General features: G+C 43.3%; 2 protein-coding genes across 10 annotated transcripts; both read right to left on the bottom strand.

Annotated features, from left to right (window-relative positions):
- Positions 1 to 2,037: 2,037 nt before the first annotated feature.
- LOC102456603 (required for drug-induced death protein 1) lies at positions 2,038 to 9,049 on the bottom strand. The gene is made up of 2 exons (XM_075925229.1): positions 8,688 to 9,049; positions 2,038 to 3,446 (listed from the first exon to the last, which is right to left on the bottom strand). Exons 1-2 carry the CDS (start codon positions 8,946 to 8,948, stop codon positions 3,327 to 3,329), a joined length of 381 nt encoding a protein of 126 aa, XP_075781344.1. The 5' UTR covers positions 8,949 to 9,049; the 3' UTR covers positions 2,038 to 3,326.
- Positions 9,050 to 27,866: 18,817 nt separating this feature from the next.
- MARK1 (microtubule affinity regulating kinase 1) lies at positions 27,867 to 140,570 on the bottom strand. Of its 9 annotated transcripts, none has more exons than XM_075925221.1 (18): positions 140,165 to 140,569; positions 86,564 to 86,767; positions 85,840 to 85,893; positions 71,903 to 71,951; positions 70,279 to 70,344; positions 69,002 to 69,072; positions 66,835 to 66,891; positions 55,907 to 56,143; positions 55,703 to 55,822; positions 51,404 to 51,503; positions 50,871 to 50,983; positions 48,409 to 48,583; positions 46,699 to 46,892; positions 43,404 to 43,504; positions 41,896 to 42,057; positions 38,967 to 39,218; positions 32,803 to 32,847; positions 27,867 to 29,902 (listed from the first exon to the last, which is right to left on the bottom strand). In XM_075925221.1, the coding sequence occupies exons 1-18, from the start codon at positions 140,213 to 140,215 to the stop codon at positions 29,548 to 29,550; spliced, it is 2,406 nt and encodes an 801-aa protein (XP_075781336.1). In that variant the 5' UTR covers positions 140,216 to 140,569; the 3' UTR covers positions 27,867 to 29,547. The 9 variants fall into 9 exon arrangements, with proteins under 9 accessions (XP_075781336.1, XP_075781335.1, XP_075781337.1 ...); XM_075925220.1 differs by having other exon boundaries at positions 38,967 to 39,221; positions 140,165 to 140,568; XM_075925222.1 differs by having other exon boundaries at positions 38,967 to 39,221; positions 48,430 to 48,583; positions 140,165 to 140,567.
- Between the last annotated feature and the right edge of the window lie 3,609 nt (positions 140,571 to 144,179).

The following is a 144,179-nucleotide window of genomic DNA, read 5'->3' as shown; positions in this document are numbered from 1 at the left end:
CAGGCTTCGGCCTCCTTCCTGGGATCACATGGTAATTTTTGTCACCCAAAGGAGGACCGAGTGCAATGCAGTTGGAGAACTGCTGAAAGGATTCTGTGGTGACTCTAAAACTAGTGGGATGATGATATCGCAAGAAATCAAACCCCAAGCAATTGAGAGGGGAAGGAATTTAAATCACGGTTTAAAACTTAATCCTCTTTCACCTAGTTGCCCATGCTGCACCGCTGCTGACTCTTGCATTTTTTTGCAAGTCTTGCAGTATTTTAAATATCAAATAATATGCCCCTGATGCCAGGAGATTTTGTGACCCAAAAACTTCAGCTTTCATTTGGGGCTGGGAAAAGTTCCTAGTCCTCATGGCTGTAGAGAAAAACTTGAAATTGTGACCTGAGTGCACCATAAATGCTCAGATATCAGAAGGCATAGAACTTAGTGCCAAGTTTATTACATCTCATTACTTTTAAGCCAACCGTATGATTTTGGGGGCCTCCCTTATTATTTGTAAAGGCTGGCCATGCAGCCACAGCATTTCCTCTGGTTAAATGCTTAAACAGAAACTCAAACTCCTGACAAACACTTGGAAGATGAGATCTCACTGTGAAAGTTTCATTACTGTTACCCCTTCAACTGGAGACACAGGCAATTCCCATTCTAGGGAATTCCCTAGGTTCACTGTATTTAGGTAACAGCAGAGAAAGGCCTAAACCCACATCTAGGTATAATCCACACACTGCTCTGGCGATCCCGCCTGGAGGCTGGGGTGTAACTTCAGAGCTCCTTCAACCTCCCCACCGGATGACTGGCACTGTTTTGTTCATGAGCACGCTGCAGCTCATTCAAATCCCTGCTGCGCCAAGGCCAGAAGCAATACAGCACTGCCTTTTCAGACTGCAAACTGATCAGGTCCTGAATCACAGAGGTACTAGGCAGGCAGACTACAGCTGGACCCGTGTGCCCCTTTGCACCCCAGAAAATTAGATCCTATGCCACTGAACTGGTTTTTCTGTTCTGGGCTTTTGCTGACTTGGTGTTTTGTATCCATTCCTGCCTTTTCACTCTGTGCTATGCTAGCAACTGGCACACCAAGCCCTTAGCCTGACTTTATGTTGAAAGGAGGAAGGACAGGAGAGCGTTGGTCCAGAAAAACAGATAAAGGACAACAATTGGCAGCCTCAGCAAGAAATGAACCGGTTTATTTCAAGGAGGGAAATCTGCTTTGACATGAATCACTGACAGTTTCATTTTTGACAGTAGTTGTTTATCTTCTCTCTCCCTCCTTTGATTGTTATGTTTTGGTCTCTTTTAGAAGCACCATTTACCATGAGTTTCTCTTGCCAATAAGCCTCAATCTTTTTTTTTTTTCAGGCTCACTACTGAAGACTCTGTCTCTCACTCCAATTTGAAAATGCATTGATAGCAGCAAGCCTATTCCATAGAAGCTGTCTGAGCCAAAGGGAGGCCATAGTTCAGTAGACAAGAGCACACACCCCCTCAGGCTAGGCCATTTACAAATTAAAGTTCATATTTACCTTTGTGGAAAGTCCCTGGTGATAACACAGGCTAGAGTCTGTGAGTTACCCATTAGCTATTACATTATGATGCTGTAACTGCTGGCGGGGTGTGTAACATACATACGGAATCAACAACTGAGCCCTGGATCCTTCTCACTATTCCCTTCCCCCACCCAAAGAATCACAAGTCTCAAGAGGAAGCAAAAACAGAGCTATATATATAAAAAAGTGAGATTAATCCAGATATAGGGGGTGACTTGTGTGAAGTGAGGATTGTGGGTCTCAGTGCAGGTCCGAGTGAACAAGAGTTCACACTGCAAAAAACACTATCACAACTGGCTGCCTTGTGACGTTTGAGCTGACATATGGGTCCCTTGACACTAACCTATCTCTCATCTGTAGAGACGGTGTCCCCAGGGGAGGGTGGAGGCCTGTTGACTAAGCAATGTGGCTGCCTATGCTGTACTTGTTCTGGGAATAAAAAACTTTCCTTCATTTGTGCATGTAAAAATAACCTTCACAGAAGCACAAGAAACATTTTACTTTTATTTACAGTTCCACTAGAAAAGACTATAGATGTGTGTTCATTTTTCTGATCACTGTTCAAAGAAACACAATCGGGCTTGATAAAGAAGCAATTCCAGTTCATTCATAATAAGGCAAAGAGAACAAGCCAACAAAATTTAGTTGCAAAATTAGCAGAAAAGTATAACTTAGGACTCTGAATATTAGTAAGAAAAATGCTTCTTCACAGTGTGATATTAGGAGATCTCCATCCAGATTTCATAGCCCAGCCATCTGAAAGTTTCATTTTGATACACCATCACTGCCACTTTCATTACATGAAATGAATACAGAATTAGTAGAATTCTATTGGCCTCAGATGTGACTACAGAGAGTCTTGCAATATTTGGTACTTTCCATAAAGCCACAACTCCCAGAGTCAAGTAATTACACAAGATTCTCTGCTTTCATTTTTAAAGTTATTTTCTAGCCCTCACAATTGCAGAGAGAAGCTCAGAAGTATGACTAGAGGAAACCCTAAAGGCTCAACACCCAGAAAGCAAACAAAATATATATCTTTTTAAAAATCTGGTGATTGTTCCCGAATCTCATGATTTTGCAGGGCCCAAGGCATGATTTCTCAACATCTGTAATTAACAAGACTGAAGTAGGACTACTTTGTCTCTGCCCTGAGTTAAGCTCTGCATACAATATCTAAACATATTGATTGTAGCTGTCACTGATGGAGCATTAAAATACACAAGCAAATAAATCAAAGGCTACTTTTAAGTCTATTTTTCCTGCTACCTTTACTATCTCCATTTCCTTCCATTATTTTGACTCCTCCTCCTTCTTGTAGCCCGCATCAAATCACTGCTTCTCCCGCCTCATCCCCCCTTTCAGTTCACTCATACCTCTCTCCCTCGTCTACTTGCTTTCCCTTCCCCTTTGCTCCTTTTCACAAATAGCCTCAGTAATTTGAGTAAATTAATTAATTTATAACTACAAATTTTATAGTTATATAGTTATGTTGGCTCAGTTCATCAACAAGTTTTTCCCTGGGTTTGCACATTCTTTCACTCAATCTGATTTTAAGAGCCAAAAAGCACTTGTGATGGTTGCATGAAAGGTACTGGAGAAACACACTTGGTCCATTAAAATATGTCACGTCAGCATCTTCATATACTGCTGTTGTTGAAAAGAGTTTTCAGACACAGGTCCCAGCAGCGGCTCTAATGCTAGGGAAGTACAAATCACTGCACTCCTCTGTGAAAGCTCATTTCTTCTTCCCTTATGACAGGTAAAGCCACTCTAGCGGACCAAAGAGGCTACTGAGGCTGCCACTCCAAAGGGTGCTGCATAGGCTGTTGCTAATCCCTGCAGGCCAATCACCAAGTAGCGACATCCTTTCTGGAGAGCTTTGCCCACATTCTACATTCATGGAATGGGGGTGGTGGGAGAGACAACAAAAAGATAACATCAGGTTAAACAGTTTGGAGGGACTCAAACAAAGGGCAGCAATTTTATATGCCCTTCAACAACCTCAGAGTATGAACAGACCCACCATCTTAGTAGAACTTGTCCACAGGGGAACATTTACCAGTTAGACTAGCATAATTCAACAGATACAGTTATACCAGCATCAACTGCCACATGAGCACTCTTTTGTCTAGACTACCTAGTTTTGTCAACAAAAGTGGACTTTTGTCGACAAAACAATACCAGCGTCTACACTACCGCGGAGTTCTGTCGACATAACGTCGACAGAACTCCACGGTTTTGTCGACGCTGGTATACCTCATTTTACGAGGCATAACACCTTCTGTCGACAGAACTCTGTCGACAGAAGGTGTTATTGCCTGTAACACTGCGTCCAGACTACGGAGTTCTGTCGACAAAGCGGCTTGCTTTGTCGACAGAACTCCATGTGTCTGGACACAAATTGTCGACGGAAGTTTTGTCGACAGTATCTGTCGACAAAACTTCCGTCGACAAAACGCGGTAGTCTAGACGTACCCTTATTCTGTATCAAGGGGTAGCTGTTTTCATCTGTATCTTCAAAAATAGGCCTGTGGCACCTTATAGACTAACAGATAAGCTTTTGTGGGTAAAAACCATTTTGTCAGATGCATCTTATGCCCAAATCAATCTGTTAGCCCATAAGGTGCCACAGGACTCTTTGTTTTGCTGTTGTTGTTGTTGTTTGTTGAATAATAAGAAAGTTAGTTATCCAGTGTACAAACACCAGAGTTCTGAACTGACCAATCAATCACACACCTTATTTGGAAATGGAAGTATGCAATCAGGAAGCAGTATAGACCCACAAAAAAGCAAATACAGTACTGTATACTAATAAAAAACAAACATAAAGCAATACTTTTCTTCTGTATAATACAGTTTTAAAGCTGCATTAAATCAATATTCAGTTGTAAACTTTTGACAAATTAACTAACATTTTATTTAGAGTTACAACCAACCTCCATTCCTCAGAGTTTTTGACTCTGAGATTGAACTCTGGATTTAATCTTGCACCTTAATTTATACCAATTGAATTTTCCCAGGCAGACAATCTGTATGATAAGGATTATTAAATTGCTTGCATTCAAAAGGACACCAACTGGTTAAAATTGTGTTAAAAATGAGATCAATGTTTAATGGAAAAGTACACAAACGTTGCATCTTTTTGTCAGCATTTCCAGTTTTGACAATCTCTCTTTAAATATTTATTAAAAACCTCACACATTTGTTTACAGCATTGCAGAAAACACACAGTAGATTATTCAGGCTGAAAAATATTGTCTATTTTCATTTCAATCTTGATGCCGTGTGCTGATATTTGGTTTCTCATGGCTGGGCCAGTGCTTTTCTGTTTATAATTGACTTCTAGTCAATTTTACTTTCAGGCCCTCAGGGACCAGCACAAGATTTCAATGTTTACATTGCACATACTGCAGTAGGTGTTTACCTGTTTAAAACAAAACTAGCGGAATACAATTTGTTTCTTTTATAGTCATAACTTTCTCTAAAATTGGATTACAGCACCTGAAAGACCAGATGAGACCAAACAACGTCCCTTCATAGACCAAACTCTGCAGTCTTCAGTCCCATGGCCGGATTGAGACGTAGCACAGACCAGTGGGTAGGGCAGCAGATTGGGACTCAGGACAGCCAGATTCTTTTCCCAGCTCAGACATGGATCTGCTGTAGGACTCTATGCAAGTTGCTGTTCCTCTCTGACTGTATCTCTATTTTCTGCCTCCCTTTTGTGTGCCAGTTTAACTATATGGGTATCATTAAACAAGCCAAACCTTCCCCACTGTAGATGCAGTTACATTGGCATTTAAGTGCTTCTGCCCTTTCCCACAACCCCTATTAAGATAAACCGGGATAAAAACTTGTATGCTGCTATTCTGTACTATTATTGTGTCTACACTGGGTTGCTTACTGACATAGCTATGTTTGCACAAAGAAAAAACCTACCCCCTAACCGACATAATTTTGCGGGTAAATCTTTGTGCGTAGACTAAGGCTTGGTCTACTCTAGCACATTAGGTTGGTGTAACTACATCACTCAGGAGTATGAAAAATCAACACAAGTAAACCAAATTTGTCTCCAAGAGAGACAGCGCTTGATCAGTCCATCAACCTAGCTACAATGGGAGAACTCCTTCCATCAGCATAGAAGAACTACAGTGGTACAGCCACTCCACTGTAGTTTAGACAGGCCCTAAGACTTACACCAGGAATGGGCAACTGGCAGCCGTCTCCACGTCAATTATTTGGCTTGTTCATAGGTGGTTGGTGAAAACAGTTTTGTATGGGAAATATGGGGGACATGACAAGAGCTGACCCAGTTAACACCCCAACCCACCCACATCTGAGCACCCAGATGCAAATTAATGGGTAACATTGAGTTACTAAAATGATTCAAGAGGAATGTTACTTTCAGAATAGGAATTTTTTTAAATCTAAATGATAATAGTTACCAAAGTAAAAAATGGTGACTTTTCCCCCTTAAAATCTGTGTATGATTCTCAGGGACTTCTTGACTCTAAATAAACTGATCATTTTCTAGATATATGGCATTGTCTTATGACTTCTTTGTGTCGGTGCAGGAAAAGAAAAAAAACCACCCACTAGTCGTGGTAGTTAATTGGAATGATGTCAAAATAATCATGCTTGAGAACTGCAGCACAAAGAAATGTAAAGTATCCGTCACATGGATTAGCTTGGTGCCATTTCCAGACGGCAATGACAGATTTCCTATCCTTTGATCTAAGTGAGAGTAAGTTCCATTCCTTCTTTAACGGAACTGGTTTCTCCTGAACAAAAAAGAGTCAGCAGGATGCTTCCTCGGCTTTAACTAATTAATTGTCTTTCAAGCAGACATTTCCCTTTCCTACTGAATATGGCAGTTGGGTACTTCTAGAAATCCTCAAAATATCTGAAAGCAATATTTTGGGATTTTTTAGGTTAATTTTAAGTGTGATTTTACAGACTTAGAACATTTGTTGGAGTTGGACAAGTAATATTAGTTATTACACTGATCACCACTTTAGTGCATATGTACTTTTCAATGCAAAGGCAGGGTTGCAGCCATCAGATATTAAATGTATCCTTTTAACAGTTGGTGATTCACCTAAAGACAACGGAGGTTGGTGCCCTACTTATTACTTATGATGTTACAATGGGGAAGTATGAGAATTAATTATCCGCTACTCCCTGACCCTCTTCTTGAGACCAGTGCAAGATTATTCATTACAAGGTTATGTGGTCAAGGGACAGGACCAAGTGTCAGGGCATCAGGAGTCTATTCCCAGCTCTGTCACTTATTTGTGCTGTAACTTTGGCCATGTTGCTTCATTTCTCTAGCTGTAAAATGGGGCAACTCATAGGAGTTCAGTGAGGTGAAATGTTCCAGAAATTCATGGCGCCCCTCTAAAAAAGGGTCTCTTACTGCTTTGCTTCTAAGACTTCTGGTGCTTTCTTGTAGTCCATTTTCTCCTCTTGTTCATCTATATACTGCAAGGCTCCCATCAGCACAATGTCTGAACCCTTTTACCTACAATGAATCAATCCTTATATCACCTTTGCACGGTAGGGAACTCTTGCCCTATTTCACAGATGAGGAAACAAGGCAGAAAGAGACAATGCAACTTTCCCAAGGCCTTATAGTAAGTCTGCAGTACAGCCAGGAAGCGAAGGCAAAAAATCCACATCTTCCTTCCCCACAAAGTCATTCCTCCTTTAGTTTTAGTTCCTAAAACCAGCATTGACCTCTCTGGCAGGGCAGCTGTTGCTTATGCTTACATTTAAGAGTTGTCTGGCCTTCATTCTTGTTATGTATTTATTTAATGCACTCTCTCTTTTTGCATTCCCTTTTCCTTTTAGTTTTGAATATGATGTTTGTGATATTTGAGTTTGCTGGCACATAGTCAATTATTTAAAAATACCTTAAAAGTTAAATTTCCTTTGTCCATCCGATCAACGGGGGAGCCCAGCTCTTCCCCATCAAAGGAGGGGGCAGGAGGGGAAAATTGTGACTTTTAAAGTCTACATTTCTACTAGCAGGCTACAAACTGGGAGTAGCTGTCACAGTCAGCCACACTGGAGCATGACAGCTCCTGCAGTAGATTCATTCTTTGAAGCCGTATTGCACAGTGGGGAAGGTGAAGGAAGAAAATTGAAGGAACATCTCTAACACATAGAAAAGGAGAAGGCCTCCCCCACTAAGAGGTGTCAACTTAAGCACCACTGACAGAAAAAAAATCAGTGCCACATATTACTGCACACATTAAAAATGGGACCCACAAGGGAGGAAAGTGAGGAGGCAGCATTTTTAGATTCTTGCCCACGCTCTGTTATGATGTGACCTCGTGTGCGTGACTACCTGCCCATGCCTCAGTTTACCTATCAGAATGCCGGGAGGTTGGATTCATAACTATTTGCAGGACCGCACAGGAAAAGGAGCTAGAGACGCTCAGAGCATTCATACTGCTTAGGATTTCAAGCGCAGCTTCTGCGGCATCCAAGAAAGCCAAGTCCTGAAACATACATTAGGCGGGGAAGTACCCCCGTTAACACAGGACTTCAGGGACCTTTGGTGAGAGAAGGGAAGGCAAACGCTTCCTCTGCCATAGATGATAGAGAGCTAAATCCGCGGAGAGTCTGACCCTCCGGCGACAAACACAGCGACCCCGCCTTGCTGAACACAGCAGGCTCTGGTCAGTTTCAGGCGCGGGGCTCACAGCAGGGTCTGGTCAGTTTCAGGCGCGGGGCTCACTGCAGGGTCTGGTCAGTTTCAGGCGCGGGGCTCACAGCAGGGTCTGGTCAGTTTCAGGCGCGGGGCTCGCTGCAGGGTCTGGTCAGTTTCAGGCGCTTCCTAGCTTGCCCTCCGCCCAGGGGCTGCAACTCCGCTTGCCCAGGAGCGCGCGCCCCGCCCAGGCAGCCTAGCTCTCTGCCCTGCAAGCACCGGAACTCCCTGCCGCGGTGCTGGGGGCAGCAGCTTTGATCTGGGCGCTTGGCTGGCTGCGTTGCCCGGCCGGTCTGCCCCAGATGCCCACAAAGGAGCGGGGGCGGTTTCCTCGGCGGGCCGGCAGGGACAGGGCCGGGACTCCCCAGCGAACCCGGGCAGGGCCGTGCTTGAAGGGGACGGGGCAGGCGGCTCCTTACCTTGCTGTACTTTCTCAGCTTCCTCTTGCACTTGCTCCTGCTTCCCGAGCCCTCCTGCCGCAGGGGCTCGTAGCTGTCCGGGAGGAAGGCGAAGCGTACTTTCTTGGAGCGGCAGGTCCCCTCCTCTGCCTGGCTGCCCGGGGCTCCCACGCCGTCCTCCTCCTCCTGCTGCCGCTTCAGGATAGAGACCTTGTCCTCGCCAGGCCCCAAGTGGGAGAACTTGGCTTTCACCTTCCCCCCCAGCCTGGCCCCCACGGTCATGGTGCCCAAACCCGCTCCCGACGACGGGCTTAGGAGTCCGGCCGCACCTCTGATCCCTTCCTGCTTCCCAGTCAGGCACAGGATGGGACTCTCGGTGGCCTGGCAAGGGAGAGCAACAGGTGGAGCTAAAGCGATAAACATTTACAGCCCATGCTCGGTGAGAACCTCCCCTGCCCAGCCCTGAGTCCTGCAGAGACACAGGCGAGTCACAGCAGCCTAAGCTCCATCGTCCGCGGGGCCTGGGCTTTGATCCCTGCCCCTCTTGGCCCACTACAAATTAGATCCAAGGGGAGTTCTAGTGAATGCTTGAGATAATCAGAACCCTGCAGGGATATAGATATGGACACAACATTTCCTATCGGCAAAAATGAGCTGGTTACTCCCAGCTTTCTAAACTTCTCAGAAATGCCAGAGCAGGGCGAAACCTCTGGGCAGGGGTGTGCTCCAGCACCTTGGAACTGAAGGGGACATTAGCATCCATGCTTACAGCTGAGTTTTCTAAAACGATCTTCAGCCTCTGCCCTTCCATCCCTGGTAAAGGCTGGGCTAAAGTTTCCCCCTAAGTTTCCACAGGCCACCCCACTCACCTGGGCTTTGCTTCCAGCCCTGCGCAGAACACACACCCAGTACACACACCCAACACATAGCAGCTGGGACAGACGAGGTGGCCTGCCGTTATTAGGAACCTCTGCGATCTGAAGCACTGCAGAAGCCTGAAGGCCTCTGCTTTTTCCCCAGAGTACTGACACCCAAATCAAAGCTCCTAGCATTTCCCCAGAGTACTAGCCTGCCAGCTGATGCTGCAATTGCCAATGTATGGGCTCTTGCAAAGACTTTGCTGTAATTCCGCAAAGCGACCTTCCTAAAAGTATCCATTAGAACATCAGTCAACAGATTGACATTCTAACCCCTCATTTGTTAGAAAAACCTGGGGGTCACAGCCCTCTCTGCTAAGGCGGGGAGACCACCACCAAAACAGCTCCCTGCAGTTTTTAAAGAGGATTGTAAACCTTTAACTCCATACCCTAGAGCAGGGGTCAGCAACATCTGCCTCACATACCAGAAGTGGCACACAAGATAATTTTCAGTTGCACATGCAATGAACGGGCTCCCCCTCGCTTCCCCCCCCCCCCCCACAATGATCCATCTGTGTTGGTGATCCAACATTGTGCCCCTGGAAGATTGGAGCCAGTGTCGGCTTTCTGCAGGGGATGGGGGAAGTGAGGGGGAGCCTGTTCATTGCGTGTGCCCCGCAGACGTGAGCCTGAGCTTGGAGGGGCGGGGGGAAGAGTTTAGGCATGTTTGTGCTTAGCCACCCCTTGTGGCAGTTTGGCCCCTTTTATTTCTCCACCTAGGGCGGGGAATTCAAAGCGCATTCCTGGCTCCATCACAGCCCCCAGGACAGGAGCCAATTGCAAGAGGGTGGAAGAGGTGGCATGCACATGCACTGAAGACAAAGTCTGGCAGCTCAGGCTGGCGTGGGAAGTCCCGAGGCACCACTCCAGATCCGGCTTGAGGGGAAGCGGGCACATGTGCTGCTCCTCCCCTCCCCACAGAAGAACGGGAGCAGAGCCCAGGGCAGGAGCCCAAGCGGGGCGAACAGTGGAGAGAGCCCATCCCAGGAGAGCGGCGCGGCCCAGGGCAGGAGGGTTAAATCTTGGCATGCCCCTTGGGAAAGGTTGCTGACCCCCGCCCTCGAGGCAGGGCCCAGACACTTAACAGCAGAACTGCAGCTCTTCCACTGGAGATCTCATTCATTGTGACTGGGGCTACTATGAATGAACTACTAGAGAAATGTGGCTGTCAGCTTTGTTGCATACAGCACTGTCCACTTATGGTTTCTGAGCTGGGCTTCCACTAGCTGAGACATTCAAAATGACACACGCTGCCGAGCAATGACTGTCAGAAGAATCTCATCCTACTGTGTGCCTGCCCGTCTGCCCCCCTCGCAGGAATCTAGGCCTCCGCTTCCTTGTATGTGAGGAAAGCGGCAGCCAGGCCCCAGAGCTTCCCAGTAAAACATTTCCAGTATAAAGGCAAAATATAGGGCCCCAGGGCAATGGGCCTATTCAGAAGATGAGCATACTTGACACTGGCCCGTTAGAGCAGACAACTAGGCGTGTAGAGACCAGTGTGCTCTTCCCAGCGGGGTAAGAGGAGAACTGACTCACATTCACGTCTCTCTGCCTCATTTTCTCCAATCACATAGGGGGTGAGAGAGAGATCCGGGGCTAGATAAAAGCAGAGACCTGATTTCCTTTCCCCGCCCCCCCCCCACAGTGTGAGGGGACATACACCTACTGTCAGTGGCAGTCCACAAAGATTAATCTACTTTTCTGCACTGATTTATAAACTGGCTCACTAGAATCTTTAAAGACTAACAAGTCTTTAAAGTGCTACATTGTCCTGCATTTTGCTTCAGCTACCCCAGACTAACACGGCTACATCTCTACCGCTCATTAGAATCACACTGTAAAGCCAGTCGATGATCAAGATGCAAACCCACCTGCCATTGTTCTTCAAACTACCGTAAAATCGTGAGTATAATGCGCACTCCCCCCCTCCCAGTTTTTTAGGCTCAAAATCAGGGTGTGCATTATACATAGGAGCATTTCTTTAAAAAGTTTTAAACTCCCCCCTCTCCTCTGCACAGAGGAGCGCAGGGCCTTCCGCCCCACCAGGCTCCTGGACAAGGCGAGGAGCCGGTGGCGCCACTGGCGCCACCAGGGTGCAGTGCCCTGGCTTGCTGCCTGCCTGGTGCTCCTTCAGGCTGTGCCTGGGAGTCCCTGGGGTTCCCCACGGCAGGTGCGAGCTCGGCGCGGCTCGCGGGCAACTGTCCACTGCACGCGCATTTCCCAGGCAAGCCTGCAGGTAGAAGCAGCACGTCCCCCCCTCCTGCTCTCCTGCAGCCTGGAGCCACCTTCGGGAAGCGAGCGAGCCTGGGCTTGGTGCTGGTGGGTTGGCTCCTGGCGCAGCAGGGCAGGCCATGTTGCCACCCACAGCACCCGCCGGCTCCCTGGTGCATGTGTTTCCCTGTAGCTTCAGATCTGGTTTAAGGATAATCAAATGTTGTGTTCCAGTTTAGTAGAAACCAAGAAATTCTGGACTTCAGAAACAGGTTACCTCCCATTTTCCTGTACAATGGGGTGCACATTGTACATAGGAGTTCAGTTTTTTTCATTATGCTAAGATTCTAAAGTCAGGGTGCACATTATACATAGGTGCGCATTATACTCGTGATTTTACGGTAACCATCTGAAGGAGATGTGGGTCAGTGTATGATGTGAAGGTGTGAGGCAATGTCATGCATTGATACTCTAAGTGGCTTAGGCTCTTAAACATCTTCCATTCTAATGAGTGGCTGATGTGTCTAAATCCTGAGGGAAAAGTCTCGGTCATCGCCTCTAATCTTACAATTGTCTAATGCCACTGAAAATAAATGATTGTTTCCTACTCTCCCTGATCGACTCTGGGGAATTATTTTGACATAACTGGCCTTATTTTGAAATAATAAGTGGAGCTTCCACACTATCAAGCCTGTTATTTCAAAATAACAGTCTGGTTATTTTGAAGCCTGGACTCCTGCTTCCCTTGGGCAATAAGCTTATTTAGAAATAGTTATTTCAGGCGTTATTTTGAATTAATTTCCTAGTGTACATGTGCCCTGAGGGTCCCATTGCCTCAGAGTCAAAGGAACTGAGCCAATGTTGGGAGGAATCTCCTGCCAAATTCATGCTGGTGCCTCCCTTGCTGAAAGAAGCACTGTCCCACTCAAGGAAACAACAAAAATTGCTACCAAGCCCCATTTAAAAGTAATTTTCCCATATTCATCATTTTTGCTGGCTACCAAGATAGAAATGAGGAAAAGAAGGAGGGTAATGAGCCACCACCACCACTTCCTCTCAGCAACAACTCAGCATTTTGGAAACTCCACATCACTCTTGAGAATTATTTGACTGTAAAGTGACCTGCGGTGGCTCATGGAGTCTGTTTCCCCCAGTGTGACAGTATCAATGTCATTAAATCATTAGCACCAACACACCTCTGCGAGGAAGGATTTAAATCCAGCTTCAAATATCTGAGAACATAGGGCCCTTGTTCCACTGCCAGCTCTTTTTCTCTCTCATTTTGGCCAATATTGGAGTAAAAATGGTCTCTGCATCTGCTTGCTCTGACTTTAGAGCAATCGTAATGGGCATGGGAAGCTTCATTTTGGCAAAGCACTTACTAGGTGAAGCACATTCTTAAGCAATTTGCTGAATCATGGCTCTATAGATAGCACCTTCCCTGTAAACCACAAGGCACTTTATGCACAAAAGATAAATTAAGGCCCAGTCTACACGCTGAAAAGTTCTTTTGGGCATTGCTACATTGGCCTGGGATGTGAAACACACACACTTCCCTGGCCACGTAGCTGTGTTGATCTAACATTCCCCCCTCCTCTGCCTCCCTCCCCCAGCACAGACAGAGCTGTGTCAACAGACAAGGGCTTCCCTCAACATAGCTAACTTTGTTTGGCGAGATGACATTCCTGATACTGGCAGAAAACCCCCTTCTGTTAGTACAACCTTCATCTCTGCCTCAGGGTTATGCCAACATAGTATCCACAGCAGTGCTGACGTTTTGCAGCAGCTGTGTGAGGAGTGAATTAGGCCCGTCCTCCGTGCAGCATTCTCTCTGGGCATTTGTACATACAAAATTTCTCTCAGTTGTCCTCCTTTAGAAAACCAGGGGGCAGCCAGCATGAACATACACAAGCAAGTGTGACCTGCTTTGTACAGATATCCCACCAACATGTCAGATTGGCAAGAAATGATGTCTTCTCTCACCCCCCTTCAGTGGTCTCAGTCTTTCCTTCCCAAGAAGTATTTTGGGGTACTAATGACCTGATCCAAAGCCTATTCCAGTCTGTGGAAAGACTGATGTTCAAATGGGTTGTGGATCAGTTAGGGTGAGTCTACACAACAAGGCTTAACTTGAAATAAGCTATGCAAATTGAGCTACTCAACTGCGTAGCTTATTTCAAAATCAGGAGCGTCTACACAGCACTTATTTCAAAATAGAGCAGTCTTCCTCCCACTTCCCTTACTCCTCGTACAATGAGAGTTACAGGAGTCAGAGTAAGAAGTTCTCCAGCTTGACAGTATTTTGACACTATCTCAAAATAACTTCCTGCTGTGTAGATGTGGACTATGTTATTTCGGAATAGTGTTGCAGTGTAGACGTACCCTTATTGACAACTGAACCGAGCCTTCCATCCTCTCAGTGCCTTCCACTGCTAAGTTACTTCTTGGGCTCTGAGAACGAAGGGAAGGTAGGGGGGACATGAAGGGAAGTGCAAATGTGCCGAGTCATAGTGAACTTGTAAGTAACAAACCTTAGTTTCTTCTTTGAGAGTCTCTGCCTATTCCCATTTATGGGTAGTTTGACAAGCAGCACTGAAAAAAAAACTGAGGTGGGAAGAGACCTGATAAAAGAACTTATGAAGCACTGGTCTGCCACTTTTGGCATCTACTCAAGCAGCTAGATCTGAAGCACAACATTTAGTGATGTACGCACAGGCTTCCAGGGAACACACTTGCAAATTTCCCTACGAGGAACGTGAATAGGACAAGCAAAATGATGTTTCTACAGTGCTAGCAGAACGAGACTGTTTGGCAGCCGGGGTGGGGAGAAGGGAGTTGTGCAGAAAGCCTCTTTCACAGCGTAGAAGGCATCTGAAATGGACTGATTGTTTCTCTTTCTACTTGAACAGAAGAGAGGAAATTCTACATCAGGCTGACCCTAATGTCAGGAGGGGGTTAGGGAGGAAGCATCTTGTGATACTTGATCTTTCAGAGACCAAACATGAATCTGACAGCTGTCCCTGCTGAGACCACCTGCTAGCACACCGCTCTCCCATTAGCTGAAGTGCCACCAGATAGATTTTGGGAAGAATGCACCAGTCCCGTAATCTGATCACTTTGGCACCTAACTGGAAAGAATGAAAACCCCCTTGTTTGTTCATTGTCACAGAGCTGGCTCTTTTAAGGTGTCAGCACCCCCAACCTGGGTGTGACAGGCTCCACAGAAGGTCAACCTGGGGATAGTTCATTGCCTGAGTAAGGGGGCAGGCAGTCAAGCAAGGTGCACCCAGGCCTAATAAAAGGCACTAGAGAGCTCAGTCGGAAAAAACTCCTAAGAAATTAAGCTCCAGAAGATGGGAGCCAGAATGTAGCAAAAGTTTTCCAGGCAGCTGCCAGGGGGAAATTCTGGTGTTTAATAACAGGGATATGCCATCTTGGAATGTCCAAACAACAACTTGGACTCCATCTTAGCTGCCCTTCTCCTGCCTCCCCTGAGGGCACTTCCCGCTCTTTTGATCTTTTGGCAGGAAGTTAGACATGTGGCCTGAGTTTTGCATGGCAACAACTGGCTATTTAAGGGCTGCTTACCAGTTCTAACAGGCTGCCCTTCCGAGTGGCAAAGTTTGGAGCTGCAAAAAGGTGTACACGAACACCAGGCATGTAGGTCTGGTTGCAGGAAAGTGAGCTTCCTGCACACAAGGGGCATGTTACCCGCTGCTACCCCTCCTAACTGAGGGTACATCCACGCCATTTCAGGGAAAGTCGAGTCTTTTAGGCTTCAGGTCCAATGACTCTTCAGAACCAGACAGTTTAGCAACAAGCAAGTCTATAAACAGAAGCACCTGTACTCTCTGCTGCCTGTCCTTGCACACTCGCTTTTTTAGACTATCACTTCTAGAAGAGAGTGGCACTTCAAAGCACCTAACATGTCTGTCCGACACTAAGACAGCCGGGCATGGACCACAGCTCAAAGCTGTTTCTTCTTTTGTGGCTTCTCCACCACTCATGGATATTAAACTATCTGTACTGCACTAGCCAAACTGCCCAAGTGTATGAAGGACAACAACTAGACAAGTAAAAAGGCACGACAGCTTGAAAAATCCCCGGGGCCGGAGCTGTTCATATAGATTGGTGCAGCAGTTGGAAGGAAATGAAGCGATAGAGGGCACGGCGCTCTCGTATGTAGCCTCACCCTTGGAATCGTTGGAAACACTGAGGAAAAGGGGAGGGGTTCCTTATGTGGTCCAAGGGACATTGCTTAGAGAAAATTACATCAGTAAGCACCAGACAACACAACCCGTAGGTGGGGACATGCAGAGCTACTTAAAGAAATAGAGTAAGTTGACATCAATGCAAAAGTTACTTTCCAAGACCTAAGACAATAGTGACAAGACCACAGATCAGAAGCAGAGAAAAGCACTAACACAGTCAGTATATAAAAAAACAACAACAAAAGGTCTGGTAGCACTTTATAGACTAAGAAAAGATGTTCGTGGGCACAGCCCACCTTCTTCAGATGACCGGAGTTCTGAGTAGGGGAAATGAAAACTCAAAATAAATAGGAGAAAGGGGTGGGGAAGAGAAAGATGCTCTGTCTCCCACCCTTCTTCCCCCCTCCTTTTTTCTTAAAGTATCTGGAGAAAAGATGCTAAAGCTGAGCAGATAAAAATCAAAGTCAGTAGATAGATTGCTACGGTAGGAGGGATACCATTCAGAAAGCTGTTAGCACCTGGTTATGGTTGTACCTACAGTGCAACTTGACCATCCAGAGTTATAAAGTTACACTGAAGCTAATCGCCAAATGCAGCCAGGACCGTACTTTGAAGTCAGAGTCAAACAATAAACACCAACTGAAACAGTCTCCTTCCTGAGCAGAGTGAGTCATCAGAAGAAGTTCAAAGCACATTGTGCTGTGTCTGCATGATTACTGAGTAGAGCTGCTGTAAAAGTCAGTCTAGTTGAAAAGGTAACAGAAGCTCAGTAATTTAAAAAGAAGGGAGCGGGGGAGGAGGGAATTTCTCCCCTGAAAGTTGACAACTGTACACAGCCGTTTACAAACCCCATGCACTTTAAAACTTAAGACTGTATAAAGATAGTCAACTTACAATGCAGCCAGATCTGGGCTGGGAAGCTGCAGCCAATTACACCTATGCTACACCATGGAATTTAGTCAGAATATCACATTCAGCAAACTCTGCACCTGAATTCAGCTGATGGATTGTTTACTAAAGCTGCAATTTTGTCTAGAATGAAATTTAACATCCCAACCCATCTGAACAGTGTCCTGGGATCTTTATCGACCATAAGCAATTAGGATATCAGCCTGAGTGTCTGGCCTCCAGAAATAGCAGTGCCAGCAGACAGTGCAGCATCTATCAGGCTCACTCTGGGGCATTAGCTCAATATAGAGTTGGAACATCAAGTGCCACTTAATGTGCTGCCCACACCACTTCCTGTAGCACATGTACGACCTGGTGCACAATAGATTTTTTTTTTTTGCCAGTATTGCTGGTGGGGGCCCATCTTTGCAACCGTAAATGTTCTTTTAACAGTTGTGTGCGTGTCATAGCCATACCATACCCCTTAGGGAGTGATCACTTTTACCACATTTTTATACTGGCCAAACCCCAAGTACAGACGCAGTTATACTGGTATTGAGTTCACAGAACTGGTATAAGTCTGTGGCGGAGGGGGGAACAGACCCAGGTCTTCCCATTTCCATTCCACTGGCTTAAGCATGGAAGCACCTTGCCTGACTCATCTTGCTCCATCCTTGCTAAGCTAGGACCTGATGGAGAACAGAAGGTGATAATCTGAGTGAGTGCCAACAGCCCTAACAAAGGAAATGGCATTAATGTTGGTCTGACCAAGAGCTTGTCTATTCACAGCAACTCAGCTCTGATTTGATTTGTACCATACTCTTTGCTTTCATCCTTGCTCCCCCTTCAGTTCCCTAATGATTCACCACACGTCAGAGCTGGATTGTTTCTCTAGGTGTCTTGACCTTTTATCAGGTGAAACACGGCAATTAAAAGAAGTTACTTCTCTGAATCAGTTGTAACATGGTACAATGGGATTAAGTCTTTTGTAAAGTATAGGAAGATCAAGAAAATAATGTGAGTACTTGACTAAAATGACTTAACCGGTGTCACTTCAGTGCCCGGCATGAAGCATGAAATCATACTGTCAAGCAAATTATGTCATGCATTCAGAAAAGCCCATGAAAGCTTTACATGAAGAAACCCTAGCCTACTGTAATCTGCAGCAACCCCAAATGGTCATATTGCAGCTACTAGAAAACAGGGCACAGAACTACAGATGGTCCTTTCCCCAAGTCTACCCCCACTCCCAATGCCAGCTGGGTGGAGTGAGGAGAAGCTGGTTGAGCAGGATCCACACAGATGCTGAATGCCTGAAGTGGAGACCGATGAGTAGGGGACTGAGTGAACGTATATAATCAAGGTAGTCAGACTTTATAATCAGAATGGCCCCTTCTTGGCAGGAAAAAAAAAGTCTGAAGAGGATTTGGATTTTATTGCCAACTGTGCCAGCTTATTCTCCTAGTCTCCAGCAACTCACTTATCTTCGCTGTACTCGCATTTTTCCATCTATCAAATGGAGAGAGTGATTTTTACTCCCTATTGTAAAGAGCTTTGAGATGCATCAGTAAAATGCACTATGTAGTATTTATTATTCTTTGCTACTTATCCAACTTACACAATACATATACACTTTGGGAGCTAATATTGTACTAGGAAAATCCTGCTTGTTCCCAATGCTTGTAATCCAGTGTCAATACCCAGACAGCTCCTAGGGTACTAGTCAACTATTGCAAATGCAATATAAAGTAACTTTCTATTAAAAACCCACACTTTCTCTTTTGATAAAGCAATGAACTGAACTATTTTAAAATCTATTGATAAATTTCTCTTCTGCTCTGGAAGCCATGGAAAAAAAGTCAAACAAACTATCAGTCTATTTCTAACTTCTGAAATGAGTGAAACAATTGTAAGTGAATTTCACATTCACTGAACCACACGCACACTGGAACTTACTCCAGGCATGGCCATTTACTAGCTGGTTGACTTAATTATGTTTTACTTCTAAGCTAGTGTTTCCCAAAGCATGGGACTCTCAAGAGTAGGTGGGAGAGGGACGTGGACACACCCCCAGTGCTTCAGAGTCTCAGTGTTCATTGAACACAAGAAAAGGCCACATTACAAAGACCACACATCAGAGTGGCAGCTTGCAGCAGTGTAGCCATTTATTAAAAAACAACAAATGGTCTGGTAGCACTTTATAGACTAACAACATATAGATCATAAAATACTAGGACTGGAAGGGACCTCAAGAGGTCATTGAGTCCAGTCCCCTGCCCTCATGGCAGGACCAAATACTGTTCCATCCCTGATAGACATTTATCTAACCTACTCTTAAATATCTCCAGAGATGGAGATTCCACAACCTCCCTGGGCAATTTATTCCAGTGTTTGACTACCCTGACAGTTAGGAAGTTTTTCCTAATGTCCAACCTAAACCTCCCTTGCTGCAGTTTAAGCCCATTGAGTGGTATCATGAGAGTTCGTGGGCATAGCCCACTTCTTTGGATGACCGGAGTTATGAGTTTGGGATATGAAAACTCGAAATAAATAGGAGAGGGGAAGGAGAGGAGGGAGAAAAAGGAAAAAGGATGATGTGTGTATGTGTGAGACAGAGCATCATTAAGTATCTGGAGAATGGGTACCTAAACCTAAGCAGATAAAAATCAAAGTCAATAGATAGATTGCTAAGACAGGAAGGGTACCATTAATTGCCTCTCCAATGCCCTCTGGTGGACAGAGGTTGCTCTACAGCAGGGCTACTCAACTTTGGAAGCCCCAGGGCCACAATGATACTCACAGCACATGCAGAAGGCCACAACTGAAGTGTAGTTGCATATACATGCAGATAGCTTCTTTCACACTGATGGGCACAAACACTTGATTAAGCCTTAAACTGCGGCGCCGGACCCAAACGTGGCCAGTGTGAGCCAGTCTGCACCTCTCAGGCTCTGCCCACAAACTAAGCAGCCAGCACTTCCCACAATGCCCCAGTGCTCCCTGTACCTCCTCCTTGGGGGCTAGAAATGCCAACACCCTGTACCTGTCTGTTCCAGCCAGCCCGTCTGCTTGTGTCTTTCAATGCTCACCCCACGTGGGAGACGCCTCGCTATTGTGGAGCATGTTCCCAGTGGAGGCCATGTTCAAAGGATCCCACCCATGGGCTGCGAGTTGAGTGTAAACCCAAACCCCACTGTGGGCTGCAAACAAACAGGCCGCATATTGAGTAGCCCTGCTCTACAGCAACCTGCCTCTGGTTATCCAGCCTCTTCAAGGGCCCTGTAAGATGTCTCAGCTCAGATTACTTCAAATAACGCCCTGAAAGGATTCCATTTATTGAGCCCTGTGGTGCATGCTGTCCTCCAGGCCCCAAACCCAGGTCAGTGGCCCTCTCCTAGTAGCCACACTGGAAGTTTTTCAAAACAAAACAGAGTCTTCTTCCGAGTTTCAGGTGGGCACAACCCCCTCTTCCCTGCAGGTCTCCCCAGCTCCCTGGGCAGGGTAGCTCAAGGCCTCAGTGCCTAGAGAGCGGTCTCTTGTTTGCAATTCCTGTTACTTTCTCTCAACCCCCATCTCCTGCAGCTTCCTGCTGCCTGTAAGCCTGAGATCAATCTCTTCCCCTCAGGTGTGGCTTATGTAATCAGGTCCATCTTTGCTCCAGGCACTCCAGCCCAAAGGCAAACAATTCTTGTTAAGATCATCCACCCCACTAACTACCCTCAGCGCTTCCTTTGAGATGCTCCCCTAGAGGGAAAAGGTAGAGCGCCACTTCACAGTAATGATTACACAGTTAGGTAACACAGTTATGAAACTTGGAAATTCATGTTTTATTTGTTTTAAATAACACAACTTGTGCGCAACATTTCCCAACCCCTACTGCCGAATAGACCCCGTTCCTTAAAATAAAGATGTTGTAGGTAGGGGGCCAATTGTCTAATTGTGCAAGCCCAAAGACCTTGGTCATGCCCCCTTCTCCCACTCCTTGTCCAAGACCCTGCCTCCCACTCAACTCCATCCGCCCTGCCTCAATCACTTGCTCTTCCCCACCCTCACTTGTTTTCACCAGGTTGGGGTAGGGAGTTGGGGTGCAGGAGGAAGTGTGGGTTCTGGAAGGGAATCTGAGTAGGGGAGAGGGTATGGAGTGCAGCCTATAAATCCCACACCCATACTTCCTCCCAGGCTGGGGCTGGGTGCAGGCTCTGGGAAGGAATGGGGATTGGGGTGTGGAAAGGAGGCAAGGGGTCAGCACTTACTCTAGGCAGTGTCTCTTCTGAAGGTACAGCCCTCTGGCAGCGGCTTCTCCTAGGCAGGCAGGCCAGGGGGTCTCCCCGTGCTCTCAATGCAGGCACTACTCCTGCAGCTTCCATTGGCTGCAGTTTTTGGCCAATTGGAGCTGCAAAATCAGCAGTTCAAGGCAGAGGCAGTACACAGAGAAACCCCTTGCCCACGAGAAAGGCACTGGCCACTTCCAGGAGCAGTGCAGAGTGAAAGCAGGTAATGGAGCCTGCTTTTGTTGCACAACTGTGTCAGACAGCACCCAAAATCTCCTAGTTTGGCTGAGGTAGGGTCCAGGAGATAGGGTGCGATTCCAGGAAGCTCCTGGCAAAAGCTGTAAAATAGAATTTAAATGCCAAAATATGGGTAGACTCCTAACAAACAATGGAACTACAGGGGCACCATTGATTTTATTTTCTCTAATGGGGGAAGTTACTGTTTCTCCATTGGTTGGACAATGAGGGAACACAAAGGTAAGTGGCTCACCATATTTGTGATGACCAATGGTTTTTCCTCAAGCCCAGGCTGTGTGGGTCTAAAGCTCCTTTTAAGAGAAGATAGCCTATGGGAACCCACTAAGTGAAACTTTACATGTTGCTGTAACAACGCTGTAAGTGATGTCAATCAAAACCAAGACAATCTTTCATTGTCCTGAATGCTTTTAGTCAGTCTCTACAAAGAAGGGTTAACAGGGTGTGGAAATGGCTGTCTATGTTCTGATAGTGGAGGTATGCTGATTCTGATTTTGGCTTTGTGCATCTAAAAATGCAGCCATTGGAATCACCATCAAGAATATAAAGCCATCTGAAGACTGAGACATCTTTGTCACTTCTTAGAGTTGCAGAACTTGACAGAGCCTTTACCCCACGTCAGATTTTCTCCTAGTTTAAGAAAACCGGGCACAAATCAACTCTCTGATATTATGGGGTACGGATACCTTCCCATGTAAGTCATAGATCAGAATGTTCTTATTCTGGTCCGCAAAAATTGTAATTTACAGACCTATAACAGGGCCCCTTTCAAGTGACTATTTAATAGGGATTGAGGGTTCAATACCCTGTCCTATTCATTTCCATGATGTTTGGTCAGTTTGCAAATACCAATCAGTTTTTAAATAACCAGTCCCGCAAGTTTGCACTGGGATTCCTCTCATGCATCCCTTCCAATAACAGAGGTTCTGGAAGTTAAATTAGGTCCTCAGGTACACCTGTGCTTCCCTGCCATCTCCAGATTATTTCCTTAGCAAGTCCTGATGAAAGTGGGTGTTCTAGTTGCTGCTTAGGGCAGAATGGTCCACATGACAACTTTTAACAGTGGCGATGCACAAGACGAACACAGCTTGACTTGAAAACCAGGCTAAGTTAGCTATGCTGGAAAATTAGAGGAAGCAGTGGAGCCTGGTGAAACAACAAGGAGTGCTGTGGTACCAGAAGGACTAGTGTTTATCTGGGCCTAAGCTTGGTGAGTAAAACCCACTTTGTCAGATCTGAGTTTTGGAGGTGTTGAGAGGGAGGGCTCCAAGGGAGGCACAGCTATATGGCCCTTGGGATGAGTTTGCCATCTGTTTGTGATGGTGTGCCTGCTTGCAATGTGTCTGGTTGACATTTATAGTGTTTTTTTTTGAGGGGGGAGGAGGGTCTGTGTGCTAAGCCTAGAGGCCCATTAGGCAAGGCTAAGTGCTTCCTAGCAATGATCTAGCCTGCCACTCCCCTTGACAGGGATCAGGGCTAACCCAGGAAGAATCTGATTTAAAAAGCCAGCTTGTAAGTGACCCGAGGAGCAGCAAGCAGGAGCTTTGCAAGAAAGTGTGAGCAAGACGCCTAACAAACATTCTCTAACCTTAGGCCAATAAATTGCTGAAGTAAAATGACCCCCCCAACACACACAAAACCAAGCCCCATGGGAGTAAAAAGAATGCTGGCAGCAGTCCAGCAGCAATGTGGGGAGTTTATTACACTGAACACAAAACACATACCATTCCCTTGTGGGCAAGGGGTATCTAGGCTCATTCACTGCAAGCAGCAGATGGTGCTCAGAGTACGGGCTCCTGAGATGAGAAAGGAGGAGCTGAGAGCGCCAGGGCAATACACAGATGAGACGCTCAGGAACCCTGTTGAACAGTCCCATCCCCAGCTGGACAGCTTCTTTGCACCTGAGAAGGATGCAAGTCTCCACAAGGGAGATCATCAAGCAGAGGGAAATGATCCCATAGTTGGGACCCTCCCCTCCCAGCTGATGCCATGGTGTCCTCTCGCACTCAGGATACCTCCCTGGGAAGAAGGGATCCCTGCTATGAGACAGACAAGTAATAGTCCGGGGGGATTCATTAGTAGAGATATAGCTGGTTGAGGGTGATGAGAGGGAGAACTGCATGATGAATTATCTGCTGGCTGGAAAGACTGCACACCTGCCAAGACATCTAATCAGACTTGCATGCAGTTCGGGGAAGGAGCTGGTGGTCATGGTACACGTAGGTACCAATGACAAAGGGCAAGTGGGAGAGGTCCTGGGAGGTGAAATTGAAGCTGCTAGGAAAGAGATTGAAATCCAGGACCTCCATGGTAGCATGGTCTGAGTGCTCCCAAGCTGCAAGGTAGGTCCAGCTAGACAGGCAGGACTGCAGGCTCTTAAGACCTGGCTGAGACGATGGTGTTCAGAGGAGGGATTTAGATTTATGGAAAACTGGGGACCTTTGGGAAGGGAGTTGACTATATATATATATATATATATATATTTGGTTTGTCCCACCTAAACTCAAGCAAATCCAGACTGCTGGCCCGTAAAATTAAAAAAGTTTGCAGAGGATAAAAGCCAGTCAAGGAAAGCTGAGAGGTGGGGAGGAGGGCATGGTTCAGATAGATCCATTCCCTAGGGGAGTATTATTAAAGAGGACATTCTCTATGTCCTGGTAAAGAGGAGAAGACAGATGCTGATAAAGTACAGGGAAGAATTGAAGAGAGAGTCAAACAAAGAAGAGCCCCATTCAATTATATCACATGAAGGCAGAATATACAGATGCAAATTTTATAAATGCTTGTAAGCAAACCCTAGAGGTCTAAATACTAAGATTAGTGAACTTGACTGCTTGGTATTGCATGAGGATATTGAAAGAACAGGAATCACAGAAACTTGGTGAAACAGTGATAGTCAATGGACAGGGTAATATTAGGGACCAAAATATACTGGAATGACAAAGTAGATGGCATTGATGGGGAAGTGGTACTATTGTGAAAGAAAGCATAGAGTCAAATCTAGTAAAAGTCTTAAAGGAATCGAGTTGTGTCAGTTTTTGTGGACAGAAATTCCATGCTTGAAACATAAAGAGTGTGGCATTAGGAATGGAGTACTGACCACCTGACCTGGTAATTGTGAAATATTCAGGGAGTTCAGAGAGGCCACAAAAAACAAAAAAACAATAAAAATGAGGGGCTCCAACTCTCCCCACATTGACAGGGAACATGTCACACTCAGGATGACACGCAGAGATAAAGTTTCTAGGCACCACTGCTGACAGCTTTTTGGAGCCGGTATTCCTGGAATCCACAAATGGACAACCGACAAGTTTTCAGTGGCATACAGGATCTGGTCCAAGAGGTGACTATAGCAAAAACACTCAGTACATTTAATACCATGATGGTCACTATTAACATCCGGGGGGAATGGGGGGATACGAAGGAACCCCCGGCCTCCCCAGCACCATGTCACTTAAGAAGGGGAACTACACATAAATGAGGAAGCTAGTTAAATGGAAATTAAAAAGAACAGTCACAAGAATGAAATGCCTGTGAGCTGCATGGAAACTATTTAAAAATATCATAACAGAAGTTCCAACTACATGTTTTACCCCACCACAACAGCTAAGCAGAATAAAAGAGGTGGTTAAAGATATCCTTAAAAAAATGAATGTCAAACACTACTGAGGAAAATAGAAAGGAACAAACTTGGGCAAATCAAATGTGAAATTATGGCCCAAAAGGAATTTGAAGAGCAACAGGAATGAGAGAAAAAAAACTAACAAATATGTTTAAGTACTTCAGAAACAGGAAGCCTGCCAGAAGCTAAATGAATTATGTGATTCAATCTTTACTTCAGAAAATGTAGGGAGATTCCCACACCTGAGCCATTCTTTTTAAGTGACAGATCTGAGGAACTTTTCCCAGACTGAGGTGTCATCAATAGAGGAAGTTTGATACATTTAACAGTAGTTAAGTCACCAGGGTCAGATGATATTCATTCAGTTCTGAAGAAATTCAAATATGAAACTACAGTCCTACTAACCCTGGCATGAAACCTAGTGCTTAAATCAGCCTCTGTACCAGCTGTCTGAGTGAATACTTAATGTGACTGTTGAGAAAGGCTCTTGAAGTGATCTTAGCAATTACAGGCCTGTAATCCTAACTTCAATGCCAGGCAAATTGGTTGAAAGTATATACAAAACCAAAATGATCAGACATATACATGAGCACAATATATATTGCAGGTAGTCAACATAGGTTTTGAGAAGCATGATTTCCCTTTACAAATCTACTAGACACACAAGGAGAGTCAGACAATATTTTTTATTGGACCTTACGGAGCTTATGGAGTTCCCAGACTTGAAGAAGAGCTGGGTGTAAGCTTGAAAGCTGGTTGTCCTCACTAATAGAAATTGATCCAATACACCCACCTTGTCTCTCTGATACTCTGGTACCAATGTGGCTACAACGACACCGTACTCACCAGTGTATTAGAATTCTTTGATGGCACAACAAATATGAGGACAAAGGTCATCCAGTGGATATCGTGTACCTGGGTTTTTGGAAACTTTTTGACAAGGTGCTCACCAAAGGTTCCTAAGCAAAGTATGGTCTCACAGGATAAGACGGAAGGTCATTTCATGGATCAGTAACTGGTTAAATAATAGGAAACAAATGGTAGGAATAAATGGTCAGTTTTCACAATAGAGAGAGGTAAATAGCTTACTCCCACAAGAATCTGTACTGAGACCAGGACTATTCAACATATCCATAAAAGTGATCTTGGAAAAAAAAAAGAGGGGGGGGGGCGAGTCAGGTGGCAAAGTTTGCAGATGATATAAAATTTCTCAAGAGAGTTAAGTCCAAAACACACCGCAAAGAGATTTTACAGAACTGGGTGACTTGGCAAGAAAATGGCAGACAAAATTCAATGCTGGTAAGTGCAAAGTAATGCACAAATTACAAATGTAATGAATCTAGATTAGATGTTACCACTCAAGAAAGATCTTGGAGTCATCGAAGAACGTTTTCTAAAAATATCTGCTCAACATGCAGCAACTGTCATGAAAGTTCATCGTGTTCGAAACCATTAGTGAAGGATAGGTAAGGCAGAAAACATGCTACTATGCAACTCTATGGTGCCTTGAATACTGTGTGCAGTTCTAATTGCCCCATCTTAAAAAAAATCATATTAGAATAAAAAAATATTGAGAGAACAACAAAAAATGATTGGGGTATGAGAATGGTTTCCATATAAGATGAGATTAAAAAGACTCTTCAGCTTGAAAAAAAGAGACAATTCATCAGGGATATGAATGATGTGGAGAAAGTGAATAAGGAAGTATAATTTACCCCTTCCCATATCATATGAACCCAGGATCACCCAATGAAATTAGTGAATTACAGGTTTCACACTAACAAAAGGAAATAATTTCTTCACACAACACACAGTCAACCTATGGAACTCACTGCCAGAAGATGTTGAGAGGAACAAAATTATAACTGGGTTAAAAAAAAAAATTAGGTAAGTTCTTGGAGGATAGGTCCATCAATGACTATTAGCCAAGATGGTCAGGGATGAAACCTAGTGCTCTGGTTGTCCCTAAGCCTCTGACTGCTAGAAGCTGGGATTGGATGCCAGGGAACATCACTCAATATATTGTCCTGTTATGTTCACTCTAAAGCATCTGGCATCAGCCAGTCAGAAGACATGATACTGGACTAGACAGACCATGAATCATGACTGTTCTTATGATTAATGGATATACTTCAGAGATCCAAATCATTCCTGAAGCAGGACCTCCTTGGCAAATTAAGAGACCACTTCCAAAAATTTGGATATAGATCTAAATATGTACCAGTGACCCCTAATTCTAAGAGATGCAAATACTCCGAACCTAGGCTAGTGAGTGGGGCCACAAGACTGTTGTAACCAAGATGGTCTCCTGGCATAGGGCAGTTCTGCTATCTGCACTGGCGTACCTAGAATTTGTGGGACATGCTGATGGAACTGTAACATTGCTTTAATTGGATGCAGAGGGAGTGCACAGATTTTACAATCAATGTTGGGTGCAATCAGCATTCCCTTCACTTCACGTGCCCTTAGTTTGTGTATGTGTCACTTTAGTAATACAGTATGAAAAAACCTGTGCCAATGGAAACCAGCGGAAGCCGGCAACCGTGCGTGTGGGCCACGGTAAACAAAATGTCTTGCAGGCCACACGCAGTCCATGGACCACAGGTTGCCCACCACTGTCTTAGAAGAAGCTCAGCACTTTGCTGAGTGGGATGACAGAAATTATGCAGGGACTGATTTTGCACAGCACAGAAATCTCTTTGTAAATCAAACAAACCAATAAAATACATAACTGAAAGATGAGACCGCTATGACTGCTGCATAATAAAAATCTCTCTGTGGACTAGATTTTCATTTTGATAAAGGGCAAACAACAAGCGCATTAGTATGAGAACTGTTCAAGTAAGTTTTAATAGAGTGCACCAGTGAAAGTGAATCTAGATGACTTGCATCAAAATCTGTTTGAATGAATACCAGGTAAAAAGGGGCTACAGTTGTTTCTTTCCAAACACCACCCTTTTTTCTAAGGCAACAATACACATCCATTTCAGAATATAACTGTTACAGAAAGCTTACATCACAGTATAGTACAGCATGTAAAACCACCTCTGTCAAGAAGCCATTATTGAATGGCACATTAGCTACACTTACAGCCTTCTAAATTAGAGTTACAGAGTTTACCACAGCTTTTAATTTTTTTTAAAGTGACAGATTTTGAATGAACTTTCTATTCTCCACAAGAGTGTGCATATGGGGCCCATATGTTGATATTACAGTAATTACGACATTAAATAACATTGCACAACCAACCTCTATGGTTAATTCAGTACAAAATAACAAGTATTAAAAGGTACCATTGCTAGTGATTTTACATAGTTTATATCACTAATTATGGAAGGAAATCTTTTCCATAGGCAAATGCCTAATTACAAAGCTGCACATTACAGGCATAATGATGTGGTATAAATACAAGAAATCTGGTAAAATATTAAGCACAAACAAGTTACATGGGAACAAATTGTACAACCACATACGATAAATCAACCATTATTGTTTAGCAGTAAAGTATCATAAGGAATTGCATGTTGTCTTTGGGGGCAAATACTCCAAAAGCCAGTAAATTCCTGAGGTGGTATTATTAACTCATACAATTGGTCAACACTTCCAATTATCTTGTGCTATGAAACAGTCCCAACATTAATATAGTTCCACAACTAGAATTTGCAATATATTGAAGGCAGCGAACAAGTGATATTTTACATCATGTTATTTAAATGAAATAATTTACTCGTCTCCATTTTGATGCTACATTTTCAATAGGCCATGAGTGTAAGCATTATAATTTGCACACAAAACATTACTTGGATGTGATTTCTGTTCCCCAGCAGCTCTCGGCTGGCCCAGCGCAAAATAATCTTTTAAAATCCGTTAAGTGCCAACACTGTAAACATGTTTGTATTTTTCAGCTAAACACTGTCCAATACCAAGGATAAGAGCAAAACGTAAGTAGGAACAGTCTTGTGTATAACAAAAGCCAATTTATCGACTTCTGGTTCAAATTCACATATGACTTTTAAATAACTAAAAATGGTCATGCTACAGTTGTGAAAACTATTTTTGTGCATTTTGATTCTTGAGAGTTTAAAAAAATGCATGATAGGAGAATTATTAAAACCACCAAAAATGTAAACCGTGATAGGGAAGAACTTTTTCAACTCAAAGCATCAAACATACACTTTTGTGCAGAAATCTAGACAACTATACAAGATCTGTATTTAAGCAATCATCTTCTTTTATTATACAACTCTATGAACATAAAATGAACAGAATGCTCTATATACTTACCTGTACATGTGAACATATCTTCTTTAGCTACAGTTATTTAGTATAGGTCATACTGAATTTAATTTTACAATTCAGAATAACTATGTATAACCTTATTGCAATAGGGACAATTTCTACATGGGGAGTTTCACAGGCCAATCACACTAGGCGTAACCAGTACATTCAAAACGTAAGTGTAGATCACGTATGAATTTTCCCTGATCCCTTAAATTTAGTTTCTCTTTACAGTTTAAGCTCATTTGCAATTTTGGATGCAATGTTCTTAAATGCAATAGAAGTCCCAGATATTCTCTTGAAGCGGACCCCATTGAGTGACAACCGTGGCAATTTGCAGACTTCCATCTCCCATTGAACAAGACTATCCTGTCGTGCGTCACCATGAACACAGAAGAGCAAAAACCTCTCTTTTTGTTCATAGTCACAGTTATTAGCATCTAACACTTTTCGAATCTCTCTCATCATATCATTCGGGTCCATGGAACTAGTGGTCTTCATACTCCACGTGAATCGCAAAGAACGTGGTTTGGAATCTTTGCTATCCTCTTTTTCTCTGTCTTTTGGTTCCCCAGAAGCACTCCTGAAGAGAGAAACATGTTGCACACTCAAAAACAAAATCACTACAATAGATTTAAGTGCTAGAAAGAAAACTCCTCACTGTAATATATGCAGTATTAACTACAGCTACGCATCCCATTGCACTGCTGCAGCAGGAGTCAGTGGAATCTACATTGTTTTAAAAGTATCTTTTGATTTCTATCGAGGTCACTATTTGGAGCACACCATACGTCAACAAGAAGTATCAATTTGTGGGACACGTGACCTGGAAGTGTAAACATGCTGTAAAAGCAGCAAAGGAAGGAAACCCACCCTGCATTCCACACACAAGTTTTCACTTTCATGCTTGTGCACGAAAAGAATCTCATTTCCTTGATTTTCAAACTGGGGATCATTATGCTCACAATTCATTCCATTTATTTTTATAGAGTCTTTAGGGACTTTGACCTCTCTCTCTTCTCTTTTTAAAAGTGACCTTATATTTTGGCAACATCCTATTTTAACAGATACAATAGCATTTTATATTACAATTACTCAACTGGGTGGCAAACAGCGTCTGTGTCTCATAACACAAAAGCCAGAAGATGCGTAACAGAATAGTGAAGGAGAGAGACAAAAATGTCATTTTAGCTGATAAAACAACTTAGATAAAATCCCAAGTAATTATCTTCTAATGAATACAAATAGTGGAACTATAAAGCTTCTTTACCCATCAAATCACGCAACACAGGCAATTTTGGAAGGCAGGTTGGTAAAACAGTACTCATTTTAAATTTTAAGAGTTCCAAGATTCTGTGGTTTCTTTTCCCAGAGGCCCAAGAGCTGCTGATGTTACCACCTATTATTAAGAAGGGGGTGTTTCCTTGGCAGGATCTGTTTAATGAAGAGTGGAGGTCAATTTCAGACCAGACTTTCCTCACCCTCCTTTTCTAGCTGTTTTCCCTTCATTTCCCACCTCCTGCCCACTTTTACTTCTCGGGAAAATACCAAGGCTAACCCTGCTGGCCAAAGTCCTCAACAACAGCCGTAACTAATATTATTTTTACTTCAAAAAGTGATTGTAGTTATCCAAGCACAGAAGAACAGTCCCCTCACCTAAATTTACAATATTGTATTCAACAATGAGGTTCCCCCCAAAAAACAAAGGTAACCTGCCCAGGGGGGCTGACAGACTTGATGGGCAAGGTGAGGGGAGTTGGTCTCTGTGCTTCCGGAAAGGGCAGGATTGGGGCAGCCAGCTCTCAGTGCCACCTGGAGCGTGCCGTGCTGAGCGCCCTTCCTTCCCTGAGTGTGCCACATGGCACTTCCTGTCCTGAGCATGCCTCATGGCTGCTGCGTTTACAATAGCAGTGGTGGCTGGGAACCCTGGGCTCTTTTGAATCGCTGGGCCCCAGGGCAACTGCCTCCTTTGCCGCTTCCCTCCCCCCACATAGGCAGGCCTGAATCTACCACTTCATTTAAGAAACTTTTCACTCTGCAGAGAGAAGCATAACTGGAAATAGCTGTTAAAAGCATGCTTTTCGGACGTTTCGTTGCTGCCGCCAGAGACCCACATCAGCATTAGAGGAGTTGGCACAGCAGCATAGTCAAGGCTTGGACTCATATAGCACTTCAGGAAGTGGCCTGATGCCCAAAACATACCAGGGCTGGGGGACAACAAGGAGGCAGCAGAGAAAGGTAGAGAACAGGAATGAGCTAGTGATATCAGAGCTGAAAGCCACTGCCATGCTTAATTAAATTAACAGGCTTGACTAGAGATTCAGTAATACAGCAGCTTACGGATATAGGAGAAAAAAAATGCTGAAACGGGTAATTCAAAAACATACCCAATATATCAGTTATACGAAGCAATATACACTGTTTAAAGAGCTGCTGTTCTTTTAAATACACATGCGTATTAAATATTTTCTCTTAGAAAGAAGTCTATTTTGTAATTAACTATTTTAGAATATAACAATAACGGCAGTGTTCATTGTTTATTCATGAATTGCTTCAAAAATGTACACTTGCTTTACCAAACACATTAAAAAGGCAAAATCAACATCTACTGAAAGGTGAACACACTGTAGAGTATCAAGATGGTAGCCAGAGGTGTTCCCTCTAAGCTGCGCGGCAACACAGGTTTACATGGAGCTGATTGGGTGTCGCTGATTAATCACCTGTGAAGCTGTGCTGCCATGCAGCTTAGAGGGAACACTGGTAGCCATGTTTGTTTTTGCTGAAACATACTATGAGGAGTTCTGTGACACCTAAAAGACCAACATATTTATTAAAGGTGCCACAGGATTTCACGTTGTTTTTATTGTAGTGTATGTTATCGCTACAATTTTGTTTGTGTACCCAGTGGTATCCATACAAAGTCAATATTTTCAGCTACCACTCAACAATATCTGAATATCACTGTTATTTTTAAGCATAAAGAAACACTGATACTTCAGACAATGCAGGATGTTCACTGCTGGTGAACAGAGACTTTTAAATGATGAATATAATATGCAAATATATTGAATATTTTACTCTACATATACACATATATTAACCTATATATTAATTACTTAAACCTATATTATTTTAAATAATATTAAACAGAAGGTGGGTTTAAAGAAGAATCTTATGATTTGGTTTAATATTGAGGCTGGGACTGCTTTCATAGGAATATTAACTTATAAAGTTTGCTTCTTTACAAAATGTACAATACAAAACACAGTTTTGAACATATATCTACATGTATTTAAAAAAATCAAAAAAGTGAATTTCCAGGGAGATAGGAGGGATGGGCGGGACCCACACAAAACAACATTTTTTAAATACAAATTATTGAGGCACTATTCTATTTTAAAGCTTGAATGAAAATCATTTAGAAATCACTTAAACTTTTAACACAAAGGACCTAGCAGCGAAGTATTAATTGTGGCTCCTCACCTTGAGGTGTCAGTTCTGCCACTGGCTTCGCCTTCACTTGGATCCCTCAAAACAAAGTTAAGGTTGAGATTCAATGATAAAGATGAAAAATAAGTCAAGAGAACCCATATCTTATAACAGAATTAAAGTAACTACCGAGCAAAGATTCAGCATAAAAATGTCATATGTACTAATTTTTGTTAAGTACTATTTTTCACAGCTGCAAGTTTGATTTCCCTTTATGATACCTCAATTTATTACAACCCTGGTATTTTTTTTTTTTTAAACTCTTGGTTAACATAAGCTACTGTGTTCGGGCCTAATACAGACTAAAAATGGCCATGTACAATTCCAAGAAGTATAATTATAGTATTTTCGTCAACAACGACCTGACTCAGAGAGGTGCTATGTGCCCTCAACTAGCCAACTGCAAGTGTTCAACACCGCTCTGGGTCAGGCCCTCAGCCACCAATCCTTAAAACATTAGGCACCTGCTTAGCTTCAAGTATGGTCTCATATTTGGAGTTAAGGGTGTGCCTATGAGTTGATAGGATCAGCTCCTGAGACCGTAATTCAAAAGGTTACACATGCATCTGCTTAACTTTACACAAGCAAATTATCCTATTGAATTCAACAACATTATTGATATGGGCTTTCAATTAGGCTGGTGCCTGGGTTCCTTGCTGAATGGGGGGTCATGATTTGTAAAATAATCACTTAACGGCTTTAGTAGCCTTTGGTTGTTTGAAAAATAAATAGATGTACAATGCATATCACGAAAGCCAAGATATCAAAATCTGATAAGTGGGTACATTCCTAATGCTGCAGTACAAACATTTTAGTATTTTAAAGGATTTATTTAATCCAGCACTTAACACCTTTCAACATTATTCTATATAAACACCTACTTAACTTACAATCTATAAAATATCATTTGGCACAACATTAATACACATTTCAACAAAATGCCTCAATACTAAACAAGATACATTTTAACTAATGTATAAAAAGCATTTACTGCATATAAATACCCTACATACTTACTGGAAAACACATGCACAATTGTCAGAAAAAAAATAAAAAAAGACTCCTTCTAGACAACCTTCTGATCAATATATGTATAAATATTACTCAGCAGAGTAAGGTTTTATATTATTCAAAGGCATTAAGAAATAAATGATCAACAGCAAGATTGTGAGGCAGTCCAAACACACTCAAAAGAGTTAATCTAAGACAGGTAGAATGTAACATTATCTTTGAGGCAATCACCCCATCTTTATAAATCATCTGAGTGGCAGGGAATGTTATGCTTTTGGTTTGGTGAAATGATTACACTACTAAAATAATTCTAAACATATGCTTTTGGGGCTTTTTAAAAAAGGGTTAAGAGCAAAAGTGTCTGAGGCTTCAAATTTAGGATTTTTAATCACTGACACCAAGAAACCGCCAGAAGTCTACTTTTTCTTAGAATTTTAGCACTGTACTTAATAATCAGAGCTAGAACAAAAGCAATCCTCCATCATACATAGAAGTAATTTTGGTTAAATTTTAATTTAACAAGGATATATCCCTGTCTCTCTCGTGTGTGTGTGTGTGTGTGTGTGTGTGTGTGTGTATATATATATATATATATATATATACATACAACACAAAATCTATGAAGTGTACATTCTGAAGTGTACACGAGCAGAATGAAACTGGCTATAGAAAATAATTTCTTCCAACATTATATGCATGCCATTTTATTTAATACAGTGTCAGAATGACATTTAAGGACAAACAATGTATCCCCCTGAAATGATTGATTACTTAATGGAAAATGTACTTCATGCCATTTTGGAATTTTGTTGCACAACTGGAATGACAGAGTACTTAGTACTGGGTTATAATGTTCAGAAAGGGAACAGAAAATCAAAACTCTACATATATGATGCTAATACCAGTAATGTAGGTTCAAGAAACTACTTGTCATCTTGTAACTATTCTTATATTAAAACAGCAAGTTTCACTTGTGACTAGATTTAAGACTAGCAAGCTTATCTGTGAATTTAACATAGGATATTATGATTCTTCGAAGATAATATAGGACTTAATTCTGTTGTGAAATTGACAGTTTTATTGCACTTTGTAGCTATTTGTAGCGCCTCACCAAATTCATAGACTATTTTGGTCAATGTTACAGTCATAGGATTTAATAAACCATACATTTCATTATTTTAGCTATTTTAACCTGAAATCTCATAATGATTTAACTGAGGGAGGCCACAAGGTTATTGTAGGGCAGAAGTGGGCAATACTTTCTGAAGGGGAGCCACTTCACAAATTTCTGAAGTGGTCACAAGCCACCCAGGAAGAGGCGGGGCCAGGAGGCTTTCTGTGCTCTCCCATCCACAAACCTGTGAAGCAATTGTCCCCCCCAACTCCAAGCACCTAGAAAGAACCACCAGCTGTTTTGAACAGCTGGCAGTTCCCTCTAAGTGCCTGTGCTCCTGGTGGGGGGAGGAGACTTCACATGCTTGCCCTGCCTACAGGCCAATCAGGACGTGGGGGTGGGAGAGTACATGAAGTCTTTCACTCTCTGCTCCTGCCCTGCCAGGGGTGTGCAGTGTCTAGAGGGAACCACCAGCTGTTTTGAACAGCTGGAGGTTTCCTCTGGTGCTGCCCACCCCTGGCAGGGGGAGGAGACTTTGCATGCTCCCCTATTCCCAAGTCTCGATTGGCCTGGGGGCAGGGAATTGACAGGGTGGCCGTGGAGGGTATCTTGCCCACCCCTAGGGCAAGGGATTGGGGTACAGGACAGCCTGTGAGGTCTGGGAGGAAGTCTGGGTGAAGGAGGCAGTTATGACCTGGGGCATGAGATTGGGGTTGTGACTTAGGGCAGGACGGGGTTGTGGCCTAGGGCAGGGGTGCACTGTTTTGGGGTTGTGGCCTAGGGCACAGGATTGGGGTGCAGGAATTTGGGTTGTGACCTAGGGCAGGAGGGGATTGTGATCTGGGCAGAGGATTAGGGTGATGGATCTGGGAGGGGGTATGTGCTCAGAAGGGAGGCAGAGGGTTTGGATTAAGTGGGGGGAAGGAGGGAAATGGGGAAGAGGGCTGGCTGTGTGGGAGGAAGGGGCTGGGGTGCCTGGCCTGGAGACTTTGAGAGAGACTCCCAGCCAGCAGCCAACATGTTTCTCAGGCAGAAGTCTGCCCTGTCCCCGCACAGACTGCATGACCATGTATTCTGTGAATATGAGCCTGAGGGGAGGGGAGATTGGTGCTTCACGCACTGCCTGTTTCAAGAACAGCTAGCATTGGCCAGAACTAGCCAATGGGATTGTGCTGGGGGTGGGAGCAGTTCATGAAGCACCACCTCCTCCTCCCCTCGCTCACAGTTTGGGAAACACAAACAGCCCAGCAGTCACTTTTCTGAGCAGCGTGCGGAGGTGGGGCAAGCAGGGGAGTCTGCCTGAGGCACCCAGCTGCATCCATGGGCCGGATTCAGTGGCTTAGCGGGCTGGATCCAGCCCGTGAAGGGTGTTTTGCCCAGGCCTGTTGTAGAGGGTTTGTGGTACTGCAGGCAGCACAGGAGTAAGGATGGCACTACAACAACAGTCCTAAAATAACCTTGTGATGTCTCTGCAACTCCCTTTTGGGTCAGGACCTCCGATTTGAGACATGTTGGTCTTCCCTGTGAAATCTGTCTAGTATAGCGTAAAAGCACAAAACACATCTGATTTCGAGGGAGAGACAGACCAGATTTCACAGTCTGCAACATGTTTCTGATGACTGAATTTGGTAAGGCCCTAGCCATTGGTTTCCTCTGTAACTTGCCTACTACTTCCTGAAAACTGTAGGTAAATCCTTGCAAAGATTTCAAACAAAAGTTGATTAGCTACTGCCTAAACAAGTAAAATGTGAAAATCAATTGTTCTTGTAAGAAAGCTTTTAAGGTAGTCACATAAACAATCACTTTAAGATCAAATACAGTAACTCCTGACTTAACATTGTCCTGGTTAACCTTGTTTCATTGTTACACTGCTTGTTTACAGTTGTGCAATTCTCACTTATATCATTTGGCTGCCTGCTTTGTCCATTGCTTGCTGGATTTTCTGGAAAAACAGCCCGTTCTTTTAGGGGTTTAGCACCAGAATGGGCTGGCAGTCTCGCACTAGCTCCTCTAAGTTCCCAATAAGCTACACAGCTGGGGCTGCCTCTCCCCCAACCCTGCTGCCCCCCTCCACCCTGCCTTATTACTCCTGCTCTCTGCCTGGGAGCTGCTCTGGAGAGCCTCCTGATTGCTATGCTGTGTGTGGGGGGCAGGAGGAGAAGAGGGGGAGAGAAGTGCTGATGTCAGGATTTCCCCTCTCCTCCCCTCTCAATCAAGCCTCCCCACGCTGTACCCTATCTCCAGAAAGCAGGATATCACAGCTACAGTCTTGTATCTGCACTTCCTGGTAAACTTACAAGGGCAGTGTACTTGAAGTGCGGCCACCATACTTAAAGGGGCAACGAACCTCTCTCTCAAACAGTGTGTGTCTCTTTCTCTCATATATACGACCCCGTTAGCAGTGTGCAGCCATTTCTGTGCCATCTGGAGAGAGTGGTGTGGATTCAGTACCATGTTCAGTTTCCGCAGGGAAGTGTTTGCAGCCACTGCCATAAGTCTGTTGTGTTTCCTCCCTCTTGCCTTGTAGAGTGTGAGGCCGCATTAACAACGTGTTAACTCCTAAGGGATCAGCTGAGTGCTAGTTCATCATTTAGTAGTGAGACTTTCCATAGGAAATATTCTACCCTCTGACTCCACCACCTCAACTATGCTTCACAATCATTATTGTTGCGTACAGGGAGGTGAACAACTAGTCGACTATCTGAAAAGCAAATGCTTCCCCTCCCCCTTTGCTACCTCTGTCAGAAAGAGGCAGCGGAGGGGGTGCTTCAAAGCAGCAGCGCTGCATGGAGCCCGGGGTCAACTAGGGACTCTGAGTCCCCAGCTGACCACGGGCTCCATGTGGCACTGCTGCTTTGAAATGCCGCAGGGAGCATGGGGCCAGCTGGAGACTCAGAGTTAAGTCCTCCGCTCAACCCGTGCTCCCCGCAGTACTTTTGCCTTTGAAGTGTAGCAACAAACCTGGGGCTGTTGCTATACTTCAGAGGTGGAGGCGCCTTATTGATTAATCGAATAGTTGATGCAAATTGCATCGACTTTTCGATTAGCTGATTAATCTAAATTTAACATCCCTAATTGTGTACAGTATTGTTTAAAACTGTTTAAAACATATACTGTATATACATATAATGCTTTTTACCTGCAGCAATTCTTATGAGGAAATTGGATTCACTTAACAGAATTTTGCTTAAAGTAACATTTTTCAGGAACATAACTACAACAGTAAGCAAGGAATTACTGTAATTTTATCTATATATCATATGTTTTTTTCACAGCCTCAATCATGATTACATGTAAAAATGTGTGCGCTTCATTGACTTTCAGATTGTTGATTAACTTCTTCAAAAATAAGTTTAACTGAAAGATTGATGTTCATACAAATGAGAATTTCCAGATGCTAACTTTTATATTTCATTTTCACTGTCCTCAGTAAGAAACCAAAATTCTCTACAATAGCTTGTCAATAGGGAAAACACTGATTTTGTTTGAACACAGCAAGTTATCCAGCAATGAATAATCTTGCTATTGGTAGTAATGATCTCTGTAATTAATTACATCTATATCATAAAATATAAATGTTCCCTTTAATGTTACATGATAATTTGTTTAATGACAGAATATCAATTTTGCAGATGGAGATATTTCATTTTTTCCTCTATAGGTCAAACTATCCTTTCAATTGTTCAAACCAAACCTAATTTTCATTTTTTTCTTCTATTGATGTAACAAGAAATCATTGTAGTTACTTCATGAAGTGTGTGACTATTTCATTCTTTTAAGATAAAGAAACAAGAGAATGGCTGGCCAGATCTGGATGGAAATAACACAGAGAACAGCAAAGCAGATTCTGAAAGAGTAAGACAAAGCAAAGATAATCCTACTCTAATTAAATGTATACTTATGCTAGATTGTCATGCTGGAAATCCCCTAAAATAATTTTTTTTTTAATAAATCTCATTTATTATTTTAGAAGAAGTAAAACTATCTGGGAAATTAAACAAACAAAAAAAATTCACAGAAGTCTGGTACTAACCTTCGAACAAACTTGGAAGTTATCTTGCTTATAATACCAGTTGAAGTGCCCCTTCTAGCATGTGAAAATGCACCAGTTTCATGTGAAGGTGAGGCAGGTGGTCCATTGTAAGTGGCATTACGCCGCTCCCGTAGCTGCTCACCATGGAAAGTGCTTCGACTTGAACTCCCCCGAGGAAAGCGGGTTCGGTCTGGAGTAGTAGTACTAATACTATGAGCTGATGGGGAAGCAGCAGGCACCCTCTGAGGTGCACTGCTGAGGAAACAGAAGAATGCTTAAGAGAAAGACAACACAAAAGTCATCTTCCCAAATATAAAAATAAACTAGGAGGCCATGCCCCCTGCTCGCTGCATTCGCCAAACCCCCACTCACGGGAGGGTAGGCAACCCCGGCTTTCCCCACTAGCCGGGGGGAGGACTGGGCTGCGGCTGTACCAGCACTGATTCCCTTCTTCCTCCCGACACCCCGTGCCAGCCCAGGTCCCTTCTCTCTCTCTTCCCCACCCCCAGCAAGCCCAGGGCCCCTTCTCCCTCCCCCACCGCACCAACCCAGGCCCTTTCTCCCTTCCCTGCCACCGCAGCCCAGGCTCCCCTTCTCCCTCCTCTCCATTCTGTGCCAGCCCAGGCCCCTTCCTCTCTCCTCCCTCCCCCTGCCACGCCAGCCCGGGCCCCTTCCTCTCTCTCCTTTCCCCCTGCCACGCCAGCCAGGGCCCCTTCCTCTCTCTCCCCTCCCCCTGCTGTGTCAGCCCAGGCTCCTTCCCCCCTTCCCCTGCCATGCCAACCCGGGCCCCTTCCTCTCTCTCCCCTCCCCCTGCCATGCCAGCCCGGGCCCCTTCCTCTCTCTCCCCTCCCCCTGCCGTGCCAGCCCGGGCCCCTTCCTCTCTCCCCCCTCCCCCTGCCGTGCCAGCCCGGGCCCCTTCCTCTCTCCCCCCTCCCCCTGCCGTGCCAGCCCGGGCCCCTTCCTCTCTCCCCCCTCCCCCTGCCGTGCCAGCCCGGGCCCCTTCCTCTCTCCCCCTTCCTCTGCCATGCCAACCCGGGCCCCTTCTCCCTCCTCACCTTCCCTGTGAGCCAGGTTCCTGTCTCCCTCCCACCCACCCCCACCAGCCTTTCTCCCACTCCCCAATCTTAACCCTCCCCTCCCAGCTGTGGCATGCGCCATGCCTGGCTCTAACCCCAGTGGGGGGTGGTGGTGCAGGGGTGCCTGCCCACCCCATGTGGGGCACACCGAGGCGCAGGTAGTGCTGTGTGCACATGGCACTCTGGGGCACTGCAGGCTGCTGAGGTTGGGAAACCAGCAGCGCAGGAGGCGCTGTCCCAACCTCTCCCCCATCTTGGTCCCGCCTGCACTGCACCACACCAGCCCTGTCTGAAGGGCTCAGGGCCACCTGTCTGCCCGCTGGGAGCGAAAGGGAAGGGGCAGACGAGTTGGGGGGCGGCTCCCCAGGGTTGCTCAGGGGTGCTCTGGCAGCCGCGGTAAGTGTAGCCGCTGTGGAGGAGGTGAGTCTCCAAGGGGCTGCTGGATTCAGGGTGGTCGGGCACCATGCTCTGTCTTCTCCAGAGCCTGGCAGCAGGGGCGCCCTCAAGAGCCTGGCAAAAGCCCAGCTGGGAGCCCCACTCTTAGCACCTGTCCGCAGACTGTTGTCCCAAGCACTGTAGCCCCCCTCCCCCCCCGGAGGGTACATTACATGGCTGCAATGTAGGGTCTGCCAGCTACCATGCCATGTTTCTTGGTGTTGAAAGCCCTCTAGTGTGGGGGTGGGGGGAAAGGGAGTAGAGGCTTGGTTTAAAATAGCAATTCCAAGTGGCAAGGGGAAGCAGCGAGGTTGGGCTTGAGCTAGTAGAGGGAGTGGGGGGGAAGAGAGGGAGGAGGCAGGTGGGATGCAAAGTGACATGATGACGTCATTCAGTCATCCCGCAGGAAATTTTTTTTTTTTTTAATATAGAGAGAGATAAATACCCTTAACATTTGTAAGCCTGTTCAACTCCTCCTATGTTAGTATATATTCTCTTATGGACTACGTTTGCATCAGATAAATCATTTTCCAGGAATTATCTGATGCCTGAGTTCTAGCCCAGAGACATAATTTACTGTGTAATATGAGCAAAATATGATCTGTCATGAAAAAAAACCCAAACCCCTAAACCATATGTAGAATTGTCACACAAATGAATATACAGTAGACTTCCGATAATCCGGCACTCTTGTGTCCCAGGGGGTGCTGGATTATCGGATATGCTGGAGTATCGGGAGGTACTCCAGCAGGTGCTGTGACAGATCTGCTGGGACCCGCACTGCGTGGGGGGGAGGGGTCGACAGGGAACGATGTGGCAAGAGGCAAATCCTTTGCCATGTTGAGGGGAGGCGGTGGAAGCCCCGTGCAGCCAGCTTGCAAACGGGGAAACTTGTAAGCAGCAGCAGTGGAGAAGGGGCGAGAGGTAGGCAGAGGTTTAAGGCAGGCAGGAGGGTGGGGGTGAGGTCGGTGGGGAACGCTGCCTGTCTCTTGCCCCCTCTCCGCCGTCGCCACTTACAAATTTCCCTGCTTGCAAGCCGGCTGCGCGGGGCTTCCACCGCCTCCCCGCAATATGGCGGAGGGTTCGCCCCTCGCTGTGCCGTTCCCGGTCGACACCGCCCCCCCCCTCCGCCTGCGTACCTGCCTGCCTTCTTTAAACACCTGCCTGCCTCTCGCCCTCTCTCCGCCGCTCCAACTGTCCAACTATCAGGAGTGCCGGACCACTGGCTGCCGGACAATTGGAGTTTTACTGTAATTTTAGAACTATACTGGACTACTGTATGATATAATAAATTAAGAGTGTATACACACACACACACACACACACACACACACGCTATATATTAATATATTTATTTTAACATTTGTACTAGATTCTGAAGATGTAAAAGACTAGGCAAATTCTAAGTATTATATTACCTTGGCCGATAAGCTTCAGTACCATCTTTGATGGTTGGTAGCGTAACTTTTATAGGATGACCAGAGGCAGACATAGATTTCTGATGTCTAGGTCGTGTTGATACAGCAGAAGCAACAGCTGAGCCTGCAGATGATGTGCTACTTGCAGACATTTCTGTTAGGCTTTTATCACAAGAAAGGGAGGAAAGCCATAACAATAAGAAAACACACATTAGCTGTGTTTAAAAGTAATTTCCAACAACAGAACATGTCAAACCCCGAAACCAGATAAAAACTCTTAAAATAAAGATTTTATTGCAAGCAGAGTTATAATGGTCAGACACAAAAACAATGTTATTCTTGGGAAAAATGAATGTTTTTATCATCAGTTTCCATGGAAAAGATCCATTCAAGTATGTTGAAGAACGGCTTTTTATTGCTTCCATTCATACACAAGATTATTTTCTTTGAAGTATATAAGAAACTAAACAGTAATTGCGCCCCGCATATTTTCCCATTATAAAACCGCTGTTTTCAGTTGCTTATGCCTAACTACAGTAAACTTCCGATAATCCAGCACCTTTAGGACCCAGCGGGTGCCGGATTGTCAGATATGCTGGACTATTGGAAGGGGGAGTTATAAGGGGTCTGGGGTGGAGTGGGGGGGAGCGCCTCTCCGCGCTGCGAGACCAACCCGGCAGCACCCCAACTGCTCTGCCCCTGGCTTCCCCAAGTCAGCCGCTGGTCAGTTTCAGCAGCAGCTGAATCGAGGAAGCCGGGGGCAGAGCAGCTGCAATTGTTTGGTTGCCTGGAGCACTTCCGGGTTCCAGATGGTGCCGGACCATCAGGAGTGCCAGACCACTGGATGCCGGACCAGTGGAGTTTTACTGTAACTGTTTAGGCTTAAATACTATGTTTTAAGTGTCTGTCTCAGCCTAGTTATTTGTGGGGAAAACTTCACCCAGAACAGTTTCGCTGTTTCTCAGAACAAGACCAGGGCAAAATCTTTCCCCATTTAGAATAGACTAAAAATTTGGCAGAGACTTAATATTTGTCAGAGAATGTTTTTTCTACTGTTCTTGTGAAAATCCATTCTTTTATGTCTATTAAATAGTTACATCTTTTACGCAGTTATTAGGGACTTTAAAAAAAAACAACCAAGCTATATGGCATGTCCTCTGGCTCATCCGGGATAGTTCATATCTGAATTTTTCTATTTAAGATTGTAAACTCTTCCATTTGTACTCTTCACTTGGATTCTTTGCACAGTGATGGTGACAACTCCTGACAATATTATTGCATGGGAATGGTTAAAGGCAGAATCACAATATTTGTCTGTTATTATTTGTCTAATTATGACTAATATTCTGGTACAAACTTTTCTGCAAGATAAAACACAAGTGTGCATGTAAAGTTTAGTTCACTCCACAAACAGCATCTTTCATGAGCATATTGGCTAAATGTTTGTGTTACCTCCTGTGCATACTTCAACACATATTCTTAGATTTTTGGAGAAGTTAACTGAGTACCTGTTATCTTTCCCATTCTGTACTGCAGAATAGCGATCTGTAGACCGCTCACAAACGTATGTGTTCCTTCTGGTCATTCCACCAACAGGAAATACATTATTCTAGAGGGAGAATAAAAATGAGTGAAGACAGATACAGTTAATTAATATATAGACAAGTTAAATAAAGTTATCCTGAAAAATGCAAATCAGCATATCCAAATATATTTGATCTTAAAATGTGGCATCTAAATTCCAGATCAGTGGTTTTCAATCTTTTTTTTCCATTCGTATGCTCAAGATTTCAAATGGAGATGTGGTCCCCTTTGGAAACCTCAGGAATAGTCTGTGGATCCCCAGAGGTCCACGGATCACAGATTGAGAACCACTGTTCTAGACTGCGTGATAGAAGACATTAAAATATACAGAAACACTTAATTAAATCTGTCGACACAAAGTACTTATTCAATCACCTATTCTCTTCTAATGCTCTCATCACTATGTAGGCTCCACAGGAATTCACTGAATTAAAGCAAGGAAAAGTGCAGTTAAAGGAGGAAATTTGCTTTAGTAACATCCAGTTCCTGCACGCAGTGAAGAAGTCCTATAGGCCTAGATCATCCATTGCAACTGGGACATCCACACAGAAGTCATACTGAAATCAGCCAGACTCCATGAAAGTTTAAGGGCTTTCCTATGTAGATTTAGTTGCCATTCAGAGCTTCAGTTCTACTACTTGTTGCCCGTCTGGTGATTGTAACAAAAAACTTTTAATTTGTACTGCAGAGGGCAACCGTCGTCAGGAATTAATACAAACTGAGAAGGATTTTGATCTTTGTCACCATAATGATGGGTGCCAAATAAGTGTGTGTACTATTAATACTAAGAAAAAAATTCTCATTTTTTGTTAAATGTGCTCCCTACCTTAAATCTACTCACTCTTAAAATGTTTCTGATAACCGATTAACTCTTAAAGAGCTAATTTTAATATAAAAGTTTACTGTAACATTTTCAACTTTTAGATAGGATTGGTTTAAATTTCTCAAAACTTCAGTGTAATGAGACATGTTGACATTAATTCATAATTACATGTTAATGAAATAATTTTTGTACTTGTAAGACAGAATTACTCCATGTTTAAAAGTCTTGTAAAATATTTTGCAAAATACACTGCAGTAATCCAGGACACTGCAAGAAAGCATTTGGACTAGATAGTGGTCATACAACAGTTGCTTCAGCAAGAACAAGGCACATGAACACTTGGATCCATACCTTCCATCCATCCTAAAATTATAAAAAAAAAAAATTACAAAAATTTCTCATACACAATGAGAAATTTGGGATAGCTGCTATGAAGTTTAAATATTGTCTGTAGTAGAATTGCAGGACTGGAAGGGACGTCAAGAGGTCTTTTTGTCCTGTCCCCTGTACTCAATGTGGGCCTAAGTATTACCTTGATTGTCAAACCTGCTCTTAAAAATCTCTATGTACTACTGTATAATTTTATATGTCCATCAGTTGAAGGTATAAACAGGCTTATTTATTTGTACAGTGCCATGACATGCATAGCTCTTTACAGCTAAGAAGAGGGCATGTTCTTCTCTCTGAAGTTTTACAGGTTTTGTTTATTCTTTTAAAAATAGTTTCAGGCATAGACTATGTCCTTTATGCTTCCTCCCACCACAGAACAAAGGCAGCAGAGAACTACTGAATAATCTTTATGGTTTCCTGATCTAATGCTATTTTATAATATAGATTAACCAACTGCAAGCCTTAGTTTAACTAAACTATTACATAATAGGAATCGATGTATGCTAGAGAAAGTAAACATTTTCTAACAAATCTAGTCTTTTCCTACTACCAGGTTAGCCTTAAAATGATCAGAAACCCAACCTTCTCTGGGTTACAGTTAAAATAATTTTTTAAAAAGAAGTTATATAGAATGAAGGACTTGATAAAGGAAATGTTTGTTCAACCTTAACTAACTACATATGCAATATCAGATATCACTGTATCTTAATCTTACTTATGAAACCTCTTTCACAAGTACTCTAAAATAGTAATAGATCTACAATGAACAATCACAGCAGGGCTTATTAGCAAGTAAATAAACTTCTCACTCTATGATTAAGATACATCATTTAATTAGTTCACTGTAAGCAAAAAAATGTTTTTGACATATCAGCTTGGAACACACATCAGAATAATCAGCTTTTGGGAGATACAGTTTTGGGAAATCATGGCAGATTTAAAATCCAATAAAATCTAATCTCACAGAACAAAAAGTTCTAGTACATGTTTCACACAGCCACCACTTCGAGTCCCCCAGGGAGAGATTTTAAAACAGAACCAAGGTTTAAAAGCAGCTGTATGACGTACTGCAGGCATTTTCTGTAAGACACAGAAATCCTTATAATTTAGTAGATTTAAAGTTGATTTTGTCTGAAGAAAGAACAAAGAATTTCTTTATCAGCAACATATGAAACCCAATGGAAAATGCAAAATCCTACAGTCTATCATATGGAAACTTTTTGCCAGGCTGCACTGTACAAGCGCTACTATAATTTATTATACAACTACTTAACCCAGTTTGTCTTCTCTTAATAGCATAGGTTTGATTCACATTTCAAAATGTGAGCCTTTCATACAAGTAATTTTTGGTATTATGAGCTCATGCTTTTAAATCAAGTATCAAACATTCCTGTAAAGGTAGCAAGCAAAATTTGATTGCATGCCCTAGCGACCCATGATATTACAAAAGCCTGACTTTTTTAGGTTAGAATATTCCAGTAGTATAAGAAAAAATGCTTCCAATAACCAGTCCAAGAGCTGTCTGGAATAGGGATGTTAGTGTCTAGTCGAACAGTCAACTAATCGATAAAGAGAAGCTTCTCTGGGCTTCACAATGCAGAGCTGCAGCTGCGAGTGTGAGGTGTGATGAATGAAAACACCCATGGAGCAGGGGCCGAGCTAGTGACTTCGTGTGCCAGCTTCCCTAGGCTTTACAATTCAGAGCCGCAGCTGGGGAGGTTTTGCAGTGAATCGGCATGAGCCAAACTGAGCTCCACAACTGCTTACCACTGTCGACTAATCAAATAGTTGACCAAAAATCTATTGACTATTCGATTAGGGAAGCAATCACATTTTAACATCCCTAGTCTGGAAGCTTTTATTTTATTTTTAAAAAGCACATACAGTATAGCTTATTTCTGTGTACCAATAAGAAGCTATCAGAATACACAGTTTATGGAATATTCATTAACCAGTATATGCCAAGTATACAGATAGTGCCCCAAATGATTAAAAAAACAACTCACACTTGGAATTGCAGGCGCTTTCTTTCTTTCTGGACCTACAAGTGGACTTGCTGCCATCTCTCCTTTGGATCCAACTGTAGTGCTGCTGAGCTTACGTGACACATCTTTGTCCCATTCCTCTTTCTGTTCACTTTCTACACTATTTGCCTGAACCCTTTTTGTGTATGATACAGCCGGAGGGATTGATGGACCAACTGTCAAATAAAAATAAAATTATACTAAAACAATCATTCTTTCTATCAGTCAATATACTCTGAAGGATGATTCTCTACACATGAAAATAATCCTTTGGAATGTAAGGTTGATGTTCATGCTACATGTACATCAACCTTAAAATGTGTAAAATGTGATAGCTATGTACACTGAATTATCATTAAATAAATCTGAAGCTCCTGTCTAATTCATTACAAGTCTGAAGTTAGGTAGTATACATTTAGTACTTCGCTGTTTCATATTAGTATTGATTTATAAGTTTCAACTTACCTTCCCCTATTTTAGCACGATCACTAACACATTCCCAGAACACCTGGCATTTCAATACTTTTGGGAATGACGTGGGACCCATCCCTGCCTGTGTGACGCCCGCTCTATCAGTGTAACCTTGCAATAAAATCTGTGCAAGGTCATGCCACTTGTAGGATCCCATTTTGAAGAGTGTGCCACCCCTGGTGCCATGACTCTGCACACAAAAGGGGCAGAGAGGGTGGGGTGTCACAGACAAGATCAGAGCAGTAACATTCTTCAAAAGAGTGTCCATCCATACATGATACCAGACAACACTACATCTGGTTAGCGTCCAACAGGGAACAAACTGGGTGAAAGAAGGACTACCTAGCTTAAAACAGGACAAATGACCTGTCTGCCCTTTCCATACTCTCCTCAACCCACAAGCCAAAGTTTTGGCCACAAAATAATTAAAACTATTTTATTTACTTTATGCTTCTGTGGGGAGAAACACAGCTTCCCTCCTCTTTTGGGGCAGATCCTCAGGTAGTGTGAAATATACAACTCCCATTTACTTCACTAGAGTTCGACAGTTGGTACTAGCTGAGGATCTACCCTATGTATTATTCACTTCTGTGGGAAAATCCACACTACTGACTTGTACAGAACTGGCGAGATGTGGAAGTCATGAAGTAATAGGGGAAGAAAAGGGTCAAGAGTTTCTGAATAAAAATGTTTTAGCATTTGAAAGAATGTTAAAAACCTCTCATATTTAAAATGTGAATATTTTCTCCATTTTATACACCTACATATAAGCCTTAAGATGCTTCCCAATAACTTTGTAAATCATCTTCCTTGACTACCCCAACCATGTGGTCTTCTCTCTCAGAATGTATTTACCATTTACTTAGCCTGCAGTTTTCCACAAACTCACAAACCATGAATTTGCAATATGGCATCTGATACTCAAGACTAAGAATTTATATTTAAATTCCAGTGTAATTTTAGCATGACGTCAGAACTGGTATTGAATTCCATACAGAATTTAAAAGGTGGTAACTACACTGAACTATCAAATCCAAAAAAAAAAAAAAAAAAAAGAGTCAGGTCTATTAAGTTGGCCCACATTTGCCACAGAAACACTTGTACGGATAAGCAGCATCATGGTGTGGCGTGATGAAGCACGCACGAAATGCACATAGAGGTGGAGCTGCCAAGCTCACAAAACACTGCACACTCAGATTTAAATTGTGTATGTTACTTTACTTGTTTGAACGTCATCCCCACCATGATCACTGAACCGTCGTTGTTTCTGGTTGGTCGATATACTCCGCTGGACTTTCAGATGCGCAGGAGACTGCATCGAGCTGTTATTGAGGTCACTGCTGGGTCGAGACCTTTGACTCAGGTTACCACTGGACAGGGATTCACTTCCTTCAAACTACAAGGGTAAGAAAGCATTTACAATATTTTTGAAATGCAGACAAATTAACATTATCAGCACTACCATGTAATTATGTAGTGAAGGATTCCTATACAAAGCACTTAATTTGGTCATTCAGACTTTTGAATTAAATAGGCTAAATTTTTTAAAAAATTGTCTATTTTAAAGAAGTTCAATTTTTTTCAAGACTGTAAACTGATAACTTCAGCTATCATGATTTAAGCTAATCCTGCTCATACTGAATTATGAAAATCAGTAGCCCACTACATACAAACTTACATTACAGCTGCTTAAATATGAACAAACACATATTACAACATACAGTTAAAACTCAGAATGAGGAGTGTTATTTAAAAGAAGAAAACTTAGGAGAATCTCAATATTAAGTTTAAAAAACACCTTAAAACTAGATCATAAATTGCTTTGATAAGATTTTTTGTCAGAACAATTTGAAACATTTCATACAAACTTGGAATAACAATTTAAGTCCAGAAATAAAGTTAGCAAAGCAAGGAGTAATGACTCAAGGATGTTTCAGTATCATTAACCCAATCCTGGGTTTAAGTAATCCAGCCTTTGGCCTCATAGACTGTAACAAGCATTATAAAGAAAACTGTTACTAATGGCAGTGTGATTGACAAATCTTTCCATCAAAGCAAACTCTGTCTAAATTTAAGTTTAGACAGATTCTTCCTCTGTCAAAGTACAAGAGTTCTGGGGTGGACAGCGGCTAGTGAGGGAATGCCTTGGAGGATAGATGTATCAGACATGTCCTCACAGAGGTGAAGAAGTGCTAGGAGCCAATGTGAAACAAAGTTCTTCCATGAGCAATGTTCAGCTTGTGGCTGGATCTATTGAGATCCATGAAAATCTCAAGTTATTTCCAAATTTTTGCTAATTCTACAAGAGTTGGGGAGAGTTTACCTACCCCAGTACAGGATTAACTCATAAAAGGAAGAAATGGCTCAGAATTCTTTAAAATTAATACACTACGATACATAATTAAGTTAAAATATTGTATCCAAACATAGTATTTTGGAAGAACTACTATTATAATGAAATACTATATTTTCTGTTTTTCTAGCTGTATTTCACAATTGATATATACTGCACTTGAGTGACAGGAGAAAAAGTAACATTTAAACCTCACACCATTTCTGCATAATAAAAGCAAGTAGTTGATAAACAATATATTTACAGAGACAAATTCAAACCTCGGACCATCTAGCCTTGCATGTGTCAATGAATGAGATAACCATAATAATTTAACTCTTAGAACAGAGTACACATCTCAATGTACTTGTCATTTAGCACTCTACACTGAGGGAAAATAGCAGACTGAGTGGAAAGACTAATTGTGGCTAGGTCCTTCCAAAAACTTTCAAGTCACATCACAAACCCCATAATTAGAAACTCCCCCTGCTCCCTGGCTTGGCACTTCTCAGTGGCATCACAAACTGTTAAGGAGCTGGCCAGGACTCAATGTGTCTCTCACACAGAAGTAGCCAATCTCTTGAGGTATGAACGCTGATCTATGTCCATTAATTCTTGGCATGGCTGAGGCAGTACTGCAGGAGAGTGTTATTCAGCCTCTTTCATCTTACATTGCTCTAAAGCAGCCAAGGGTAGATTATGTTGATTTACAATTAGGCAGCACAGGATTCATCACTGTGCCCAGTGAATATTTCAAAAACAATTTTATTTGTAATGATCTTTTTAAACTAATGCCTATTCTTTCCAAAAGATTCTGAGGATCAGATCCAAAACCCACTGAAGTCTATAGAAAGACTCTTGGGAATGTAACAGGTTTTGGATCAGGACCTCAATGAGTCCCGTCACTTTGAATAGTGGATTTCTCAGCTCTCTCTCCAATTCCTTAATTTTAATAGATACAATAGAAAACAGTGAATAGAGATACATTTCCAAATACAGTACTTTGCTATTTTCCATATACACCACCAGTGCTAATGGAACTCAGTCCCAATCATTAGTGCCACCGCCGTTACGGTCTCGGACCTCTCTTGAATATCATTAAATCATGCACAATGACTTGTAATGTGGAAAAATGGGGACAACAACATTTTATTTATTAGTTAAAGCTCACTTAATCCAGGTCTGCAAAGCAAGGTTGGAACATAAACGAACTGTCATTCAACTCAAGTTAATGAATTTCAGACAGTCTTATGTAAGGTGATTATAAAATAAAGCACCATACAAATATAGCATGTTCAGTACAACTAGATTTAAAACTCAAATCGACAGATATAAGTTTGATAAAACTTACTTCAGGTGGTTTTCTGCCTAGAAGCAGGTACGTAGCCATGACTTCGTCATACTTTTGCTTTACTAAAGATTCATGGATCTCCTCTCTTGAAAAACCCATAGTGACCATTATGTCTATAAACAAACAAACCAAACAAGATGTATTCTTAGCAGGACAAGAGTTCTAGAGATTCTTAACAATTTAAACACGCTGAAAATGGAAAACAAAGTTGGTAGATAACTGCTGATTCTACAGTTGAAATGAAGCTATATAACATTATTGCTCAGTAATGAAAAGACTAGAGCGCCACTGTTTTCAGTGTGATTACTTTCTTGAAAACATTAAATTTAATAAGCTAAACTATACTTAACCTGGAAATGCACAAAGTAACTCTAGAAAAAACACTACAACTAAGTTAAAGTTTCTTTAAATAAATAGCAAATACATTTTATTTTTTGCAATAAACTAATTCTCTTTATGGCACTTCCTATCAAATCATTTTATTTGTAATACAACATTTATCATCTATTTCCATACAATATGAAAAACCTTACCTATTCTTTTGGTGTCATTAAAATCTGGTTCTGGCTCAGTATATGGCTTTAATTCTTCCTCTTCATGGCCAACATTCATCCACCGATCCTTCATAATTTGCTAGGAAATTAAACAAATCTCCATGGCCCCAGGCTCCATGTCAGGCATCTGCGTTGAAATGTACAAGAGTCCCGGCAGGGACTCTTGTACGTTTCAAAGGTGGAACTCTGCCGCTGCGCCCCTGTCCCCTTCCACAGAGCTGGAGGAAACCTGTTTTTAAGCCAGCTCCCCCCGCCCCCCTGTGCCCCTTGCTGCCTCTTTCTGATAGAGGCGGGGTTGGGGGGGAGAGAGCTATTAGCCGACTAGTGTGTCGACTATCCAATAAGTTTTTGCTTATCGGATAGTTGACTAGTTGATTAGTCACTTACAACCCTACGTGACTGACAGACCACAATATTGCTTGACCAACTAAACAACCAGGAACAGGACCTATATAAAAGTTATTTTTGTATCACAATAGTACTCAAAAGCTACCACTATCTGGAAGTTGAAAAGACAGACACAAGTTGTTCTTTGTATGTAGTTACCATAATAAACCACGGTGACTTTTTAGGGAAAAATCTGCAATTTATAACTTGAGATAGAGCTCAGCTAGCTAAATAGGCTATTTCTATCTGTATACTTTTATACAAAGCTTTTCAAAGAAAAATGAAACCACTATGATCTGTCATCTCACAAGAATATTCTATTACTGTACATCTGTCCACACAGCTTACACAGTTTGACATGAACACATCTGAACAAGGCTCAAAGGCTGCAATACTCTGGTCAAAAGCAAAGATAGACCCTTAAGTGTGTGCAGCTGAAGCTGCATTAGTTTATCTCTGGAGATGTTGGACTGATGTTTCCAGTTTAGACTGAGCATCATGTTTTCTGATGAGCTGTTTATTCTGATCTCCCCTCACTCTCTTCTTAACTGTCTCCGCTCCTTGTACCCTGACTACTCTTCTGTACTGTATTCTTCATTCTGCTATCTTTTCTCCGATGTCCTGACTTTCTGCACTCCCTTGTTCCAATTAATTCATCCTCTTTACTTTCTCCCTCGCCCCTTAAAATATTTAACAGGCATAAAAACCAAAAAAATACACCACCACCCTAAAACCATGGTTAGATTGTAACCCTGTCTCTGCCTCCCCTATCTGTCTGTGTCTCTCTCACTCTCTCTGCTTGGAAATTCCTAACATAACAATGGTTCCCTGAGTTTAGTTGAGACTTCTATTTGTTACTTCAGCACAAATAAAAACTTCTGGAATAAATTAGAACAACAATTTCCATGTATAATTTAAAAGTCTGTGTATAAATCCCACTATTTTCCTCAGTGACAATTGTCCTTTGCCAGACAGGGCAAGAAACATTAGCTCTGACCATTCATCTTTTCCTGGATTGACTCTCTTCAAAATATATTCCAACTTTTGACTGAAGAAAGACCTTTACATTTAAGTATTTTCATGCCATGTAACCATCTTTATTATTACAGAGTCCCATCTATGCATTTCAGGAGATTTTTCCCTCCTGAACCTTGAACAATTATTTACAGGGAATCCCAAAGCTTCCCTAAATTTTCTCCTTAAAATACATACTCCTACTAAACAGCTAGAAACAATGCTTATCCTACAGCCACAACAGGTAGCAAAGCCTCTTTGGAGATTGACACAAATGCCAGACTGGCAAAAGAGAGACATGACAATTAAGCTACCCTCCCTCCACAGACTCCAAAAACACGATCTCCACATAACACTTTAGTTGAATCCCACTAAGAGAAAAGGGATCAATTTTCCTAGGATGTAACCCAGCATCTTGCTGTACAACATGGCTGTCAAATTAAAGAATCATATAGCAATTGTTCTACTGCTACTAGTACAAAGAACAAAATGTTAAAAATAGGTATTCAAAGATACGTCATTTCACTTATAAGCCAATTCACATTTTGCTGACAGTAAGATCATCAGCTGACTAGATGCTATGCAATGCAATTTTGCCTGAAGTCACAAGGAAGACTATCCAGCAACGTTCTGGTTTGGTTTGAGACTTTATTAATTTCAAAAAGATTAATTTTGTTATTCTTTATAACTGTAAATCTGCCCTGCAACAATTTTTCTACCTCTTTTAGAGAACTTGAAATTCTGACAATTTTAAAAAGTTTCCTAGTCATTTCTGGGACTGTCCATGCCCCTAAATATCCCTGTCAAAATATCTATAATTGTTAAACATTCACCTATTTTTAAAATACGTGTCTCTGTTAGTATGGGAAAGGCCTACCCAACCAAGGTTTATAAAATATACATGACACCAGCACAAGGACTCAGCCTGTTACTTAAGGTGCTTTTTCTTCAATTCCAAATTTGCTGCTGCTGTTAATAGTAAACAACTTCATGGATAGTTTGGAAAAAGAGCACACACTGGAGCTCTTACTACAACAGTGTGAAAGCGGTATGCTAGTGCATGGCTCAGAAACAGACTAAGCAAACACACACACACACACACACACACACACACACACACGAAAAATAATCAGATCTTTTTCCGTTTCAGTAACCAAATGCATTAATTGTAAAAGTAAGTGGTGCAACATTTTCTGATAGAAATGTGAATTTAAGACTGATTTTGTGCCTTTAGCAACAACACTGAAGAGGCACTCAGGCAGATACACAGACAACTTCTTTCTAAGTCATGTTCCCTAAACTTTTCACCTCAAAAACTACTCTGTATCTCATTTATAAAATATATTTTTGTGATGGCTCTCGTCTTCAAATTAGAGGATGGACTCTTGCCCAATGTTTCATTTCAAGAGTGCCTCAGACTGTTTATTCACTCCCTTTTTGCAGATAATTGGCACTAACCCATTTTCTACCCTAGAAAAGCAGGCTCCTGCATGGCTGCCATCAACACCACTTTACAAGGGAAAAGGATGGGGTTCAAAGAACAGGAATAGATAGATGACTGTCACACTCATAAATACTGAGGAGCCAAGTTATGTCTCCAGGTTTCCAAGAATCATTATTCTTAAGAACAGGACCTGAATCCTCTTCACCAGCTTAACCTTTTAAATTGAAAGCTGGATGAAGCCAATCAAACTGAAGTCAGTCTCATGGCTTCATACAGTGACTAAGCTCTTATCCGTGTATTCTCTAGGCAGGAATATAATGTAATTTATTGTGCTCAACTAAGCAGAATACACCATTAGCCCTCTTCCATCTAACTTTTGAACACAGCCATTAATTCTGAAGTGAAAAATACTTTGGGACAAATCACAAAGTAAGCCCAACTTGACAGAAAAAACTGCATACAAGTACTGCTTGCTATGAGTACCCTTCCTAATCATATGTGCCAGAAACTCAAATCACTACACTAGAAAAAAAACCCTGCTTAAATGGGATTAATTCTCTGGATCATCATCCTCTGCAATGAAAGCAAACACATGAAAATGAAATAAAGGTCACTGGTGACTAATTGTACTGCAAACATTTGATCATCTGTTGTACTTTTTAATTTGAATACTGACAAGCACTATCTAATAATAAAGCTTTATTTGCCACAGACCTCCAAAAGCAATACAAAAGGGCATTTAGATCTGTGGTCTGAATCTATACACAAATAAAATATTTGATGTAATATACATCATCTCTGGAGCCAATCAGTAAATATATGCTGCCATAGGAAACAGAATTTGAAATTATATTACTTGAATAAATTGTACATTTGAAGCACCTTCCAAAACTGTTAAGTAACTGTCTCCACCTTCCAGGCAGTAGGCTGGCTATTTAAAGTCATGGCAAGAACTCTCAGACATGGCTTCACACAGCTTTTTGTTTTTCCTCAAACAAAAAATGTTCCTCCAAACAGACATCTACAAACCCATTCTGCTTTCCACATTTTTTGAAACTAGCTGCATGTGTGATCATTTGCAACAATTCAAAAGGAAGCAGTTTGCACTTTGTAATCTTAAAGTGACAGTGTTTTGATCAGACAAAAGTTAATAAAGGAAAAAGACTCCATCGCCTACCCTCATATTCAAATTGCAATGCTTAATAACAATACTAAGATAAACCTAAAACAACAACAAATGGTCTGGTAGCACTTTATAGACTAACAAAACATGTTTTGTTAGTCTATAAAGTGCTACCAGACCATTTGTTGTTTTTAAGTTTATCCTGTACAGACTAACTTAGCTACCCCCTGAAGCTTCCTAACAATACTAGGAACTGCAGGCCCCACAGAAATTCTTGCTCTGAAGATAATTTCAGAAAGAAATTACTTACTTCCAAGCTCCCTCTTTTTACTGGATTCAGTACCAATAGTTTTTTCAGTAGATTTTCACAGTCTGTAGACATATAAAATGGAATACGGTACTTTCCCCGTAATACTCGCTCCCTCAGTTCCTAGGAAGAAAATGGAAAGAAAAACACACTCTTGATACTGAAAAGTTGGCAAATTCAAATTGAGATTTCAAATTTCAACTGTACCTTTAAATTCTGACCATCAAATGGTAACGAACCACTGACTAGTGTGTAAAGAATAACTCCAAGACTCCATACATCCACCTCTGGGCCATCATATTTCTTTCCTTGAAAAAGTTCAGGAGCAGCATAGGGTGGGCTTCCACAAAAAGTGTCTAGTTTGTTACCAATTGTAAATTCATTACTAAAACCAAAATCTGCAATTTTAATGTTCATGTCTGCATCAAGTAGAAGGTTTTCTGCCTAAGAGAAAAACATTGAAAGAAAAATGAACAATTTATACAACCAGAATAAAGATCAGCATATAAATGTTCATCACTTGTTGATAAGAAAAGCTACAGGTTCCAAAATATACAGTTTGATTGTTTGAATTTAGAGAAAAAAGGAAGCAAACCCGGTAAATGCACTACTGAGAATACTGCTCTTTAAAATATTTGGAGTCCAATTCTGAGGTGCAAATACAGGCAGTCCCCGAGTTACGTGGATCCGACTTATGTCGGATCCGTACTTACAAACGGGGCTTTTCTCGCCCCGGAGGACGCGGGCGGCGGGACCACCCAGACGTGCCGCGGTCCCGCCGCCCGCGTCCTCCGGGGCGAGAAAAGCTGCTCTGCATCTCGCTGGTCTGCTGGGGAGGGCCCAGCAGACCAGGGAGACGCTGAGCAAAGCCGCAGAGGACGTGGGCGGCGGGACCGCCCAGACGCGCGTGGTCCCGCCGCCCGGGTCCTCCACAGCTTTGCTCCGCATCTCCCTGGTCTGCTGCCCCCTCCCCCCCCCCAGCAGACCAGGGAGACGCGGACCGCCCAGACGCGCCACGGTCCCGCCGCCCGGGTCCTCCGCATCTCCCTGGTCTGCAGACCAGGGAGACACGGAGCAAAGCTGCAGAGGACCCGGGCGGGACCATGGCACGTCTGGGCGGTCCCGCCGCCCGGGTCCTCCGCAGCTTTGCTCCACGTCTCCCTGGTCTGCTGGGGTCCCCCCCCCAGCAGACAATGGAGACGCGGAGCAAAGCCGCGGAGGACCCGGGCGACGGTGGCACCGCGGCGCGTCTCAGTCCCGCCGCCTGCGTCTCCATGGTCTGCTGGGGGGGGGGGGGGGGGGGGGGGGAGGGGCGCAGCTAGTGCCAGGCTTTTCTCGCAGATGCCTGTGGTAGAGCAGCTGGGGCGCTGCCGGTTGGTCCCGCAGCGCCACTCCTCAGCGCTACTGGACCAACCCGGCAGCACCCCAGCTGCTCTGCCCCAGGCGTCCTGATTCAGCCGCAGCTGGTCAGTTTCAGCAGCGGCTGCATCAGGACACCTGGGGCAGAGCAGCTGGGGTGCTGCTGGGTTGGTCCAGTAGTGCCTAGGAGCAGCGCTACTGGACCAACCCAGCAGCACCCCAGCTGCTCTGCCCCAGGCGTCCCTGAGTCAGCCGCTGCTGAAACTGACCAGCGGCTGACTACAGGAAGCCCGAGGCAGAGTTGCTCTGCCCCGGGCTTCCTACAATCAGCCGCTGATCACTTTCAGCAGCAGCTGACTTGGGGACACCTAGGGTAGAGCTGCTGGGGTGCTGCCGGGTTGGTCCCTGCAGCGCCGAGGTGCGGCTCTGCGGGGACTTACCCGGCAGCGCCCCAGCTGCTCTGCCCCAGGCATCCAGATTCAGCTGCTGTTGAAACTGATCAGCGGCTGATTCCAGGAAGCCCAGGGCAGAGAAACTCTGCCTCGGGCTTCCTGTAGTCAGCCGCTGGTCAGTTTCAGCAGCGGCTGAATCTGGACGCCAGTTCCGACTTAAGTACAAATTCAACTTAAGTACAAACCTACAGTCCCTATCTTGTACGTATCCCGGGGACTGCCTGTAAAGTTAAATTCAAAGGATTCATTGTTCTGACAATAATTGACAGCTTATAAAGCTGGACAGCAGTTTAAATTAGTTGATTGTGGATTCAAAAACAATCTAGGGCTTCTAATTTGGACGCTTTGGCCTAAAAGACTTAACTGGTTTAGGGATGTTAAATATCAGTTAATTGAATAGTCAGGAGCTGGACTGCAAGGGAAGCCAGTTTAAAAACCCAGCTCTCCTTGCAGACTGGCTGCCTGTCACCCTGCGCTGCTGACTCTGATACAGAGGCAGCAGCGAGGGAGAGCAGTAACCCCTGTCCAAGGGGAAGGGGACCTGAGCTCCAAGACTTGGCACTAGCCACAACCAAGCTGGGCTGCCTGCCCGCCTGGTTCCTAATACACTTTAGATGCAGAGCCGCAGCAGGGGTAGGTCCCAGACCCAGTGCAAGCCAGAACGGAGCTGGGCTGCTGGCCAGCCTGCTAAAAAATGTACTGACTGGGGAGAGGGTGTGAATGCATGTAATCTATAGCATTAACCTATAAGCTTTTGCTTATCAGTTAATTGGTTAATTGACTACACTATTACATCCCTAAATTAGTTTGTTTCCAAAGGAAATAAATTGAGTCCTATGAATGTTGCTATGTGTATAGGTAGCTGTGCGAAGAAAAGGGGTTTATTCTAACTGGTTACAAAAGCATGTTCATGTGCAATTATATAGATTTTACACTAAATCTGGTACATTTTGCTAACTAGGATGATACACTACAGCTATATGCATTTATTTAAGCAGTTATGTAGTTTAACATATTTATTCTTAATTCTTTACATATTTTTGTTAGAAAACAGTGAATTTATACACCGGAAAGAAGATCAACATATAAGTTTGCATCACTTGTTATTAATTACTAGATGATTCATTTTTGTTAGTGATTTATGTCAAGATGCATTTGAATGCAAACTGGAATTTATTTAACTGCATGAAAACACTAAAAAAAGGTATCAGTTAAACAGAACTACCTTCAATGTTCCATATACTTACGAAAAATTGGTACTCTAAACAAGTTTTGTATGCAAAATTAACTGGTTAATTAGACAAAGGAAGTATCTTTAGTTAGTACATGGAGCGGACTGTTTCTGGTCACTGTGTCTTGAAAGATTTTGTTTTCCCCAAGATCTCATCCTCACACCTCATTTTTATTTAGAAACTGGAAGGAAAAAACCCCCAAGTGCTCCTTGTTTTTCCAACTCTCAGTCAGGCTATTCTTTAAATTATATTAGTTGAAAAAACGAAATAAAGAAAACATTCTTTGCACCTGAAAAAAAGGTTACTGCTGTCAAAAGTTGATTAGGCATTCCAACAAATTGTTGCGGGAGCCTAAATAGTGACTTCCACCAGTTCAGTGTTTTGACTTTCTTTTAAAACTTCAGCAACATATATGAAGTGCTTAATTATTTAAATTTAGTTAAAGTAAGTTTAGGCCTTAATAAAGATTCCCATTTTAATTTTTAAAACAGATAATTTAAATTAAATTTATTTTAAATAAAAATATCCATGTGAAATTTTAAAAACTTGGTTTTTTCTGTCCCTTATTTAGGATTTTAAAACACAACTGTCTGCTTGGACAATAAATACTTCATGGACAATAGATACTCTACTTTATTTCACTATGTTTTCCCTAAGCTTCCCCTCCTCCATTATTACTCAGCATGCTTTAATTTAATAGCAGCAGCCAGGAAAATCGCAGAAACACTTACAATTTCATTATTCAGGAGCAGTGAACTCACAAGTGATATACACAAGTCAATTCAACCAAGTGTTATAGAAAATCTTTATAACACAGCACTCCTTCATCTTTTGGATATGCCATGTGTTAAGGAGAAAACTTTTAAACACCTGTAAAAGGTTCCTAAGCAGTTTTATTTTGACTTTCACTCATAACCCTTTCACTGGAAAACCAGGAGCCACAGTTACAATGAGTACAACTGGGTAAGTCTCAGAGGCAGAGAAATTCAAAATTGATACCAAGACACCTCTACAAATAACCCAAAGCAGAATAGTGATAGAAATGTAGCCGTGTTAGTCTGGCGTAGCTGAAACAAAATACAGGACTATGTAGCACTTTAAAGACTAACAAGATGGTTTATTAGGTGATGAGCTTTCATGGGTCAGACCCACTTGCTCAGATTTGAGGAAGTGGGTCTGGCCCACAAAAGCTCATCATCTAATAAATCATCTTGTTAGTCTTTAAAATGCTACATAGTCCTGTATTTTGTTCCAAAGCAGAAAACCTCCAATATCTCGTGACTTTATGGAACCTGAAGTAAGTGCTATGTCCCACAGGAAAGCCAAGAATCTCCCATTTCCAAAGGGTATAAGATTCTCAAGTCTAGCCCTGGAGCAGCTCAAGAACTTTAAGGGGATCACATTTTAACGTCTACAGCAGTTGTTCCTATCCCAGATCTGAATCCTACCAGATCAGGTCACATACAGGTGCAATTCTGAAAGAAGCATCACAGTTGAGTGGAGGAAGAAATACTTCTCTGGAAGGCTGAATAAAAACCTGGCAATTTAAATCAACTCAGGGATTTGGAAGGTTAGAATAAGGCCTGGGCTCATTAGAGCACATAGGTTAGGCACATTCATGATATGTCTGATAAATATATTTAGCACATCTCTAGTTTCTCACAAAGCAATCCTACATGCATGTTTATGGAATATACGTATAGTAGATGCAGATAAACTATTTTGTAACAGTTCAAGTCTATGGTGCAGTGAGCTGCAAAAATGCTAACAAATTTTTAGTGAAATGCAATGTCTTAGGCACAATGCAGGGTCACTCTTCAGTTAACGGAAACAGCACTAATTTCTGACAGTTGTATAGTTCCCAGTAATCTAATCCATTCTGGAAATGTGATTTGCGTAATTACTGTATAATTATTTCTTAATATCTGCACAATGTGAAAATTCCTCCAATAGCCATAAGCAGACAGGAAAACTTGCATAATTGCTGAATAGTACATCTTCAATAATTGTACTGTGATTATGCAAGATGCTCTGATTGGATAGAATCCTTTTACTAGCTGTACTCCCAATTGAGTTTGTATGTCAACAATAACACAATAAGCTTTTCTCCCGTTCCAGATGAAAAAAAAAAAGACATATAAAACAAGAAAATATGGCTAAAATACTGCTAAAAGGTAAACCGATTATTGTTTTGTCATCATGTTAATCCCATCCCTTTGACTCTGTTCTCAATTACCTCATTATCACTTGCATTGAAACCCATGCATTTTTTTTAAAGTCAAAATGAAACTAGATTTGGCTTCTTCATTATCCTTCCAATTAGAGCCCAGCAAGGCTCTAGGCCATGGGAGGGCAATAATTTTTGAAGGGAGGCCACTTCAAATTCCGGAAGCGGTTGTGGACTGACCCGGAAGGGGCGGGGCTTCAGGTGGAAGGAGTAGGGCCTTGAGCAGAAGGGACAGGGTTGAGAGCTACCCTACCCGGAGATTTACTTGGCCTGTGGTCCCTGCCTCCTGACTGGCCAATGGAAGGGACCTGGAGCAGAAGGAAGGGTGCTGGAGGCTAGCCTCCTCCCGGAGTTGTCTGGGGTGGAGGCTTAGAATTCACGTAACAGGGCTCACAGCTCCTGGCCCCACTGCTAACCTTTTGCCTGGCAGCCTCAAGACCTTTGAATAGAAGCAGTTAAAAGGGCTCGCGCATCTGCAGCCTCCAGGTAATGCCAGGAACTGCCACACAGGCAGGATCAAAGACTGAGGAGGGCTGGATCTGGCCCACTGAGAGGTTTTTGACCACTCCTGTTCTAGGCACACAATCAGTGTCTATTTGCCTTTACACGTTAGTCACACTGAAGAATCCCTCACTCTCTTTTCCAATTCTGTTTGAAAATCATTTAAAAAGGGAACCCTTGCAAATCTGTAGGAAGTAATTAGGTGGATTGAAGAAAAGGGGAAGTGAGGGAGAAAAATCAACAAGAAGAGAAGAAATTCTTGGTTATGTTTTAATTTTTCAAAAGTTATCTTTGAACAGTTTGATAGACCACTTCTGTAGCCTTATACCTGGACAATTTAAATAATATCATTATAATTTGAGGATGCTTTCTGTTAACTGTAACCAACATATCCTTCACTATAAAAATATCCCTCGATAACCTCTCGAGGTCCCTTCCAGTCCTAGTATTCTATGATAAAAAGATAAGCCTTTGGTCTCTGAGTTTGTTCACCTCAGGATACGATATTTTAGAAAGGGAATATCTTCAAGTTATAACAAACTCCTCTCTCTCTGCTGGTTAATTCTTTACTGCTGATTCTTTTTAGGGGTTTTTGTTTGTTTTTGCACAAGCAAGAGACACACTTGAAACCAATAACAAATACACTGTGGCCTTGTACTGTAGCATACTGCTATCCTGGCTTTTCATGTTAACTAGGGACAACAGTAAAATATATTTTTGCAAACGTGTAACTGGTGAATTTTTCAGTAGTTACATGTTTACATGCAGGGGGCGGTGCTCTCAAGGAGCTAGTTTTTAAGGGAGGGGAATGCATGTAGTCATTAAGATTAACCAATGAGCCCATGCTTATCAGTTAATTGTGTAAATGATTACATGTAAACAACCCTAATGTTAACACATGTTGAGATGATATGCCATAGATTTATTACCTAGCTCGAAGCTTCTCTTTTTTAACACCCTTTAGCAGCTCTTGATAAATATAGGAATAACTGGAGAGTAGGGAACATCACGGGATGTGTTTTTTTTCTCGGGCCTGTAAAGTTTTATTTTCCATATCACGGAAGTACAGTACAATTTACAATAGGAGTCAAGTTTCAGAAACACTCACATTCAAACAACAGATTAGTGATAAACTGTACTCCAATATTACCCCCAAGAGAAGTAAGAGAAAAATCATCCTTTAACACAGATCTGAATTGTGTGGCTGATTTTCTCAGACTTAGGGCCCTACCAAATTCATAGCCATGAAAAATACACCAAAGATCATGAAATCTGTCTATTAGAGGGGGGTTGTGGTACTGCCACAGTCTTATCTGCACTGCCTTCAGTGCTCAGTAGTCATCTAGCAGCCATTTCTCTGGCTGCCCAGCTCTAAGGCCAGCAGCAGTGCAGAAATAAGGGTGTCACTACTGTACCTTGCCACTCTTACTTGTGCACCGCTGCTGGCAGCAGTGCTGATGTCAGAGCTGTGTGCCTAGCCAGCAGCTCTTGCGCTCTGTCTGCCCAGCTCTGAACTGCCACAAAATAGCCTTGTGACCTCTCCCATTTTGAGAAATACTTACTTTAAAGTGTTTATATTTTAAAATACATTTTCATGCTTTGTGATACCACCATGAAACTTAAGATTTAAAGATCTGAAACCACAAAATGCAAGATTTTTAAAAAGCTATGACCATGAAAATTTCCAAAACAATCCATGAATTTAGTAAACTCTACTCATACAGTAGCTGTATGCATTCCAAGGGACATGTTTTGTAATAAATGGTTATTATAGAATAGTCTGTTTTTCATTCCTCAGATTTAATGTTTCACAAGAATCAGGTACTCCTAATAAATAGCTAATATGTTGGTATTTGCTTTACTTTGTTTAATTCTGCTATGCATAGCAATAACATACTTTATGTAGCAGTTAGAGGCAGAGAAAATATGTCCAGAAATACTTCAGGAAACTACAATAAAACAATACACTTGTTGATAAACTGTAGTTTTTGGCTTAGTAGAAGGACAGCATATATCAATCACAACAAAAACAGGTGTAAGAGTAGCAGAAGACAAGGAGTGACATTAGAGAGAGATCAGATGCTTAGAGACCCTTTAAGATCTCTCTCTCAAGCAGAAGTTTTGATATTTCTTGTTTAGCAATTGACATTACAAACAGAACTGTAGACTGTCAATCCCAATTGACAAATATTTCTTCAATGTTAATTCCTTCACAGATGATTTGCGATTTCTTGCAGGTTTTCTCCTAAGACAACTGGTGAGCACTTTCTGTAGGCATGGGAGGTGGAGAGCCATTAAAGGAGGGCTGGGAACCTTTTTTGGGTCAGGAGCCACTAAGCACCAGAAAAATCAGTTGGGGGCTGCACACAAGTGAGAAACAGCAAAGCAAAAAAAAAAAACCAAATTCTCACCGACATGGTCCCCGACTGAGAAGAAGAAAGACACTCCCACCATTTCCCTAGCACACCAGAGGCTAGGGGGACCTAAGCTCCAGCCTCATGGGGGATAGGGACAGTGGGGAGCTCTGAGCCTCAGGGGCCATATCCAGGCAAGCGGGGGCTGCACACAAGTGAGAAACAACAAAGCAAACAAAAAACCAAATCCTCACTGATGTGGCCCCGACTGAGAAGGAGGCCTTAGGTTGCCACCCCTGCATTCAAGTTACATTGCACATATAAGTTCCCAAAGATCTTAGATTTGCATGAGAATATTTTCAAGGATGAAGACCCCATTGGTCTTTGTATTCAACTCATATCCTTCAAAAGGCACATCTTCTCTGGTAACCTGTACCTCCCTAGGAATGCCAGACACTTATAGCTGAGATAATGGTCTTGTGTCAGTTGAAGTTGTCATAAACCTACCCGCCATACCTGTAACACCAAGCTCTGCTTGGAGGCAAGTGTGTGCTACATGCTGTCCTTTACTAAACAGTTATTTAAATTCCTCTCTGCAATCATGCAGAATCTTGCCAGGGAATGTTCTCATAAATCAAAATGTCATTTGCCAACAGCAACTGATAGCTGGAGAGTCTCATCTGCAAGCATTCAGGAGAAAAGTTTTTGTATCTGCAAAGATTAATTTTCTGGGCACCCTGTTACAGGGGATAACTTTTCAAAGGACCATGGTGTCATCCACTTTCAGCAGACTGCAGCTACCACAAGGACCCCAGCATAGAATATGAGTAAAGCATCTTAAATCCAGAAGGCAGGATCTGGTACCAATGCTCTGCACATTTTCATGTAAAAACTCCCAAGGCTGGTGTTTGCCAGAGCAGTTTTGCAGGATCCAAAAGGCCTTCTTCAAGACAACTTAGCATACTGGTGTGCAGGATGTCCAAGAGCTTGTGATAACTATTCCTGGATCACCTCTCCCAGTACCTGCAGCATGTTTGTCTCTGTTCTGAGCAGTTCTTGGAAGAACTTGTAGCCATCAAGTTTGAGGATGATTATGACTGAAGCACGAGAAGTACCAGGGGAGGGTACATTAAGATCCTCAGACCAAAGCTCCACATCATGGTCATGATCCAGATGCTCATCATTAAATGAAGGTTATGGAACAGTTTTGGGTGCTACTTTCTGTGACAGCAGGAATGACAGCTTTAGATCTAACTGTGATGCAAATGCTGCTCCACTTATAGATTGAAAAGCCCACGTCCTGTACACTGTAGTACCAAAGGTGCTAGTAAGCACAAGGAGCAGGGGGCCCATGATGGAGAACACCAGGAATTAGGATCCCTAGGTCTTCTGGAGATAAAGTAATAGCAGAAAACCTTGGATTTATTTTCAAAGGTGTAAATCATTGACCATGACCCTAAGTCAGGGGTTTTCAAACTTTGGATCGCAGCTTGTAAGAGTAAGCAGCTTATTGGCCATAAGATGTTTTGTTTTCCTGAGCAGCTACAGACACTACTGCTCACAGCTCTCAGAGGCTGTAGTATACCGTTCTCAGCCAATGGGCTGGGCCACTGCTTCCTGCAGCTTCCATTGGCAGGGAGAACTAGATATCTCCCTTTAACATCACAATGCATCTTTGCCATTAGAGGTATTGCCAGCTGAGAAGTGAGACTGTCCACATCAAAGGAACAGGCTGAGGAAGAAGAGACAGCACAGGAGCACTTTCTGATGACAACTGATCAGGATTTTCTGCACCAGAGACCCTGAGGTCTTAAGAGGGAAAATGGATTTTTCCATCAAGAACGTGCATCACTAACTTTCTGCATCCTCCATGGAGAATGACTTACAAATGTCAACAACATGCCCTCCCCAAACACAAAACACATTTGGTGTGACCAAAGTTAAGGGGCATTACTGCCTCATTAGAAGGGCAATTCTGGCTCCATCACATCAAGCAAGATACTATGCTAGGTAGATCCTGAGAGACAGAAGTTCCCTACAAAAAGTACAGAAAATAAACAAGGCGAAGAAGAGGAAACAATAGCCAAATTGCTAAGCTAACTCTCTTTGCTGACAATAACTATTTACAAAGAGCAATAAAGCCAGCACAGTGAACGAAAGCTTTCAGACACTGCCGGCTTCCATGCACCACAAATATTTGTAGAGTGGAGAAAAACAGGATTAAAATTGGTAAGAAATGTGGGGTTTTAACCATGTGATTAGTTTAACCATTTTACTATAAATTTTCTTAACCTTGAAACCATGATAATTGAAGTATTCATGAGTATAATAAATATGCATAAAAATGAGCGTTTTCAGCTTCAATTTACACATATTTGTATATCATTAGTAAGGTTACGATGCTGTCATGATTATTTTTTGGTAAAAGTGAGGAAGAGGCTACAGGCAAAACACAAAAATTTGCAGAAGCCTGCAAACTATCCCTGACTTATTAAAAATACCTAGGGATGGGGAGGGGATGACAAACAGAGTGCTGCTGGGATTTGCAGCTTCTCTAGTTACACCACTGCTCCTGCAGCAACGGCTGACCCAGCTCTAGCCAGCTGCAGCATTGGTGACCCAGGAAATAGCTGGAGTAGCCTTGGGAAGTCATAGAGGTCCCAAACAAATTCTCCATGACAGAATCATATCCTTACTTGTAAGGTTTTAAATTTTTGGTCCTGAGGTAAAGGTCAACAGTAGCTCTAGAGAGCCTTTTTTCCATCCTATCTCTGTCACAGGCTTCCTTGTCATGGTGGGCAAGCCATTTAATTTCTATACATCTTGATTCCCCAAATATGAAATGAAGACAACAGTATTATCCCCTTCTGAGGTGTGTTGTAAAGTTAATTTCATTTGTGTGTTTGAAGCACTCATGCTGCAGCATTGACAGCTACATGGAAAGAGTTAGGTGAACCTGCTCTAATACCATCAATGAGTTAAGTAAAAATTTAAAAAAGCAGCAACCTACCTTGAGATCACGATGAACAATACACTTTTGATGACAGTATTGCACAGCAGATACAATCTGAAACACCAACATTTTCAATAAGAATTTGAATCCCTATTATAATTAAGGTTGCTTTTTTTAACATCTTATACTTAATTTTGCCTGCTTACATAAGTTAGTGGAGAATTTAGTATTTTAACATATAGGGAGTGTAAGAATCCCTACAATAACTGAAATTCTCTTCAGTGTTTGTGCCAGAGATCAGGGGGGTTTTTTTGTTTGTTGGTTTTTGACTAGCAATGCTTATTGGCCTGAGCCTGTGCTCCAGCGCCCTCATGAAGCTCATTATAAAAAATATAACAGTAGAGTCTTCCACCCACTCTGATGTTTTTTTGGAACTCCTACCTTTGACAAAGAATTAGGAGAGACAGAGCTTTTAATACTCAGGAATACCCACTGCTCATTTTAGCAGAGAAGTAGGTCTACTCACAAAGAGAAAGATCCTGGGAGCCCAAATATGAAGCTGGCCTCAATCATTGAGGGGAAAACAACATTTTCAGCGTTGTCTCTCTGAACTTTTGTATCCACTTTGAAACAAACAGCAAATTGAGCATTTGCAAGGTATATGCCCTTCCCCTTAGCAAAAGGAACATTTGCTAGTGGGATGCCAATATCATATAAAGGGCAGTATTTGAAACAGAGATTTTGTCTTAGCAATGAAGACTGAGAGCCCAGTACTAGGCAACTAAAAAATTAAGAACAAAGTTATCCAAATGAAACTTCTAAGAATAATGAATAAATTATACGTATTTGCTAGCTAATTCTGTGCAAATCATACACAACCCATAAACTCATAGAAGAAATGGACAGTGATAGTCATTTCATCTCATCTTAGGCCACAGCGAGGAGTTACTGAGGTGTTTGGCCCACAGTGGCCATTTTATACACACAGCCAAGAGGTTGCATCAAGGGCTCTGGACAGTAAGCACAAACCAACAATACTGCTAGTTTAAAATGTTCCAAATCTTTAGTGCTGAATGCACGCAAACACTCTAAATGGAATACCTTTCGACAATTACTCAAAGAATATACATTTATAAACTTGTCCATTATGTTTTCATTTTAGTGAATGATATGCCATAACTTTTTTATTCTATTCTATTCACGTACTACATTATACATGACTAATTTGTTGATGTTAATCTTTTAACCCAAAAGACACACACAAAATGTAAAAGGTACTTTTATGTTATTTATTCTAGGTTAAGCATCCAAAACTTCAGGACAAAAGATTTTGTACAGAAAAATCTGTATATACTTATTCAAACAGCATTTGCTAATACTGTATAATATATATCACAAAATGATGTAATTAAGATTTTTAAAATTTTAAGAAATATAGAAATGCTCTTTTTGCCTCTCCTCATATACTCTCAATGACTGAATGGGCTTTGCTCAGTTTCCCAAAAATCTCTCTTCTAGGAAGACAAAAGGATATACTTTTAGCTCAACTGGAGAATTTTAGAGGAAACTGTGAACATGTAATAAAAATAAGTCTAAAACATAACTAAGTTTAATTTTCTCTATTACAGAAGCTATAATGAAATGAAAAATTTATATGAGGAGACTTCAGCTAATAAGTTAATTTGTTAGTTCTTTTATATGGTTATTTTGCATCTTAATTCTGAAAAAAACGAAACAGCAAGTTTTATAATTTTGTTTATTTAGATATAAGCTGATAAGTGCACAAGTATAACCCTCCACTAATCCTCTCAGCAGTAATCATGCGTGAAGCATTCAGAAATGAAGTAAAGGTGTTATAATACTTTAAAGTGAACCCCTAATAAAATACACAATATATTATAAATGAATAAACTAAATGCTTATATAGTCATATAAGAACCTCTTTGAAGAAAAGTTATTGCAGGATACTCAAAGAGTTAATAAAATCTGAAGTGAGTCATAGTGGAAGAAATTTGGTTTCTCATGAATATCTATTAACAAGAACTTAAACATTCTGTTACTATTTTTAAAGTATGCTCAGGAACGAAGTATTTTTTTCCCCTCGAGGGATTTTTCCATTCTAGCTTTAATACATATCATTATAACTATGAACTTTTACTTTAAAAATGTGCTAATATTTGAGCTGAAGTTCACTTAAGATACTATAAAACAGAAAATTTCATACCTGCCTAAATTTTGCACGTGCCTCTTTTTCTTTCATTCTTCCATGTGCAACTAAGTAGTCAAACACCTCTCCTGAACCAGAAAAAAAACAAAGCAGAAGTTATATTGCTCAGATATTATTTACACCAGATCATCAAGAAGAAACAAACACATACTATGAATTTGGGCCATATCCTCAGCTAATATTAACAGTTGTAGCTCCATCAGCTTCAAGAGAGGATCTGGCCCCCTCTATATAAAAACTCAATATATCCATATGTAAAAATCTACCCATGCAACTGGGCTATGGAGGAAAGACACTGCCTGCAGGTTTTAGACAACTAGTTAGTCTGTATATTAAAACTATTTCAAATATGCCCACAGTCTTGAGGAGAGGGAGGGAAGCAGTCAGGAAAGATTCCTTTTTACTGCTCATATTTGTTTTCACTGCTCATATTTGTTTTCAACAGTTACTGTAGACTTACGAGAACGGGTTCCTTCCTAGTAAGACTTCAATTAATAAAAATTAATCTATTATAATGGGCATTAAATGAAAGAAGAATTTAAAAGTGCAGCTATACTAACAAAAAATAATTATGTAAAACGCATACGATTCTAGATATAAAACTTGGCATCAGATTTGTACTGCACGACTTCACATCAGTTTTGGGAGATGTTTAAGACCAAAAAGCTCTTCACCAAATGGCTCTTAGATTCTCGTTGTTATTAGTCCCTCTTTCTCCCCCGTATATGACAAACGGCCATCTCCAGTTGGTGGTAACTCTACTCCCTTTCCAGACAACATTTCTCATCTAGATGGAAGGCAGCTTCCCAAGTATGTTTCCACAATCCATCTGGCTTTCTTTTTAATCTGCCTGGCCAGTTCTCATCCCCCAAATCCTAGACCTTCTTGCCTCTGTTGCATTGCTCTGACACATACGTTCAAGATGAAAGGCAGATGCTCTCCCCATTGCTGATGTAAGTATCAGAATGGCAGACAAATAAGGACTGAGCTTCTGCTAGAATTCAAGTCATATTATCTTCTGGTATTTCATAAAAATCAGCAATTACACAAACATCTGTAATGTGCATCATACTGTTAAATGACAGCACAACTGTACCTTAAAAGTTCTGGTTAGAGACTCAGGAGGGACTCCAGGAGGAAGATACCCAACGTGCAATAAACAAGACATAATACCTCCCCACATGTCAAGGTTAGTTTCAGCTGTGCATCTGTGCATGAAGATTTTTGGTCCCTTTTTAGTTTACCCACAGAACGAGAGTTCAAAAACTACTTACCCCCACTGGCATATTCCATTACCAAATACAGTGTCTTTTCTGTTTCAATAACTTCAAATAATTTTACTGGAAGAAAAAGGAATGAAAGATTGCAGCAAGCAGCAAAAATTAATTAATTTTTAAAAAACACAGCCCAAACACTTATTCTTTAAATTAATAAAGCTTATTAACCACTGACGCCATCAATCCAGAACAAAGATTTATATTCTTTTCGTTAGAAAACTTAGACAGTTTTGAGGCGGAAAAAAAGGATTGCATTGCAAGAATATCATGGATATATAAAATCTTCTATAATTTTCTCAGAAGCATTTCACAAACAATCCAAAAATAAAATTCATGCTAAAATTAGTGGTTTTAGTTCTACACGGGAATTCTTATAAAAATATATATAAAAAAACCAAGTAAATTACTTCTCTATTACAACTCAGGGTTAGAGAAATTGTCAAGTTTTTCATCAACTTAAAAAGGCAAAGTTTAGGTGTCAAACTGACCAGATATTCTAATTGTTACAATCTGAAGGGCTCCTCGGTCAGAATATTATAGAACAAAACTACCATTGTCACGGGAGGGACAGAGGGTGATCTGTAAGATCTTAGAATACTGGAAATGCAGCACACACAATTCTAAGAACAGAGTAGAGGGAACACCTATTATGTAGTAACTTATATACCTTGTATGTAACAAGCCCTCTGGCCGATTCAGGAACATTAACTGTCTCTGGAACAAGACTGTCCAGCCCTCCTCAGCCAGAAGAATTGTCATCACAAAGTAGGGCTCTGAAGGTGGGGGCAACTGAAGCAGAGAAGGAAAATTACATACTTTGTAACTTGGTTTCTCTGAAGGTAGCAATCGGCAGATTTCTTGGGCCTATATCCTAGTTTCGTAGGGTGTGTCTAGACTACAGGGTTGTGTCGACAAAGGTGGACTTTTGTCGACAAAACTAAACCTGCGTCTACACTACCGCTGAGTTCGGTCGCCATAACGTTGACAGAACTCAGCAGTTTTGTCGACGCTGGTAAACCTCATTTTACGAGGAATAACGCCTTTTGTCGACAGAGTTCTGTCGACAGAAGGCATTATTGCATCTAAACTGTCCTTTGCGTCTACACTGCCATGTCGACAAAGCAGCTTGCTTTGTCGACAGAACTGAATGTAATCTAGACTCTTTGTCGACAGAAGGTTTGTCGACAGTACCTGTCGACAAACCTTCTGTCGACAAAAGCCTGTAGTCTAGACATACCCTTAGCGTAAGTGGCAGAACTCACTTAGCTAGCTCGAAGGCTTTTTAAACTCATCTGAGCAACAGAGAGTACGAGCCAGATCCCCTACTAGCTATCATAAACCACTGCCTTGCTATGCATTAGCCATTTTCTCTGAACAATGAGCCAAATTTATGCTTTCCTGTGAGCCAAATTTATGCTTGCCGTACTCGAGCAAGTACTCCCCCTGAAGTAAACAAGACAAGAGCAGGATTTGGCCCTAAGTGCATACTGTTCATCCATCTTAAAGACTTACTGGGTAAATAAAAAACAAATATACAAAATATATTCGAATAAAACAAATAAGAACATAACATCTAAGAACATAACATCAAAGTCACAACAAAAAGAAATCCAATTCCTACCTATACTGGGATGATTCAATATCTTCATTATTCGTACTTCTCGAAACAACTGTTAAGAAAACAAAACAGTTTTATTTACAGTGTGTTTGAGGGGAAGAGCTGCTTCAGACATGCTACTTTATACAGGGAATGGCAGCTGTAAAGCAATGTAAGTAGATTTCAACATCAGCATAGCCTGTTTTCAATATTATAATCAAGCACCAGACACAATTACAGTTTGGACCTTGCTGGTCCCGAACTAGGGAATTTGCTGGACCAGAGGGAGTCCCCTGATACCAGCTCCCCAGATCACTTTCCCTCCCCACTGCCAGCCACGACAGCCAAGACTGCCCTGTCTCCAGCTCCAGCCCCACTGCTGGGGCTGCCCCATTCCAGCCCCGGCTCCACTAGTCTACAGCCCTGGCCCTGCTATCAGGGCTGCCACATCCCCAACCCTGCTATTAAGGCTAACACGGCCCCTTGCTGTGCAACTGGGGCTCCAATGCCAGTTCCCACCAGCCCCGCAGGGCTCCGAGCCACCAGGGCTCCTAGCCAGGACTCCCTGGTCCAGGAACACCTGTGGTCTGCTGCTGAATGAGGGAGTCCCAGTTTTGGGAGGTCCAACCTGTACATTATTCACTGAACTAGACGTCAAACTCATTTTGTTGATGGCACTGTATTACATTTTTATTGTAACATTTGGCTGGGGTTAAAAAAAACTAGAGCCATATCCTATCTTCACTGCACACCAAAACTGCACTTGTTTCATAAGAAGGCATGCAAAAAGATATGTAGGCTCTTATATAGTAACAGCTTTTGCATTTCCATTGGCTTGAAACAGCAAAGGATATTTGCAGGACCTATTGCTATTTCTGGCCTTTGTTTAAGTGGCCAGCTGCATGTGCGATCAATTACCCAGTCTGCATACATAATTGTGCGTATGTGGGGGTACACACATGCAGCTTCATGTTTATGGTGTTAGGGAAAAAACTGGACCGAGAAGTATCATAAGGCTTCAGAGGCAACACAGTACAAAGATGAATGGAATCAGTTCATACATGCCAGAGCTGAAAAAGACCACACTGAAGTCACATCTGAAAGGCCTACACAGTGACAATTATGACAAGTCTCGTGATTCTATCCCCCCTCTCCTTACTGGAATTGAGAGATGTCACAAAAAATCTCAGTTTAAGAATTATTCTAGCACTCATGGTGGCAGAGAAAAGCTTGCAAAAATGAAGTGAGCATGCCCTCAAGGCTCAAAAATCCAAAGGCAAATTAAAGAAACCAGATTTTTTTGTTTTTTAAAGTCAGGATTTTCAAATGTTGTCTCACGTTACAGATAACACCTGAGCTTTCCTTCACAGAAAAATGAACGTACTTTTATTGCCAAACGTATTCCCTGTGCTTGAATGTTCTCTAGACTTATGCTTAGGATAGACATATCGCAGACGTACTGTTCTGAGATCCAAGAAAGTCTCTTGCAGTTTTGGCACGGTGTCTCACTGTCTCAGCAGCTATGCATGCTGTATATTGTCTCTTTGACCAAAGCTAGCTTAATCCATAAGTGAGGTGCATGAGCAAAGACCACAGTAAATCCTGGCCACCTCTGGGGACTTGTGACTGAGGGAAATTTCCCAAAGAAAGGTTTTGCTTACAGAGGAGTACTGCTAACCCTCCTCAGAAAATAAGCTGCCCTTTTGTATTCTGTAAATAGCACGATCTAAAAATAAACACAATCACAATTAATTTCCTGAACATTTTCTTCTCAGTGCACATCTTTAAGTTTCTTAAGACTTATTAAAGAAAGTAACATTTGCAGAAGTACAGGTTGGACCTCCCTGGTCCGGCATTATTTCATTACAAATACGTCAGACAGGCTCTGGTTTGTGATTTGGTATTTTGATTTTGTACATTACGTATCAACTGTTCACAACAATTATAGAATTAAACAAATTTGTCAGAAATGACCAGCCATATGGTAACAAATCTGAAGCTGCTAACTGTAGAACATTACAATCTTTGAGGAGCTTTTAGACAGGGAGCTAAAAAACAGCAATATTGACAAGAAAACCACAAAGACAGATTGTCTATTGTGGCAGAGCTCTGGCCTTGCCTCAGGGGTCCTGCACTTGTAGGCAGATAGTGTTTGCCTTAGAGGCTCGCTGTGGCCCTTCATAGAGCTTCTCGCCTTTTACTAGAGGAAAGGGCCACAGCCTACAGAACCACCCTCATCACAGGCCAGTCAAATAGATTTCTGGGGCAAACCCCTTTAGTCTCAGACATACCCTTCTGGGGTTACCTTTGTAGTTGTCGGGCTGGGGGGGAGCCTGGGCTCACCCTGTCAGCCAGGTTCCAGCCCAGAGATCCTAATGGCAGCGGCAGCAGGTAATAATTCCTCTACCACCAGAGTCGCAGCTTTTTCCTGAGCCACTTCCCTAACCAACTCTTCCCAGGACCATTCTCCTGGTACCTTAACAGGCTGCAGATGTTCTGAATAGCCTGCTGCTTCTGGCAAGCTTTTAATTGGACCCAGGTTCTTTCCTGATTGCACTGCAGTAGCCCCTTCCCTGGTTACTCAGGGAAAAGAAAACTGTTCACCCAGCACCCAGCAGATCTATCTTCCATCAGACTATGGTAGCTCACTGGCATGGTTCTGTCACACTGTATTAAAATAGTGATAAAAATGTAGCCGTGTTAGTCTGGGGTAGCTGAAGCAAAATGCAGGACAATGTAGCACTTTAAAGACTAACAAGATGGTTTATTAGATGATGAGCTTTCGTGGGCCAGACCATGTGCCAAAAGTGTCTGTCTGCTATGTACATTGGACAAACGTCTCAGACACTTCGCCAAAGGATTAATGCCCACAAAACAGATATCAGACAAGATCACAAAGAGAAAACAGTTTCTTGCCATTTTAACCAGAAAGGACACTCTCTCAATGACTTAGCCACCTGCATTCTGCTACAAAGACCTTTTACATCTGCACTTGAAAGGGAATCCTCTGAACTGTCATTCATGTTAAAATTCTGATAGAGATGTAGCCGTGTTAGTCTGGTGTAGCTGAAACAAAATACAGGACTATGTAGCACTTTAAAGACTAACAAGATGGTTTATTAGATGATGAGCTTTCGTGGGCCAGACCCACTTCCTCAGATCAAATAGTGGAAGAAAATAGTCACAACCATATATACCAAAGGATACAATTTAAAAAAATGAACACACATGAAAAGGACAAATCACATTACAGAACAGAAGGGGGATTTGGGGGGGGGGGGGGGAAGGAAGGTGAATGCCAGTGAGTTAATGATATTAGAGGTGGGGAAGGGGAAATGTCTGTGAGTTAATAGAATTAGAGGTGATAATTGGGGAAGCTATCTTTGTAATGTGTAAGATAGCCGGGGTCTTTGTTAAGTCCGGTGCGGAGAGTGTCGAATTTTAGCATGAATGCCAGTTCAGAGGATTCCCTTTCAAGTGCAGATTTGAATGTCTTCTGAAGTAGGATGCAGGTTAGCAGGTCATTGAGACTGTGTCCTTTCTGGTTGAAATGACAAGCAACTGTTTTTTCTTTGTGATCCTGTCTAATGTCTGTTTTGTGGGCATTGATTCTTTGGCGAAGTGTCTGAGACGTTTGTCCAATGTACATAGCAGACGGACACTTTTGGCACATGATAGCATAGATTATATTTCTGGAGGCGCAGGAATATGTATTCTTGATCTTGTAACTCACTTGGTTAGGCCCAATAATGGTGTCAGCAGAGTGAATATGTGGACAAAGCTGGCAGCGGGGTTTGTTGCAAGGGAAAGTACCAGGGTTGGTATTAGTGTGGTATGTCCTGTGGTTGTTGGTAAGAATCATCTTGAGATTAGGTGGTTGTCAATCACAAAACTGCCTTATTCTTCATGCCCCGGCAGGATCTTCTAATGATGCATTCTTCCGAGAAAAAATTACAAAACTAATAGTCTTGCAGCACCTTAGAGTCTAATAAAACATACAGATGGTATCATGATTTTTCATGGGCACAACCTGCTTCTTCAGATGAATGGAGTTATTAAAGGTCCAGTTTCCAAATACAGTAAAACCTGTGTTATCCAGCATGCCCGGGGATTAGGACGTGCCGATAACCAGAATTTTTAGGTTATCTGAGGGAGGGGGGACGGGAGCCGTACGGGGCCTACAGAAGGTGGTAGTGGGCATGGGAACCGTTCGGGGGCCTGGATGTGGCCTGCTAGGGGGGCCATGAGCTGTGGGGGGTGGGTGGGATGCGGCCTGGTGAAGGGGGGTGGGAGCCAGGAGAGGAGAGGGGGGACTGGCATTCCAGGGGTGCCAGGAGCCGTGGGCAAGCTGAGATGCTTGCTGTTGGCTGTCATTCGCCTCTCCCCCAGGTAGCTACACTCTTCTGAGGAGCAATCCAGTACTTAAAGGGATAGTTTATTTATTTATTTTTGCTTTTCCCGGCGTCAGAAATTTGCTGGTTTCTACAGTTTTTTGGATACTTAAGTTCCAGATAGCGGAGATTTTACTCTAAATAGCAAAGGGGGGGGGGGGGGGGGGGGGGAGAAGGCAAAAAGGGAAAAAAAGGAAAAGAATAGTCAATTAGAGTGTCCATGCTACCTGAAGCTGATAGAGAAGGTACTAAGTGTTCTTAAGTATCCATTGTTTGTTTTTTTATGTCATTAGGATGTGGAATGTAGCAGACCATCCACCCAATGTCTTTGTTCATACCTCTGTTGAAGGAATCAAACTTTGTAAATGAAGTTAAGTTCTAAGGCTTCCCTGTTGAGCTGGCTTGTGAAATTGGCCTGAAACAATATACAGGCAGTCCCCGACTTACGCGGATCCGACTTATCTTGGATCCGCAGTTACGAACGGGGCTCGCCCCGGAGGACACGGACTGTGGGACCTCGCGGTCCTGCCGCCCGTGTACTCCGGGGCTTTCTCCGCGTCTCCCTGGTCTGCGGAGGGCTTTGCAAAGCCTTGGGGAAGCCGGCGCGCCTGGGCTGCCCCGCTGCCCGAGCTCCCCCCCCCCCCCGCGGCTTTGCAAAGCCTCGGGGAAGCCGGCAGCGGGACAGCCCAGACGCCCCGCGGCTGTCCCGCTGCTGGCGTCCTCAGAGGCTTTGCTCCCCGTCTCCCTGGTCTGCTGGTCTCCAGCAGACCAGGGAGACGGGGAGCAAAGCCGTGGAGGACCCAGGCGGCAGGACCGCGGTGCGTCTCGGTCCGCCGCCCGCGTCTTCCTGGTCTGCTGGGGTGGGGGCGCAGCTAGTACCCCCCCCCCCCCCCCAAGCAGACTAGGCTTTTCTCCGGACGCCTGTGGCAGAGCAGCTGGGGTGCTGCCGGTTGGTCCCCCAGCTGCTCTGCCCCAGGCGTCCTGATTCAGCCGCTGCTGGTCAGTTTCAGCAGCGGCTGAATCAGGACACCTGGGGCAGAGCAGATGGGGTGCTGCTGGGTTGGTCCAGTAGCGCTGAGGAGCGGCGCTACTGGAGCAACCCAGCAGCACCCCAGCTGCTCTGCCCCAGGCGTCCCCAAGTCAGCTGCTGCTGAAACTGACCAGCGCTGACTACAGGAAGCCCGAGGCAGAGTTCCAGGGGTTCTTAAGTTGATTCTGTATGTAAGACGGAACTGGCGGTCAGTTTCAGCAGCGGCTGAATCTGGACGCCAGTTCCGACTTACATACAGATTCAACTTAAGAACAAACCTACAGTCCCTATCTTGTACGTAACCCGGGGACTGCCTGTAGTGACTTTGAGATCTATTACTGAATACCCAGGCAAGTTAAAATGTACCCCAACAGGTTTGTGTGTGTTGCCTTATCAGGTATCTGATTTGTGTCCATTAATTCTTTTTCAGACGGACTGTCCAGTTTGGCCAATATACATGGCAGAGACGCATTGTTGACATTTGATGGCATAGATCACATCAGTGCATGTACAGTTATATGAGCCTCTGATGTGGTTGTTTGGTCCTGTGATGATATCACTTCTGTAGATGTGTGGATAGAGTTGGCACCAGGGCTAATTGCAGGGGTAAGTTCCTGGATGAGTATGATGAAGGGGCACTGCGTGATTACTGGGAAGAATTTGTTTGAGGTTTGCGGATTGCCTGTGGGGGAGGCCTGTGAGATTGAGGGGTCATTTGCTAGGATAGGCTGTAGAGTCCTGATAATGCACTGGAGGGGGTTAAGTTGGGGGCTGTAGGTAACGACAAGTGGTGTCCTGTTTTCTTTTCTAGCTCTATCTTGAAGTAGCTGATGTTTGGGTACTCGTCTGGCTCTGTCCATCTGTAGGTGTTTGTCTCTGTCTGTGGGACTGGAGTAAATCTGGTTGTATCTTAGGTCTTGGCTGTATACAATAGATTTTGCATTCTTCTGTCTCTCTCACCTGTGAAATAGAGCTGCTGGGTGTGTTATGATGCGCGCACAGCACCAGGTGGTGGCAGGGCTGCCCCTTTTCACCCAATAGCCCAATGGCCAGCTCATTTACCAATGAAGTGGGAGATGGGTTCAAGTCCTCTTCAATGTAGGGCAGGAACTGAACTCATTTCTTCTAGATCCCATTTGAGTTCCATAACCACTGGGATATAGTGTATTGGGGGGTGGGCCTCTTTCATTCTCTTCTGCTGGAGCTGTTCCACTTTCTACCAAATACTCAGAATCATTGGAGCAGGAACTAGAATCTGGGTTTCCTGACTGCTCTAACTAGAGAAAACATGTAATCAATTGCCAGACCACTAAGAGCAGTGGTTCCCAACCGCTGGTCCGCAGACCGGCTGTGAACTGCTGGCTGCCAGGCCACGCCCATGCCAGCTGCTTCGGGACCAGGCCTAGGATATACCCTTGGCACGTGGCTGCAGCTGAAGATGGCTGTTTGTGGCAGCTCTTGGGGTACACATTTTGGCAGACCGATAGCATTTTATTTGCATATCCATTATCTGTATAACAAATATGCAGATATGCAAATAAAATGTTACTGGTCTGCCGAAAGTTTGTGAATGAGTTTGCCAGTCTGCAGTATAAAAAAGGTTGGGGACCACTAACTCAGGCTATGTCTACACTACACTATTTTTGCAGAAGAGGAAATGCAAATGAAGCACACATTAGCATTTATCGCGCTCTCATTTGCATAGTCTCTTTCGAGCCTTTTTGCAGAAGAGGCTTTAGTGCAAAAAAAAAAAAAAAAAATGCAATGTAGAGAGGGCCATTTTGCACAAAAAAAATCCCCTTTTGCGCAAGATCCCTTTTGCCTCAAAAAATGAGGTTTACAGGGTTCTTGCTCAAAAGGGGTTTTGCATAAAATGGCCCCGTCTACACTGTTTTTTTGCGCAAAAACCTCTTCTGCAAAAATAGCGCAGTGTAGGCATACCTTCAGAGGAAACACACATGCAGAAATACATAAGTATGCCAGTACAAAGGAGTGAAATATGTGGAATAGTCCACATTATTTTTTAAAAAACACAAAATATATGGATTCTTAATTTCCATATTAATAGTCAAGTTTAAGATATGTAGCCTTCAATAATGTCTTTGCGCCATTTACTCCAAACACAAAAAGACTGAAAAATGAAACCTTCTCAGGTGTAATCATCCTAAACGTCCGATGTTCAGAAAGTAGTAAAAACAATCCTAAAGCATATCACAAAAAGCCAAGTACTCTTCCATAAACACCAGCAGCTTCACAGCTGCTCAAATGAAAAAGTCTGTGCAACTCAGGAATATGCGGTCTATATTTCCAACTTCTTGAAACGTGCATCAAGTACAAGGATGACTGATCAAAACATAGTACACATTTTACTACAGAGAACTCCATGGGGAGCGTACAAAATAAATTGTAAATAGTTTTGTAGGTTCTTCGAAGATTATAGGTCATTACCATTGGAAATTCAGTTGAAATCTTCCTTCATCTAATTAAAGACCTGGAAACACATGAGGGAGTGAGGAGGGGAACCCTGAAAAGTGATTTGGAGATGTTATGGGACCTTTCCATTACTTAGCTAATAATGTGACACTGAGTTTTCTTCTGCACATTTAAATATTGAAAATTCAAATTTCTAACTCCAAATCTGTGTTTGCAAAGTTGGTTGCATCACAGCTCATTACAACAAAATGCTAAAAAAATGTTTCTGTTTATGGAAGATGGAATAGCTGGACTCAGAAATCTGTCAATTTTTAAAAAGCATGCTCTCCTGTCCAGGCAGCTCAGTTCTGACTGAGCCATGGCTCTACCACATTCAGATTGGATCTACCCAAAGCTCTGAAATAGTTCAACTGCTGAAAAAAGAATTAAGGTGCTAAGCCTGCACGGATACCTCAGGTCAGACAAATGCTAACTCAGGGTATGGCCACACTGCAATTAAAAACCTGGGCTGGCCAGTGCCAGATGGCTTGACTAAGGGCTGTTTAATTGGATGTAGATGTTTAATTGGATCTAGGTGGGTCCCAGAGCCCAGGGTTCAGACCAAGCCCAAACATCTACACAAGCAATTAAGTGGTCCCTTAGTCTGCCAGTTGAAGCCAGCTGGCACAGGCTAAGTGCAGGTGTCTAACTGCAGTGTAGCTATACCATCACTCAGTCAAGTTTATCAAAACTGGAGAGACTAATGTTATATTAGTATGTTTTCCCTACAGAACTACAAGTTTTTCATTCTGGACACATCTTTATGTCTGAAGAATAAATATGTTTATGAAGTTCTCTCAGTATGAATTTCATATTTCATTTTATAAAAAATTAGAGTTTCTTCTGCCCTACCAATAAAAATGAGTGGATTTTTATAGCACGAGTAAAAACTGACCATAAACTAAGATCTGAGCTACAGGAAGTTTATTAACTTCCAGTGCTGACACTTGGATACCAAGGATGACTGGTCAAACAGAATGTTAAAGGGTAATTACATTCAAATAGGTCAGCAGCTATTACACTTCTGGGAGACATGATCTTCCCCAAGAAAATAATCATGTTAGTCATCTGCAAACAAATCAGATATACAGTTCTCACATTTGGAGCACAAGAATTAAGAATAAAAAAATGCACATTCTTACAGACAACATAATTTCTGCACCAGGATTTCCACTGTACACTTACCGTAGGTTAATAGATAATTCATGTGCATTACATGTAGTTAGCAAACCATTTTGCAACACTATAATAAATCTAGAATCCCCCAACACCAAATCTGAATGTCAGAATAATTTGTATTGATCAAAAAGATTTCCTGAACTTCCTCAGGGCACAGTAAGGGTTTTCTAGGGAAACAGGCCTTGGTAAATATCTGAAGTTTGACCTTTAGACCTTCTTTTAACATCTCCATCATGTACCTCTGTGCCAGTGGGCCTTGCTAAGCAAAAAAGCAACAGAAGGGAAACTCCTCAGGGGCTTGATTCTGAAGAATGCTGAGCACCCTAAACCTCCCAAGATTTCAATGAGACTCAAGAGTATTCAGAACCTCTCAGGACTGAGCTCTAAGAAAACAGACTTCTTGGAATGCTGTGCTAAACACATTTCAGACACCAAAATAATCAATATGTGACTGTAATTTCTTTTGACAGGGATCTCGTGACAATGCTGACTTCCTTCACACTTCTTCAATTATGTCATTTACCGAGTCAAGCAACCCTAGTACTTCTCTACCCTGACTGGCTCCTACAATCTCAGTCACCTATTTGCTGAGTGGTTCCTTCCTCCATTCCTCTCCCCTACCTCTTTGCTGTAGAAAATGTTGCTGACTTTTCCAAAGAAAAATGCAAAGATTGGTGTGCTCTTCCTACTCGCCTTCCCTTTCCCTCCTACCACTTTCTCCTCCTTTCCCAATCACGGATGCAGAGGACCATCATCTTTTCACTTTCTCTAACTTCTCCACCTATCCTACCTACCCCATTTCATTTTGTCTCCTAATCTCCTTCCTCAAACTCATCCCTCCATCTTGCCAAGTCTTCTTGCCATCAAAATTCAAGCATGATTTGAGGTACATCTACACTAGAAATGAATGGTGATGTACGTTGGGTCGATTTACAATCACCGCAGTAATTGCTGTGGCGGTTCACATCTTCATTACCCTTCTTCTCTTTGCGAGGCATGTCCTCATCAGGAACACGTCCAATGACGTAAGAGGGGGCAGTGTGTGTGTGTGTGTGTGGAGGGGGGGGGGAAGGTGTGAGAACCTAGGCTCTCAGGTCCACATGATGATCCCTCTGTTTCCTCCAAGCTCTTCGCCCACCAATGCCAGCAACAGGAAGCTTCTGGGCAGCAGCCTTGCTGAGAGTGAGAAACCAGGTAGCAGCTTGGCTGGGAGTGGAGAGCCAGGGGGATCAGCCAGACTCTGCGAAGGGTGGCGTGCAGCCCAACTGGGGGCAGGGAGCCTGGGAGCCCCACTTGCCCCCGTAATAGCCCAGCTTGCTTGTCAATTTCACAGTACCAGCCCAGAGTCATGACACTGACAAGAATGACAGCCAACAGCAGATGTAAGTAATATAGCGTCTGTATGGAGATAAGCCAACATAAGCCCAGCACTTCTCCTTGTGGTGGAGTCAGCATAGTAAGGCTCTTACATTGCCAGAAGGTTGTACTGCGTTCACTAATGTAGTTAGGTCAAGGTAAGCTACCTTCCCATAATCTAACTGTGTAGTGTAAACCAAACTCCAGTCTCTTCCAACCTAAAAAAATCCAACTCTTGTTCCCTCCTGGATCTCCCTCTCATCTTGAATTTCATTGAACATGCTGTCTATAATAGTCATCTAAAATTTTATCAAGACAATTCTACCCTAGATTATCCTGCACCCCTGCGCTCTAGCGCTCAAAAAATCTAACATCTTCCCAGCCTAAATCCAGGAAAAGCACTCTATTTGCACTCTCTACTTTAGAGTGTCATCTGGAGATGGTCCTGCTCACTCTCCCCTCCATCTGTGTGGGGATCTCAGAGGGCTCCATCCCTGGTCTCTTCTTCCACTACATCAGGGGTGGGCAAGATACATCTCATAGGCTGCATCCATCCCACCAAGCCATTGGATCCAGCCCGTGTGCTCCCTGCCAAGACCCTCAGGCACTCTGCAGCCACTGTTTTAAGCACAGGGCTGCTCCATGTGCCTCTCTGCTCTGGAGAGAGAGGGGGTGGCTTTGTGTGATTACTCCAACGCCCAGCGCAATCCTGAGCTCCTATTGGCCAGAAACAACTGGACAATAGGAACTGGCCCCAGGCCAATCTCTCAGCTCCTATTGGCTGGAAACAACCAGCCAATAGGAGCTGAGAGATTGGCTCTGGCCCAGGACAAGTCTTCCCCCTCCTGGAGCAAAGAACCAATGGAAGGTGCAGCCTGCATTTTCAAGTGGCAGGAGAGCCCATTCTGCCATAGAGGTGCTGCAGGGCTGCTGGCTGGGAGACGCTGAGCTAAGCGTCTCCCAGCCAAAGCCTGCCTCTGCCTCCACTACCCCTCCTGCACCAAACTCCCTCCCCCAGGCCACCATCCAAAACCTCTGCAACCCCTGCCCCAGGTCCCAACTACCTCCCAGACCCTGTACCTCCTCCTAAAACCCTCTCCTGCACCCATACCCTCTCCCTGATCCAAGTCACAACCCCCTCTTTCATCCAAACTCCCTCTCAGACCTCACTATCTCCTGCACCCCAGTCTCTTACCCCATTCACCATTCTGCACCCAACCTCCACCCTAAATCCTGCAACTCCTCCACAGAAAAGAGTGACCCCATACCATTTTCCAAAATCTTGGAGTGCCCCTCCCCCCGCCATCTAAAATTATTGCTCAATGCTGCTCTACATATTATCTCTGGCCAATCTCATTGGCAAACACAAATTCAGCTTTCAATAGTAAATTTAACTCTCCACTCTGGATCTCTCTCTGCCTATCCCAACTAAAAATATCCTGCTGTCAGTTTAAAGTAATCATGACTAAAATGGAGTTCTGAATCTTTCCTCCATAAGCCCTTCCCTGTATTTCCTCTCTATCACTGTGGATGTAATCAAATTCCCAGTCACTCAGACCTACAATCTAGGTGTGTCTCAAATCAGCCCTTTAAGTTCTTCACATTCAGGCACTGAATCATATCACATTGTGCCACATAATATCTTGAAGATCCAGCCTTTCTTCCATCCACACAGCTGAACTCCATAAACTACATCCACCTTACTCGCCATTTTTCAAAAAGCAGCTCTGCACATTCTCCAATGCTGCTCCAGATGGGTAGGCAGCTGATTTGCTGGTAGGCAGCTGATTTGCTGAGACCACTGTTTCCTTTTTTCTTCTCGGCTTTATTTTATCCACCTGCTGCCTGCAGTCTTACACATCCCAACACAAAGGTTAAACACCTAAGCTTTCTGTGACGAACTGAACAAGGACGAGACAGTTGAATTAACTCCAGCAACAAGCAGTGAGGCACACCCCAATAGTCCTTTCTTAGCTAGCCTAAGCAGCGTTAGTATGAAGATTCCCTTTGCTGGATATAGAAGCTCCGCATATGGCTGTTCCAATCTACCATGGAACTTAATTAGGACAGACGGCTTTTGTACAGATTTTCCATTTTGGGGTGAACTTGAACCTTAAAGACACACTGCAAATGATCTGTGATGCACATATTTAAAAAACAAAATCAGATCTTCACTGAAAACCAGTTGATCTGAGCTAGCTCACCAAAGGCAAAAAGTTATCACAACAATATGACTGGCCGATAAGGCGGGGCGGGGCACTTTTTTTGGCATCAGGGGCCACTGACAGTCAAGAGCAGCACACAAGTGAGAAGCAGGGGAAAAAAACCCTCACTGTGGCCCTGGACTGAGAAAGAGAAAGACACTCCCCACATTCTCCTTGCACACCAGAGCCTGGGGGAAGGGCAGCCTAGTAGATTTTGTGTGCTACAGCCCCCACGAGGGAACCCTGAGCCTTAGGGGCTGGATCCAGGCAAGCCAAGGGCCGCATCTGGCCTCCACCCCTGAAGTTCCCCACAACCCGCTACAAGGGGTTTATGAACAGTTTGTACTAAGAGAAAAATAGGAAGCCAGAAAAAACAAAATCAGCTGTTTCTGTAACCACTTAAATAATTTCCATGAGATTATATACAACTAAAGTAATTGACAAGAACCCATTGAGATAATAAATAGAGCTGCAGGTTAGTTTAGGCTTACTAACTTTGAATGCCTCAAATGTGTTTTATTATTATGAAAAAGTCAATAGGACAAGTTAAATTAGGGAAAACTACTACTCATTACATTTTAAGTGAGGCGGTAGACATTTCTATATAGAATTATCCTACATTTGATTAATAGCAAAACTTCAAATGACAGTTTTCAGATCCAGAAAAACAAAGCCTGTGGGGCGGGGGAACATATGAGGGGAGAACGGGGTGACAAACTAAGAACCATGTACAAAAACTATTGTCAGCACTAGGGATGTTTAAATAGCAGTTAGGAAGCTAATTGAGTAGTCGACAGAACTTCCATCAACCACTCAGTTAGTTGAGTCCTGGCTCCTGCCTGGTCCCAGATGCTGCAGCTTTGCTTTTTAAATGTAAAAGAGACACCAGAACTCAACTGTCCTGGCTTGCGCTGCGTCCCAGATGCTGTACCATTTCCCCCGCTGTGCCTCTGCCTCTCCTGCCCCCCATCCCGCCCAACGAACACAGTGCTGGCTCCTCCCAGCACTGGCTCCTGCTCCCCCGCATTTGCTGCCGCTGATACAGAGGAAACAAGGGGGGGGGGGGAACAACTAGTCAAGTAGTGACTCAACTACCAGATAAGCCTAGGTTTATCGGATAGTCAACTATTTGACTAGTCGCCTCCATCCCTAGTCAGCACAAATTTAGGATTCCAGATATATTGTTAGGATAGCAGGACATGACTTTACTCCTTAGCAGCATACACACTATAAGCAGCTCACCAAAAGATTTCTACTTTTTTATAAAAATCTGTCTTCCTCTACAGGGCAATTGAATTGTTTACAAAATTACAGGGGTTCAACGCTTACCTTTTGTAGGCTAGTAGGATTTAGCTGGGTTTTATCTATTATTTTCACAGCCACCTAGGGAAAAAACACGTATAACTAAACTTGCAAAAACCTCTGACATTTTAAAAATGTTCATGTTAGCAGCTATACCCACTGCGTATCTAATGTGCACAGACATAGCTATGAAATGTGTGTACAATTGGCATAATTGCCATTCTATCTTCTACTCTACTCCCTATATTAGAATTTCTTAATAAGAATCCAACTGTGCTTTATCACTTTCCACTGTAGCTTCAGCATCAGTCAGTTTTACACTCCTGCCAGCACTGTGGAAATGTAAGAATACACCGAAACATATGTAGAAACCCAATAACAAGATATTTTCTTTTCCTTCAGGGTGTGCCTGAATTTTTTTTCCTTGGGTGGCAAAGAGGTTGGGAGGGAGGAGGAAAAAGGACAGAAATACATTTTGTCCCTGAAAGTAACAAATAAAAAACCAAACTCTCTAACATCTCACTTACAACTATACAGCCTTTCCCAAAAAGGAAGTTTTCAAATAGAATTTAATTTCTATCTTCTCCACAAGTACTGCTATTGGTTCTATTTTCTTTGCATTATTTTTTGCAATATTAAGTTTTTCAATAATCAAGGATGCCGTTGGAAACAATGTTAGGACCCTTTTTGTAGAAAACTACACATGAAGGCAACACAAAATACTTCAATTAGCCACATTCAAAAAGCTTACTTCTCTTCCAGTAAGAACATGTCTTGCCAGCTTCACTTTGGCAAAGTTTCCTTTTCCTATTGTTTTTAGTAAGCGATAATTTCCAATGTGAGGGTGTTCTTCATTTGTAGATGTAATTGAGTTTCTACATCGGGGGATGTTTTGTCTGCTACTTGATTTGGTGGGCTGGACATGTGGTTCAGTGTACCCATCCACAGAAGTATGCTATAAGGAAACAAACAAAAAAATAGTTTTTAAACTGTTACAAAATATTTTGAGTGCAAAAATCTGAATTCATAATATTTAAAAAGCTATCAATTTTCAACTGTAACTTAAATAGATTTGTTGCCAGTAGGAGAAGTTTGATTCATGCAACAAGAAGGAAATTAGAGAGACACGCAAGAGCTGCTTCCAAAATGTAAGCAAGAACAATATTTGGACGCATCAAAACCATTAAAGCATTCACAGATTTTTCTTCAAATATGAACATGTGCTATTAAAACACAAACTTTAATATAGTATGTGTTCATTATCAAATCTAGATTTAAGCATCTTTGAGCTCTTAAAAAATACAAAAGTACTTTCATCTCTAAACAGTCACCATTATTTTCCCTGAAGATGTGAATAAAAAGTATATTTTCACGAAGTGCAAGAAAGATGCAGTTAATCAGCTGTCTGACAATATTTTCATTAAAACAGTACGTACTAGGGATGTTAAATATTGGTTAATTGAATAATCGATTAACCTCAAATTCTTATTGGTTAGTCGACTATTCTATACTCCTGGGGCATCTCCTATCTGGAGACGAGGGGTCTGAGCTCCTGGAACCGGCATGAGACGGAACTGAGCCGGGCTGCCTGCCTGCCTGCCTCCTAATACACTTTAAATGCAGAGCCACAGCAGGGGTAGGTCCCGGACCCAGTGCAATCCTGGACTGAGATGGGTTGCTGGCCAGCCTGCTAAAAAATTTACTGGCAAGGGGTGGAGAGGAAATGTGTGTAGTCTACAGTATTAGCCTATAAGCTTATGCTTATCAGTTAATCCACTACACTATTACATTCCTAGTACGTATTTGAAATGGAGAATAAAATCTTAAATGCCAACTGTGCTCCAAGAATATTTTTACTTCCATAACTTTTAGATATGTTTATACTTTCAATATAAAAAAACCCTGAAATTATTAACTCCCTAATTTTAATAAAATGGATTTTTCTACCAAAAATAGTCCCACATCTATAAAGTCTATTGCTAGTAAGTCACCAAAACAAAGACATAAAAAGGCTGTGCTAATCACCAGTGTAGGAAGATGAGGGTCAGAAACGTAAGCCCATGTATCACAGGCCAGGTATGAGGCCTTGTTCAAGACTTTGCTAATGTAAAGCAAAGTTAAGCCATGAGAAAGATGCAGCCCCTGCTCATAGAAACTGGCAAGGAGAGGGCTTATATTACAGAAACACTTATACCTAAGCAGTACTACGCACAGGCTGTAAGCACATTCCAGAGGAGTCGTTAAGAAACATCTTGGTACCCACTTCACCCCTCACAAACAACATACATATTGATCCAGGTTCAGGACCGGGCGTGAGTTGACAGCATGATGGATAGTAATGGAAACCCTCTTTCTGTGAGGTAAGGGGCGGTAACTAACTAACTAACAGAGGGTGGGAACTTGACACATCAGGATTGATGTGTAACTTGTTTGTACCTGTGTTTAAAAGTGCATCCCAAAGGGTGGTTGTTGACTGACTGTGGGGGTGATGCTAGAATCCAGGGCGTATATTTGGATGTTAGTCCATTGTCACGGTGTACATATGTATAGTGGCACAGCAGCGAGTGTGTTCGCTGACAGCTATTATTGTATGTCGCTGGCAATAAACTTACTCAGGTGCTTTTGATCCTTATCTGATTAGTGGTCTCTGGGGGCTCTCCCAGAGTCTGTCGTGTTGACTAATTGCACATGGTTAACACGTTAGACAGGGGAGCACACGCACGCATGAAGCTGAAAGTTTATCATCATTGACTAAGTAGAGGACCTGTCTGATGACCCACAGTAGAGTTGTGAAACTGTTACTGGTTAAGTCAGTAGTGTAATCCTACTGTGTCTCCACATCTTAGCGTCCAAAGGGCTAGCTCTGTTTTCTGGTGTTATACATACAACATCACTTGTACAAGTTCGAGTCTCCTTCCTCTCGCCTCAAATCACAACAACCTTTTCCCCCACAAAAAACTTGTAACTTGTGCAGATATAAATGTTTGCATCTGGGCTGAGGGGACCTCTGCTTGAAAATATGGCCGCTTATGCCTTTTGTTGATTATTCCTTTCTTGTGTTATAAGCCAGAGTGCTATCGAGCACCCAACTGACATTTTATATAGCAGTATATATAATGCATAATACCTGTATCATTTTATTTTTTCCCTTTCAAACCGGTCATTGTTAAACTTTTCCTACCTCCTCCTACACACAAACTGTCTAACATCAACAGAAGTTGCACACATATAGTGGAAGACCGTTCTTCCTCTAGTCCAGCGGTTCCCAACCTTTTCCAGATGGGGACCCATTTTGACAATTCAGGAAGACTTGGTGACCCAGGGCAATTCAAAAAATGTGTGAATAGCTCCTTTAGAGCCACCTGGGGAGATACCTGGAGACCCTTTTGAAATGTAATGGCAACCCATATTTGGGTCCTGACCTATAGGTTGGGAAACCCTGCTCTAATCCTTACCTCCACGTTGTAGAGAAGCACCTACTTCCTACAAGAGTATCCAAATTTACATTTGTACATTTAAAAAGTGGACAAAGCTGAATGCAGTGTTTGAGGTAAGGTACATCATTACATTAATTCTATATTCTCTACCCATGGAGTAAGTTTAAGGCAGAATTTAGGCCTGTATTCTGTAAAGCAGTGACTGAAAACGATTACAATCATGGTGGATCACCAACTGGACTTGAGCTCCTATTGTGATAGATGACTAAGAGAGATAACAATATCCTTAGATATGTGTGAGACTGATGTGGGACCTTGGAAGCATGGAAATGACAATTACACAGAGATGTGCAAGACAACATGGACCACTGGCTTATTCATAAACTTGTGTGTCTGAAAATGTTATATGTTTGCATTTGTGAGCTAGGGGATTCTATTTTAGCTCCACGGGGGATGCGCCCTCCTGAGCCAAAGTCAGTGGAAATGGTAAACAACTGCAGAGAAGTGCCACCTTCTAGGCAAAATTGCAAATACTAGATTAGATCAGGTTCAAGAGGCTCACGCAACAAAGAAAAGGCTTTTGGTATAAAAGGTCAGTGCAAACAGATACAGAATGATCCAGAAACAGATGTGAAATTGTAACCAAATGGACAAAACCCTGCCAAAAGGATCTGAGGGGATCCCTATATGCAGACCCGCTCGCCAGCCGTGCTGTCCAGTGATCTGCGCATGCGCAGATTGTTCTGCACATGCACAGATCGACCGAACCCGGTTCTTCCAGGTTACAATCTACTTGCCATGGGCGAGTAGACTGTATTATTTGTCGAGCCCTGCCTATATGGAAGATGAGTGACACTTGATAAATGGAACAGGAATGAAGACTATTTATTGTTTATTATGTTTTCTCTGTAACTATTTTGTCCTCAAAATGTACTACGTTTTGTGAAAGCGGTCTGGTCACCAGTAAATTGGGTCACTTGCCTCGAGAGACCATTAGCTGCAGATGCTGAACTAAGGTCAGCCCTGCAAGGAGAGTCAGAACTGAAGGAGGACTCTAAGACTATGTCACTCAGGGTGCGTCTACACTGCAGGTCTTAACTCAAAATAAGTTATGCAAATTGTGCTACATCAGTTGCGTAGCTTATTTCAAAATAGCTGATTTCAAAATCACAGCACTTATTTCAAAATAGAGCACTTTTCTCTGACTTCTCTTATTCCTCGTACAATGAGGGTTACAGGAGTCGGATTAAGAAATCCTCCAGTATTTTGACACTATTTCGAAATAACTGCCTGCTGTGTAGACGTGGACTAAGTTATTTCAGAATAGTGCTCTGATCTCCAGATAAATCTTTATTCTTTCTTAACCACTACTTTTAGTTTTACCTAAGCGCTACAAGTACTCTGTGGTTTAAACTGAAAAAGTGGGGTACATTGCACCACTGGGTGAGGAGGACTTGGAAATTCTGTGAGTAGCCAGCGTCAGGGGCTACATATAGGGGAATGATTCACATGTGCTTGGGAAATGGAGAGCACTTACTGGCACAGTGCAGGGAGAGTACCTAAGTGGTTGGTGGCACCCAGCTAATACAAGAAAAACTCTTGCTAATACAGAAGGAGAACAGAGTGACTCAGATTTTGGGGAACCGAAGAACCATCATGCTTACTCTTCCTACTTTATGTAAAGAACCATGGTCACACAGTCTAACATGACCAGGACATTCTGTGCATGAATGAAGGGCAGAATTATTTTGCAAGCTCTGTGAACTGCAGTTTGAAGAGACTGATGCACATCTAGGCTCATGTTAGGACCGTGAGTCTTGATCCACATGACAGTCTAGGTGTGCTCCAACCCACTAAGGAGACAACCCTGTGTTGCCAGGCTTCTTTGCTTTGCTTCTTCATGGGTGGGTAGGTAGGTGGTAGAATGAAGGGTACCCCTACACACATGGTGTTTTTTGGTTCTTCCACCAGGTGTATGAAGGAAACTGAGAAGAATCAAGACTCATTTGTCCAATTTGTGTCTGCTCAGAGCACTCCTACTTCAGTTCTATTGCCCATGCTGCCTTAGTACATATGTAACAGAAGCTGTAATGCCATGGGGAGCCTTTCAAGCATTGATGCCAAAGCCAGCATGCCATCATTTAATCTGTAATTAACAGGAACAGTTGAGCCAAGTAATTTACCAATCAGAATTTGACATGTGTCTAGTTTCTCTTACACCCCAGAATCATTATTTCTAACAGAAGTGAATGCATGTAAATTAGCTGTACAGAGATGATTTGCTAATTTCTTTCCTATGTCACAGTAACTCCACTCGTGATTTACTAAGCTGTTGATCTGTGCCTTGCAGAAGATCTAATCAGAGCAAATAAGAATTATTAATCACTGATTAATTGCAATCTACTTATTTCAATTATAGCCCATGCTTAAGATTTCCATTTCAATGCTTTGTAAAGTTGAAAGTGTCTGTTAATTCATTCAGATAATTCAGGACAAGGAAAAGCCTGACATGTTCTAAGTTTGTTAAAGGAAAGAATTTTTAATTAATTTTAACTCAAATTAAATGGTTTAATTAAGAATTCTTAGAAAGTTTATTCTGTATTCAAAAGAGTAAGTGCTATAAGCTTAGGGAGAGTAAACTATAGAGCATCACAAAATAAAGAGGTTGAAATCCTGTTTTAAATTCAAAAGTTTGAATTTTATTAATGCCCCCAACACAAAGAAAACAGCAACTGACACTGTTCTACTTCAGGGACATACATTCTGGAATTTTCTTTTATCCTTGATACACCAGAGTCCATATTTGTTAACTTTCCACAATTACTGCAAAGCCTGACTATTCCAATGCATTCAGAGAAGCTGAGATTTATAGAAAGAGTGGCTGGAGGCTAAGGAAGGACAAAAAAAAATGGCAGGTAGGAAGGGGAGAAGAATTCTGTTTAGGGTTCTTTTAAAAAATTAGAATGTACAAATTAAGCAACCTATTGGAAATATTCTCAACTAAAAAAATTTTGTATTCATGAGTTTGGGTTTGGAACTGACTAGGTCACACTTGAGGCGGTATGAAGTCTATGTGCCAGAGCTTTTCAAATATTAAACACAATGAAGTATTCAGGGCCAATTGCCACTTCTTCTCATTTCACCCCTTGTATTAAAAGAGAAAATAGTACAGCTTAACTGCAGTCTTACAATGAGCACTAGTTTATAAGATGCCAATATTTGCTATAACTAAGTTTTTCTGGTGATTGGCAGACTTAATATTAACTACTCATCTTTCTCATTTGCTTTAATCAAGATCTTCTGCTTGACATGGGACAGACTTAAATGCAATAAAAAAGATGGTACCTGGGTACATACGGCAGATGGGGAAAAAGGAGGACTATATGCATATAACCTTCCTCCTGCTTTGCTGAAACAATCACACATTTGGAAAGGTTTTTCAAGCTGAATGGTTACAACCCCCTCTACATCACCCACAAACAGACACTTTCATGCCACACTAAGCATTGGTCACCTTGAAGGTGCCCTGATCCCACCCCTTTTTGGAGGCAAGATTGAGTCTCAAGCAACTTTTGACTGTAACATTCACTGACACTCAATGGACGAATCTCCCTTTTCTTCTTCACAGCACAGAGCAGTATGACCAACTATGAAGAAACCCTATACCAGATTAATGGAACCTAGCGAGTTACACCTCAGTTTCTAACTTCATTTGTGACCAAGCTTAGAGAAGCTAGTCAATGGACACTTACAAGCTTATTTAATCAAAGCCAACAATCCTGGATTCAGCACAGTATGGTTTTAAGTCAAGACATGTAATGGAAACAGCAATTGTAGTTTTATTGGATCATTGTCCTGCTATTCTTTGATGGAGAGGAGACATACATTTTCACAGTGCTGGTCCTCTCTACAGCATTTGACAGTCTATCATGAGATACTGTGTCTGCTTGAGGGAAGTGGCAGATGTCCAGGGGAATGATTTAAAATTGTCAGGATCCTTCTTGAAGGTAGTCAGAGAGTGGTGATGGGAAATTGCACCTCTGCCACCAAATCCCTCATGAAGCCACTAAGAGAGCTGCTGAGATGTGGTCTTACGTGCCAACAATATAATGACTTACTACACTACATATGGCAACATTGAGAAGCTGGCAGGCCATATGCCAACTCATGCCGATGTACCCATGTCTCAACTGGACATTGACAGACACAGATGGAATCTGTCTGGCTCAGTTGAGAGTCAATATTGGTAAAATAAGAATGAATTATAAAAAAAGCATTTAGACTACTGAATGCCTGTGACATGTTGCATGCATTAATTTTACCTGTAACATCTGTATTCTATATGGTAGTGAAATGCTGGAGCAGTTGTTATTGCGAGCCTCTGTGACAGACTAAATGAACTGCCATTAATTAGTATGAAGATTTCCCAAGAGGAGAGTGTCTGATACCAGACAAGCGATGGGTCATTCATACCCCATCCTGACAACTTTGGCCTGAGTCACACAAGCCTTTTTAATACTTCTTGAACATAAGAACGACCATACTGGGTCAGTCCACAGATCCACCTAGCCAAGTATCCCATCTTCTGACAGCAGCCAATGCCAGGTGCCCCAGATGGAATGAACAGAACAAGTGATCCCTCCCCTGTTACCCATTCCCAGCTTCTTACAAACAGAGGCTAAGGACACCATTCCAATCCATCCTGGATAACAGCCATTGCTGGACCTATCCTCCATGAACATATATAGATCTTTTTTGAGCCCTGTTAAAGTACTGCTCTTTACAGCATGCTCTAGCAAGGAGTTCCATGGGTTGACTCTGTGTGGTGACCCCTAGTTTTTGGGTTATGGAAACAAGTAAATAACTTTCCCTTCTTTACTTTCTCCACACTTTTATAGACCTTCATCACATTCCCTCCTTAACCTCCTCTTTTCTTGGCTGGATTACAGCAAAAAGCCATCATGTGCATGAAGCCATCAGGTTCAGACAACTCCAACTAGCACAGAACAGGACTGTGCATTCCCTCAGTAATACAGGCTACCGTGAACATATTGAACTTGTCCTCCATTCTCTATGCTGGCTTTCCATAGAACATCTTTTAAAAATTCTTGGTCATGGTCCTTATCTTCAAGACGCTCAGTCATCTGAAATACGCTTCTCAGAAGCTACATCAATTCCACAAGAAGTATGCGGTATAGTGTAGTCTGCATAGCTACGCACTGCATTAAAAAGCATGTCAGTGGAGGGCAGCCTGAGGACCATCCAGGTTCTGTGTGTGGACCACAGGACATTTTGTTTACGGTCGCCCACTCACTGGGTTGCTAGACAATTCTGGTTCCCATCTGTGTCGTTTTTTTCCTACCATTATTACTAAAGTGACCCGCATGTGAAGCAAGGGAACATGAAATGAGGTGTGTGCTCACTGCACACAACACTGACTGTGAGAGCCATGGGCTTCCTCTACATCCAATCAAATCTCTGCCATGGTTCAACTGCACCTCCCCCCCCCAATTCTAGATATGCAAGCACAGTTAGAAAAACAATGCTGTCCCAGAAGACAATCTTGCAACCCACTGAGATGGAGGGCCACTTATGTGGCCCACTCACTAGCCCAGACTGCCCATCACTACTACATGTACATGGCCATGTGTAGCTAGAAATGTGAGTGAAAGGCTCTGGAAGAGGGGATGCGGCAGAGAAAGGCTACAGAGAGCCAGACAGGAGGAAGCTACACTGCTGAAAGGAGCCGCGTAGACAAAGGTGCTGATGTTTGGGCATGTAGCGAGATATATAGATAGTGCCCTATTTCACACCTGTGAAAAACAGGTCACAGACTGCGAAATAAGTCCTTCCCCGTGAAATCTGATCTCCCCCAGGTTGCTGGGAGTGCCCCAGCCAGGGGGCTGAGTCCCTGCTGGACTGTGGAGGGACAGAACTTGTATGGCAGCTCACCTTTTGGGGGGTGGGCGTTAACTGGGAGGGGGGAGATAGAGATCAGACCCACTCAAGTACTTTTTGGTTGGGACCCCCACAGTTACAATACCGTAAAATTTCTGATGTCAACTACTGAAAATGTGAAAGTGACCAATTTTAAAACCCTCTGACCATGCAATTGATCAAAATGGACCATGAATGTGTTGGAATCACAAGTATTATGTATATTTCCACACGTTCAGGGATGTCTTCACTCACTCAAACAGAGCCTCACCATCTAATACACTATTACTTATATCCTTGCTAGGGAGGCCTGTGATATATGTACTGTACATGCCACCTCAGAGGCATACACTGTAGCTGTAAATTGAAAAAGTAACCTACAACACACAGTCATGTAGCTTAATGCATTTCTGGGAAGCATTCTGATAACATGGGAGTAGTACAAACTGAACAGAATTTAAGCTACTGAAATCAATCTTAGGCTACGTCTACACTGAGTTTTCTTGGCAAAAAAATGCTACCAAGGGACTCATTTGCATGAGTCGCAATCTCACTTGCATATTTTCTCCTGATCCGTTTGAGAGCTAGGGGTTTTTGCTCAAAAACAAGCAGCATGGACGTTTTCTTTTCCTGTAAAACCCCCTTTTTCCGCAAGATTGGTATACCTCCTTTTTTGGGGCATAAGGATCTTGCGAAAAAAGGGCTTTTTGTGCAAAAAGAAAACGTCCACACTTCTTGTTTTTGCTCAAAAACCCCTAGCACAAAAACGGATAGGCAGAAAAGATGCAAATGAGAGCGCAACTCATGCAAATTAGCATGTACTTTTTGCAGAGAAAACTTGTATTGTAGACGTAGCCTTATAGAAAGACTATGAAGATGCAACAACATAAGAATATGCATATCTATATAAAACCATTCCTACTTTCTCTGCTTTGATGAGACTAATATGTTGCAAATTTGTTAATTTAAATTTGTCACCCTTTCATCCTTAAACCTTATACTGTAACTGTTAATTAAGTGTTTTGACAGTGCAGTACTTACAGTTGCATAGCTTTCACAAATCACTACCTTGAAATGTGAAAAAGTTCAGTTTGTCTGAAGGATATATGGACAATAGTGAATTTGGTTCACTTACGACTATTAGACTATATTGTGTAAACTATGCCTTGAGCCAAAAAAGCAGGTTTTGAACAAAACATTCTTCTACACAGATACATATAATTTATAGATGTTTAAAGATTAAATATTTCTGATAAACCACATACTTCTCCCAGAACATGTTCCAGGAAGTCTTATTTCTACTGCTTATTTCTTTTATATATTATATTTTCAAATAGAGATGTATTTATCTTCCAGTTCCTTCAGCAAGAACAGAATGGTTTAAAAAACCTTCATCTCAAGAAAAATGTCCATCTCTAATCCTGAAGTTTCATTCTATATATTGTACTCAGGTGTTAATAATGAACTCTAATACTTTTTGTCAAGAGCTACAGTAAAAGATATTTAAGTATTTCTGTCTCTTACCCAACATGTCAGTATTCATTTTATATATATTATATAAGATAGACAAACAATCTTGACACAAAATAAACAATGAAACAGATTTAGTTTTTGAAGTTTTATACCAAGAGAAAACAAACTAGGTTATATTTGTCAAAGGTCTGTGTTTTGTTTTTGTCACCACTGCTAGTGCCCTGGCCATCTTCTTGTTTGTTCTCACATTTTGTGTAACAGTTTTTTTGTCTGACAGTAACTTTACTAGCACCAAACAAGCAAAGATTCTTCTTTCACCAAGATAAAAATCAAACTGAAGCTAGAAGGGTCAAAGTTTAGAGGGATCACCATGATGTTTAGTCATTAAATCAAAAGCTATGCCAATGTACCTTCACAAATCATCCACCCAGAGATTCTTGGATATTAAATAGCTGTCACTTTCCCACTACAATGTTCAAAGCCATCAATATGCTTAAAATACAAGTACTTTTCCACATCATCCAGTACAAACCTCAGTTCTTTCTTACTACTTGTATGCTGTAAAATACTTTGGCATTTACACCGGGACACCTCAGACTTCAGTGAAAACAAAGCAATAGTCAGTCCCTGCTTCTATTTTTCACAGTCACTCCTACACTTATTTCTAGGACTTTTTTAGTCTCGTCTGAGACTGATATTTTTAAAATGTCTGATGCATGCTTCTTTTCATAAGTCTTTGGTTACAAGTAGATTTATGTGGGGAACATAATCTTAAGACTATTAGAGGCTCAGAAAATGTTAGTTTGATATGAATAAGGAAACAAATTAATCAACTCAATTAAGATTGATCAAGATGCTAGACTCAGTTCTCAGAAGCCATAAAAATACTAGCACACGTTAAACATGATACCAAAGTGACTGGCTCAAGGATAACTTAAATACTGAATAATTTTCCTTTCTGATTTGACTACAGACTTAGAATTGTTCAAGTAACAGTTTTCTAGAAGTCACTGAGTCATAGACTTTCTGTTTACAACAGTAATAGAAATGTAGCCATGTTAGTCTGGTGTAGCTGAAGCAAAATACAGGACTGTTTACAACAGATTACATAATATGTAAGCACTTCAAGCTCCATCAGAAAATCATGACTTGAAATATCAGCAACAAAAATTATTCTGAGAACAGCAAATCTCATACATGACTGAAAATACAAGGGAGGGATGCTTAAGCATTTAAAAAGCATAATTTATTAACTACAGGACGACGAAGAAAAATTTAAGTATTTAATCTATGTATATTGGTAAACAGGAGATTAACAAACAGCCTTCTCTCTAACCTCTTTTGTACAGCCCTCTTCCCTTTCATGATGGATATGAGATTTTATTATACATTATGTTTTTGAAGAAACACACATTTCTTCTACTAGACACAGTACAAGCCATTTGTTACATATTAGATGTATTCTTCTGCAGAAGAATTATTGTATATCTTGAAGATAAATCGTTGCTCAAATTCAACAATAAGTTTTTATCCAGCACGTCTTACTATGGTATCTAAGCGCCTCATAATTATAATACTGTTCATATTTTTCACAGACTAATGCCCAGCATTTTCAGATCTCAGCTAGTAACAGAATTGCTTTTCTATTTACATATTCCCAAGTAGATATGTTTACAACTCTACGTACCAGGCACACTGAGACAGAAGGCCAAATGCATCTTGTAACATCAAATTATTATACCAAAGTCATCTGAACTGCATTAAAACATTAACACATTTGAAATACACAAAGGAATGTTATTGAGGATTGTGATTTTCATTAACAATAAAGAGTAAGTGCCTTTTAATTTACGTTTTAGGTTATGCTCAATTTATTTTATTTTGACTAAATGGCATCACACACAAGCTTGCCCTTTCATACTCTGAACTTCCATTGATTCAAATCGAGTTGTGACAGAATGTAGAATCAGTGCCTATGAGATTTTGGCTTTGTAACATCATAATCACGTGACTGAAACCCATTTAGATTAGTCCTTTTAGAAAACAGCATCTCTTTCTTAGAGCTGAAAAAAAAAGAATGAATGGCTCTTACTACAGCAGGGGTGGGCAAGATCCAGCCCACCTACCTTGTTGATCCAACTCATGGACGCCATGCTGCTCCCCCACCCCCAAGCTAATAAAGATCTGGAGTATTGTGTATTTGGAGTATTGTGTCCAGTTCTGGGCCCCCCACTACAAAAAGGATGTGGATGCACTGGAGAGGGTCCAGCGGAGGGCAACCAAAATGATTAGGGGGCTGGAGCATATGACTTATGAGGAGAGGCTGAGGGACTTGGGTCTGTTTAGTCTGCAGAAGCGAAGAGTGAGGGGGGATTTGACAGCAGCCTTCAACTTCCTGAAGGGAGGTTCCAAAGAGGCTGGAGAGAGGCTGTTCTCAGTAGTGACAGATGGCAGAACAAGGAGCAATGGTCTCAAGTTGTGGTGGGAGAGGTCCAGGTTGGATATTAGGAAAAACTATTTCACTAGGAGGGTAGTGAAGCACTGGAATGGGTTACCTAGGGAAGTAGTGGAGTCTCCATCCCTAGAGTGTTTAAGTCTCGGCTTGACAAAGCCCTGGCCAGGTTGATTTAGTTGGAATTGGTCCTGCCCAGAGCAGGGGGCTGGACTTGATGACCTTCTGAGGTCTCTTCCAGTTCTATGGTTCTATGATTTTATGACCTGTAGTTGCGGGAGTGAGTGAAGTCTCCTCACCCTGCCAGGGCTGCATGGCATCAGAGGGAATCCCAGCTGTTCTGAAAAGCTGGCGGTTCACTCTAGGCACTGCATGAGTCAGGCAGGGTGGGGGGTAGGGGGTGAGACACTCTGCATGCTCCCACGCCCCCAGGCCCTGACTGGCCTTGGGGGTGGGAGGAGTACCCAAAATCTCCTCCTGCAGCCAGGGACACATGGTGCCTAGAGGGAACCACCAGCTGTTCAAAACAGCTGGTGCTTCTCTCTAGGCAATGGGGAGTAAGGGGCAAAGACTTCACATGCTCCCCCATCCCCAGGCCAATCACGATCTGTGGGCAGGGGAACCCAGGAAGTGTTCTGGCCCCAACCTTCTGGGGCGGCTCGGGCCACTTCCCAAATTTGTGAAATGGACCCCCTTCTAAAATTATCGCCTACCCCTGCATTACAGCATCACCAAAACATTTTAAAATTCCTCCCCTAAAAAGTTATGGGTTAGTTGGCTTTCTTCTGTTTGTTGTTTGTTTTGTTTTTTTAAATACTGCATACCAGCAACTGGTCATCTCTGCTACCAATTTAGTCTTGTCTGGACTAGTTTCATTCAAGAGAACTTCAAACACATAGCTACAGAATGCCAAGCTGAACACAAACGGCTTTATCTACACTCAAAACACAAAAGCGCTGCCGCAACAGCATTTAACTTGTGGTCAGGGCTCTCCGAGCACTCTAGGAAAGCCCCTCCATAACATGAGGAGCTAACAGCACTGGGAACTAAGGATGCTAAATTGTGGTTATTTGGCTAACTAACTGTGTAGTCGATACAATTTGTATTGATAAGAACCGCTCTGCAGAGCCTCGGGAGGGAGGAGGGGAAATAGCTCCAGGAGCTGGTTCAAGCTAGAACTGAGCAGTCCTGGCTCCTGTCAGCTCCAGGAGCCACCCATGCTGTGCTCCTACTACATTTAAAATGCAGAGGCACAGTTTGATCTGGGACTGCTCGCTCCTGGCTTGCACTGAGTCAACAGCCCCTCCGCAAGGCCAGGCTGGGATTCATGTCCCCCTCCATTTTTTAAACATGAGCATAGTTTGGTGAGTCCGTATACCCCATCCTCCCAAACTGCAAATCTCTGTGGCTGCTTACTGTGGACTGACCCATTCCGCCATGGTTGGAAAAAACAAGGGGGCAGAAGAAAGTGGGGCAGTGCTTTGGGAGGCTGGAGCAGTGGTGGAGGGGCAAGCATTGACCTTCACTGATCTGGCAAACTCCCTGATTCAGCACCAGTCTGTCAGCTCCTGAGGGTACCAGACCACAGAGGTTCAACCAGTAGTAAAAATTAATAGACAAGTCACTTGCCGTAAACAAAAATTCATGGTCAGTGATTGGTCCATGACTTTTGCTATACCCTGATGAAATCTTGGTGGGAGAAGGAAGTGGGGGCAATGTGGGGTTGGGGATGGTGAGAGTATTCAGGGGGACGCAGTCTGGGGGATGCCATGGGTGCTGCTGAGGGGGGTTGGAGGGGCTAGGGCAGGCTCTCTACCCAACTCCAAGGAAGTAGTGACCTCCAGCTCCTAGCTCCATGTGCTGCCACCATTCTGCAGCTCCTATTGTCTGGGAACTACAGCCAATAGGAGCTGTGGGGGCATTGCTTGCAGGCAGAGGCAGCACACAGAGGTTAGAGCTGAGACTCCTCCCCCAGGTAAGCACCCCAATCTGCTGGGGGGGGGGGGGGGGCTTCAAAGTCCTGCAGCTGGAGGGTTAAAAGGCCCAAGAATGCAAAACCTCAACTACCAGACTCTTGCTACCTTCATGCAAAGAGGCAGGAAAGAACTGTGGAGCAAAGTCAGGAGGACAGGGCACCAAAATTATACCTTACCTGGACTGGATCCTTGGCTAAATGACAGAAAAAGGAGCAGGAGCATACAATGTATGTACAGGAAGAAGCTATACATCTCAGAAATGTATTATGTGAATAGACAGTTGTCTGAGCTATCAGCATTAGCCCTGCACAAAGGACAATTCAATTATTCCACAAATAGGCAAGTTTGCCTTAAGTCGTTTCAAGATTAAAGGATGAATCCCCATTTAAGTTTGCATATATTATTGTGCGTCAAAATTTGATTACATTCTAAACACATTCAAGATATAAAAAAACCAAACTCAAACTTATTAAATGAGTTGAGCTCTGCAGATCTGCGGATATCAGTTTTACATCCATGGGTATCAACATCTGCAGATGTGGATGCGGATGCAGATATCCGCAGCTAATTTTTGCAGATACAGATGTGGATACAGACTTTATACCTGCACAGTGCTCTAGAAGTGAGAGTATATAATGAGAGGCCTACATAGTGTGTAGCTATTTTTAACTCAAACATGCACTTTAGTTACTGCTAGAAGATTTACCTGGCCCTGTTTAGGTCCTTAACTCAATTTTTGGCTGCTTTTGGAAAATAAAATGAAAATGCACATGCTTCATTTAAATCATTGTTCTGAGGCTGGGGATTAGGGGTACAATATACAGGTTGCCCTGGGGAGAGTGGACTACTCCAGCCTTCTGTCACCGCAGCAGCTTGGAGTTAGGTGAGAAGTACCTCTCTGTGGCATACTGGGGGTGCTGTCTGCTCTATATCCCGAAGACCCCTGTGCTGTGATGTGTGATTCCCACTGACTCGCCCACATGTTGTGATGTAGTGTCAGTACCTGGCTGGTTGCAATGGTTGGGCAGTGGGCTGTGGAGGACCCCCACTGGCAGTTGTCTGTAAGCACAGCCCAGCAAGAGGGGCCTCAGGATAGTGGCCTAACCGGTTCTACTGGTTAAGGGAAGAGACGGGACAAAGGAAGTGTGTGCTGGGGGAATCATGGCAGTCTTGGGCTGGAATCATGGAGGAACCAGTCTAAGGAGAGAGCTGGAATCCAAGAGCCTAGGGACCTCATCTCAAGGGGTCTGAGGTATCCTGGCCCAGACTCCTGTAAACACATCACGTCTATGCTGTGCTGTATCCTGGAGAAGCAATAAACCCCTCTATTCTACCGGCTGGCCGAGTCTGTTCTTGCTTCTACAGGGGTGCAGGACCGGGGGAACCCTGACTGAGCCATCACACTCTCCAAGGCTGCTGCAGCTACAGGAGGCATAGCCAGGGGAGAGGTGCATATCCCAGCTGGGGCAGGTCCAGGTTTATCTGCCCCCTGTGTGCCCCCAGCCAGAGTGAGGAATGCAGCAAACTGTGCACTCCCCGCCCCCCTATGAAGGGGAACAGCCAGCAATATACACATACAAATCAGGGACAAGGGGAGTAGGTTTATTTCCCCTCCCTGCCCTTCCTAAAAGGCACCTGAGGGCGTGGGAGGCTCAGGGTGGGGAGGGGGACATGCCCTCAGCCAGTCCCTTTCTCTTCTTTCTGTGTGGTTTTATGAGAAGCAATCCCATTCCAAGCACATCCTGTTCTCCTGGCACCATCAGACCCTTGCCTTACTTAAGTTATGATAAGAGGAAGATGGATACTGAATTTGGTGGTCCTAACTCTTACCATATATACCAAAGTGATACAATCAAAAAAAAAGTGAACACACATAAAAATGACAAATCAGGTTTAGAACAGAAGAGGGGGAAAACTTGCACAGATCCAGACAGACATCATCTTTTTATCCAAGTGCAAAAAGACGGACATCGTATCCAAAGGATTGAAAGTGAACAACCCATTAAGATCAACATACTGTACAGACTACAGCGAGAGACTCTGCTTCACACTAGCCAAAAAATTAAGGAACCACCGGATTACTGTCTTATACAAGAAACAGAAAAATATCAAGAATGACATCTCTAACCTAGAGAATCTCATCTCAAGACAAACTTCAACACCAACTAACACCACAAGACAGTGGGGGTCTGGCCCACGAAAGCTCATCACCTAATAAACCATCTTGTTAGCCTTTAAAGTGCTGCATAGTCCTGTCTTTTGTTTCAGCTAGACCAGACTAACACAGCTGCATCTCTATCACTATTCTACTGAAGGTCAAGACTTGGTTAGATTCATTGTCTATTTACTATTCTGTCTCCATATTCTCATTGGAAAGAACTATAACCCAAGCATCTAGATTGGCATAGGTCTATACGCACACTCAGTTTTTTAAATCTTAACACTGAATCTGTGTAAGATGATGGGTCATGGAGAAAAGGAACACTAAAAGCAGTAGTATTCTCTCAGTCAAGAGTTGTTCTGTCCTTTTGATATACAGTATATATTAAATTATAAAATAAATTCAAGAAATGTTATTCAAGGTTAAAATTAAATCATTTTCATCAAATGTCTCATCTTTAGTCCCCAAAATAAAATAGAGTTATTTAAGGCAAAATTAAACTGTCTCCATTATTTTCAAAACATTATTCATACCAAACCTTCAACAGCATCTTCCATACTTTGATGGTTAAGGTATCCTGACCCAACAATGAAAAAAAACATATTTCATAATCAGAACCACAATCATGAAGTTGCAAGACATGCAAGGCTTGTAGGCTAAAACTTCTCTAATACTGCCCCAACATTAACACTGTTCCACCACAATAGCCCCTTGCAGCAGAACAGTCAAAAAGAATTAAAAGCATTTAAGTACTACTCAAAGTTATTCCAAGTAGCTTTTATCAATTATCCAAACTTCCTATAAACTTCAGTGTCTAAGTGTAAGTGAAATACTATCCCTGTATATACTAAAAAAACCCTTTTCCTCTGGGATGACAGAATAACATCAGCACATCACTTTGCATCCCACAAGAAAAGTTTTCAGCCTGCCACTCCTCCGCCCTCAACCACGTGGCTTTTCCCATCCCTTCTCCCCTGCGGTAGGGGAGGAGGGGAGAGACCGGAGAAACTGGTGAATCCTCCCCGCTGTCCAGGGTGAGCAGCCCCAGGCCGGCTGGCCAGCCCCAGCAGCTCCAAGGAGAAGCGCTCCTTCACCAAGCAACTGTTTCAGGACTGGGCAGGGCAGATTAGAATCAGCCCACTTGCTCAGCGACTTCATAAGCCGGGTGCTCAAGACCCTTTCCACCCTGTCACACTATAGCACTGAGCCTCAGGCAGCACAGAGCCTGTCATTTCCCCACTTGTCCCCATCAGAGGCAAACCAGGCAGCTGCTTTTAGGTACAGCTGCTGCAGAGCCCTGAGCCAGAGCTGTCACCCAAGGGCAGGGCAGGAGCCGGTGACCGCACTAATCCCGCTGTGGATGGAGGGGGTGAGAGGGAAAGCCCCAAGCCTCACTGTGCAGGGAAGATGCCCCCCCTCCTGCCCAGTGCGGTTGGAGCACTAGTGCTGGCTTCCCACTGGGGCGGGGGGGCGGAGAGAAAGCCCAAGCCTCCCTGTGCAGGTAAGAAGTGCTCCCTGTCCTAGGCTGGGGGAACAGCAGCACACTGTCTGGAGTCTTTCCCTGAGTTCCCATTGGCCAGAACCTGGCTAATGGGAACAGTGGGAGGTGGAGCCTGGTATCAGCACTAGGCCTGAAGACAAGTAAGTACTCCCCACCCCCTCAGCCCAGACCCTGCCCCCCAGTCCCCTCACTCACTTCCTTGCTGAGACCATGCCCCTCCCAACCCACTCCTGCTCCGTCTCCCCTGAACAGACACCTACCCCTACCCTGCTCCTGCCCTGAAACCCCAGCCCACTCACTCACTGCCCTGCTGAGACTCTGCCCCCCTGTAGCCAGAGAACACCCCCCCGCCCCCCTCCCCCCGACATCCTTGGGAGAGAGAATCCTTGAGAGTGAAACTGTCTTCAAAGGCTCCAGGGCCTCCAGTGGTGCTGGAATAACAATGGCTCTGGATGCTAGACAGGAACCAGATAACAGCGGCAATTGGGCCAGCAGGCGATCAGGGCCTCGAGCTGCCCTTGGTTGGTACCGGTATTGATACGTCTACACACCGTCCCGGAAGAGGAATCTGCCACCCCATCAGAAAGAATGTCCGGCCCTAACGATTTAGTTACCTCCACCTCACAGGTGCAAATTAAGCTTTGGACCCCCTGTGGGAACAGGCGTCACAAAGACGTTGCAACTTAATTGGCATTTTAATAACAAGAGACGCGTCTATGTGACCACAGGGGTATAAAGTGGGGCCCTGTGCCCCACTCTAATTGGAGATCCACCCATATACCTGCTGGTCAGGTGGTCTTGGACCCCTGAGACTTGAGGGACACTTTCGTCTCGTATCGACTGCTTCCCATTGGGATTGAGAGAAACCCTGGCTTCGCCAGAGTAAGGATTGCAGGGGTGAGAATATACCTGCTAGGTGTCTGTCTGTGCGCATTCAATAAGAGCTCAGGGAACCAAAAGGGTTCCACGGTACCTTTAAGTGACTGTTATTGTATTGTCTTTGTACTGACTGTGTTATCTGTAATACAGCAGTAACATTTAGCAGCTAAGCTTGCCTTGTAACAATAAAATAGTAACTGTTTAAGCTTTAACCTGATTCCTCCTGTTGCTGTAACAGAACCAATCAAAAAGAACCATAGCCGGTCAGGGGTAAACGCAGTAAGAGCTGAGCGTTGAGTCGTGCCACCTCCATGGGGCAGACTCTTGGGGCACCCATCAGCCTCCCTGGTTGTCCACTGTGATGGGACTTTTGTCCTAGCAGTCGAAGTCTCGAGTGTAACGAGCTCTCTCTGCATCATCTTGGGGCACCCATCAGCCTCCCTGGCTGCTCACTGCGAAGGGATTTTGTCCTAGCAGTCAAAGACTCAGGTGTGATAGGGCTCACAGACCACTCACTTCCCCAGCCACCGGCTAACACCCCCTAGCCCACTCCTGCCCGCTACCCCCAGCCTGCTCCTGCTCTCCCACCAGCCAGACACTCTGCCCTCAGCCTGCTCCTACACCCTACCTCCCACCCAGACCTTGCACCCTCAGCCCCTCCTGCACCCCATTCCTATCCCACTCACTGGCAGTCCCACACACTGAGCCCCTCATTTGTGGCTACTCTCCAGAGCCAGGGGGTTCACAAATCCTGAAACCCCAGAAGGAGTTAATCTGGCCTAAGGCCTTGAACTTCACTCCTCCCACCTCCCCGACACGATCGGTCTGGAGCACCAGGAGAGTGAGGTGTTTCAGTGGGGAGCCACGTCAGTGAGAGTTGGGTTTTGTTTTGTTTTTTTGAGGTGCTTTTCCCCCCCCCCTTCTCACTTGTGTGGCCCCCAACTGACTTTTCTGTCGGTCCGGGGCCCTGACCAAAAAAAAAGGCTGCCTACCCCTTTTAAAAACCTTCTTGTGTTGGACATAACGTTTTACTTTATTAAAATGAAGCCTGGCCAACAAGGCCCCAATCGGGGCCCAGCCTCCCATCCAGCCAGAGCGTCCTGTCCCCAGCTCCGATACAGTTTTATATTGAGTAACTTCTAACTAAAATCACATAAGTTAGAAGAAAGTAGGAACAAAAGCAGTCAGCTGGAGACCTCATTAAGGTTTTAAAGACTGTTTGAGGTTTCCTTGGTTTTTACTTAAAGATTTAGTGCTTATTAAATTTTATTTCTCCCTCCAACAAGGGCCCACCACAAAAACTTTAGTGTAAAAAGATGTCTGACTTTGCAGGATTACAACTGTGTTTAAACAAAACCTAAAAACTGTTTATATTTCATGAGCTAAAAAATGCTTTGGCTGACTATTTTATCTCACATACTTTTATCTACTGCTAATTTATTTTTGCTGTGCCTATTACTCTCTAAAGGCTTCAAAGTTCATATAAACATTGTGTCTATCAAGTTGAACAAGTACCATTAAAACATCAGTTAAATCTGACCTACGATAATTCATAAATGTAAAACCATGGTTTTCTAAGATTACACAGGATGAATGACAGAGCAAGTTGCTTATAGCACTAGCTTCAATTCACCTTTCCACATAATTTTTTTAACTTTCAATTAGAGTGCACATTTTGCTCTCTTTCAACCTTTTGCTGGTGAAGAAACTGGTCAGCATCCAATAGTTTCCCAACAGTAGTAGCACAATGCAGAAGACTCCAAAAGAAGTTAAATATGGATTAATAAACTATAACTGAAATTACTAATCTTACAAACAGCTTTGGAGTCAAAATTTACAAAATTATGGAGAGAGAAAAGGAAGAGGTGTACACGCCCCGGACCCAAGAACAAACTTAAGAAACCATTCTAGAGACATTAGGCCCCATAGTGCCCTTCCACAGACACACTAGTTGAGAGAAGTAAAGCAACAACTTTTAAGAGAATAGGAGGGGGACCCAAACTCTTTCCCTAGCAGGAGTGCACCTGAAGAGCCCACTGGACAATCATAGAAGCATTAACACTGGAAGGGACCTTGAGATGTCATCAAATCAAGTCCCTTGCACTCATGGCACGACCAAAGACCATTTAGACCTGAGGTGGGGAACATAAGGCCTGAAGGCCACATGCAGCTCCTGGCATGCCTGAATCCAGCCCCTGAGGCTTGGGGTTCAGGGGCTTGGATACAAGAGGAAGGGGCTCAGGTGCTGGAAGCAGGCTCTGGACAAGATAGGGATGATAAGCAAATGCTGGTCAGCTGGGGACTCCACCATGCAGTGCTGCCGCTTTGAAACTTATCTTCTGAGACTCTCTCCCATCCCCAGAAAATTATCAGCTTTCCCCCAAAAAGACTCATACATATATTAATATTTAAATATCCAACTATTCATGTTAGTTTGTGCTTAAATAATTTTTTAAAAAGGATAAAGGCTAATGAGTTAAAAATGTACAATTAAATACTGCTAATTTTGTAGCATTTGTGTTTCCTGGCATCTACTGAAATATTTTACTATAAACTTCCTGAAATCAATCAAATGTTCTTCCCTGAAAAGTAAATTGTAGTGTGTGTGTGTGTGTGTGTCTGTCTGTCCTTCTCTAAGTCCCCAATGCTGCGTCAAGCCTCACACCACTTTGTCTTGCTTGTTCTTTTCCATTCTTCCTTTTCTTTCTTCAATCATTTGCCCACTTTCCATCTTTCCAACTTAGAAGAAACAGCAAGAGTACCACAGGTCATAGCTAAATAGCCTCTTGCTCTTCATCTCATCCCCTTGGTAGGAAAAGAATGAGACAGACATTATTCAGGAGAACATGCCCTGACCATGTCTCCCAACTCTCAATGAATCAGCTCTTGGGACTGGAGCCAGTACCCTGAGAGCATGGAGACTAACCCAATAAAAGGAGCAGCAGTGGGAATGCATGTGTATCATGCCTCAGGGCCCACAGTAACATCTCCAACCACCAGCTACATGTCTTGTTTTCTTATCAGCTGGGCTTGACTTCAGATGAAATGGTATCAAATGGGCAAGGACACAGTCACATTGTTATTTCAATTGTGGGGTTTCTTTTTTAATTTGAAAACTATACAAAATCCTGTTGTTATATTTTATATAGATTAATAATAAATTTCTATTCCTGTTTTAACCCATAACTAGAAAATTGGAGCAAACACCCACAGAGAAAAAGTATTTTAAATATTTTGTAAAACAATACAATTTAACTTGCCTTGTCTTAAGATAGTGAATTCTTAAAGGAAGGTCCACATCTTACTATATGTCTGTAAAATGTCAAGCACAATGGGACCCCAATCCTGACCGTGCAGCTAAACTTCACTGTAATGTAAATACTAAGGATGTTAAGAGGCAGGTAACTGAGCAATTGTGTAGTCAATACAATTTGTATCGACTACACGATTAGTCAGTAAGGGACGGTGCTCTGTACCGTCTTGCACAAGTCCAAGAGCTACCATGGCAGCCGCTCTGCAGTTTAAATGTCGTAGGAGCTGGGTGCACAGGGGACTGGGGAAAGAGCAGAGTGTGGACGTGCTGCCAGGATGTTTTCCTCGCTGCTCCCATTGGCTGGAATCCAGCTGGTGGGAGGCCGTGCCAGGGACGCGGTGCTGGAAGCGGCGTGGGGCACAAAGACAAGTAAGTGCCCCCTAGCATCCTCATGCCCAGACCCCACACCCTCCCTGCACTCCCAGTCCCCACCCCACCAATTCCCTGCACTCTACTCTTGCATCCTCCCTTGCTCCTACACCTTCTCCCCTGGCCAGGCACCCTATCCCCAGCCTACTCCTGCATCCTCTCTCCTGGTCAGACCCTGCACCTTCCCTTGCTTCTGCATACAATGCCCCCACCCCCACTAGACACCCTACTTGCAGCCTGCTCCAGGACCCTACCTCCCTCCCATCCAGACCTCATATCCTCACTCCCTCCTGCACCCCACCTCTCACCCAGACCTTGCACCACAACTGATCCTGCACCTCACCGCCCTCCCAGATCCTGCTCCCCCATCCCTACCCCAGTCACTGGCAGCCCTGTCCCATACAATGAACCCCTCATTTTTTCCCATCCTAGAATCAAGGGAGTCCACAAAATCCACTAACTTTGGAACCCCAGAAGTATAAATCTAGCCTACGGGAAGCCCTGAACCTCAGTCCTCCTTGTCCCTCCCCTTCCCACTGTGAGGCTGGAATACCAGAGGAGTGAGGTGTCTAGCTGGGGACATCAGTGAGGGTTGGGAGTTTTTTGGAGGGGCTTCCCCCCCCTCACTTGTGTGGTCCCCAGCTTATTTTTCTGTGGGTCAGTGGTTCCTGACCCAAAGAAGATTCCCCACCCCGCTATAAAGAAAGAAAACATGGAAAGCTCTTAGTTTATCAAACTTCATTTTAAATAACACGAGAAAATTAAAACACTTAATCTGTTTAATAATTTAAATTAATATTTCCTTTCTTACTGGTTAAATTTAACCAGTCTCCCAAGATGCAGCACTAGCAAAATGGCTTGAACATAATTATGCAACTAACGGCGAGTTTCCATTAGCAACTTGTGGTCCATGGAAAGGTTTGCATTGGGCCAGGTGGGCATGGGCCAAAAAGTTTGAAAGCCACTGCTTTAAGTGGAAGGAGAATTAATTCGTATGGAAGAAACACAGCTAATAAAGCAATTGGCTGGCAAACTGGAAAACCCCGAGACAAAAGTAATGCAGAAAATAAAAATATTCTTAGATGTTATTTCCAGAAGGTATTGAATAAACAATTTTGAACAATTTGTCTGAACAATTAATTCCTTGTAGGCAGAGACAAACAGATCACCCTCTCTGGAAAGAACAAAAGATAACACAAGACACCATATTACCCCCAAAGAATCCAACATTGCACACACACGCACACAAAACTACCAAGGATTTAAACAGAAGGAAACAGTAGCTAATATTCCTTCTGTGTTCAGTGAATGTAGGAGGAATTCACAGACATCAGGAATATATCACAACTTATTAAGTTTGTTTTCTTATATGTAGTAGCTAAAAATGTCACACAACTTATATTAGGGATGTGACGGGTAACCAGTTACCTAGTAAGCCAGGGCTACTCAACTTTGGAAGCTCCAGGGGCCACAATGATACTCACACCACATGCCGAGGGCCGCAACTTAAGTGCGGTTGCATATACATGCAAATACGTATGCAAATAGCTTTTCACACTGATGGGCATGAATACAAAGCACTTCCCCCAATGTCCTGGCACCTCCTCCCTGAGGGCTAGAAATGCTGACACCCTGTACCCGTCTGTTCCAGCCAGCCTGTCCACTTGCGTCTTTCTATGCTCACCCAGCCTGGCCGTAGCCACGCAGTCGGGGACCAGCCCCAGAGGTGCCGCTGCCATGCAGCCCCAGGCCAGCACTAGACTTCATGTGTGCAGCAGCAATGCCTCTGGTCTCCGAGGCCGGACTGGGACTGCATGGCCACGGAAACAGAGCCTTCAGACTCCAGAGTGGTTGGAAGCTAGAGGTGACGCTGTCACGGCCACACAGTTTTGGGCCAGCCCCGGAGGCACCATTGAGGAGCCTCAGCTCCAGTGCTGCTTCCTCCTACTGCAGTCTAATCTGCTGTGGGGAAGAGGCAGGGCTCTCCAGCAGCTGTGAGGAGGAGTAAAGGTGGGGCTGAGCTCCCGCCCCGCATGCCACTGAAAATAGCCTTGTGTGCCAATTATGGCAGGCGTGCCATAGGTTGCCAACCCTTACATTAGATTTTAATGTATACCAATGACATATCTTAACTTAATGGTGACATTTCAGAGGTATGTGGATATTATCATCAGGACTGGCAAGTTCAGAATGACCTCTTTTCTCTTATATATTTGTATCTGATCTTTCCCTTCAAAGTACTCACACAAAGTAACTACTAACGTTTCATTATAAAATGCAAACATCTCAATTCTCATGAATATGATGTTGTTACAACATTTTCATACATGATTAAAGAGAAAAATCAATATAACCTAATCTCAACATGATATAAATGTTATAATCATGTTATAAATACTGCAAAAAGGGTTTAGTAAACTACATTGACACTATCCTGAAAATAAGAACTTCTTACTATACCAGTCTGTATCTCTCAAAGAAGAAATATGGAAACAGGTAACAAGAAAAAAAAATCAGGTACTTAAAAATACCGAGAACCCAAATTAAGAACATCTACAGGGCTATCTTTCTGTTCTTGCAAAACATCAAAACTGAACCTTCCCCTGACAACCTTCTCTACTGATCAGCAGAAAGACCTCAGGCTCTCTGAAGAAACCCAAAAATTAAACACCACAATAACTGCATCATCTCTTCATTAGTGGTGCTTGTGGCAAGTCCAAATAACCACAGATGAGGTATATTCTGGAGAAAAAACACAGAAGGGGTGAGGGGAGTCATTAAAGAGGGAATGAAAGACCAAGTGACATGAGAAGGAAAAAAGGAGGTATAAATTGAAGGGCAAAAATAAACAAAAAAGCAAAAACAATGAAAAACAGAGGAAAAACAAAAAATTCTGAACAGAAATCAAAGACACAAAGGAAAAGGAAGAAATAATAAGACAGGGTTTAGAACATGGGCTCCCAAACTGGGGGGGCATGAAGAAATTCCAGGAGGAGCATGAGGCAACCCAGCCCCCCCCCCCCCCCCCCCCCCCCGTCAATACCCCCTCCTACACAAGTTTTGCTGCTATTTTTATCTTTCGCCCCGGTCAGTACCTTTTTTTTCTGCTCAACAACTTTTGCTGCTATTTGGGGGGGGGGGGAGGGCGTGAGGGTTTCTCAAAAATCAAAAAGGGGTGTGATGCCAAAAAGTTTGGGAACCACTGGTTTAGAGCAAGATAATGGGCCCGTGAGAATAGAAGAGACATGGACAACACAGCTAAGACTAGAAAAAAAATCAGTAAAAATGTGGAAAGAAGCATTTAACAACCATTCAGACTTATTTCTGAGCAGTTGTGTATAGTGCCACTGGACAAGTGTAGCACTTAAGAGGAAAAAAAAGCAGTTGTTGCCCCAAGCAGCTTGTAATCAAGGTCAGATATGACATGATATACAGAGGGAAGCCCTTTCTCTCACCCTCAGATGCCAAGCCTTCCTGATGCTCACCTATGTAATATTTTTACTTGCAAAATATGATCACCCTTTGCATTCCCCTAGTCTTCAGGATTAGGGAGTAAAACTCTGGTAACTAACAAGAAACACTACCAGAAAACTTTGCTTTAGCAACAAGCAGCACACACAGAAGTCGTCACTATTAGACTTTGCTGGGAGAGGTATTACCCCTGTAAGGCTGAAGTGTTAGGACCATTTGGAAGCTGGAGCTACTATAGAGAACTGCAGCCCACCTAAGTGGACCTGGAAACTGGGAGCACTTTAGACTAGATCTCTTATGATCTGAACTGACATCTCTATAATCTATCTGACCAGTAAGTTGCTACATGGAACACAAAATAAATTTATAGTATTTTATATTTATATGTATTTTTATAATATAAATTCCTAAATGGATGGTTACCCAAGAGATTAAAGCTTTCTCCATGATATACATAATTGATGAAGAGTATGTAGGATCGGCACCCACAGTAATAAGTGGGTACCTAATGCTGTATTGCAATAAGCAGAAGTTATAAATATAATCCCAAGAACAAAGAGGAACTCAGGTAATTTGTTGTTACCTCATTGTGCTCAGTGTACCTTGGATGTTGGAGGCAGTCACTTGAAATGAAGTGGGCAATTGGAGGTCAGATTGCTCACTTCAGGCCCTTCATCCATAACAATTAAGGGTAATAATGTTGTGCATTACACAAGTGTACCTATTAAGTGCATGAGTGCTTGGGATCTAGGAGAATTATGAATTTAAATTCCCAAGTTTGTCTTTTTAAGGTATGCCATTTCCCTGGAGGACAAGTACTGAAAAGTCAGACGTGAAGTGACTGCTTTGCAAAAAGCACATGCCCATGGGTAATAGGGTATTTGTATCTTGTTTTTCTGAAGAGTTCATTTGAGGGCATAGCAATTGTCTGATTTCAGCTGCATAGCGCTCGGGCATTTGACATTCTGGATGAGGTACAATGCATGCCGTGATAAGCATATGTACTACCATGAATCCTGAAGGGTTGTGGGGTTACTGATCATTGTAGCACTGGAGAAAGTTGGTAGGCTTTGCATCTATTATTCTGGCAAGGTCTGGTTCCACTTTGAACTGGTGTGTCTTGGTCTGCAGGGAGCTTATTTCTGATGACTTTGGTGAGATGGAGGATGGGGGGCTTGAAGGCCCAGAAGACGGAAGTTCAGAAAAAAAAACTTCTGTGCAGATGTGGTCCCCATCAAATAAGGGCTATTATTATTCAATGATACCCCATATGGATTCCAATAAAGGGTGTGCAACAGTGGCTTTTTCCTTTATTGATACAGGTTCTCCCAGCATATTTGGGTGTTTCGTCCTATGATGCAATTTACGCCTCTAGTGGGGTTTTCTTGTTTAATGCATACGGTTCTAAGTATGTTCTGGTACCTGGACTCCCTTCAGAGAAAATTCTGCGATATCTGCATGCCTGACTTGGGGTGTCTGGTGCACTTGCTTGAGCAATGGAAGCAAATGTGGTGATCCGGGGGTTTCTTGAATATAGTATTTTATACAGTTCCACTGTTGAAGCTAATCATGGCATCCAGAAAGTTGATGCTGCTGTTGTAATGGCCTGGAGAGAGAGTATGATAGAGGCACAATAGCTGTTAAAATGGAAATCTATGAGGAAGTTTAGATCTTCTGTCCAGAAGATGAAAATATCAATATATTTCATATTGTAGATTTTGTGGTGCATTTTTCTAGAAATTCTTCAAGATAGCCCATGGGGGAAAATGGCATATTGAGGAACCAGCCTGGCTGTCCCCATGATTTAGGCCAAGTGTTTGTTAAATGTAAAACCCTGGGAGAAGATGAAATGGATGAGTTTGGGGATGTTTTGGATAGATTTCCAAGCATTGGGTATTTACTTGCATATATTTGAGGCCGGCTGCCATGATGAGGGATACTGATGTATAGGCATTAACAGTGTTCTGAAGCTTGTGTTCCACTGGTTGTGAAATTGTTCTAATTAATTCCATGTTTTGTTTTTGTGTTGAATGGCTGTCAAGTTTTTGTTTTATTGGGGTTTTTTGTTTGTTTGTTTGCGCTTCCGGTATGATCTATAGGTAGGTTTCCTGATGCGTTTCTATAAAGAACTGGTTAAAACTTGACAATTTCTATGTTGAAACGTTTTCAAGTTCTAAATCTCTATATATATTTAAAAAAAACTTTCAGCACATCACTCTGCAGTCCACAGCTCCTCCTCCCCTTTCCCTCCCTGTTGCTTATCAGCTAGGGGGAAGAACGCGGAACCCAGAGAGACTCTAGAGCAGTGGTCCCCAACGCAGTGCCTGCGGGCGCCATGGCGCCCACCGGGGCATTTATGTGCGCCCGCTGAATCATCTGGGTTGGCCCAGTGCACGGCACATGTGCAGAGCCAGCTCTGGGCACAGAGCGTGTGGGCGGCCCCTGCCCCAGGCGCGCAGCACATGTGCGGTGCCGGCCCTGTGCACATGGGCGACCCCACCCCAGGTGCATGGCACATGCGTGGTGCAGGGCGCGCGGTGCGTGTGCGGCCCCGCCCCCAAACACCCAGCGCATGAGCAGCCCTGCCCCCGAACGCCCGGCAGCTCCTAAAGGTTAGGGACCACTGCTCTAGAGAGCGTGCGAGGCCACGTAAGGTCCTAGAGAGACCCCGTGCCCGCGTACACTTGGGGGGAAAGCATGGGGCCTGTGAGGCCCCAGAGAGGTCCCCTTCCCCCCAGCTGCTGGGGGGGGCAGGGAGAGCCAGGTGCACCCCCTTCTCAGTCCCCCTCCCAGGCAGCCAGGGTAGGGGGGAAATGCTGGAGTTGGGTGAGGGGCAAAAGCTGGGGTGGCCTCAGACCCCCCTGGCTGCGGGGGAAGGAGAGGAGGGAAAGCCTCACCCCACCCAACCCCTTGGAGGCTGGAGGGAGCAAGCTGGGCCAGCTGCGGCCTCAGCCCGGCCCAATCTCCCAGCGACTGGAGGGCAGCGGGGAGAGCCGGGGCTGGCTTGCCCTCAGGGGGGGACCTGGCAGCTGGAGGAAGGGGGGGGGAGGGAGAAAGAGCTAGGATAGGCCAGGGCTGCCACACCTCAGCCTGGCTCTCCCCAGCGGTCGGGAGGGAGCCAGAGTGGGGGGGTTGGCGAGCATAGAGAGCAGGGAGCACCACCTCCTAGCATTTGTACACGTTCCTGATGAACCATAATTATTAGCAGCACGAACCTTTCAATAAGTTATATTAAAATATGTTTTCTTAATAAAAGATCATTTCTAAAATTACACAGAGTGCTCTATGAAACAAGGATTTATGCTAGTTAGTTAGAATTTCTGTATCCTAATGGAATATTTTATGTCACAAAGTCTGTTAATAATACACATGCACATACCTCTCAAACATTTATTTGGCTGACAGTCTGGAGACTACAGTGTGTAAAGAACACTCCTTATAATTATTTTGGATAAAAATATATATAGGCTAAAAATGAATCTGTAAATACCAAATCCAACAGGAAGTGTTTGAAAAACCACCATAGGGTTCTTACTTTGAGCTCAAGATTTACATTACATAGAGACTCGCAGTCTTGCCATAGTACACAGATTGGATCTAGCTTTTCCCAATTGTGGAAACCTTTTCGACACTTTATAAGCAAGGATAAGTAGAAGATATAGTAAGCAATGAAACCACCAGCATAGCTGGAGACTCAGTTGCAACACAATATATCCCTAATGTCGTGTATAAGTTTGACCTTACCAGAGGAAAGAGCTGCATTTTAACTGTGTAACTTGTTGAAGTAAAAGGGCATTGCACTCTTCAGGAACACTATTGCAATGCAGTATGGTGCTTTTCATTCTTCAAGGGTATATCTAGACTGCACTCTAAAATCGAAATAAGATACGCAATTTGTGCTACGCAAATTGCGTATCTTCTTTTGATTTTATTTCAAAATAGAATACTTCAAAATGTGGCGCATCTACACAATGCCAAATTTCTAAATAAAGCACTATTTTGAGACATCCCTTATTCCTTGTAAAACGAGGCTTACAGGGATGCCAAAATAGCACATCCGTTATTTCGAAAATTATTTTGAAATAGTGGACGCATTCCTTTGACGCGGGGTAGCTATTTTAGGATATCCTGAAATAGCCTTGCAGTCTAGATGTAGCCCAACTGTGAAATAAGATAACTATGTTGTATCCAACCAGTATTTACAGTGCAGTACTTACAGTACAGATTTGCTCTAGAAGAAAAGGCATCTTCACGTAATACAGAAAACAATCGTTCTTTCTTCCAATAAGAGTGCACTCTATCTTGATTTTAATACAGTTTTAATAAGTGATTAATTAGCATCAATCAGTTGAGATGATCTTAACTCTTTATGAGCAATTCACCTATGTGTCAAAAACGTTGCATTGCCTTAGGATTTAGCAAACATGGCCCCAACCATATAAAGACTTAAATTTATGACCCCATAGCACGTACATGGCACATGGACTTCTTACAAGGTACCAAGTCAAACATGTGACAAGTCTTTTCAAGATCAGAGTTTAAGTTGCAAATACTCCATGATAGTGCACTCTTGAGTTGATGTTCTTACATAATATAATCTTTATGGATGCTGAGACAATTAAAGATCGTAGTCAGACTATCCTGAGTTTAGCAGTAAAATATCTGAGACTCCAAAAGTAACATCTAAGACCATAACTGCAGTCAAAAGCAACATTCACTGAGAAAGACATGATACACATCAAAAATCTTTAAATGGTCAGAGTGGATTAAATTATAACAACTGCCTTTGGATACTGTAGGGGTGTGAAAGACTAGTCGACTTTCCAGTAAGCAAGTGCTTATCAGATAGTCGACTACTCGCTTTCACTCCCTTCCTGCAAGGTGGGGGGAAAGCGGGAGAGAGAAGGTGCTTCAAAGCAGCAGCGCCCCGTGAAGCCTGGGGCCAGACCCTGGGTTCCACACAGCACTTTCACTTTGAAATGCCACATACAGCCCTAGGGCAGCTGCATGCAGCGTTTCAAAGTGGCAGCGCCACGTGGAGCCAGGATCTGCTGCTTATAAATGCCATGTGCAGCTTGGGGCCAGCTGGAGACCTGGGCTGCACACACCATTTCAAAGCGGCAGTTCCTCATGGAGCCCAGGGCCGTTGGGAACTCAAGAGTCCCCAGATGACCCTGGGCTCCATGTGGCACTGCCACTTTGAAACACTGCATGAGAGCACAGGGCCAGTGAAGACTGCCTGAGACTGCATGCTGGCACCATGCTCCCCACAGCGCTTTCGCCTTTCAACACCCTGGAGCTGTTGCTACACTTCAGAGGCAGAGGCACCCTTACTGACTAATTGAACAGTCAATGAAAATTGCATCAACTATTCGATTAGCCAATTAATCTAAATTTAACATCCTTAGGATACTGTCATTCATATTGAACTATATAAGCACAACACTAATTATATTCTTGTGACAGTCAAGTTGAAGAGAAGAGCCAAGGCCAAAGAATAAGAATTAAACAGAAGAAACAGAACCGGATATTTTATTGCCAAGAGAGGATCAGAAAGAAAGTCTCAGAGACACAGAAAAAAAATTTACAGATAGCTGACAGTGGGAAAAGGACCTTCTGTCCATGAAAGAAAGAAGGAGAATCTCTTGAGAAAACTGACAATGAAATTAGGTGGAAAAGACAAGTAGTAAAGAAATTACAATTACGGGTAAGGAGAGGTCAAAACAGAATGAAACATTTATTCAAACATATAAAACCTGGCATTAAAACTATTTAAGGATTCAGAGGACATAAACTACCCAGGGAAAGTGCAGCTTCACACATTACTCTCTCTCCAGTTCTTGAAGGGCTGGGATAAACACAACTTCCACACTGCAGCCTTCTAACAGTCCAGGAAGCAAACCATCAAGTGGGTCACGAGATGTGACTTTCACTCTCTCAAACTACAGACGTTCCACTGAACTCAAACTTATGGAACACAGTGAGGGCATAAGAAGGAAGCATTTTTGTAGTAATACAGGGGAGGTTATAATCGAGGCATAGATCGTGCCCCTGACCTTCTGTGTTAGGGGAGATGGGAGGAGGCAGAAACTCAGTATTGATACAAAGGGGCAGAAATGTGTGACCTTCCCATCCCTCTCACATCATCAACTAAACTCAGAGGAGTGTTGCCAACTCCCAGGCTGAATCTTCCACCAACAAAGAGACGGATCTTGGCTGAGGGAAGAAGAGGCTCAACGTCTGAGCTCGTAGCTTTTCACAAGCATCGATATCAACAGATCCACCTCTCTGTCAAACACACTTGAATGCAGACACAAACAATTAAACCTGCAGGTCATAATGCTTCCTTTGCCATAGACTTCTACTAACCCTAGAGCTAATTAAAAATGAAGTTATATATTGAACAGATATAAGTGAGATTTCAGTGTTTTCAGGTGAAACTGATTTACAGTCTTCATATCTGTTTAGTCCTCATTCCTAACCCTCATTTTATTGACTGATGGAAAAAAATGAGAATGTTATTGAAAGAACACAGTAGAAAAAAAATATAGCTTAATGTATATTTCTATATACTCTTCAAGTTCTGAAACTACTATTGTTTTTTCTAATATGCCTTCACTTTTATGCAGTAAACTTCCCAATTTTTTTTTCAATGTCCATATTCCACAAGTTGTTAGAAACTACTTGCACTTCTTCAAGGTTATGGTTAAGTTAATGTGCTAACCATGCATTGTGTCTGAAGGATAAGAATTATTTTAAATAGAATGGAGGAAATTCACCTTTTCATTGTCACGTGCAGAATATCTTTGAGAGTATCTGGAGAACTGCTAATTATTAAAGGAATACATGTACAGTAAAATCTATAGTCCTTTGTAATTTGAAGAGCTCTATGTTCTCTTTTAGGGATATCGGTTTCATTCACTAACTCAATGAAGAGTTTTTATCCTGAAATTTCTGAAGAGGCCTGAAGTGCAAATTTGTTACCCATGGACACAGGTGGCCAACACAGTTCTCAGAAGGTACCTATTTTTAGCAAGTCTCAGAACTCATACCTAGAAATAACTGAAGATGCTAAAGGAAACTTGGACAAAACTGACATCAAATGCATATCCTTTGGAGATGAATTTTTAAAGCCTCACTAATTCATGTATTTTTTCTCTAGAGTCTTTCAAGTAACTGTAATAGATACTCTAAAATCTTCAGTTTGCTTCATAATTCTTTCTCGAGATATTACTAACATATCTGATGATGCTTTATAAGAAGTTCCTTCTATGAAGATACTTTTAGCTAAGAAAGTTACAGTTAATATACTGTCTTATAGTAACAAAACAATATGCTCTCTCAAATTCTAAAAATGTTTAATCTCAGTTGATATGGAGAAATTCTCATTATGTATTTACTATATCATCTAGTACAGAACAAAATGTGATAAATAACTTACTTGGGGGGGGGAAGGAAGGGGAACCACTGATTAAGGAAAAATTATCTTCATCTGGTTGAACATTTAAAGTTGTAATAGTCTAACAGTCTAACAGCAGAAAGCTCCACACATTCTGCTAAGCATTTCTGTGATCTCTTCATCAGACCTGTCTGTCAGAGTCAGATTATTTCTTTATTAAAATGGTATTTGGGATGCATACACATGGCTATCACTTGTCTGACAAAGAACAGATACATTATATAACCCTGGTGAAGACACTGCGCATTGTGTACAATTTGGTTCATGTCATTGAAGAACAAAAGAATTGGAGATAGAGGGAAGGGAAAGGTGGGAATCAAAAGATAGTTAGGATAGATGACCAGAGAAGAGACAAAGGGGGGAAGAGAGAGAGAGAGAGAGAAAACAAAGTAGGATATTACATAACAGTTTGGAATATTAGCATTTGGGAGAGGGTAATTTACAGTAGCCAGCAGCACACAAATGAGCAGAAGTAATGTGCATCTCAAAGATGATAGATATTAAAAAGCATGTTACAATAAATCTATTGAAATTAATCAGCTGAAATACCATCACCATGTTTCCACTAGATCAGTGGTCTCCAACCTTTTTACACCAAAGATCACTTTTTAAATGACAGACCAAGCCAAGATCTACCGCCCCGCCCCTTCCTTGAAGCCCCACCCTCTCTATTCTCCTCCTCTCTATCACTTGCTATTCCCAATCCTTATACTGCTGCTTTAAAAAAAAAAAATCTTCTATAGGAAGAGGTTTTTCCAACATTTGGCCTGTGTAGACTGGACCAAATGTCAGAAAAAAAAACCCTTCTTTTGGAAGCCCCCTTATTCCTTGTGGAAAGAGGAATATAGGGGTGACTGAAAGAGCATGTCTGCTCTTCCACTAAAAAAAGCGGAAAACAAATGCAACCCTGGATGCTGAAGAGTTTTTCTGGGATATCTCCAGAATCCTGAAAAACTCCTGCAGTCTAGCTGGACCCTCTCTGGGTTGAGACAGGATGGGTAGTCTTTGGGATGGGAATGAGGGAATTGGGTGTGGGAAGGGGTGAGAGGTGCAAGCTCTGGGAGGAAATCTGAATGCAGGAGGTGGAGGAGAACGGGACACTGGCTCAGGAAGCCTGCTCCAGCACAGCTGGAGCTAGGCGCAGCCTCCCTGGGCTGAGCGCAGGGCAGCAGGGCTGGAACGAAGATAAGAGGCTGCCCGGCCAGCTGGCCATGGCACTCAGCCATGGTGCCCCATGCTCCACATGGGCAGGCGCAGAGAAGAAGCCGCCCGATCAGGGGCAGCCTCTTTCAGCTGAAAGCCACAGCCACGTGGCTGCGGTGTTTCAGCCCTCCCGGCCTCCCAGCTCCCACCATTCCACACAGCTACTCACCTGTGTTGTTGCTCGGTGAGTAGCTGCTCCTCAAATGAGGAAATCAAATGTAAATGTACTGCACAGGCGTGCAGTTCAGAAAGGGCTCAAGATCGACTCTTAGAGCCCCTGAGATAGACGGGTAGATCGCGATCTACCGGTTGGTGACCACGGCACTAGATTATATAAGCAAGGCCTCCTTAATTTACCTTGCTGTAAAATCACAGTGCCTTCCTTGTTTTCACTCTTCTTGTGATAGAATAAATGCCCCCCCCCCCACCTGTCTATAATCAGCCATCTTTAGCAGAAGCAAAGTGCTAACTTCACAGTACAAGGGACTTTTCTTGGGATTTTATAGCGAGATAATCCTAATATGTAACAGTCATCTCACTGAAAGAGATATTTTGTCAATGAATGCAAAGCCAAAGCCAGTGCATGGATTACTACAATAGAGTGAGAAAGTGTTTGTAAGCAAGTACTTGCTGAAATGAGGATTTGGGGCAAGGCTCAGAAGAGCAAACAAGTGTTAATTTAGTTTGTCTACTGGAGAAATAGCTCTCTCACATACTGAAATAGATTTTTCTTTCAAAGAATGGAAGGAAGAGAGGAGAAAGCAATTTCTGAATATTTCAACTTGTTGCCACTAGCATGCTTAATTGTGTTAGAATAGGCAGAGAATGTATATGAAGCTGCTCCTCAAGCAAGTTAATGTACGTCACCCGCCCCCTCAAGATATATGAAAATTGGCATAGGCATAACTCAAAGACATCTTAGGCAAAATACATCATGACATTTTTAAAATTACAATCTGCTGAATGTATATATTCTATGTCTGTATATGCATCCTTCTTGTATGTGAAGTTAGCAACATGAGGTGTGGATCTGTTTATAATTCTTAATGTTCTAATGAGGGTGATTAGTAATACTCTGGAGACATGACCCAGTGCTCATGACAATGATCTATACGTGGATTTGTTTTTCTGGTAAGCCCAACCTGTGAGTCCTACAAAGACATGGACAAACCACCTGATACTGGAACCCATTTTGGGTCTTGTACTTTTCCACTCAAGGTGAGAAAAGTTTGAACTGAACAGAAAGAATTCCTGACTTGGGCAAAAAGGATATTAAGGTGGGAAACCAAACAAAGGGAAACCAAACGAGGAGAACCCAACTTACCACCCTAGATGCCTGCTGGAAACACCTAAGGCTGAACAGGGGGAAGGATCAGGCCCAAGCTAGGAGGCTGCCTAGCTTCTGAAAAAGATTATTAGAACTGGAGTTAAGATAAGAATTTGCATGTAACTGGTTTCTTAGTATATTAGGATTAACTGGTGTGTTTTATTTTGGCATAGTAATTTACCTAGATCTGTTTTTACTTGCAATCACTTAAATCCTATTTTTACCTTTGTTTATTTTTGAGCTCAAGGTATATAATCGTTACCTCGGAGGAGCAACCACTTTGCATATCTCTCTTTCACTAATAAAGCTGACCCGTGATTGTGATGGGTTCAACGTACATTTGCGTGACAATGATATTCTTGTGATAAATTGTGGAACTACTTCATTAATCATATACATCATGAACCATCTTTTATGTGCTGTATCTTAATTCATTTCAGCTAGGACTACTACTAGAACAAACATCAGAGCAACTTTAAGGAGCTACAAGAAGTCCTGTGGCACCTTATAAACTAACAGATTTATTGGTGCATAAATTTTCGTGGGCAAAAACCTACTTGGTCAGATGCATGTAGTGGAAATTCCAGAGGCAGGTATAAATATACAGGCATAAGTCAAGAGTTCCAATCAAGAGCTAGAGATAACAAGGTCAATTCAGTCAGGGAGGATGAGGCCCACTTCTAGCAGCTGATGTGGAGGTGTGAAAACCAAGAGAGGAGAAACTGCTTTTGTAGTTAGCTAGTCATTCACAGTCTTTATTTAATCCTAAACTGATAGTATCAAATTTGCAGATAAATTATAGCTCTGCAGTTTCTCTTTGAATTCTGTTCTTGACTTTTTTTGTTGTAGGATGGCTACTTTTAAATCTGCTACTGTGTGTCCAGGGAGATTGAAGTGTTCTCCTACAGGTTTTTGTGTATTGCTAGGGATGTCAACTTGTAATTGACTAAACAATCAACCAATACACTTAGGTTTATCAGTTCATCTTGTCGACTACACACATTCCACCCCCCCCTTTGCTGCTTCTGATACAGGGGCAGCAAGTGGGGGAGGGCAGGAGCCAGTACTGGGCGGGGGAGGTGAGGGGATCCAGCTTAAAAGTAAATTCCCCCCAGCACCACTCTGCGGTGCTTCTTTCCCCACTCTCCCCATCATCCCCCGCATGAGGCAGCAGTGCAAGGGAGGTGGGAGGAAGGGAGATTACAGCGAAACAGCCTCTGTTTGCAGTAGGCCCGAGCCCTGTCACAGTGCTGCCTCTGATACAGGCAGTCTGTGCAGTGAGCTGGTTTGTAAAGTGGCTCCCTACACTGACTGTCTTCCACCTGGCACCCTACTCTGCTGCCTCTGTATCAGAAGGCAGCAGTGCTCAGTGGCAGGGGGCTCCTCAGGAATGGGGCCAGAGCACACTGGCTGTCAGCCCCACCCTTGGGGACTATAGAATAGTAGAGTAACTAATAAGAATTAATGTGATTACTTGACATTCAATTACCCGATATCTAACATCCTATCGAATAGTTGTGTAACCGCTAAGATTCCATGCAATTACATGACTAGTCAATTACACAATATCTAACACCCTTAGGTAACATTACATCATCATCATCATCTTTCCAGCATCTACCATTAACACTGTTAACTACTGAACAAAGAACATAAAGTGAAGAGAAGATCTTAGAGGGAAGATCTGCACATAGGTGCTTCTGGCACCATGAGTAGGTGATTTAAAAAGTACTATTCCTCCCTCTATCACCTATCGACAATTGTTTCCAATCTGAAGACAATTTATACCTTCAAGTCAGCAGCACTGCTATGGACACACGCATGGTCCCCCCAATATGCCAACATTTTTAAGGCTGACCTCGAACAACTTTTCCTCAGCTCTCTTCCCCTAGCATCCTTCCTCTACTTACACTATATTGATGACATCTTCACCATATGGACCCATGGGAAGGAAAGCCTTGAAGAATTTCAGTGGGATTACAACAATTTCCACTGCACCATCAACCTTAGTCTGGACAAAGAGATCCACTTCTATGACACTACAGTGCAATTAAATGATAGCCACATGAGCACCACTCTGTACCAGAAACCTACTCACAGCTATTCTTACTTCCATGCCGTTAGATTCCATCTAGGACACATCACACATCGATTGTTTATAGCCAGGCCCTAAAATACAACCAGATTTGCTCCAATCCCACAGAAATAAACACCTAGAAGATCTTCATCAGGTATTCTTAAAACTTAAATACCCACCAGGGGAAGTGAAGAAACAGATTGACAGAGCCAGACAAGTCCCAGGAACCTATTTCTTCAAGTCAGGCCCAACAAGGAAAACAACAGAACATCCCCGGTCATCACCTGCAGCCCGCAGGTTAAATCCCTCTAGCGCATCACTGATAATCCACAACCTATCCTGGAAAATGATCCCTCACTCTCATAGGCCTTGGGAAACAGGCCAATCCTCACCCATACAACTCTCTAACCTGAAGCAAATACTTCCTTGCAGCCACACATCACAATTCAGATACATTCACCCAGGAACTTACCCCTTCAACAAGCCCCATTGTCAACACAGTCCACATATCTACACAAATGGCACCGTCACAGGACCTAACCACATGAGCCATAACATCAGGGCCTCATACAACTACACATTCTCTAATGTGATAAATGCCATTAAGTGCCAGCAATGCCCCTCTGTCATGCATATTGACCAAACTGGACAGTCTCTACAACAAAGGACAAATGAACACAAATCAAACATCAGAAATGGTAACACATAAACCTGTAGGGGAATATTTTAACCTACCTGGGCCCTCAATGGATTTGAAAGTAGCCATTTCTTCTACTTTAGCAAAATAGAGCCACAAGTTCTATAGTCGTGTCAGTCGTTTTGTTGTGTGCTGCATGACTGCTTAGCACCAGAATTGAATTAAGGTCCTTTCTTATTACACTACAGGTTGAACCTCTCTAGTCCAGCACCCTTGGGACCCGACCAGTGCCAAACCAAGAAATTCACCAGACCAGGGGAGGTCAGTCTTGTCTAGCAGCATTATCAACACTTCAAATGCCTATCAGAAGACATTAACGGGTAAATTAGAGCTAAACAACAGCACAGAACACTGAGAACTAGGACTGGTGGTTGTAAACAAACTTTATGAGACTGCAGGAAACTTGGCCACACCCATGATAAATGGACATCCAGCTAACTAAAGTCATGCCAGGCAACAGATGTAGCTGGACCAGAGTGTGCCAGCCTACAGAGGTTTAACTTGTATTTTCATAGTGCTCTGTTTTATTTGTTTAAAAGACCAAGGTAAAATTAAATATTTTAGGTTTGTTTCTATGGATTGAAACATTAAATTATTTTAAAATTTAAATGCTACTTTTTCCTTTCATTAACATCCTTCATTTTGTTACGCTCCCATACATTAAACAAAGCAAATATAAACAAGTGGATTCTGCAATACAACTCAACCGCCTGAGCAGAAAATGCTGTTGACAGTTCTATATTGATCTGTGTTGGTATTTGTCTGCACTTACGAGTAAATTAAATATGCTTGCGTAATAAGCTTTCTATGGTGTTTCAATCAACGTCGATATCGATTAAGGATATAAAATCCTGTTTAATTGTTTAACTGGTTAAACACTACGTTTGACTGGTTATCTGAATAAAGGGGCGGCGGGCAGGCTGGAATGGCCCCCCGACTCAGGAAGGGGCTGTTCCAGCCCAACCCGGTGCAGCAGCCTCCTTTCCCCAGCAGGCAGGGAGCGGCTCCAGACACTACAGGTTAACCAGAACTGGTAAATACCACCCATTAAGGGTGATACAGACTGGTTAACTTTTCATATTTAATATTAATATTTTCTATATGAAGTGCTATGAAATCATTTCTTATTAATTTATTTAGTGGGTTAAACAGATATTTCAGTTTTTAGGGAGATATCCATACTATTCAAGAAGGTTTTTTTAATTCAAGTTCTCTCTCATAATTTATACTACTTGCTTTTTTCAGAAGTTTAAGACAGTGAAATTGACTAGAAATTTACCAGAACAGAAGTGAAACTTGTTGATCCTCACACATTACCACAACACCGCAAAGCTGGGGTTTTAACCGGTGCAGAGACCACTTGGATGTAAAACATAAATGTTTCCATTTTCAAAACAATATTACAAACTGGTTAGGTATTTATAAGATAACTCAAAGGGCACACAAAAGGCTTTGCTCCCGATTAGTACTTGGGATATTAAATATTTGTTAATTAACTAAATCGAATAGTCAATGGAATTTCCACTGACAACTCAATTAGTCGATAAGTGGGGGCCTATTTGAAATCATGGGATGGTGGGCGGGCGGAGCCCGCCCACCTTCTAAAAGCCCCTCCCCAACCTTATGGGAGGGACACTGGACCCATGTTCAATTGATTGCTTGGGACAAATAATGACTAAAGGATCAAGAAGTGCGGGCTAGAGGTTCAAAATAAGGGAGCCGGATGAGGACACCGAGCAGAGAACCCCAGACAGCGCCCACTGCTCCTCAAAGCTGTAGATGGAGCCAGTGGACGCCGCCCAGAGGAACTCTGCCCGGATTCGTGACACGAGGGAGGAGCGGAAATAGGCCCCACAGTCGCAGAGAACCCCCTCGTCTAGCATCCTCCTCCTGCTATTAAAGATGGCAGCTTTCGCTAAGGCCAGGAGGAGGTTGACGAGGAGGTCTCGCGACTTTGTGGGGCCACGGATTGGGTGTGCATAAATAAAAAGGTGAGGGGAAAAGTGCAGCCAGAACCTCAATAAGAGGTTCTGGAGGAGCCGGAATAGGGGCTGCAACCTGGCGTATTCGAGGTAGGCGTGTGCCAGGTTCTCCCTCACGCCGCAAAAGGGGCAGGTGTCTGGGATAGGGGTGAACCGCGCCAAGTACACGCCCGTGCTCACGGCCCCGTGAAGGAGCCGCCAACTGATGTCCCCGACGGGCCGCGGGATTAAGTGGGGGTAAGAGCCCTCCAGACTAGCTCTCCTGGGACTGCTGCAGCTCTGCCTCTCCTGCACCGCAGACGCAGTGCTGCTTCCCCACCCCCAATGCCTCTGATACAGAGGCGGGGGGGGGGGGGCGGCGCAGGGAGAGGAGCAACTAGTCGAGTAGTCACATCCCTAATTAGTACTAAAAAAAATTACAAATCCTGTTGACTTCAGCAGAAGTTTCAAGTAGTCAAAATTCAGGAACAAAGTGAAAGTTTGCCAAATGAACAATAAGAAGTAGTTTGTACAATCCAGATCAGAACATTGCAGCAAGTCCAAAGATAGCAAAAACAAAAGAATTATGAAAAATTAAACCTTGGTAGGTGAATCAAGATGCAGCAAAAAGAGCAACTCATAACACTTGAAAGCTGCTAAAGAAAATGTATTTACTTCACCAGAAAAATTAATCTGTTATTTTATTATCTTATGTGTCCCACAATCACAATTAAGTGAACATCAAAGTGAAGGCAAATCATCTATCTTGATAGGACAAATAATTTTAGAACAAGACCCATCCCACTGTAGCATTTACAAACTGATGCACAGAAAATCTACTCAATATATTACGCGTAAACAGCCTTCTACTGATTTGGCACTACTGTATGCCATTCCTACTTGATTGTGTCTGGTTCATTGCCTTAAAGGTTAATTGTAGCCCTGCTGAATTTAACTGTGCAGAAGCCTATTACAATGAATGCAAACTATGTCCTTGGACAAAAGTAAACATTTTATTTTCCAGTTTGCACACACAAAACCCTAAAAAAATATTCCTCGTCTGTTCTCTCAGCTTTTGGATGCAAAATTAACCTACATAGGTCTTATACCTTTCAATGAAGCATCCTCATAATTATATTAAAGCTATAGTTACTGTATGTGTTAGGTCTTATTTATATAAATTAAGTTGAAAATAGCAGGACAGGAAACATGTCTTGCAAAAAGTACTATTTCAACAATTTGCAGTTTCTTACCTTAGTTTCCCTGGGACACCTGCCAAAATTATGCCTAATGTGCAATATCCTATCCAGTCTCAAAATTTAAAACTGACTTTCAGATAGTCTCAACATGTTGAAGACTTTTTTGCTAGTTATCTAGCCTGAGAAGACATCACACAGTATTATTCTTTGTAGCATTTAATTACAAGAAAAACGCGTATAGTTAAAATTGGAAATTTAACTTTAATATTGGATTGAAAAACTATCAAAAAACTTAATTTACAAACGGGGGAAGTGAAAGCAACTCTACAAATTAACTGCATCTGGTAGTAAAATGTTTCAGCGAGAGGCAAGATATGGAGAAAGGAATCAACATTGATTCTGTAACTTAAAATAGAAGAAAAACTATTAAGCTATTTTATGGCATAGATGTTTGTCTAACTTCCACTATAGCGAAGATTATAAAATAGTTTCTATTTTAACTTCTTGTTTTCACATGCCCATAACTTTCCCAAACATTCACCTTTTGCAATGAATCTTTTCATGCTTTACCACTGCCCAAAGGATTATACAGGCAGTCCCCGACTTACACGGATCCAACTTATGTCGGATCCGCACTTACGAACGGGGCTTTTCTCGCCCCGGAGCTCACAGGCGGCGGGACCGCCCAGAGCGCACTGGTCCCGCCACCGCGTCCTCCAGGGCGAGAAAAGCTGCTCCGGGTCTCCCTGGTGTGCTGGGGGGGACTCCCCAGCACAGCAGGGAGACCAGAGCAAAGCCGCACAGGCGGCGGGACCCCGCTGCCCGTGCGGCTTTGCTCCAGGGCAAAGGAGTAAAGCCACACGGGCAGCGGGGTCCCGCCGCCTGTGCGGCTTTGCTCGGGTCTCCCTGCTGTGCTGGGGGGGGACTCCCCCCCAGCACAGCAGGGAGACTGGAGCAAAGCCGCAAAGGTGGCAGGACCTCTGCGCCTCCGCGGCTTTGCTCGGGTTTCCCTGGTCTGCTGGGGGGGGAGGGGGCGCAGCTAGTGCGCCCCCCCCACCCCCAGCAGACCAGGCTTTTGTTGCGGGACACCTGGGGTAGAGCAGCTGGGGTGCTGCCGGGTTGGTCCTGCAGAGACCGGGTTGGTCCTCCTGTTCTGTCCCAGGAGTCCAGATTCAGCCACTGTTGAAACTGATTAGCGGCTGATTCCAGGAAGCCGGGGGCAGAGCAACTCTGCCTAGGGCTTCCTGTAGTCAGCCGCTGATCAGTTTCAGCAGCGGCTGAATCTGGAGCCAGTTCCGACTTACATACAAATTCAATTTAAGAACAAACCTATAGTCCCTATCTTGTACGTAACCCAGGGACTGCCTGTATTACATAGAGCAGAAGACACCTGGACAATTTTAAGAGTTTTAGCAAAATTCCTCCAGTAATTCTCAATTCTTGGAGAGAATAAAAAAAAAAAATCTGTACAGTGAAGTGTAGCTACATACTTAAAAAAAATAAAAACAATGGCTATAGCATAAGAGCCAGAGTTTGAAACCTGGCATTGAGGAGCAGTGTTTTCTGGTGAAAGGAGGTTGAGGAAACACACACTATGCAATTGAAAGACTGCTTGTGAACATTGCCAATGAAGTCACACTGTCTCAGGGACATCATGGCACGTTATACCTGCTTGCCCTGGCCATCAAACTGATACTCTTATGTCACTTCTAGGACAACTTTCACAAAGGGTATTTTAGGGCTTTGTTTGCACCTGCAAAATGAGTGGCGAGAGAGAGGAATTCTGATTGCACCTAGGAAGCTGCATGAGTATTACCAATAGTGGAAACAGTAGAGAAGACAAAGCAACAGCTCTCCAATGTGTCAGCAGTAAAATCACTTTGGTCTCATCTACATAATAGCTTCCACTTGCAGACATCAACCAGGACAAAAAACATGTGCAACTTATTACAGCACAAACACTCCCTTAAGTTTTAATGAAACTGCAAACTCTTTAAAAAGACACAACTTCCTTAACTGCAGTGCCAGGAAAAAAAGGTGTAAATAGAATTACAAACGCATCAACAGCCTTGCTGGATTTTATAAAATTTTACAAATTCAGTAGTTTCATTTAAAAAGAAAGTTAAAACAAAATATTTTCTGTTTTCTATCACCATTACAAACATATAAAAACTAATTTCGACCAAATAATAGCAGCACAGGGAGGAACTAAACCCATTCACAATGAAGTGACTACTTTAAACAATAAGTTCGGAGCCTTAAAATGGTTAATTATTAAGAATATGCAAATCCGTTTCCCCCTTTTTAAAAAGACAAAGGTATTAAATTCAAAAAGCTATATTTGTTTTTCTGGTTACATGCATAACCAATTTGTATTGGTTGTGAAATCACAATTTTCAGGATAAGAACACAAGCAAATTAATAATGCTATTACATTTGAACCTTAAAAGACAGTTAGAAAAATTAAGTGTGCACAATTTTTTTCCAACTTGCTTGAAAATGAAAACCTTTTTTCTACATAGTAAGAAATCAAAACATGTTTGACATGAGAATTGCTTGAAAAAGACATGAACTCAAGAACAGAATTTTGAAATGAAGTCCTTTAACAGAGAGGTCAGAAATTAAATGTTTATTCTCTATGTCCCATTAGTAGCCATATATAATTTAAATTAAAATCTAATTCAAACTGGTTGACATTAGTTTTTTTAACAACAAAGATGCTAACCTACATTTTAAAAGGTATCGCACATTCCATCTTAGGGAGGTTACTTATCGTTTAAAATGATAACTGGTTAAATGCTGGTTTAACTAATTAGCCATGGAGCAGCCCAGCTAGGCCTACCTTACCATAGACTGCTCCAGCTGGGGTAGGCCTGCTGCTGCACACCATAGATGGGGCATTGCTTTGGCGTGGGCACACCACGCTGAGGATTTGGCCAGGCTGGAGCAGCCCACTCAGCCCTGCCAGTTCACCAATTACCCATAAGCATCACCTGGCAAGCATGATGCTTAGCAGGTAATCAGTTAACCCTTTAATCACTATTTCATCTACAGTCTTTGTCCACAACTTTAAGTCCCGACAAATGTTTTTCCCCACAACATGGAAACGAAGGATGTTAAAATGCAGGAGTGGGGGGTTGTAGACATGTAACTGCTGAAATTTTCAGCAACAGGGAGGCAGCTCCCCGTGAGCACTGGCTCCCAGCTGCCCCCACTCCCTTCTGTAGTGCAGTGGGAGGGGACCCAGGTTCATCAGTTAATGATTTAAACATGTATACTATCACAGCCCTAATGGAAACCCACGCTGTAGATGCAACAATACTGTACAACTTTGACAAAACCAAAGAAGACATATAATTATCTCCAGCAGAAGTTTATGACAGTATTTTATGTTCCCATCCCCAAACCCTTTTTTTCAACCTAGTGACACACTTATATAACAGAGAAACAATCTGACAGAGATGATTTGGCCAATATTGACACCACTCCATCAAATAGTGAACAAACAAGATACAATGCACTTTTGAACCTGTAAGGCTCAGAAACCAGGCCATGCTCTTGCTTAAGGCAATGGAAGAAAGAATTCTTGTCAGGATATTTTCTCCCATGCCCCGTCTTCCCAAATCAAAACCATATGTTTCTATCATGTAAAGCAAATCCAAACAATAAAAATATTCTAACTATAGCACAGCTAATACTACTCCAGTTAACTCATCCCATGCTGTCTCCTTACCTCCCTCACTCCCCCCCTCCACTTTCAAAGTTTTATTCCTCTCCTCAGGTTTTTTTTTTAGCTTGAAGCTACAAAAATACTCATGCCTTCACTGTCTTCAAAAAGCCATCCTTGTTCCTACCTGCCTCTTCAGCTACTTGATTTTCCCCTTTATCTCATTCAACCTCCAAGCTTTAAGAGGAATCGCTCAAAAATCATAAAGTCACTTATTCTCCCCTATATCCTTTTTAAAACACCTCTCTGCAATCAATCTTTTCCACCCGGCATTAAACAGACAAGTTACAACTTCTCTGTTTCTTCTCAACTCTGTAAATTGTGTTCTCATCCTTCCATCCCACACTATTTTATGAACTTGTCACATGCTGCTTAACACTTACAGTGAAAGATCTCTGGGGCAGAGACTGGTATCTTTGTTATTTGTCTGTGTAGTACATGCACAATGGGGCATGTACTTGATTCGTGGTTGCATTTCCTAGCTGCTACCATAACACAAAAAACACTAAAAAGATTCAAAAGAACTCATCTGAAATTGACTATGGCATTCCAAAGAGTTCCCAGATTGGGAAGCTAAATGGCCTTTATTTCAGAAAGATAACTAAAGCGATTACTAGATTTACCAAAGCAAAGAGGAAAAGGCCAACTTCCACCATCACCCAATATTTTTGCCTTCTGTGGGACAAAAAGAACCAAACACACATAGAACTTCACAATAAATAATGGTATTTATAATGACTAGGGGGTAGTGCCCCCTGCTCACTACACTCACCAACCCCTGTCTGTGGGGGCTTTTAAGTCGGCTCCCCCCAGCATCCTCTCCTCTCCCACCTCCCTGCTGCCTCACTGTGAGAGGGGAGGAAGTGACTAGTGTTTCAACTATCCTATAAGCTTTTGCTGAACGGACAGTTGACTAGTCAATTAGTTGCTTACATCCCTAGGAGGCAGCCCCAGCCTCTCGGCGCCCCGCTCCCTGGCTGCTAGGGCCGTGCCAGTCACTTGACGTAAGCTCTCCCCTAGGTTGCCAGGGATAGCAGGGACCACACCAGACCCAGCCTCTCAACACCCCCAGACACTGGGGAGGTAAGGGCCAGAGGCCACGCCAGACCTGGCCACTGGAGAAGGGAGACAGTAGGCAAGGCCGGCTCTCCCCTCAGCCGCCGGGGAGAGCTGGGACCACGCCAGACCCAGCCTCTTGGCCCCCACCCAGCCACCAGGGAGAGGAGGGGAGGGCTGGGGGCCATGCCAGTCCCAGCCTCTCGGATGACCGCTGCCCATGTCCCCCATCTCTCTCCCCAGCTCCCAGGTCCCCCACCCTGGCTGCAACTCTGGCCCCTTGGTTCCCCCACCCCTTCCCAGTCACAGCCCATGCCTCTCAGCCCTCCCATGTCCCCCATCGGCCGCAATCAACCCCGGCCTCTCTGCCCCCCCACCTCCCTCTCCAGCCGTAGCCAGACTCAGCCTTGTGAAGGAGTGGGGGGGGGGGGGGGGCGTGGCAGCTCCTCGCTCATCCTGGCACGGAGTCTCGAGGCTTTCTCCTCTCCCCTTCCCCCATTGCCCCACAGGAAGCCAGTGCTGGTCGGCTGGAGTGCTGGGCAGGCAGCAGCCTGAGCATTCCTGGCCCTGGCCCAAGGGAGCCAGAGATGACAGTTCTCCACTGGGCCTTGGTGTATCGGGGTCCTGAGCACAGCAAGGAGCCACTGCCACTTAGCCCTCCTGCAGTGGGTGGAATGTGCCCAGGCTAGGCTGCCAGGCGGCTTTGCCACACCAGTGTCTGGGGCAGGAAGGCCATGTAAAGGCAGAGCCTGTGGGACACCAGAGTGACGTCATGACATCACTCTGTTTTCCCACAGGAACATTTTTTAGATAGATTAGATAGATAGATTAGATATCTCCTCTTTTGCCTGTACCTCACCAAAACCAATTTCCAGCAATACTATGTGACATGACCTGAAGGGGAAACATTAGAAATAGTCCCTAAATTATTACTATCTTGATTCAAAAGAAGGAACTGTTGGTTCAAAGCTTCACTCACTCCAACCCCAGTAGAGCCAGGAAATTCTTATCTAAACTGATGAGCCCCCTGTTTCCAAATCCCTCAACACACTCAAGTTTTACCCATTGTGTACTAATTACACTTTATTATGAGGAGGTTTAACAAATAGTTACAAACATTAAGAAGAGGAACACAAGAAAATGTCTATTCTCATTCTTATCTTATCCCAATATCATTAAAAAAAATCCTTTGATAATATGAATGAATATAATATAGTCAGTCTTCATCCTTCCTTTACCTCCTCAGAGTTCCCAAAAAGCATCTGAATGGAAGCAAAACTTCATTACTCATAATATATAAATTCATACAAACTTCTTAAATTTTGCCTCCTTTTCCTCCTAATTTATCAATCCATTCAGACTTAATTTTCCTAATCACATAGAGGTAGGTTCCTATTGAAAGTGTAATAAAATTTCTAATGATAAATATTTGTAGGAATATACAGTGGGACTGTTAAATCACGTATTGGAAAGTGTAGAGAACAGCTAAGAGAAAAGTCTTAGGACTTAACTGTATTATGCCCACATTCCACATACTGCACCAGCTCAAGGGCATCTATACCTCTCTGGAAGTGTCCATAACAGCACAGCAGAGTGCTAGGATCTTCTTGAAGAGCTCACAATACATTCTGTGCTGTTTTCAATAAGTATTATGGAATACTCCAGGGACTATGTGGAATAAGGGGGTCAATTTCCCATCTATCCTGAGGGGAAGGTCCATAATTCCTCAGGCAATTTATCCAACAACTCATCACAGGCTCCATTTCCAGGGTGGTTGGGTTTTTGTTTACAAAACATGCTGATTTTTTCTGATTCATCAAGGGCAATTTACAATGAATTTAGAAAAAATGAAAAGTGGCCAATGGTTTTCCAGAACCTTATTTAGAGTTCTAGATACATGTGGAGAAGTAAATGGATTTCTGATTGGAATCATCCACCAATAGGCTTCAGGATGCATGACAATGAACTGAATTTCACACAGAGGACCAGCACTTTTGAAAGAGTTCCATAAGCACTGGGTAGGACAGCTGTTTTCTGGGATGATCAGGAGTAGCTACAGAGTTTCCAGAAGCTTGCAAATGTACACTTAGGACATGGAAAACTTTCCTATTAAACCAAGAACTAAGCCTACTCACCAGGCCAAAGTGTTCATGCTTTCCATTAGGGCTATTAGATATCGGGTAATTGAATAGTTGAGTAACCACATGAATTCTTATCGGTTACTCGACTATTCTATAGTTCCTGGGGGTGGGGCCAGCAGCCAGTGTGCTCAGCCCCATTCCCAGGGAGCCATCTGCCATTCTGCGCTGCTGCCTCTATATCACAGACAGTAGTGTGGGGTGTCAAGTGGGAGTTGGTCCGCGAGAGGAGGCAGGGGACTTGGTCCATAACTGGAGCTCGGACCCCCTGCAGACAGAGGCTGCTCCATGGGAAGCAGAGCAGCCTCTATCCACAGGGAGTTCAGACCTGCTTCGCGGCAGCCCCCCGGCCTCCAACATACACTGCTGCCTCTAATAAGAGGCAGCAGCGCAGGGTGGGAGGAGCCAGTGCTGGGGGGAAATGGCTTTTAAGTCTGCTCCCCCCAGCACCAGCTCCTACTCTACTTCCCCTTCTTGATACAGAGGCAGCAAGGGAGATGAGGATGCTTGTAGTCAATAAGATTAACCAATAAGTCTATAATCAACTACATGTTGACATCCCTACTTTCCATCTTCCTTCGAATCATTGTTTTCCTTCTCAATGGTTCTGTGCTACCACATCACATACCCCACACTGCAGGGTCTCCAAACCCTCACACTCCTACTGACTACATTCTGTGTCCCAAATAAATGCCAGCCCCAACAAAAACAATCAATTCATTAATACTGTCCACTATGACAAACAAGAAAAATCAGTTAAGACTTTCTCCCACAGAACACATACTAAGTTAATTATGATTTTCTGCAAGCTAATGCTGGGCCGCCTCCTGCCCCCAGACAATACGAGTGATGACCCACCATAATAAACTCATTATGGGCAGCCCCATTTCCCTTCACAGTACGTCAGTTTATGTCAGCCTGATCCGCACAAGCTTCTACTGGAATGGTAGAAGAACCTTCCAAATTGAGAGCCCTAAATGGGAGAGGCAGGAAGCAGACCAGGAACAGGAGCAATGAGTCTCTGACCAGTCTTAATACTAATTTACTACTCTAGCAGAGGATTCCTGTATGAGGGCATCTACCAATACCATCTCAAGCACCAGCCTAGTGAAGGCACACAAAATGCTGTTCCCAGATGATTAGGGTAGGGGCCTCCTAAAACACAATCTACTCCTAAAAGCAGTAGCTACCCTTACCCCAACAGCAGTGATAGAAGAACAGCTTGTCTCTTTTTTCATGAGAACTCTCTGGTCACTCCTCCTTCATCTTCCTATATAACTTAATTACAGAATGGAAATATTTACAACTAATATGTACACACATTTTATGTATTTTTTTAACTTTCTACCTTTCCTTAAGGTTCACTTATAGCTGATACCAGTCATAGATGGATTGTTCAACAGTAAGGGATAGATAAATAATATTCATGTATGTTTTTACACTTGGGCTACAGCTAGTATTACTTGTCATGCCAGAAAAGTTTCACTGAATTATGTATATTAAAAAATTTAAAGACAGAACCATTAAGTTATGATAATTTATGTAAACACATGATCTTATTTCTCTTATCTTTGTCCTCCCTTCCCTACTGTCTGTCTCTTATTTCTTATTTAGACAGTGAACTCTTTGGAACAGGCACGATATCTACCTATGTGTTTATACAGTGTCAAGCACAATGAGGCCCAAATCTTAGTTAGGGTCTTTGTTTGCTACTGCAATAGAAATAAGAATGTATCTTATTCCCACCCACTTCCTACTAATCAGTTTCCTACTAATCATATCTGCCCACTAGAAACAATATGTGAAGACAAAAGGCCAGATCTTATATACTGTCTCCATTTCCCCCCTATTCTTTCCATCACTTTCGTAATAGCTATTAATGATAGACACTTTCTAGACATATTTCTTGTTTTAGGTTTGCATTTGTCTATTCCATAGCCACCCCCCACACACAGTTTCATAACTCTTACACCACCACTGTTTATGTGCATAAAATGTCACTACTGGAAAAGATCATAAAGATATTTATATGCATCAAGTCAAATATTTTAAAACTTCTGAGTCACCCTACTCCCTCATACAACAAGTTTAACATTGAAAATATCCATCCCCATACAGTGGCCTGTATTATTTTAGACCTCTATTCTATAAGTAGGGCCTACCAAATTCAAGGTCCAAAATGGTCAATTTCATGGCTACAGGATTTGAAAATTAGGCTACGTCTAGACGACATGCCTCTGGCGACAGAGGCATGTAGATGAGGCTACCAGGGATAGGAAAATGAAGCGGCGATTTAAATAATCGCTGCTTCATTACATTTATATGGCTGCCGCGCTGAGCCGATCAGCTGTTTGTCGGCTCAGCGCGGTAGTCTGGATGCGTGGGTGTCGACATCAAAGACATTTGTCGACCACCCAGGTATGCCTCCTGGGATGAGGTTTACCTGGGTGGTCGACAAATGCCTTTGATGTCGACACCCGCGCGTCCAGACTACTGCGCTGAGCCAACAAACAGCTGATCGGCTCAGCGCAGCAGCCATGTAAATTTAAATGAAGCATTTTCCTATGCCTGGTAGCCTCATCTACATGCCTCTGTTGCCAGAGGCATGTAGTCTAGACGTAGCCTTAGTAAATTTCACATTTTCAGATATTTAAATCTGAAATTTTACAGTATTGTAACTATGGTGGGCCTGACCCAAAAGGTGATGGAGGAGTCACAAACCTGTTCGGTGAGGTGGGGGTCCACAGAACTACAGTACTGTGCTGCCTTTAGAGCTCAACTCTGAAGACAGTAACCATTAAGCTTCCTGCAACCTCAGAAGGTTCCAGGAGGTGAAGGGTGGGTGTGAGCTCCCCCTCCCTTCCCTGAGAGCGGCAGTGTAGGGAAATGATAAGTCCTGTCCCTCCCCAGCCTAGACAGAGCTAGGAGTCTCCTGGCTGGGGCACTCCTAACAGCAGGGGGAGACAGGATTTCATAGAGAAGGACTTGTGTCTCTTCAAAAGACTGTGAAATTGATAGGGCCCTATCTGTAAGGCATCACTCTGACTGTAGACAAAGGAGGAAAGGGTCAAGGGACGTTTAAGAAGAGCACAAATGGAGATGCAGTTAAGTAATTCAGTGGACTAGTCATGGGGGTACAGCCTCTTTTAAAGGAACAAGATGCACCAAAGGAAATCCAGTAAGGGGAATGCATAGGACTACAAAGAGAGAGCAGTTCAACTTGGGGGACACAAGATAGGGTAATGTGCCCAGCCCATACAGAAAGCTCATAAAAGATATCCTGCCTCCAATGTATAGAGGGGTTAGAGAATATAAAAGCCTACAAAAGCCAGGAGAGGAAAAATGTGCAGCAAGAACTCCTCTCCAGAAATTTATACGCTAGAACAGTGTTTCCCAAATAGTGTTCCACGGAACCCTGGGGTTCCGCAAAGTGAAAATAAGGGTTCCACGAGAAAATTCTATTACAATAACATTTAATGATTTACCAATATTTTTGTACACATTAAATGTGATTTTTGTTTTCAAATATGGGCAATTAAACTAAATGTTGATCTCATGACCTTGTTTAACATTTGCTCATTGTTATCCTTACTTATTTGTGGTCTACTTTTTCAGCTCCATATAAAAAACTGTTCTTAGAGGTTCCACAAAATTCTTTCGAGTTTAAAAGGGTACCATAGTCAAATAAAATTGGGGAACACTGCACTAGAAGCACAACATCAGCAGAGCTGCACCGCTGCAGTGTGTCTGGTGAAGATGCTCTCCGCAGATGGGAGCACTCTTTTCCATCGGCATAATTACTCTGCCTCCAGGAGAAGCAGAAGCTGTATCTTGGGAGAGTATCTCCTCCTGACACAGCAGTGGTGTGGACAGTGCTTGTGTAACTTGTGTGGGTGCGGGAGCAGGCTCTCACATCCCAGAGTGATGCAAGCTAGAATGACTTAAGTGGTAGCACAGGCCTATCACAAGTGAAGGACATATCCAAACCCGACTGCCTATGTATGGAGGTGCTGCCTCTATCTTATGCACAGGGATAGTCCAACCCAACGTCAACCGACAAGGCGCAGGGCTAACTGTCCAGGTTGGCTGTGTGGAAGGGAGCTGACTAGCTCGGATGGGAGAGGAGCTCAGTCTGTCTCCAAGGTGCGAGCAGAGGGGCAGAAAGAGGTGGCGGGGGAGGGTGCCTGGCTCAAGCAGGCGGGAGAGAGATGCCGATCCAGGCAGAGGGGAAGAGCGGCGCTGGGCCTAGGAGGCAAGGCGGTGTGGGAATCCCAGGGGGTGGGGAGTGCTCAGCCCCTGGGGGAAGGGCTTGGCCAGAAGGAGGGGAGCCGGAGGACTAGGCGATCCGGGCCAACGCAGCCCTGGCACCAAAGAAGGGGGCCGGGCCCGCACGGAGCGACCCGGTGGGGCTTGGCGGGAGGCGGCGGCGGCCTACACGGGCGCTGGCTACCTGGCCTGGGGGCAGCCCGGGGACCAAAGCCGCGGCTGGGGGCGGGGGCCCGGGCGGCGGAGCGGAGCGCGGCGGGGTCCCGGACTCACGTTCTCGGTGTCCCTTTCGTTGACGGTGGGCAGCGGCGTGCGCGTGGACATCTTGCGGGCGGGCGGGCCCCGCGCCGGGGACGGGCCGCCCGGGAGTCCTAGGCCGCGGCGCTGCGGGGAGACCGGCTTCCCCCGCGGGAGGGCAGCGGGGGACGTGCCGCGGCGCCCGCCCCGCTAGGTTCCCGGGGCCATGGCCTCCTCCGCGCCCGGGCCGGGATCGGGGCAGCCCTGCGGCTGCGCCTCCTCCTGCTGCTGCTGCCCGTCCAGGTGAGCGGCCGGCAGCGCGCGGGGAGCCGGAGCTGCCTCCTCACCGCATCCGGCGGCGGCGGCGGCTCCTCCTCCCCGCGGCTCTGCCCCTCCCAGCCCGCGCCGCGGGGCCCGGCCGGCCAAGGCACCGGCTCGCTGGCTGGATCCGGCCGCCTCCGCCGCCGCGCGGGGGGAGAGAAGCCGGCGGCTGCTAGTTCCGACGCGGGCGGGCGCAGCAAACGGGCGCTCAGCAGCGCGGGGTGGGCGGGCGCAGAGCAGCGCTGACGACAGGGCGGGGGCCGCGCTCCCTCATTCATTGCAGGCCCCGGCTCTGTCCCCCCTGCTGGCCGCCCGCGCGGGGTCTCGCCTTGGCCGAGCCGTGGCAGAGCTCGGGCCTGCGGGTCGGGAAGGGTTAGTTCTGCCCCAGCTTGCAGGCGCGCCGCTCCCGAGGGGGCACTTCACACCCTGGGGCTCGGGGTGCAGGACAAGCCGCTCGGGTCTGTGCAATGGGACTGACTCAGGCCCCGACGGGTGGTTGCTACTTCGGATGATCAGGGCTCGGACGAGGGACAGTAACGATCACTGAGGTTCGGGTATATATGAGATTTGGCGGGGGGCGTTCCATGGCCAGGGGAACGGACTGATGGGGATAAAGCGAGGTTCAGGTAGCCCCTCTGTGCCTGGGGGACCAAGAGGAATCCACATGCTTGGATGCGATTCCCCTCTAAGAGGAGTCAACACTGCTACATTAAGCCTATAGGTAAGGAGCCAGGTTTCCCTGGGACACAACCACAGTGGAAAGAATGAATTTTGGATTTAAGGGATCTAGATAAGCACCCTTTTACTGCAGACTCATCAGTGTTTCCACTGGCAAGACTTGAGGCATAGGAGGGTTGCAGTGCATATTTTGGGTTCTGGTTCTTTGGGTATGAGGTATTTACCGAAATAGTTAGCAATAATATTAGCATTGAAGAGCAGGCAGCTTTCCCTGCTTCTTACAGAATGTGTGCAGCTTGCACACCCCGACTTTACGGAGTTTGGAAAACTGTGAATCAGGAACTCTGCAAATTAGGCCATTTATTTATGAGCCCAATAATGTCAGTTGAATTTAGGCACTTAAACAGAAGTCACTAAACCACTGCATAGGCACAGGGATTGCCCAGCCTATGCAGTGCACATTGCTGGACTGAGGTCCTGTGTGTGGATTTTGAACCTGAAAGCGCTGATGAATTTCACATTGAAGTTAGAAACATTTTATTTTATTCTTTGAGAGATTAGTTTCTGCACAATCAGTTTTTGATCCAAAACCAAACCTGGTGGACTTACTTTTCCTCCTACTGCACATTCTAAAAATGAACATTCTAAACAAAAAACAAAAGAATGCCTATCTTCCCTGTCAGGAAAAATTAAAATAAAATGCCTCCATAAAAACCCTTACCCAATATTCTATTACAATATTTTGCCAGATTTTTAAACTTGAATTTTAATAAATAAAATTTCTAAATACCTTTCTTACTCCAAAGCAGCTTTCTGATTAGCAAAGTTTGTGCTTCTGAAATGAGCCAGGTAGACTATGTATGTGAGTTCCCTTCGCCTAAGTTTGCCCAAGAAGCAGTCCTCATGTACTGTGATGCAATTACTGGGTACACAGATGAGTACTTGTTACAGGAAGCGCAGGATGCATGCTTACCACCTGCTCCATACCAACATAACTCATTCCCAAATGCCTTGGAATCTTCTGGGTTCTGTGTCTCTAAATTAGCAAAAGACTCAAGACTGGATTTACACAGAGCAAACAACAGTGATCTAATCACCTTGCTAAAATAAGCTTGTGGCCCACCTGGGATGCTAACCCATTTTGGTTGCTCAGCTCAGATAAAATGTGTTGTTTTAATCCAAATAAGAACCTTGCAGAGGAAAATTCAGGTATCTGTAAAACTCCCACTGACTGCAAGATCAGGCCCATTGCTGTATGGATTTGTGGTCAGCAGAATGCAGCCTACACTGTGTATAAATGTATTCGGTGTCACCAGTGAGTCGGCACAGGCTGTCTGACTTCCTGTAATAGCATTTGAAATGAGCTGGCTAATAATAAGAGTCACCACCAGAAAAAACTTACAACTCTGCTTACAGTTTTAATTATTGAAAGTACTATTTTGCATGTGTCTCATCCATTCTTGTATACATTGTTTTTGTAGCTCTAATATATTTTATTGACTAATTAACACAGACCCTTCTACTGTGCAATGTCGAGTGATACAGAGAGGAGCAATGCCAGAGAAAAAGCAACTGATGAGCTACATGGAAGGGGAAAGTGATTTCAATGATGTGGCCCTTTCTCCCACCCCCAAATGGACATTGGCAATGGGTTGTGCACAAATAAAACAAAACCAAAAACCACCACCACGGGTAGGGCCAGGATGGAGAAAGGAATTGCCCTGAGCTCTGTGCCTCTCCCGTCTTCCTAGAACCCCCATAAATATCAAAGATCTGCAGTAAAATATGTAGTGCACTCTTGCTGTTTCATGCAGTATTATCTCCCACCTTGTGTAAGAGTCCCAGGACCCAGAGTACAACAGATCCCAGGAGTGAGTGGCACGGTGGCTACTAGCTCAACTGCTTTGCTGAGCAGGACTTGAAGAACAGAATGTAGTGACAATGATGGCTGGGACTGCGGTCCTGTGGATCCCTGTCCACGCTATCCCTGACTAATCCTGGAGGCCAGTAGAGAGGATGCAGAGTACAGCGGTTAGATGCATGAAATTGGGTTTTCTTTTACATTTTGTTCCCTCTGCATTTTTGCCAGAAATGTCTCACCTTTATTCGTTGTTTGCAATGTTAGTGTAGCCGTCTTGGTCCCAGAAGACTAAGATAACAGTCTCTCTCAGCAACACACTCTAAGGGCACCCACCTTACCCAGTGCCTAGGGCTCCAGGCAAAAGGCACCTAACTGTTCTCCTCCATAGGCTCCAGGTTCTACTCCTCCTTGGGTTCTGGAATCTACTCTTCCATGGGCTCGAGGCAAACACCTTTTCTGTGTGGGCTTAGAACACACACCCTTTCCCTGTGGGCACAGAGCTTAATCTTTTGCAGATTTATGGGATCTTTTACCAGTGAAAGAGCCTTACACAGTAATATTTTACTTAATCTTTATTTATGAATCACCAAATTGAATGTACACGTTTGCACCCAGGGGAGCGGACAGACTTGCCATGCCCCTGACAAGGTGGGGCAGCTCTGCACTCCTGGGGGGAGCCTTGGGCTGAAGAGGCAGAGTTGGGCAGCCGCACTCAATGCCACCCGAATCATGTAATGCACCCCCCTCCACCAGTACCTAGCCCCGCCTCGAGTGCACTACCTGGTGCTCTAGCACAGGGGTTCCCAAACTTTTTGACATGGGGACCAGTAAATCCATTCACGAACTTTTGGAGGGCCAGTAATATTCATTTGCATATTCATTAACCAAATGGTGAATATTCAAATAAGTTGTTTCTGGTCCTCCCAAATCTCCCAGTGCCGGCTTTAGCAAAGCTTTTGATATGGTCACCCACAATATTCTTGCCAGCAAGTTAAGGAATATGGATTGGATAAATGGGCTGTTTGACAGACAGAAAGCTGGTTAGACCAGGGTTTCCCAAACTTTTTACTTTAATTGGAACCCTTTTTTTTCAGTTCTGCTTTTTGCAGCCCAAAAATATAAACACATGAAAAACAAACTGAGAAAATACCAGACATATAATATGTCTGGTATTTTCTCAGGAGGTAAGTT

This window comes from Pelodiscus sinensis, chromosome 3 (genome assembly GCF_049634645.1).
Source record: "Pelodiscus sinensis isolate JC-2024 chromosome 3, ASM4963464v1, whole genome shotgun sequence".
NCBI lineage: Eukaryota > Metazoa > Chordata > Testudines > Trionychidae > Pelodiscus > Pelodiscus sinensis.
Note: the sequence above shows the minus strand (reverse complement) of the source record. Positions and strands in the feature narration are given on the sequence as shown.

Excerpts from the sequence above, each read along its gene's own strand:
- LOC102456603 (XM_075925229.1), bottom strand. The coding sequence starts at position 8,948 with ATGACCGTGGGGGCCAGGCTGGGGGGGAAGGTGAAAGCCAAGTTCTCC. Across the intron at positions 3,447-8,687 it reads AGCTGAGAAAGTACAGCAAG|AATGTGGGCAAAGCTCTCCA; the intron begins GTAAGGAGCCGC and ends CCATGAATGTAG.
- MARK1 (XM_075925220.1), bottom strand. The coding sequence starts at position 140,215 with ATGTCCACGCGCACGCCGCTGCCCACCGTCAACGAAAGGGACACCGAG. Across the intron at positions 55,823-55,906 it reads TTGATGGTCAGAATTTAAAG|GAACTGAGGGAGCGAGTATT; the intron begins GTACAGTTGAAA and ends TTTTCTTCCTAG. Across the intron at positions 32,848-38,966 it reads ACTTCCAAGTTTGTTCGAAG|GGATCCAAGTGAAGGCGAAG; the intron begins GTTAGTACCAGA and ends CTTTGTTTTGAG.